At 42.1% G+C, this 144,179-nt stretch overlaps 2 protein-coding genes across 4 annotated transcripts; both read right to left on the bottom strand.

The window, feature by feature from the left end:
- Positions 1 to 58,425: 58,425 nt before the first annotated feature.
- ADRA2A (adrenoceptor alpha 2A) lies at positions 58,426 to 61,739 on the bottom strand. The gene has a single exon (XM_021526026.3). The coding sequence runs from the start codon at positions 61,706 to 61,708 to the stop codon at positions 60,374 to 60,376; it is 1,335 nt and encodes a 444-aa protein (XP_021381701.1). The 5' UTR covers positions 61,709 to 61,739; the 3' UTR covers positions 58,426 to 60,373.
- An 11,196-nt stretch (positions 61,740 to 72,935) lies between these two features.
- Positions 72,936 to 139,859, bottom strand: SHOC2 (SHOC2 leucine rich repeat scaffold protein). Of its 3 annotated transcripts, XM_021526004.3 has the most exons (10): positions 139,734 to 139,859; positions 138,907 to 139,057; positions 114,914 to 115,848; positions 101,166 to 101,303; positions 88,991 to 89,121; positions 86,125 to 86,313; positions 84,702 to 84,824; positions 82,490 to 82,627; positions 81,885 to 82,002; positions 72,936 to 80,678 (listed from the first exon to the last, which is right to left on the bottom strand). In XM_021526004.3, the coding sequence occupies exons 3-10, from the start codon at positions 115,614 to 115,616 to the stop codon at positions 80,470 to 80,472; spliced, it is 1,749 nt and encodes a 582-aa protein (XP_021381679.1). In that variant the 5' UTR covers positions 115,617 to 115,848; positions 138,907 to 139,057; positions 139,734 to 139,859; the 3' UTR covers positions 72,936 to 80,469. The 3 variants fall into 3 exon arrangements, with proteins under 3 accessions (XP_021381679.1, XP_021381680.1, XP_021381681.1); XM_021526005.3 differs by lacking the exon at positions 138,907 to 139,057; XM_021526006.3 differs by lacking the exons at positions 138,907 to 139,057; positions 139,734 to 139,859 and adding an exon at positions 137,698 to 137,797.
- Positions 139,860 to 144,179: the final 4,320 nt, after the last annotated feature.

Genomic DNA, 144,179 nt, shown 5'->3' with positions numbered 1-144,179 from the left:
GAGACAGCCTAGTATTTCCAGCACAACTGTTAGACCAGCTCACTGCTAATTACTTGTCTGAAGAAAGATCCCACAACTACCAGGGTATTTTGCAGTGCATTAAATTCATTCAGTGTAGGGCTGGGGCAAAGGGAGAAAGGATGCTCGGGCTGTTATATGCCAAGCTCTGACTATTTCAGCAAATGAGGATCTTTCTTGCCAGAGGCCAGTAATTTGAAGATGCCCTGAAAAGGCTTGTTTTAAAATTCACTGAAGCTACAGGACTTCAAGTCAACTAGTCAAAGAGCCAGGTGCTCCTGAATAGCTGTTCATTGTTTGCAGTACATATGCAGAGAATGAGAATTTGCAATTTCTTATTCTCAGCACCTGAAATTTTTGCTATCAGTATTTGGGACATGGAACCTTAAAAGCATCAAAAACAACCACGTTTCTGCTTAGGCTTCTGAGGTTCCACAAGGCAGGGAGACAGGACCCAAAGCTGTGCATCCCAAAATCTACCACTCTGCCATATCAATCAGCTGTGTGACATTCAGTGGCTGTTCCCAGCATGGGCTTTGGCCACAGAGCAGTGAACATGGTGATAGCTCCAGGTGAGACTAAGCTCCATCCCTTCCTGTGGGCAGACCACTTGAATGGCAAAAAATAGGCTGTATGTGATGGCTTAGGGTATAAGAGTGACAAAGAGGTTTCACATTTGCACTGGAAGACTTTCAGAACTGAGCTATGAAAGGAATTTCAACACATCAGCAGGAGCTTAAAGAAAAAGATCAGCCCAATGCTGGCTTTCCTAGCTTGGCTGCAGAGTATTTTTCAAAGTCCAACACTTTCAAATTATTCCTGCAGGCCCACATGTACCCTCCATCAAGGCAAAGCTGGTCCCCTCTATTGCTTCATTCACAGAGTAGTTCAGAGTCTTGTTACTCCCTGTGCAGACACTGGTTCCCATTCCTCCCCCTTGTTCTGTGCTGGAGATGCTCCTCACAGACTATCCAGCATATACATCCAGCAGCAGGCTTTGGCTTGGCTTGTACAGCACCAGCCCAGCCTGAGGGACAGTGGCTGGGTTTAGAGCAGCTCCTGTCTTCTTTCTTTAGATGGTTTTCAGAAGGACAGGAGCCGAGCTTACCTAGAAGAGCAATCAGAGGCTAACATAAAATTACACTGTATTACCTCAGTCAGATAAATCACTTTTGGGAGAAGAGGTTCATAACAATTCCAGACATGCCTAATAGTTCTACTACGAGTCTCTGGATAAAGCCAGGGACTGGAAACAAAATGAAATCATTACATGAAATTATTTGTACTACTGTAATGTTTGAGAGCCACAGCTAAAATGAGACCTTTCTTTAGCAGGTACTGTGCAGAGCCAGACAGAGGCAGTTTCTGCCTGAATTATTTTGCCAACTCAACACAAAGGAGAAATGCAGGGGTACACTTGTTCCCTCTCTTTCCACAGGCATAAGCACAGAGCCTCCTCTGGTCTGGGGTCAGCCAAGGCTGGTGTGGATGACAGCTGGGAGCAGAGGTTTTGCAACACCACATAACCCAGGTAGCCTTATTTTTATTGTTGTTGTTATTAAATACATTATCAGAGCCTCCTCAAGCAGTGCTAACCAAGATGATTTCCTCAAGCTACGCTCCAAGAGGCATATTACACCCCCCACCAAACTTACTGAATTAAGTGAAGTGTGTGTATTATCTTTGCTTATGGCTTTCAAGGCTCATGAATGCTACTGTAATTGTTTCATAACACAGATCAATAAGGAAAGCCCAAATATGCCCTGTCTGCCTCAGGGCAAAGGCATTAAGAGTAGCTGGGTAACAGCTTTTTCGAGATCCTTCTGCCCACCAAACAAAGGGAACTCACTGTAAACTCTCACTTCTCAGGAAAATATCTTATTTGCAAGTCAGTCTAAGAATTTTTCCTTAAACAGATGATGGCAAGAACTTTCATTTGGAATTAAGGGATCAAGTTAATTGGCTAGGGTTGTCTTAAGAAGTCCTAAATCTTCAAGCATTTTAAATTAATCCACATTTTAAAGGGTCTCCCTTCACACCATATCTGTGCTGTCAAGTTTCACGTGTCACTTGGATGCAAACAGAGATCTGCTAGATATTCCAGAAAGATCACACAGGTAAAGTTTGTGTTCACTTGAGCACAACAGGAAGCACAAAAAATACCAAAGGACAATAAAGTAAATGAAAAAAAACCTCATTTCTTGCTATCTTGAAGAAATTTTTGACTGTGTTTTCCATTTGCACCAAGAGGAAATATGCCTTGCTATTTATGCAGCAAGTTAACATATTTCTGAAGACATAAATAAAAATAACAAGGTGAAACACTGAGGAGTTTATTAGCTTAGTTATTAAGAGCTCTTTACACTTAACAACCCAAAGCATACACAGAGCAATTTGCAATCAACACTTTTTAAACTCTAAATAATCCATTCCTTAAGCAAGCTTTCCTGCTTCCTTGAAAACATCTTTCATGTCTTCAAACTTTCAAAGAGGAAAGCCAAATTCATTAAAGCAACTTCTTAGTTATGCTTTCCTCTATCCCCCCTTATTCCATCATATCTCCTGTTCTCAAGTGAGCTAATTAATTTGTAATTGGAGCTGCAGAGCCTCCTGCCAGGGCAGGACTCAGCCCAGCAAGAACATCTCTCGTGGATGGGATCCAGCCAGATAATGGACCAGAGGGATGTGACAACTGGCAGAGCTGATGGCCTGTGACATTTAGTCCCTTTTCCTGGTTACACCTTCTCCTCTAATCAGAGATCCCTCCAGATTCCTCCTTCCACTGCCATCTCCTCTCCCATCCAGACCTCATAACCCCACCGCTCTGTTCCTCCCTCACACACTAACTCCCATCTTCTCCCATCTCCTCCAGCTCTTCCAATCCCTGCAGTACCCAAATGCCTCCTCTCCCTTCACTGGACAGTTTTTTCTTTCATCCTCCTTCTCTTTTTCTCACTTTTCCCTATTGTTTTTTTCTCTTTTCAACACAATCTACTTCGGAAAAAATACTTCTGCTACTAAATAGAATTTGCGAGATGTGCTGTGCTTATTCAAGCCTTGCTCACAATACCCAGGTTAGCTTAATATATTCTCTTAATTATCTTGCTGGCTGGCTGCAATACATCATCTTAAACAAAGCTAGCAATATGTAGTGCACTTAAAGATAGCTCTTGGAGTGTAAATGATCCTACAGGTTCTTGCAATGATCATGCAAGTGAGACACCTTCTGGCAAGGGTAACATGAAACAGACACAGACAGTTTGCAAATAAAATCCTTTTTTTGTAAGTAATTCATGCAAATATACCAAATACCAAGAGATGAGTGGGAATAGAGAAGCAAAATTCATGTTTCAGATATAAATCTTGAAATTCTAGCCTTTTTACAGACTTTCTTAGAACTGAGAATCACAGCACTTCCACTTCTTTCCCTGACTGTTTAAATGCCATTTATCTCTTCCTCTGGACTGGAAGCCTTTAGTGATCATCTCGTAGCAGTTCCTTAAATTTTCCTCAAATTCAAAAGAAGAATATAACTTTCTGCAACACCCACCTGGTAGCTTTCAGGAGAGCTACAACACCACGTGGCACAACAAGATGCTCTGTAACCCCTCCTCCAGGCTTTGTGTTCACTTGCTCTTTGTGTTGTTACCATTAATCTGAAATAAATATTGTTAAGCAAAGAGCATATGGTGAATCTGAGAAGCTAATATAGGCAGTCAATTCAATTAGAGTTGATAGGAGAAGAGGTAACTTTGCAAGAAGACAATAAGAAAAGGAACCAGTTAACAAATAAATAACTTTCTTTATCATTGGCCAGGCCAATGATCCCACTAGAAAAAAACATTACTAAAGCTATAGCAAAGAACACTCTGGGCAGGATCTCATTTGCCTTGACACGACACCAAAAAGTCATGCTGTAATACTCAGCTCTTTTGATTGTTTTTCAAATTTGTATACTTCTCAGTCTTGTTTGAACACATTTTTCAGAAGACAGGAAAAAAGAGACCCAGGACCTTTGTTCTGAAATAATGCAGTATTTTCCAAATCTGTAATGAGTAAAAATGTTTTCATAAACTAACTAAATTAAACTTTGAAGGGAATATCTTAAAAAAAAAAAAAAAAATCCAAGCATTTTGGTAAGGTGATATTGCAACAGCTGAGGTGAAAATTAATGTAAACTAATCAATGTAAACTAAAGGGAGCACTACAACAGATCCTCATTCTTATATTTCTGTTGCCAACACTGAATTCAAATAGGATCAATTCTGGCATCAAAATAAAGAAAATTAACTTTTTATCCAAAAATTGATCCTAGGCAGCCAAAATTCAGGCTACATTATTGAAACAGAAGCTGACACATACAGAGCCTTATCATTGGGATAATTTTATTTAATGTGACAGCATCTTGAATTATTGGATAAATTATTTCAGTAGATAAGAAATTCCAAAACACACATCAGCTTCCTGAACCCTCACCACCTGTTTCTAACAGGTGAACATTTTAGACATATACAAGAAAAGTCTATTCCACTGATTGTAAATAAGAAAATGTTGGGGTGATTGAAAACCAGACCTCCCTTTCACTGTATTTGGCTGATTGAGTCAAAAAGTCTTTCTTTGTATTATTAAGGGTTTGGAGACCATTGGATCTGAGTGCAGGAAATCATTTCCTCCCTGTTCAGATTCATTGTAGTTTAGTGCCAACAGAGGGAAGGACAAATTTGCGTTTTTCTGCAGCATGGTAAAATGTTCTCACAATCCCTTTCTACCCCTTTTTTTCCCTCCCACAGTTATTTTAAAGTATTCTTAACGTTGATGACACCTTTTTTCCTTGCTGGTGGTGCCTGCTAGTTTAATTAATTTCTAGTTAATAGAAGACATTACAAAAAACTATCAGTGAGCAAATTAAAATGATCTAATAGTCCTTTCTGGCTTTCTACTTTCTGCAACCATTAGAGAGGCAAGCATACCTGAGCCAGGAAGGGAAAAGATCCTGTAATGTTTAATCTGCTTGTGATTTCTGGGAACCTGTCCAATGATGCATGACTGCCAGGGGAAGACTTTATTGTCTGGGGACTCCGCTGGAGCAGGGCTTCCCGGTACCTCATTAGCCTCCACTGCAAAGTCCTTGTGCCTGGGGTGGCTTCCCTTAAAGAGAGACAGCAGCGAAGGGAGGTGGCTCCAAAGAAAGGCTGCCTGAACTTCAAGCCTTCTGAGATTTGACAGTTCAGCTAAAGGGTGCATTTTAGGCTTTGCTTTAAAGAAAAACAAATCTATTTTCCACATTTAAAAAATGAACAGCTTTTTTTTATTTGGTTTATTTTGGGGGTTTTGTTTGTTAGAAAGACAATTTTACAGATGAAACAATAAGTTCTTGCAGCTTGTGTTTTTGCAAGAAGCTATAATATTGTCTGAAAAATCAATCAATTAATAATGATTAGCACATGGGAACAGCTCTAGAGTAAATTTTTCCTCCTGGCTTATGGTTCTTTAGAAGTTGTACAGAATATATCTCCTCCACCTCCCAACGAGGGATCATTTCACTCCTCCCATCCTTGCCTTCTAGAAACACCCACGAGCTGAAAACTTCTAAAGAGGGGAAAATAAACCTGAGACACCCATTTTTTTACCTTGCTGGCTCCGGCGAAAGGAGCGGGCTGCTCTTGCGGCTGCTCTGCAGCGCAGCAGGCGACACCAGAGGGCTCTGTGGCTGCGCTCAGCGCCGGCCTGCATCTCCTGCCCCTGCCCCTGCTCCTGCTCCTGCCCCTGCCCCTGCTCCTGCCCCTGCCCCTGCTCCTGCTCTTGCTCCTGCCCCTGCCCCTGCCCCTGCCCCTGCCCCTGCTCCTGCTCTTGCTCCTGCTCCTGCTCCTGCCCCTGCTCCTGCCCCTGCTCCTGCTCCTGCCCCTGCTCCTGCTCCTGCCCCTGCTCCTGCCCCTGCTCCTGCCCCTGCTCCTGCTCCTGCCCCGCTCCTTCCCCTGCTCCTGCCCCTGCTCCTGCTCCTGCCCCGCTCCTGCCCCTGCTCCTGCTCCTGCTCCTGCTCCTGCTCCTGCTCCTGCTCCTGCCCCTGCTCCTGCTCCTGCCCCTGCTCCTGCTCCTGCCCCTGCCCCTGCCCCTGCTCCTGCTCCTGCCCCTGCCCCTGCCCCTGCTCCTGCTCCTGCCCCTGCTCCTGCCCCTGCTCCTGCTCCTGCTCCTGCTCCTGCCCCTGCCCCTGCTCCTGCTCCTGCCCCTGCTCCTGCCGGCTGCTCCTGCCCCTGCCCCTGCTCCTGCCCCTGCTCCTGCCGGCTGCTCCTGCCCCTGCCGGCTGCCCTGCCACGGGCCAGGCTGAGCAGGGACCTCCCTTCTCCTGCCCGCGGCCGCCCCAGCCCCGGCCTGCGGCAGCCGCGGCTCTGCCCAGCCCGGCTCTGAGGGGAGCCGGCAGCGCTGCCCCGGGAGGCCGTGGGCGAGGCGGACAGCCCCTGCTGGAGGCGCCTCTTCCTTCTATAGTAGCTCAGAGCAAGCAAAGCGCTTGGTCTCATTCCAGCTCTTTCTCTTGTGAGATCATTAAAGCTCCTGCTGCAGGCAGAGCTGCCCACGGGGATGGTGCCTGCAGTGCGTGACCAGAGTTGCTCCCCCTTGGGCTTGCTACCTGTTCCCACCTCATGCCATCTCCAGCCTGGGCTCCCGCCTGCACCTGCACTCACCACTTGTGCTGCAGGAGCCACAGGCTGAGCTGTGAGTTGGTTTTTCATTTCGCCATTTTGCCACCACAGCCCAACTAGTTTTTCTCAGGAGAGCTTTCTGGAAAATTTCCCTGCTTATCTCAAAAATCTGTGGGATTTGTTACAGTGAGAAAAATCTCCCCTTTCACTGACAAGCTCTGACATTTGCTGAGGGAAATCCCCAGGAACGCCAGGTAGCTGCTGGCCCCATCAGACCTGTGGCATAGATGGGTTCCTCCCTGTTCCTTCAAAAATGCCTCAGGCAGCTGCAAATGCCCTCAGAAAATTCCCCTGGACCACAGAGCCCATGGCTCTTGCCTTGCGAACTGCCCTTGCTTTTTCCAACCATCAGAAGTCATAGATGGCATTTTTTCCAAATTCTCTCCTTTACTCTTTTGAAACTGACAGCAAAGAAAATCTCAACCTATTGATGGGAAAAAAAAAAAAAAAGCTAAATCAGGTAGAAAACAAAAGTCCATGATCTCTTCAGAGTGCGGAGAGTGCTATTACAGTAACTTTCAGTTTATTAAACATCCCTGGGCTACCCCATGTCAAAGAAAGACAGGATAACTGGAGCACATGGATCAGCACCTCAGTTCAGACCATGCAGATGCATCCATACATGCAGGCAAGAGCAGCAGGAGCCTGCACTGAGGAGTTTTACAGCATTAACCAGCATTTGTTTGAAGGATGGCCAGCCTATAACTACATCATGCAGGGCACTGGCCCTTACCCAGGGCTCCTCTGGGTGTGTAGCTGTCAAAACTCCATCTCCATCTGCTCTCACTTGCACAACATGCCCAAAGAAAGACATAAACACTTCTGTAACAGGTTCTCCAAGAACAACAACAAAACATTTAATTTTCACCCTCCTCCCCTGGACAAAGGGCAGTACAGCCCACAGTCAGTCTCCAGCTAGGTGTTTGTAGCACTGCATGGCAGTGTCAAGGGAGGGCAGGGTATTAGGGCTGGACTGAGCCCTGCCTGCCCACCATCCTCTCTCACACATGAAGAAGCCTTTTTCCTCATCTGCTTCAATGAACACACTTGAATCTCTTCACTGCAGGTTTCACAAGAGGATCCCTCAAGCCTGCTGCACTGCAAGGAGTTGTGCATCATCTTCCCAACCCATAACATCCAGTAACTGGGTACTGCAGGTCCCAAAGAGTGGGGAAAGCAGGGTGACAGCAGAGATGGCACAGCTGGAGGAGGACAGGTCTGCCCTGCCTGCAGACACACATTCCCTGTCAGCCAAGTCCCCAGGTGGCAGATCAGAGGAGCCAGCTGCTCTGGTGGAAATGAACCTCTTTTCTCCCTCTCACACACAAATACAAGCCACAGGTGAAAGAACTCATGCTGGAAGATGCCTTTTATGAGGAGCATTTTAACACAGATGACTTAGAGAGCAAGTGGAAACTGAGGCTTAGGCTGAGATCCTAGATAAGGAAGGCAAGGAGAAGCAGGTCATTTCTAGATATAGATATTAATGCCCAATGGTGAGAAAAATATTGAGGCCAGCTTAGAGCTCTCAGGAGCAGAGGCAGTATTGAAAGATTTACTCTCACGGCTTGAAAGCCTGCTGTGGAAAGCACAAGGAGGGACATGGGACTGCAATGGAACACAGGGAAAGACAAGGAGGGAGAGAGGGGTCCCTGTGGTGAATCTGCCACCAAAAATCCATTTTTCCTCTGCCCAAGCTCCAGCCTTCCCAAGACCCTCACAAATATTTCTAAATTACAGAAGTACAAATAATATTCTTAAACCTGATGGAAAGAGCCTGTGGAGGGGTGGATATTTGTTCAAAGCCAGAGAGGTAAAGTAAGAGGAGGTAAAAAGTAAAAATCTTCATGGAACAAGTCACTGCTCTGCCTGTGAGCTACTCAGTGCCCAGTCCCTGCCACCCCCAGACCCAGCAGGGCCCCTTCCAGGAAAAAGCCTGATTCAAGCTACTTTTCCTTGAACATGCTTGGAGAAGTACAATTCCAGAGTGACAGGAAATGGAATATTCTAGCTCAGAGCCCCCCCAACCTGGCCTCCACAGTGGCACAGCGTCCTCCTCTCCTTCTCCTCTCATTCATGCTACTGTGTCCGTGACTGAGCTCTGCCTGCAAGAGACAATTCCATTTCAGTGCAACAGATTCAAACTCTAATTGAGTTTTCCCATTTAAATCCAGGCAGGAACAGCTCTGCCAGCCTGCAATCATGAGAGCTATTTTTGAAGAGAATTTTCAAACTAGCCAGGAAGTCAAATATAACATTTTTAAAACATTTTTAAGTGGGTGTGTGCACACATATGAGTGCATTTCCTTCTGCAAGCAAAGGAACAATTGCTCCCTGTGCATGAGAGGAGCCAGGTTGCTTTAATTGTGTGGGTGCTGATATGACTTTGTGGCAGTTGAAAACAACAAAAAAATCTTCAAGTTATGTGTGTATTCCCGCTTTTAGTGACTGACTGTAATGGAAAAAACATAATGCTGCTTCTCTTCTTTTAGCCCTGTCTCATCCCAGACACCATCTATCTTTATACCACCCTATCGCTGCTTGCACAAAGGGGTCCCCTCCTTTATGCTGCTTAATTCAAGTGCACAGTCTGGGGATTATTTGAAATATCTTGTCTCCATCTCTGTACAGCACAAGGAGGGATTGTTTTATGGTGAATTTATCAGATTAGGACTCACACCCAGATTTTGCATTCCATACTGATTCAAACTTCTCATAGAACTCAGTTTTTCATCTTCTACTATGTAACAGTGAAAAATACTTTGTCTTTCATGTTATTTTCTTTCAAGGCAAAGTCTAAGCTACTTTCTCTTTGGCAAGATTTAGCACAATGAACACCTATTAAGCTCGCATCACTAATTACATTGTAAACCTGTATTTTCTATCACTTTCCTTGTATTACTTTCTAAATACTGTATGGTTGTTTGGTTTGTTTGTTTGTTTGTTTTTTTAAGAGCTAAGTGAACTCTTTGATAGATACTTTGATCTCCAGTTTTATAGGCCTTTACAGTTTAAACCAGTGTTTGGAATAAAAGTCAATACTTGCATACTGAGATAGTTTCAATTTCATTGATCCTTTAATAAGGACAGGAGTGCTTTGCAGGGTTCACCGTCTTACAGCTAAATTGACTGGAATGTTTTGAAGGTTCAAATACTTTAACAAAAATGTTCTTCCCAGGATAAAAATGTTTGCAGAAAAGCATACATTTTGCTGTAGAATAATTAACAATTAAATGATGATGAGCCCATCATCACTTTGTGCTATAAACACAAACTCTCAGCTACAGTGAAGCCTTGCTCTGAATTTCTCTCTAAGCAGAGCCAGTTTCAATCCACGTCATTTCCATTTATCGTTTCCCTACTTCATCAGCTTGTTTCTGAGGACCTAATGAAAACCAGTGTTGAAAGTCACTCCCTAAAATTAAGATAACCAACAGCCACCTCTCTCCTCTCATCCACTAAGCCATTCACCTCACTGGACAGGTTATCATCATCATCCCTCTGTGCAGTGAGGAAGAATGTCTGAACACCAAGATCATGGCATGGACATGCCAGTTTTATTTTCCCACTGCTTGCAATTGTTTATTCCTGGAATGAGTTGATTCTGTCATAAAGAAGGCAGAAATGATTTCTTCATTTCTGTTTTACATTAGTAGACCTTGTTTAATCTCAATCTTAGATATTTAAATGCATTGCAGTATTCTGGGCTTAAAATTGTGCTCTGACCTTTAGAAAAGGATCCTGAGGCTAAAATATCAGTTGTGCCATTCCAAGGACAGCTCATTTCCCCATACAGAGCTTTTTGTGTTGCTAACAAGGAGCCTGGTTTTTGTGTTGTTCTTCAGGAAAACAGGAGCTCATCCTTGGCATCATCTCTCCTGAAGTAACTGAGAAGTGAAATTTGCCCATGTTTTATGACAAATGCAGTTGAAAGCTTAGTTGAAAATTGGATTTTCTCTAGAATAGAAAGCAAGGAGGACAAACATCAATGGAAATATTCTTTTTGGCATCCCTGTGCCTTGGAGCAGCTCTCTGAAGATGGATTTTCCAGGGAAGAGAAACTGTGATGAACTAGACCCTGAAATTACTTCCATAGTCTAACATCTTAAATATTGTAAAATATTAAAGAGGAAGACTCTCCCTGCCACCATTAGTCCTTCAAAGCCTGCAGAGATGTGAAGGAGCAGACAACAGATATTACCAACACAGACATATTTGGAGATCAGGAAATAAAATAGGTGAATCTATCAGGAAATAATATAGGTGTCTGGATGTGGCCAGCACTGCTCAGGGCTCAGACATACCTGATGTGTCACTTGAGCTGCAGTAAAACTCCCCACTCCCCTTTGTGTGTGGCACACACAAGTACCACGTTTGCTGACATCCTGGGGAGGGCCCAGCTGGAGGAGATCATGCTGGGGCTGGAGCACAGGCTGTATGATGCAAGCAGGAAAGCACAGGGGATGCTCAGTCTGCCAGGGAGAAGCCTCAGGAGGATCTTGTTTCTGTCTTCTACTGCCTGAAAGACGCTTATAAAAAATGAGCCAGGCACATCTTGAAGAATCACAAGGACAGGATGAGGGAAAAGACCACAAGGACACAATGAAATTAATCTTCTCTTTGGATGGCAATAACCCCTGAAACACAGGGCCAGTGAGTTTGTGGACTCTCCATGCCCAGCCCAAAGCCCTGAACAACCTGGCCTGCCTTTGGACTTGTCCTTGTTTTGGGATGGAAATTTGGCTGGATAACCTCCAGAGGTCTGTTCCAGCCCAAACCACTCCTTGAGCCAGTGAATAACAGGGGATTTAATGTAACTTTATTATCTCAGCTTAAGACGTGGTATCCAAACACTTACTGAGATTTAGAGATGCACAAGAACAGTGGGAGTCCTGTCTACATCAGAAAAGATACTGAAAACTTTAGTTATTTTTTTCTCAACAGGCAATTCAGAGCTGTTACTAATATACCTAAATATTGAGATTATATAAACATTTCAAATAAGCAAAAAATTTCAAAATTATATGTCTACTCTTCACTTAGTTTCTCTGATAGCAAAGCTGTTCTTCCTAAATATGCAAGAATTTCTTCACAGAAGCATAATCTAGATACACTAGTATATGTTTCTCTTGGGAGACATTTTTTTCAGATATTCATTATGGACATAATTTGAGAGGAAAAGCTTGGTTTTTGTCAGCAGTCTGTGGTATCACATGAAGCATCAAATTTTAGGAAAGCGTTCAGATAACTGAACATGAAATTTATATATATGTATGTATATACATATATTTATTTATACATATATACACACATATATTTATACATACATATATGTGTATATATATATATAAAATGGGATATTTCAAATATATCTGGTTTTAAAGTCTGTGTTGGATACAGACCACTCTTCCTTTGCATTTGCTGCTGCTTTCTCAATAATTTATCTGTAATTAATTATTGAGATACGATTTTTTAAGAATATAAGTAAAATCTTTCCAGCACAAAATACAGACTCATGAATTCAGCATTGAACTGCTCAAGCAAAGACAGAGTAGAAAGGCAGAAGAATTGTTATTAGCATACAAATAGATAAGATAATGGAAAAGGGGATATACCGCTCAGGAAGCAGTTTTACAAATGTTATTTTTCAAGTGTTCTACAGGATGGAAGTCCCCATTTAATAACAGCATTTTAAAATTGTCATTAAAGCCTTAATCCTTTAATGTGGCACATGTGGGTGGCTGCTGTCCAGATGCCAAGTGAGGCTGGGGAGGAGGTAAGCTTCATGAGAAGGGGTTCTTCAGACACGCATCACATTGTCCTGCAGACTTACAGATCCTCCCTGCATCATCCCCCAGAGACCTCTGAGAAGATTTTCTGCAAAGTGCAACAATAGAAATGAAAAAAAGAAAGAATGGGGAAAAAACATATGAGGTGCATTCCTTTCAGCAACAAACTCAGATTTCTAAGGTTTCTCTATCACTCATTAGCAAAGGTACAGTCACAGGTCCCCAAGAAATCAACAATGATTTTTAATATTAATGTACATTGATACTAATACATATTTAAAGAATTTACCTCCCCTTAGCTGAACCACAGAAACTGAAAGCTACAGGGCTTCCAGCAACCTGCAATGCATTATAAAATGGATTATCTTAAACAATCTTTTCTGGAAATAGTTGGCACAAAGGTATGCAGAAAATTGCATCTTCTCACCTAAGAGATGATTATTTCATTGCTTGCAACAATCTGACCATAATTTTAAGGAATTCTTTGTGGACCTCAAAAGGAACCTTGCATTGCACTATTACGCCAAGGCAGTGGATAAAATCTGAACAAGAAAAAACCTCATTGAAATACTCTTTAAAAAAATAGCTGCATATTTCACCTAACATCCTGTATCGTTGGCCCAGTTTAATCACTGTGGCCACTATCTGAGTCTCAGGAAACTGTTTAGATATCTGTGGGTGAATGTCACATTGGCAAGCACATAGAAGAGCTAATCACTTTGCAGGATATTAGGCTATTTTTGTCTCCACATACAAGCCACTGAAGCCACTGCAATGGAGCTCAGCAAGAAGTGTTTCAGGCACAGAATGGTTAAATTATAGCTGCAGCTCTCAATGCTATGTAAAAAAGTATAAAAGGATACCTCAAGGACCTAAGCTCTTTATAATCTTTGAAGCAGCAAATCTCTGACAATACTTCATAAAGTACTGGAAGATAAACAGCTGCATCAGTACATATTATTATCAGTTAAATTATCAGATTCCAGCTGGCACAAAAGTCAAGTCAAGCAAATAATTAAAACTTCCAAGAGGAGCTATGTGCCTATGGAGTTCATCCTGAAAGTCACTGGAGTGATTCACTGACAGAAGTCCTGATGCCTAAATATCTAAAAGAAGATATTTGTAACTAGGGTATTCATTGCTCAGATATTGGTCAGAAGATTAAAAGAAAATTGTGACTAACAGAAAGTTCAGCAAAGTAAATATCACATGTCACTGACCTGGATATTTGCAGCTGCTCTATATATTTATCTAGTGAGTGAAGCACAGAATTCCTCAGGACTCCTTGATCCAACCTCTAATGCTGATATTAACATATTTGTTAAAATTACCCAGGCACTGTAACCTAGACATTTGAGTACCAGCAGTTAAAATAACTGGTGCTATTTTATATGCCAAAGCTGCTTTCCAGTTGGTGTCAATATAAGAAATTAAACTTAGTGTAAATAGACCAAATTGCCTGAAAAGTTACAGAAAAGGCAGCTGGGAAGCTGCTGAGAATCTGAGAGTGCAGAAGTTATTCTTTGTTGCTGGATGATATGGCAGCATTCAAAGGAATCTCCCTTTGAGATAGAACATTGTCAGTCCTGTTCCAATTCCCATCTTTTTGTTGAAATATTTCTTGAGTTTGAATTGTCTCCCAAATATGGGGGGGGGGGGGGGGCAGGGGGGGGAATGAGGAGAATCTGAAAATTGGGGATTTTAATCTTCTGTGATCTCTCTGTTGTCACTGGAGAGACATCCTTAGTACTTCTCCCCATGGCAACCTGGAGGTAAACTGGCAACACAGTACTGAAATAATCCCTTTCCCACAAATTTTCACCTACATCCAAGATGACAGGGACCATGTAGTGGACAGATTTGGAGGCTGTAATAAATGAGGTCCCCAGGTGCAGAGCCCTGATGGCCCATAAAACAGCAATTCAAAAAGATGTCCACCAAAACCATCCAAAACTTGTGCTGATAGGAATTACATGGGAGAAAGTGAGAAGGAAAGCAGAAGAAAAAAGAAAGGGGAGAAAAAGCCAAAACAAAAGGAATAGTGAAAGAGGAGCTCAAGAGAAGAATATCTGAGTCACTCTTTTATTAAAACTTTCTGTACAGTTCAAAAACCCTGCTGCATTTTATCTGTGAGCCTGAAAAGATGAAAGGAACGGGGAGCAGAAAGCTGTAACTTTCATGTTTACACACAAATGCTTAGAAGGAACCTATCTTTGCCTTACAACCTCATTCAGTACTTGGAAGTGCAAACAGAAATTAAGCAAAGGCTTTGAAGTCTTCAGCTATGCAGAAGTCCTGGCAGAACAAGGAGTTCTGAGCTGAGGCAGAAAGGTGCCTGCAGTGTTGGAGGAACAGGAGTGCAAGGAGGCAGAGACAGAAGATATGTCTTTTAATCCTCTGAGTTTTGCTTGTGCCAAGAGTCTCATTGAATCCATAGGGGGACTTTGTCTTGGAATACCAGGAAAGTTGCTGGCCTGGCTTGTCAGCATTGTCCAAAGCCTCTCTGTCAGCCAGCTCTGTCTGCCTCCCTTGGTGAGCACACCCTTGTCAGGGCTGGAAGGCTGGGAGTGAATGCAGCAGGAAGGGAGACATCAAGCAGAAGAGGTTCTGCTCATATCCCCAGTGCTGCTGTGCACAGGAGGAAATGCTCCTGCTACCAAAACACCTGAACTGCCAGTGAAGGTACCAGATTCATCCATATCATCAGCTGAGAAATCCTCCAGAGCCACAGGGCACCAAAAGTACCCCAAGAGAGTCCTCCAAGCAAAAAAAGCTAAAAAAACATGGTGTTCAATGCACTCTGTCCAGGCTAGACTGTCTTCCCTCTGACTATATTGTTCTGCCTTTGTCTGGATGGCTCTACCCTGCAGATACACTCCAGCACTGCTCTGGTCTTGCTCCATCCAGACTTTACCCAGAAAGGTCTACAGAGCTTTCAGTGATTGTTAGCACAGCTAGGGAATTAGAGAGAGGAGTAATAACCAACATCAGCAGGGGTGTGCCATAAGTATTCAAGTTGGTAGAGAACACTGAAGAGAAAGTCAAATTACTTTAGTGCTGCTGTGCACACAAGAACCAAAATTCTACATCCCATACTAAAAGAGAAGCTAAAGGAAAACCCTGCAGAAATTAAGTTCTACTTGTTCTTGGAGCCTGAGGACTCCTTCTTTTGTGTGTAAAGGGAACTTTGGCAGCACAGGGTACATCCTAGAGGCCTCCAAGTCTCTAAAGCCCACTGCCCCTACTTCTTTACTCCCATAAATTCCTCTTAAGAATTAATGAACTTTATTATTTAAAAAAAAATCTGCTTAATGAGTCTTGCCATGTATGGCCAAGAAGAAAAATCAAATGTTTAGTGTCTGAACACAAGGCTGAATGACAGCATGGTAAGTGATGAATACCTGTTGCTCTCTATTTATTTGCTTTAGAACAGTAACAGTGTCACCATTTCCAGCCAGCAGTTATCCCTTCTAGGTCAGCACTGAAGGTTCTTTTTCTTAGTGGAATCAAACAGTTCAGGGCTTTTCCCGTCAAGTTTACAGAATATCTCTGAAAATGCAAATCATCAAATTTCCATTGATCATCCAGATGTTGCTGTTAAAATACATGATCATATATACATATATGAATGCTTATCTCTACATAAATAAATATAAATGTGCATATATATGCTCTATTCATACAAGTTTTAAAAGCATATAAATATGCCTATGTGTCCTTGAATATACACATGCAATGAAAGAAAACAGATCTGCTGTTGGAGATATTGAAAAGTCATCTGGACATCATCCTGTGCAACTGGTTCTAAGTGGACCTGCTTGAGAAGGGGGATGGATAAGAAGATCTTGGGAGGTCTCCTCCCATTCCAGACATTCTGTGGTCCTTCAATTCTATTTTTCTACTCAAAAACAATTATTCAAGATGGCTGTCTTCTAATTGCATCCTGCTGTGGAGCATATGAACAATTTAGCAGCATGTTTATCCAGTTCCTAAGATCCCAGAACTTTTCTCTATATTTTTTTGTTTTTCCTCTTGGGACCTGCTGTGAAAAGTTTATTGTTTTACTGTTAGCAGTTCAATTTGCTCCAGGCTGGAACACTGAGCCCAGTGACAAAAGTTAAATATCCCTACATTCAACAACTTCATGAAAGATTTTAATCTCTAAAGTAAAATGCTTCTAACTGCTTTGCCCAGAAGGACAAATTCTGCAAATATAAATTTTACAAATAAGTTTTTCTTCCACTCAGTGGTGAGCTTTTCTCCCTTACAGCTGTCTCTAAGTTAAAATTAGATGGAAGAGAAAACTTTTCCAAGCTTGTCATGAAAAACGTTATATCCCAAATTACGGAGAAATATTAATGAGTGTACTAATGGATAGAATTAGGAGCTTTAATGACTTACATTCAGCTGCCCGGAGCCTTACAATCTATGAAGGACTGAAGCAAAGCTCCCAGAGGGTCTCATGATGTGCTGGTTCTCAAATCAATCCTTGGATCACTTTCCTGGGAGTGCTTACAGACTTAGTAGTTTCAGGCACCAATTCAAGAAAATTGTCTTATTCACTATCTGACATTGCAGATACTTCAGAGTTTTCAGCACCTGGCAACTAAAACAGGGAAAGTTCCTGATTTCTGACAATTTTACAATGTGCTTAAACACATGCATATATTTTAAATCCTTGGATTAAGCCATGTTCCTAACAGCTTTCCATTGTTTGACCATTTTTGGGACTGGGTTACACAGTTCTAAATCTGGTGTATTATGCCTCATAACCAAGTGAATTCCAGATTCTTGCTGTTCCAGCTAGGAATAGATTTTTAGGTTGATCTGGGAGCTTTATTGCACAAACTCTATTTTGTGTTTATTTGAAGATAATTTCAGTTTTAGTTGCTTTATAGGCCTCAAATAAGATAAATAGTTGTAATTATTTACCATTGACTTTTTTCTTAATTCTATTGCCCTCTTGCAGTAAATGCATTTTGCTTAACCACAATAAAGCCCCAGGGACTCTGCTACAAGATCTCTGAAACCTCCAGCAAAGAGGAATGGCCCATCTTCTTTACATTGAGAGCAGGGTCCAGCATTAAATTAGAGAAGAAATAGTAACACTTTGAATTTTTAGAAGATTTTCATGTTTCATCTTAGCCATTTGAAACTCCATTGTTCTCTGCCACAACAAAAAAATATCTTGAGTTCCTACAAAAGCAGAAGCCTGAGAGAATATTTAAAGGGGAAAAAACAGGTAGTCCAAGTTGTGGTTTAGCAGTGAGTGTCAAGAAAGAAATCACAGAGCTGAGAGGAAAGCGAGGTAATCTTTCTGTGGTTGAAAGGATAAGTCTGGCGCCGATTGCCAGAGAATAGCACAATCAATGGCACCACCAGCCTATGGAAATGGAGAAATAATGCTACATAGTGATAAAAGACTGGCTGGATTTGCTGCTTGTGGTTTTGTTATACTGAGGAACATAAGAAATGCCTTGATATTTTCAGCACTTCAGAGTGAAGTCCAGATTGTGGCAGACAACAACTGAGCTAATTATGAGGAAGGTGTAGGGGAAAACAAAAAAGAAAGGCTCCTCCCAGCATGTCACAGCTTTTCTCACTCAGGAGTTCTTGTGACATGAAGAAGATGGAAGTAGCAAATTTTTCTCCCTCAAGTCTGGTCCCTTTGTGTCCCTTGTACAGCTTGAGTTGGCGGTCCTGTTAGAGGGCTATGTTACCCCTCAGTCACACTCCACAGCTTTGCTAAAGCTCTTTCTGCAGCAAAACAAAGACATAATTCACTATGGGAAGCTGCCAACATGCAGCCATTACTGCAGGTTTGCTTTCTGATTCCTGAAGACCAGAGTTTCACAGCCTCTAGGAGGGTCAGCAGAAAGCTCAGCCCCAACATTTCCTCTATTCCTACTCCATATCTATAGAGATACCAGATCAATTCCCTGCAGCTTCACTCCATGGCTCCTCTGAAATCCACCCATGCTGGAGAAGGTGGTCTCAGATGAGTTTTCAGTCAGCAGCTCAAATCTCTGTGTCTTTCTCCATGCCTTGAGGTATCTGCTGCTGTATACCAACAAAGAACCAAGTCTGAAGGCTTGTACTGAGGTGAAGATCTCTCTGACTACTCTCTCTTGCCCAAGATAAGGAATTTAATATTTTTATTTTCTTCCCAGAGGCAGTAGATGAGGGAACAGTGACATGTAAAATGAAAACAAAAATACAGAGGGATGTATCACCTACATGAGGTGGAATCTGCTTGGGTTTTTTCAGATGTTCACATTGCAGACTGGTGGGATCAACAACCACTGAGCTCCGACATGAACAGTCTATGCAAATAATGCACAAAGGCTGGAGGTGCTCACTGACCAACACATCTCCCTGACTGCTATTTAAGGATTGAATATATGGCTGACCCTGGTTAGGCTATGCTGCATTTCATTCCAGTGTTGTGTGGTGGGGCTTGCTCTATCTTTACTCAGCTCCTGATGTCACAGAGATGTCTCTGGTGGAGACCACACTTCCCCTTTGCTTCATTTCTGTGGCATTTTATGAGGCAGAATGTAGGCAAGGTAGAAAAGCTGTGATTCAAATCATCTCACAAGTAACACTGCTCTGCCACTGAGGTGACTTTGGCCCATACCAAAGAGCTAACACAGCTCTACACCTCCAGAATATCAGCTTAAAAGTGAGTCCTTGGGCTCCATTTCTTTTGAAACTATCCTGCTAGAGATGTACAACCAAGGAATAAATACAATTTCTCAGAGTGCTTAGTTTTTACTTTGGCAAAATCTGTAGATGCTGTGTTCCAAAAACCTCCGGGGAATTGAATTATCCCAAGTCCTACTGTGCTGTGCCCCTACATCAAAATTAACTGAAATTGGCTAATATACTCAGAAGTATAAGACATAAATACAAACACACAGAGAATAAAACTGTACAAACTACACTGAACCAAGCAGCTGTTGTCCTTCTGGGGTTCCTTTTAGTGACTAAGATTGTCATCTTCAACAGTCAATTAAAAATGCCAGGGAAGTCTCTTCTAGAGAATCAGCATCTCCCTCTGTGCTCCCTGAGTGGTGCTCAGTGCTTGCCACAACCACCCCATCTGTGAAACATCCTGACATTTATGTGAGAAATGGGTAAGTAGGTCCTTTGGATCAAGACACAATACAGGATGAATGTGTTTAATCCAGTTCTTAATGCTGTTATTATTAGAGTCTATTTGCACAATTCAACTTCATCTCTCTCAATCCTTGCCAAAGTGTCACCTTCCACTGAAAGACCCCTGTATTATCCCTGCAGGAGCCACCAGGCACCATAAAGTATGATATCAAGAGGATAAAAAGAACTCTCATAAAAAAGAAATAACCTTTTGAAAATTTCTGGTAAGGCCAAAAACTATCTGGGGGCTGTGAATTCACACTGAAAAAACCTCTGCCAATAACTCTCAGTTCCACCTATCCCAGGCAGACAGTCTTTTCCCATGGATTTTCCCACTTCTGGTAACCATCTGGATACGATAAAATATAATTACCAGCATTATAAATATCAGCATTAGTTCAGATGACACCATAGTCTTTTAGTTCTTTTAAGAACTGAGCAATCTAAACTTGTCTCGTATTTATCCAATGACTTGAATTTCACCATGGAACTAGAAAACAATTTGAGTTTAGTGTTTGATATCTCTTCAGTTGCCAAAAAGAAGGCTAGACAAAGAAAACACAATTTCATAAAGCAAAACTTCCCAGTTTCCATGTCCAATAAACAATTTTTCATAGAAGCTAATGGAAAAAACTTGTTTGCTCTTCCATAACTGCACAGACTTGACTTAGATTACCATAAAGCCTGAACTGTAGAGGAAACTGAACTTCTGGCAAGGTAATCCAGATTTTAGACCAAATAACAAGTACCTGGAGGTACTCTTTGGACACCACTTAAACACTGTTGTCAGTCTTCATGAACTGAAGGATAAAAGGTGCTAAGTTGTCTTCTAACAGTTCTGAAAACTGGGGGAAATGTGGGAGTTTAAATGACAGATGCTTTTGGTTACAAATACATCATCATTATTCATTTCATCAGCTGCAGGAAAAATTAAAAATTCCATAGGAACCCAACAGAGATGATAGTTTAATGATCTAGTAGGATGTGTATTACAAGACACTGAAAACACAAGGATTGTTTAAACATGGAATGATGAATATGACCTTATCTTACTCACAAAGAGTCAGAACAGCTGCATCCTGATGCCAAATCTAAATAAAGGCAAGATGTACTGTGAATAATCTAGATTTGCTTCTTTAATCATCAGTAGAAAGTAAAACACAGCAGAGACATCTCAGTTTCCCACCTCTCCTGTATCAATACATAAATATAAAAGAGCACAACCCACATGTGCTTAAACAGAGACTCAAAAATATTTGAACATCAGGGAAGCTTAAGAGATGTCCTAGAGATTCTCTCAGGGAAAGACAACTTCAGAGCACATTTATGCTAAATTGCACAAAATATCCAGCTTTATAGCTTCATTCAAAGCCTTTTCATCCACAGGAGGGTGTAACTTGTGAGGGAGATCCATAGATTTCAGAAGCACTATGATTTCCAAGTGATATCTCAATGCCTATTCTTCAGTATATCCAGTACTCTAACTGAGAAACACTTTATTATTATTATTTTTTTAAGGAAAGACTATAGTTTTGGAAGTAGAAGAGTGACAGTACGATCGCCATGATTGGACAGTTCTTCTACACAAAGAAATATGTGTTGACTCTAGAGAGTTCTTTATGAAAGAATGAACTGAAATGCAGGAAGGCCAGTGAGTGCAAAATAAACTTCATAGCATTTTAAATATCATAAAGGCAGAAAAAATATGACCCTTTTTAGGAAGGAAGAAAGCAAGAGGTAACTTAGATGAATCTGAACATTCTAAGAAATCCTAAGGTGAGAAGAAGGAAAAAAAAAAATCAGAGATTTCTTCAAGGACTATGCTCAGGTATTAAGGAACAAATAATTCTGAAGGGGTGGGGAGGGGGGGGTCTAATGTCCAGACACCAGCTCAGTAGGGCTTTGAGAGAGCTCTGAACAAGACAAGAGATACAATAATTGTCATTTGAGAGACAATTCTCTAAAAAAGCCTTGAAGAGAAGAGATATTGACAGGAGATACAGACAGAAATCCTGCCATCAGCAATCACTCCAAAGCAGGGATATTTCCTCATCAAAATATTCAGAATAGTGCCATAAGCTATGTAAGGGAACAGTCTGACAGGCAGCACAGAGCCAAGATTAATGATGAGTCTCTAACCATCTAATTGCAGCTGAATATCTGAGTGCAGCAAATCACACCAAATATAGTGAATATAATCAAATGCACTTCCCGTGCAGGGAAAATATCTCTCTGGTGTTCCTGTACATGCCTGGTTCCCAGATGAATCAATCAAATTCCTGTTTCAAGCTTTTAAGACCCAGTCAGAAATGCTGTCTGTGTGAGGGCAGTTATTCACAGGAGAGCAAAGCCCATTTTCCTGGGGTTGGTGGGCTCCTGCTGACCCATGGCTGCAGTGTCATGCAGGATCAGAAGCCCCAGTGTGGCTTTTTTCAGTGTAAGATCTGTTCTGTTTTCTCCAGCAATCTGATCACCACCATGAATTGCCCTCTCCCTCTGTGCCACAAAACACAAGATATGCTCCTGGAAATTACCCACAAATAACCTGGAAATAACTTTATAAATGCTGCCCTTTATTTGGGAGGAGTGGGTGGCAGCACTGATCTCGTTCTGGGGAGAGACAAAGATCTCACATGCTGACTGCTGATCCATACACACTGCAGCAAATTAAACTTGACATGCACTCCTATATATCCAGCCTGGGATCCAGAGCTCTTCAGGATATAATATAAAATAAATAATATAATATATAAACCTGAATATCTGGTAGCTTCCGTGGAGAAGGAGGATGGGATGAGACAGGACCTCTGCTGCCATCTTCTCCCAAAAAAAGGAAAGAAACTTTCCTATTGCACAATTAAAAGAGTATCAGAAGGGTTACAGGGATCTTTATCTCCAGGGTAGCCAACTGCCAAGAAACCATCATTTTATTGCCACAGTTTGCAACACAGTGGTGAATGCTAAATGATGCCTGTTCACATTCAGGTGCCAAGTGAGTGCTTTAGGTATATACCTGTCCTTTTCTAGGGAGCTAAGAAAAATAGATGTATTGGCAGTTACTTCTTTTTGTGCAAATATTCTCATTTGTATTTCCCTGACATTCAAAGCATTTTAGAGCCATTCAGTGGTTAGATTTATCCTAGAGATATTCTGTCTACACTGGGTACACTCCTAAGGTGCTTCAACATTGTCTTGAGCTCAGATCTTCAACAAAACTCACCATACCCTTCATGATCAAGGGAAAATTATATTCAGTTCTTAATGCACAGCTAAGGAGACTGTTGGCAATAATCTTTGCTTTGACCCATGTGCAGCTCCATGGTAGCTCTAATTTCTGAAGAACCATAGTCCCTCTCTTACACAAAGCAAGAAATATTGAATTATTATTAGTTCCTCCTTAATTCCCATTTGTCAATGTTATAGACCACCCTCAGAAAAATTATTGCAAGACAAATATACACAGATGCAGTGATTTTATTTGCTACTGCACTATTTTATGAGTGTGTACTGCAGAGCCTAACTTCAAGGCAAGAAGATTTATGATGTAATTACTTTAGTATATTGTTGTACAATTTGCAACTAATGGAAAAGAAATTTACTGGCTACACTTCAGCTGTCAGAAAGTCTGTCTGCAGAATAAGAGTGGAGAGAATATGTGCTTCTCCAGTGAGTGGAAATGTTATATGACAGGCATCACTTAACCTGATCCAACATTTTAAACCTGATCAGCTACCCATATCACAATAAGTAAATTTTCCTGCAAAGAAAATTAATTATTCTTCATAAGGAAACAGAAGCATGTGATATCAAGAAGCAAATAAAAAACTGCACAGCACACCTACTCCCAGGAGAATCAAGCCCAGTCAATCAACTTTCTAGCCAAGTGTAAAAATTAAGAATTCCGTGTCCTTTTTTAATTGCTTTAATTGGTAGTGTTTCCCAGTGGACTTTCATGTTTCACTTAGCCTATTTTCCCCCAGTTTGAAAAAAATGCATCTGATTAATAATCATGTAATTGGATTTCTAGTTCAATGTTTAATGTCTAACATCCTGTAATTAGGAAGAGCAAAAGCAGAGACTTGTCTTCACTTTTGACATAAGATCTTTTTGATAGAGAAGAAAATCATTCATATCAAATGTTTTGCAACTTACATTTCTCAGCAGCTTGCCAAATCTGTTCAACTGAGATGCCTGCTAGTAAACATTTAAACATCTCTTTCATTAGAAACGCAGAAATTGGAGGCATGAAATTGAATGGAGGAGAATGGAAGAGTTCAGATGCAGTTTTTACTGGCCCTATTACTCAACTTAATTTAGAAGGAACCCAAACTCAAGTCCCTTGGAAATAAAATCAAAGTTTCCTGTTGCAGCAGAGATGAAAAAGCTGATGCAATCTGATGGGTATCTAGGCCTAAAGTGAATTTATATCAAATTCTGCTGAAGTGATTTATATCAAATTCTGTTAAAGTGATTTATATCAAATTCTGCTAAAGTGAATTTATATCAAATAGCAGTGAATGTGAAGGTTTTTGTTTGATATTTATATTTGGGACAGTTACATGCTCTCTGAAGTAGAGAGGCAGCTGTGGCTCTCTGTTCCTTTCCCCATTTTCTACCCTTTGCTCACTACAACTACCATTGTTTGGAGAATTCTGATTAATAATTCTGGACTCCTGTTATAGAGATAGTAATATAACATGTCTGCATCATAAAACTTCCCCTTACACAATTAGAATAACAACTATTAAAAAAAATACACATTAAAATACAGAAATAGCTTTGCTCTGTATCGAAAATGCAATGAAACCAAGGAAAACCTGATATGAAAATAAATCAGGCTGCCATCCAGGATCATGCATAGTGGGCAGGTCTTCATATCCTCAACTCCAGCCTTTTTCATGGCAAATTCATTGTAATTATGAGGGTATTAAACAAAGCTTGAAATAAGGCAGGTTATGAAGCCTCATAACCATGTCCATATTAGAAGGAAACCATGCCAAAGTTTCCAGATCCAAATACTTTTAAAAAGCCTTTCAAGGCCCTTTAAACAGTGAGCTATCATCTTACCACAAGTTCAGCTAGTGGAAGCTGAAAACACCGAGGTGCTGCCATATTTTGAACCCAAGTGTAATGAAGATGATCTGCTCCTTGATAAAGTCCTCACCCTACACATCAGTTTTCAGTTAGCACTCTTCAAAAGGCAGTGAAGTGTTAACTTGACTTCTTATTTCCCAGTTCTTCACTGTCCAAGTTTGTGATGTCTTCCCACATATGAACTATCCAACAGCAGTCCTGTGACCGTGCCCTGAGCTGATGGACACACCTACACAGAAATACAGGCACTCCAAAAAGACTCATTGAGGAATTCAGCCAAGAATTCATAGGTGAAATAAATTAATACCTGGTAATAACCATAACAATAAAAATTATAATAATAACAATTTTTTTTTTTGTCTCTGGGCACATATTCTGTATTCCCTTAGAACATCCTGAAGGCACATTTAATTGAGATACACAGAGGTGACTGTACTTCTCCAACTTCTTTCCTCTTCCCAGTGTGATTTCAATTTCAAGGCATATTTCTGGAGCAGGATTATAGCTCATATAGAAAAAATCAGGGCAGTACAAAGGCAACTTACCCTGCAGTATGAGACGTGGATATTTAAGCATTGTTTAGTGTGCACCGCACATTGCAGGCACAGGGCAGCCTGTGACCTGAGACAGTCCAAAGCCCAAAGGACAGACTGTTTTCTCATGCTTGGTGCTTTTCCTCTGCTCCTCTGGGACTCCAGGGTGCCCAGAACATTGGCCTCCAAGGTCACATCTGCCAGTGTATCCCTCTCATCACTACTGTAACACAAACCAAAATAAGTAATTGATGCTCTTCTTTGACTGGTTCTTCCTTTTGCATAAAAAAACAATGATATTGATGTCTCTTCCAGAATAATGAAAAAACTCTCACTCAAATGTTTATGGAAAAAAAAAAGGAAATATTTTTATAGGAAAATGGAAGATATTCTGTAGAAAAGAAACTCTCATTATGTAAGTAAAAGGCAACCAAGAATTACAGGACCCTAGCAGAAATGGCCTGAAACAGAAAAGCCAAATAATTCTTAGCAATAATGGTCTTAACAATGGCTTAGGGAAAAGAATTTATGAACCAATTATAAGTCTCCATAGCTCTATAAACCTGAGATGAGCATTGACTAACATATCAAATTCCTGGTAGAGATTGGATTGTTAATGTGGACACCAAGATAGGGCCACACCATTCAGCACCCAGGCTGTGAGACTATTGTGTGCTGCTTTCCCCTGAGTTAGCTTCCACCTGTGTGCTTGGCTGGGTTTGGGAGAGGAACTGTTCCTTTTTCATGCTCCACTGAGCTGGAGACAAAGAAATTACAAATGAAGTTAGACTCTCCCAAAGGGTTACATTTTTAAAAACTGCAGATTGGCTGTGAGGCAGCTTTTTGTATGTGCAGCCTTCTCTGCTTCCTATGAATTGAAATATGGCTTTTAAAATAATGTGAGTTTGGGGGTGAGTAGATCTAATAATTTTGCCCTGATGAAATTATTTACATGACATTAGTCCATTCCTGAGCATTATACTAACTAACAAGCAGTGTGCAAAAATAGGGAATATCTATGTATGACATATTGACCTGAATGCCAAATACCTGAGATTTCTACATTAACAAGCTGATAGGTACTATTACAGCAATTATGTCAAATAAACCAAAGCTGACTTTGAAGGTCTGCCTACAAAAATGAGAGCCAAGAACATAATCATTGATGAGTCTGCAGCTGTGCTGAAGCTTATTCTGTATTAAACACCTCATATACTTTTTATTTTGGTATGGCTTGTAGGATATCTCCAAGACCAAAAAGTTCTGTTTCTCCCATGACTCAGACCACTCTGGCTGGTAGAAATGGGAAGGCAAGAGAGGGGGTAACTCTGTCCTTGGCTGTGGTCTTCATGCTGATGTAGCTTCCGAGCCAGACCTCAGGGGTACACCTTGATGTCTCCCCATTTGCCCACACATATAATTTAAAAGTTTTCACATCTACAAAGTGAAGAGGCCCACAAAAACTCTTCATATATGCTGCCTCCTGGATGAACCTGGGCTGTAAGACTCAGTTGGGGCATTTTCTGTCTCAGGAGAGCAAACAGCTGCCCTGACTTCTTATCACAAGGAGCCTGCCTGGGGAGCCAGTGCAGCCCTTGTACAAACTCCATGAGACTAACCCTGGGGAGATGAAGAGTTAATAAATCTCCAGAGCAGAATGGCTCTTTAATGCAGCTGTACCCACCAGATAATACTGTGCTCCAGGAGGAGCAGCTTTTTTCTGCCCCATATCTGATCCAAGCTGACTTACCAGAATTGGTCTGACTCACACTGCTCTCCTGCAGGAGCAAGGGATGAAGACAAAGCTTCCCTCAGAAGTGTGTTGGTGGGATTGGAGCCATTTCAAAGAAATTGGGCTGCCACAGACTGGCCATGTACTTTACCATCCTACATGCAGTTGATTTTCATTTCCCATAAATTATTCAATCCAGTAATCCCAGAGCAGCATACAGACTCTCTCCATGAAATTCAGGTTGTCCATTAGATTACTGTAGCTTTACAAACAAAATCTGTCAACTAAAAGTTATCACTTTAATCCCTTTCTTATTATTATTTTGCTTTCCAGATTGCAATACTGAAGGCTATGCTGTTGTCTTTCTGTTTTATCTGTCCAGAGTGAGTCTGAAGTTAGCAAATGTGATGCCCATTTACAAGAAGGGTTGGAAAAAGAATTCAGGGAACTACAGACCTGCCAGTCTGACCTCAGTCCAGGGAAGGCAATGGAACATATTATCTTGTCTATTTAGACTGGATATTCAGAAAACTTCTTCACCAAAGTGTTGTCAGGCATTAGAACAGGCTGCCCAAGGAAGTGGTGGAATCATCATCCCTGGAGATGATGCCTTTAGTTTTAGTTATTACATTTTTCAGATTCTGTACTGTTTTAGTGTGTAGTTCTGAGCTTCATATAAAGTGTTTGTAAGCTCTCTTCACAGTGTAGGTAGACAAAACAATTCCTTTTCCAGCTGGGACCAAGGATAACCTTGATACAAATTTCAGTCCCAAGAGCATAAACAACAGTGAATTGAGGAGAGAAAAAACAAGGAGAATGGGACTTCATAACCTAAGCTATAACTGGGCATTTAACTGCAATATGCAAATGGACCAAAACTTATAAAAGCGAGAGACTCTGGGACCGATCATGCATTTTGACCCTTTATTCTTTAACTCTGTCTGACCTCTGTTCTAGGTCAGCCTTCTCATGGCATCAGAAGTATTTACATGTAGATGTGGCACTTAAGGACGTGTTTTAGTCCTTTCCTTCTGTATACCAGGCTCTAGATTCACTTTGTGCTCTTCTGCTGTTGTCCAAGTGACACGAAGGCTACCTTGTTTTCTACATTAGCTGTACCCAGGAGAATCTGATACACAGAAATGTAATTTAAATTCAGGCAAGAGGAATTCTTAACTGATATTAATCCCTCCTCTTTTGTATGTACATTGCTTCAATTGCAAGTCTGGTCATTGCACAGTGTTACCAGGATCCCTGCAGATTTTCTTTACACACTTAATTGACAGAGACCAGATTGTAACAGAAGAAACAGCAGTATGCCATTTGTCACTCCACTAAGGACTTTGGGAAAGTAACAGATGTGAACTATATTCCCCAATATTTCAGCAAGACTGCACAATCTGTAACTTCCTGCTCTGTTTCCAACTCACTCCCTCTCATAAATCTATCAACATCCACAAGGAGCTTTGTGATACTTTATATAATAGGGGATACCATACAAAGGGCTCAGTTGCATGTAGCTAGTTTATATTTCCAATTATTTTTCTTTTTTTGTTGTTGTTTTTTTTTTTTTTTTAACACTGGCCTTCCCTTCCTTTTTACCACTGCTAAAATTGGTCAATATTAACACCACCGATGGTCAATGATCTGAATTGGTAATCTCATTCACATACACACAACATCCTCAAATCATTCGAGTCCCTCAAAACCCAAGCAGAAATTACATTTCCTAATGGCATGAAGTCTATGATTTGTTTCTGACAAGGTAAAAAATGCCCAGCTGTTGCACATCACTTCTCCCCACATCTCACCAAACCACTCCTTCACATAGCTTGAGAAATCTGTCCAGGTCAAAAGTAACATAAATATGGAAGAGAAGCATTAAATTGATTTTCCGTGACAATTTAGGTGAAGGTCTGCTGTGGTATGTTTGCAGGGCACATTGTGTAGCAGAGCCATGACCTATTTTAATACCAGATATATTGTGATCAAAAAGACAGGTAGCAAGATACAAATTGTTTCTTGGATTCCTTAAGTTTTCCAGTCGATAACTTAATACTACAGGAAACCCCTTTTCCTTCTGTTGGTTCTGTTGGCAAATGGCATGATACAAATTCACAAGAAAATAGGAAAGAGAATTTGCCCAATGCCTCTTTGCTCCAATCTTGTTCAGATGCTATGGTTCTCTCTGATTTCTTCTTTACCTTCATATAATACATCCCAACTGATATTAAATTGCAGCTTCTTCAAGACAAAAAGCAAAACCTGTGGCTTTATTTCTGTACTAGCTACTTAGTATACTGCTTTCCTATTCAAGACAGCTCCAAGGAAAGATCCTCCTTCACCTTGCCCTGCCATTAGTCCTCAATCAAAGCCCTGTCTGCATTGAGTGACCAGCACTGAATGCCTCAGAAAAGGTTACAAAACTTCCATAACTGGGTAATAATTCACCTTAGGGAAGTTTGTTCCTAGTGACAGGATGCTAGTGGGCAGCTTAAGCACTCATACACAGAGCTAATGGAATTAGAGGCTATATGCATTATTTGGGAGGCAGGAGGCAATACAGTGAAGGAGGAAACAATGAGATGATTGAAAAGGATTTTGGACCACAGACACATTTTCTTGTTTTTAAGCATTCTGTTCCTTATAATAATTCATGCCAGGGTGATCAGAGTCCTCAGAATTTTTGTAGCCAGAGAAGAGTTGTAATATGTACAATCCGAGCACCACAGACCAAGGACATAATTTAGGTACTTATGTCCCCACAACAGGTCTTGTTTTCCCCTTCCTGAAGCTGCATATGCTGCCATCACGTGAGCTGACAGCCAAACTGGTTTGGAGAAATAGTCCATCTAACACAATAAGCTGCCACCAGCAGCCTTGAATTTCCCCAGCACACCTTCACAGCCTCTGGTAGTTTTGTCCTGAATGCACATACACTTCCAGACCAAACACCTTACAGCAACGAGTCCAACAGCAAAACTCCCCTGTGCTTCAGGTGATAATAGGCAACTAGGCTAAGGCTTTCAAGGGAAATTTGAAAGGCTCAAATTACACACAAACAATAAAATGAGTAATACGCACTTACACCTCTTAATAGGACTGCCAGTGGCCAATTTGTTGCACTTTAGACCTGATGTTTCACAGGCAGTTGAATAAAAGTGTACTTCCCTGGAGTGTAATAACAGCAAAAGAAGACTGGCCAGGGATGAATCCTTTTCACCTGAGTCACTCAGTAACATGCAACTACTCTGGAAACATAACAGTAGATGTTGCTTCATCAGTTCCTTCCAAGCTTATCTGCTGCAGAAAAGGTTAAGAATATTTACCATGTGTTGCCTTTCATGATATGTTTATTTTATTAGTGCATGTCCTTGAACTAACGCTGCATTTCATGTACCTGCCAGATAAGTGACTGAAGGGACTCAGCTTCTGGGACTGAGATCTCAGGGTGGGGAGGACGGGAGGGAGATGGGTGCATTTCAGCACAGATAAGGAGTTCCAATTCTCATGCTCAGGCAAATGGCAGGGACAGAAGTGTCTCACCTTGTAAAGGACAGATTTGCAAATATTTTACTCTTCAAAACTGATCTTGGAGTACCAGAAATCAGGTCCCATTTCAAAATCCCCCTGTTTTTCCCCTAATAATGCTGCCATCTACTTTAGCCTGTAAAGTTGTCTCTCTTAGATGAGGTATTTTGGGATAAAAAGAAATCCTGAGCAATCTCCCAAAAGCTTATCCATAGCCTAAGACAGACTGTTGGGTAAACCTGAGGAATTCCTTTCTGTGAACTGTCACTGATGGTATTAATCCCAGGCTGGTGGATCAGCCGTGATGGCTGAACTGTGCCATGGTCACTTCCCAGTGTAGACTGGTTTGCAGTCTGCACACACCACCTTGCATGGATTCATTGCTTCCAGAGGAACCTTGGACTGAGCTGGGCTCAGGCATGTGCCTAGCCAAGCTTAGAGACAAAAACTACTCTAGCACAGTGAAGGCTTAATGAAGTTCTCAGCTGCCAAGTTGAAGACTTAAAAAAGAGAATCAGAGACATTGAAAATAATGTACTTGGCACTGACCTCTGTGTCCTGTGGTCCCACTTTGACCCCCAAGGCACTGCTGCAAAAGGAACTCAGTATCCTCCACCAGCTGATGGGTCTTCAGGTTCAATCTGGCAGGCAAGGACCAGGTGGGTCCAGCCCCACACCAAGGGGCTCCCTGCAAGTCAGCTTTGTCCTCTTGCTGAAGACAGACTGCTTCTCTTTCACTCTTGACTTCTGCACCTTTCTTCCCTCAGGAATGCAGCTTCAGCAGCCCCAAACAGCAATGATCACTGCAGCTCCTCCAGTATTTTTTTCCCTTTTTTGTGTGTGTGTTGTATATGGAAGCATAGCAAGGGAAACCTTCTCCTCACAGGTGTCTCTTATCTCAAATTGCTGCTTTTTTCCAGAACTAGCAAATGCCTTTTAAGTAGCAGGGTTTTTTTTCAGATATATATTTTAGAGGCCACTACAACACTTTCTGGTTTTAAATTTCCTTTGCACATGCCCAGAGTCAACCACCAGACTGATTTTCTCCTTCCTATCCCTCCAGTTGCCCACAGCTACTGGCCTCACACAGATTCACCCCACTTTACTCTGAGGGCTTAGTTTCACAACTCTCCAGAAAAAATTAAAACAGAGATTGAACAGATCAGCTGGGAATTTCAGGACTTCTGGTTTTGCAGCAATTCACTTCTGTTAGAAGGTGGAGACAGAGACCACTAGTTCATCTCCTGTCCATCACTAAATGTCTCAATAGGAAAACAACGTTCCCTAAGAAGTGCTATGGAATCTATGGAATGTGTTCTCAGCTCATCTGAATGCAGATGCTGAGGTTTGATGCTTATTATAAACTGAGCACAGTTAGCACACAGGCATCAGGTCTGTGATCCTGCAGCATCAACAACCCCACAGCTTCTCTCTGGTGTTCCTCTCTTTTTTTTTTCTTCTGCCCCCACATCATTTTCTTTTCCTTACACTTTCTCAAGCCTTAAAAGTTCTCCTGCCTTTAGTATTTCTGTCTGTTTTGGTTTTCTTTACCAGGGATTTGCCCTCCTTCTCTCAGTTCTCTTGGTGACTCTCCATTATCCTTGTGTGAACCAAAAAATTCCTGATGGCTGCATTTCCCATCTTGTGCTTTGCCATCGTTGTCATTTTGTTGGTGTGCACGGACAGCGTGAGGAGGCCAGGCAGGCTGTGACACGGCTGGAATCCCACAAGAACTGCAGGTGGAGCCAAACACTCCATCCATCCTTGGAGCAGCCCAGCTCGGTGACAACGACCAAGCTCGGAGCCCGGAGCTCCGTGCCTTGACACGCACATTCACCACCAGATTTGCTGGGGCTGTTGCTCTGTGCTGTCTTTTTACTTTTATAGCAGGCAGCTGTGCTCCATGAAGAGGCTGGGCAGGATTTAATCAATAAATGTTAGAAAACTGACCATTTTCCCCTTCCTCGCTCTCCAGGCTCTCAGCACAGCTTTCCTCCTACATGCACACGGGCTGGTTTTCAGTCTCTCTCCTGCCCTAAGACCTGCACCAGCTGGTGCTGTTGCTGTGACAGAGTCAGATGCTCCCCCACATTGACCAGAAATTATAACTGACAATGATCCTGGACAAGAAAGACACATTGGTGATATATATTGATGATTCTGAATAAGGATAAGTACTGAATCCTACAAACTCCATCCATAATCCATTACCTCCGAAGCATCTCTCTCTCTATGACTCAGCATCTGGTAGTTAGCTGAATCCAAACTTTTATATTATTGAATTAAAGCCATCTTCAGAATGATTTCTTCATGTTCCTAGAACTGTACAAAACCACAGGAGCAGTCAAGTAAAATATGCAATAATTCATAGTTATCAGAGCAACAAGGCAAAATATGTGATTCCTCCTTTTTTTTTTTAATTAAGAAAATTATTAATATAGCATCAGATGTTTGGAAAGAACTCCATCTTATGATTCGTTAATCAGAACAATATACTCTAGACTACAGAAAGAGAGAACTCTCAGGGCTGAAAGGCTCTGCCAGTTACTTCCTACAAGAAGATGTTAAGATTCCATATGCATTTGTTAGCCTGAAATTTGATGCTGCTTATCCATAAGCATTTCCAACCTGAAAGCACTTAAACATATGGTTAATTTTAGCAAGTAAGGAGTGACAAAAAATTCAACTGAGCGCTTATGACCTGGAACACAAACTAGATGAGTTGCTGAAAACTCTCAGAATAATATAGTGGCCAACACATCTCAGAGATTCAGTTGGGAAGTTTTATATAGATTAGGGTTTTTTCTCATCCTCTAATATTACACTAATATTTCGTCTTTAGCATATGCATGTGACATCCCCAAGCACTACAGTGTCTCTCTTGAGGAATGGCTGCATTTCATCTGTCTCTGCAAAGCTTATCAATTTTGGTGTTACTCTGGGGCTAATGGTAATGCTGTTCCATACTGGTGTGATCTTGTAAATAATCCATTATAAATTATTCTTTGTCTGCATACAGGTGAGCAAATGTCTCACACCTTGCAGATGTTAGCTGAGGTGAAAAATCACCAGCTGGCTGCTGGTTTTAGCAGAACAATCAGCACAAAGTACCAAAAGGTGGCTATGTCTCCACCCTACCGTGTGGCATGATCAGCTCGAGGCTGATGCATTTTTTAGGTATGTCCTTTGTTTAGCAAAATGAGACAGCTGAGGACAGGATGTAGTCCTAGAGGCACGATGAGCAGATCATGTCTATTTTGTTCATCCATTTTTCCAGCTTCTGAGAGATCCACTGGAACACAGTATCACCAGAAAGATACGTGTTTTATAAATAAGCAATGACAGGCAGAAAGCAATTGAATTAGATCCCCAAAGCTTTACTAAGACAGATGACCCTTGAAAGCACAGCTAGGATATTAAACATAGAGAAAGTATAATTCTTAATTTCTAGGCATCTGTGAGAATAATTACCATTCTTTTGGGAGCATTGTAGTGACTGTAGCTGGTAGATGTCTAAATGAGACAATATTTCCTTTTGATATTGCATCATTAAGATAACTGATTCCTATACCAAGACAAATGTTTCATATAACTCTTTCATCCCTTTTCTTAATGTGTGCAATTGTGAAAGAGGAGCACAGTGGGGATTTAGTAGCTGTATCTCTTTATGAGTCTGAACTGTGACATGGAAGACTTGGTGAGTTTATTGATTTTAATTTCTTATATTTGGGATTTATTGTCTCAGCTTTTACTTAACAGTTGAGAATACTCACAATGTTGATATGGAAAGCTGGCTACCCAAGGGCAAATTTCAGATCCTCATTTCTCCACCTGTGTACTTATTTTTCTGCTCCTGGATGGATACCAGCTGCCAGGCTTTGATCAAGAGTGGCTGACAGGTACACTCTGTGAGAGAGCATTCCTCTCTCTCAGCCTCCATAACCAGAGCTGAGAGGAGCGAGGGACCTTAAGTGAATTTCCATGAGTATCAGAGGGAAAGATCAAACATTCCCTTTGAAGATACTTTGTTATTGAAATCTAGATTATGACCTCAGATTTGGCTTGAAAACCCTTGACTACAAGGCACACAGTACTTCTAGAGGGTAAAAGGGTCTGAAAGGCAGGGGTTGATAACTGTAGGTGCCAAAATATTTATTTTTCCCATAAAGACAGCCAGAATGGTCCTGGAAGCAAAGGCAGAGAAAACCTGCTGAGAAATCCCCTTTCCAGATTATGTAAGAACAACCATCCTGCTTTGCAGTAGTGAGGAAAAGTTTAGAGTTTTGGTTTAAATCAGACTCAGCAATTCGATGGCCATTTCAGTGCAGGAAGGAGTGTTGAATTAGGTTGACTTCCTTAGTGGACCATTTAAAGACCAAGGTAATAAGGAGCTTTATGACTGAGAAATCATGTGACAACATAGGAAAAGGAAAGAGATATGAAACAATAGATGGAGCATGTCTGTCATCATCAGAAAAGGTGTTTCTTCCTGTGGATCACTAAACTTTGGTCCCAGAAGGAGCAATGCTTATCAGTGATTTGTTGTTTCCCTTGCTCACTTAACTGTTCTTTTAGCTGTGGCACCATTTTTATCTTTTTCAAGTTCCTTGATATCTATGAGGAAAGTATTTGTGCCCTATCATGTCTCTGCATTCCAGCACTCAGAGCCATAGCCTGGATGTTCCTTCAACCTTAGGTATTGCTGCCAGAGACAATTAATGGCCATAGGTTGCCTGGGATAATGAACTCTAATGACTTCTCACTTCAGACCATCTTGGTTCAGTAACACAGGGATTGATTCAAGATTTTCTTTAAAAGGTATTTTACTGACATGATTCCTCAGCTTCTTTGGTCACTCCACCCTCCCTTCCTTTCCCTTCTCTCTGCCAGTACTGCCAATCCTGGCAGACCATTACTGCCTCCTCCATCTTCTATTTTGGGATGAGATCACCACCAACCAGCCACAGGGCAGGGCTCTGCCCAAAGCCTTTTCCAGTTCTCCCACGTGCAAAGAGCCAGCACACATTCATGCCCATTATGGTGCTACAGTGGACTCATTCATGGACTCACTTCTTCCTGCTGTGAGATTGCCTTGTCCCAGTGCTGTTTTCCTTGGCACAATCCATGAGACGAGGAGGAATTTTTACGTCGAAGTTGCTCCATCTCTGGGAAATATTTCCCCGTGCACACATCCTAGCAAGAGATCTACTGCATCCGTAATTGCACCCAGCACTTGGAATGTGGTGACGTCTCCACATTTCCTGACCAAACATAGTCTTTGCCCTTGCCCAAGGGTGGAATGGGCTCTACCAGCATTACCCTGTGGTCCTTTATCTCCTGCTTTCGTCATGCTCATTTTTATGTCCTTGGAGGAAAGTTGTGTTTTCTGCTGCTACAATGCCCTGCTGCCTGGCAAAGGAAATCTGCTGCATTTGTGGTATATCTGCTCTTCTCCTTTCAGCTTTTTAGGCAACAGCAAGTCAGTGATCTTTGTGGTTCTCTCCCTCTCAATGCTTCTGGTCTCATGAAAGACTTCTAAAATTCATGAATGCTCATTGCAAGCTGACCCATAAGAGGCTCAGTGCTCCAGCTTTCCTTTCTTCCAGGACAATTTAAATAAAGATAAGCTGCTGTTTTATCTGATGTGAGGATAGTGCACAGGGGTGCAGTTCTACCACACAGTACTCAAGCCTGGATGCCACACCAGCTGAGACCAGTGTCACAGTAAGTCTATTGTCAGAGGTGCCAGAATGCACTCTTTGTACAGTAGCTCCAGATTTATCCTGGTATTAGCAAGTCCTGAAAACAACCACAGCAGGTTTCAATCAACCAAAGCACAAACAGTTCTCACCAAAGGTGGGAGGGGAAATGATAAGGGTGACTTCATCCCTTCATGTTTAATGCAGACTATGACAGATGGAGGAACCATGGAGCATACTAATAAATGGGATAGGAAGGAGAGCCTCCAGGGTGGGAACACCTGACTGCTGAGTTATCCTTCATCCCAGCTACCTCTTGGGTGTTTGAACAGGAGTTACTTCATCTGCAGTCACAAGCAGACACCGTTCCTCCCACAAACTGGTTGTGCAGTGACTCCTGTCCAGCTCAGTGCTTCTCACACACGGCGCCTTCCCTTGTGTAAAACTACTTCAGGTGTCCCCACACTTAAAAGTGAGATTCCTATTACCAGCATCAGACTGGAACATGTTCACTGCCAATGGCTCTCTTACACTTCCATGCTCACAGCAACCCTGATTAACACAGGTGCAAACTGTCCTTTTAGCACTGCGAGTAGTAAAATCAGAATTAAGAAACGAGAGCTTTCACAATTTTTTCCCTACTCCACAAATAAAATCTATGGCTATAAAATATGAATACATCTATAGAGGATGTTTGGTAAAATATTAATAAATCTATGGAATTATGGATTTATTTATTTTTTTTGTTTCTTCTGGAAAGTATACCTCAGCTTCAATTTTGGATGAACATATTCATTGCACCTACCAGATTAAGATTTGTCTCTGTTGATCTTCTAAAGGGGTAAATGAGCCCTTTAGCAGCCCCATGGCAGCCTGGCTAAACTGCTAATTGTGCTAAATTAATTATGGTTAGTTTGATAAATCTCCCCTACATTGTGCAATATAGATATAACTCAAGACAATGGAGCAGCAGTACCCTTTGATAACTGCACTTGAATCAGATTGTAGGTGAGTTCATGAGCTGCAGTACAGGAGAAGCTGTTTGCTCCAGGCATCTCTGCAGAGAGATGGAGGTTGAATGAGAATAGAGGCAAATCATTCTGAAGGAGCTTTTAGAGGGGCTTCAGACAGAAGGAAGAAAAAGATTTGGTAGAAGAGCAGATGTATAGGTGAGGGCTGAAAAAAGAAAAAGCAACCACTGTCAGGAACATTTCTGCAGCCCAGCAGTCAGCTCTAACCCCAATCTCTTTTTCCATGCTCTCAGGACACTCCTAAAAAAGCAGCAGGAGCTGTGCACAGACAGAGATGGTTCCTTGCCTGGTCCTGCTTGAGCACACCACGGCCTGATCCCTGCACAGGGACTAAGCCCTGCAACAAGGCTGGGGCAGCCCAGAGGTTGGACAGAGGAAATGTCCTACAGGGAAGGCTTTTCCCTGCATCACTAGATCAGACCAGCACTCATGCAGGAGGCATAATTAAAACACAGTGCATTGACAGATAGCTGCTTAATGAAAAAATTAACGAACCAGCTCTGGAAGATACAAATCTAAGGAAAAACAAACAACACACTGGTGCCCAGTCTGACAGGCTATCACAAAAAACTGTTTTCATTATTTAAACACTGTTTTGTCCTTTCTAACACTTACTGTGATGTGCATTTTTTCAATTTTTCATGCAGTCTACACCCTTGAAGCCCTGCTCCATGTGGCTCTGGGGAGAAAATGTTCAGTCCAGGCTCTACCTGCAGTGACAAAAAATGTATTTCCAGGCAGAGGTGGGCAAAAGGCACACGTTCCACTTTTCAGCTTACTTACCTACATCAAAAGAAAATCTAAAAGAGAATGATGTGGGAGATGAGAATTAGCACCATCTCACTGGGGAAGGAAATTTCTAGCTGGCCTATGCAAAAAAAGCCAGGAGTAACTTCAGTTCATTAACTCAGTATAAACCATCTACCTCTTTTCTGTTGTACTATTTTTTTCTGCCAGATTAGTGAGCTGAATCAGCATAGAGAGGGTCCTACAGGTGCTAGGGCTTGGATAAATGGCAGGATCTTAAATGTTGGACTGGAAGCTTAGTGAGCAGTAGGCATTAAGGAGATCTTACCCTGTCTGGGGGTACTGTTAGTCTGTAAAATTGGTGAGACAGGGATTGCACTTCAGCACTTCTGTGCACTTTTTGATCTGTACTTACATCTGTGGGAGACAGAATTTATAATACAACCAGAATAAAGTACAAGCTGTGATGAACACACACCACCACCTCTACACAGGAGTATAATATAATCTCTACAATATACTTGGTAGATGGATGTAAAAAGTGGTGGTCAAGTTTATATACAGGAGCTGCTGTTCCTGCAGGATCAGTGACACTTGTGAATTGTGCATAGATCCTCCCAGAAGTAGGTTTAACATCTGATGGGTTGGCTCCAGTTGAAGTACAAGCCATTTTCTGCTCCTTTGGTTGTGGCCAAGTGGACTGGACAGAGATCTCCTCCAGCCTTCACAGAGGACACCTGGCCTCCCTGGACCATCTTAGCAGGACTGTGCTAATCCTGACCTCCTGCCTGCCAAGGGGAATGGCAGAATCCCCTGCAAACACCCTCTCCTACTTACTGTACCTATTGTCAGTGGCAGAGAAGTGTCTCAAAGGTGCACAAACAGAACAGGCTTTCAGGTTTCTCCAACACCAGTTTAACACTCTCACACTGCCCTCCAGACTGGCCTGGGGTAGGGGCCACAGCCACACATCCACTTGCAGCATGAAAGCAAACAGTCTCCTTGGTGCCACTCAGCCCAGGAATGAGTCACAGCCATGGCCATGGCTTTCCCCTGTTTCAGAGAGTCCCAGCATACACATTTGTCACTTGCTGACCATACACTCGGAAATTCTATTTTTTTCTGTTTTTTTTTCTTTTTTCTTTTTTTTTTTTTTCCAGATAGTGAAGCTTATGGTGTAAGCTTCACTATATGGTGTATAGCTTATTAGCTAACATCTTCCTGGTGCTGTGGGAATTACTATATCCAATGCTTTTAGAGCAGGTATTTGTACTGCTTTTACCTGCCACTCTCCATATCGATCAATTGCTGCTTTCAGGAATTTATTTCTACCATATTACAAAGATCACCTTACTTCAAATCCACTCTGTCTCCTGGTTACGTGTTAGCAGGAGAAGTATGGCTTGTGTTGCATTTTCTTAGACTATTATTCTGTATTAAAAGAAGATTAATTATAATGACTTCGCTTAAAATGTCATGGTGCAGTGAGACGATTTTCAGTTCCCCTAATTTAAGGTACTTAAGGCTACTCCTCCTGTTATGTCCTGTGTTTGCATTATGTATATTTTTTTCTTCAGTAATTTTTCCTTCTGGTGAAGTCTGCTGAGTAACAGCCCTGGAGCCTGCAGGCTCACATCTGCAAGCAGCTCTCCCTCGCCAGTACTCTGAGTGTCCCCTGGGAAGGGTGACTGCCAAAGGAGCAGCCTCGAGGAGGAAAACTTTCCCCAGGACCATCCCCCACCCCTGCCAGGCTTGGGCAGAGACACATGGGCAACTCAGTATAGGGAGAGAAATTTAAAATGAACCCTCTGCCAGGTAAAACATTACAAACAACAAATAATAAACAGTCTGCTCTCAAATATAAGAGAGTGAAGAATGCTTGTTTATAATCTCGTCTGGTACAGAAACAATATAATATATAGTGTTATACTGCATGATATATAGGATGTTTCAATGGGGTTTCAGTGTCTGTAAACAAAACTTCAAAAGAACAACTGTTTTCCAGCACTTATTATGAGGTACATTCTTCCCTTACAAGGTCCCTACACCTAAATTCCAAATACTGGATCAAAAAGTGTGGTGACCTTAATTCAAACCTTCCACTTCTCAATGCATTCTCACACTGAAATTTGAAAGCTTCTGCTCATCGTTTTTTTACAAAATAATAAAAATTTGAAAGTCACCTAAACACAGTCATTATTGCTTGGCTGTTTGCTGTTTTAGAAAGAAATCTGGTCAGAAGGGAACACTTGAGCATTGCAGTCACACTAACAGGAGATATTTGTCCATGGTGAAGACCTCCCTAAAGACAGCAGCAATACATCATAGGTAAATTTAATCTATTGCATCACTAATTTGACACTCCCAGCAGCCTGCAGAGAGTTCCCAGGGACTTGGCACTGACCCAACTCATCTCCTGCCTTATCCATGGTAGCATGCCAATCAAAGATGAAGTGGGAAGGAAAACTTTGGAAAATGCCACCACATAAATGGAAAACAATGGAAAGTTCCTAGTTTCGGTTAATTTCAGAAATTGTCCAAGAATCTAGCATCAGCAAGCTTTCAACTTGATGATGAAGTGAAAAAACAAAGTAAAATGAAAAAAAAATTCTTAGCTGATGGGAAGATTATCTATTTATATATATATATATATATATATATATATATATATATATATATATATATAAATTCATGGAGATATAGTAAGTTACTGCCAATAAAGTGAGTGCTGTTAACTGCAGAGTATCCAGGATGTGTTATTTGTTTATATTAATGAAGAAAAAAAAATCCAGCAAATTGGGAGCATGGTGCAGAGAGAAACTTCCTGGGTCATAAAGTCCAGACTATGAGTATCCCAGGCACCACATAATTGGTTCCTTTTCATCTTAGTTATCTCTGGTCTCCTAGATTGATGCAGAGAGAATCTAAAACAGGAGATATTAGCAATCAGAAGGTAAAAAAATGACTGTATCATAAGCAAAGCCACACCAGCACTGAGAGCAGCCACAAACATAACAATATGTAAGGCTCAGACAGGTAAGGCAAAGACTAAAGTGAATGAAAAGTTTGATTGATTTTTGAAGAAATGTGCTGTGGTCTCAACACAGCTGTAGCACAGCAGTGGCAGAAGGGCTTCTGGGCAGGGCACCGAAGGAGGGACCAGGGATGGGGGCTGTTTGGTGCCTCACTCCCTTTGTGCTCTGGGGCTTCTTCCACTCCTACCTGATGGTGTGTGGACACTCTCCACTCATAGAGTTTCAGCCCATGGTGATGAAATGCTCAGCTTAATATAACCAGAGGTTGACAGGGATGGGAGCACAGCTGTATTCTGCAGGGATAAACCACAACAAAAGATGTGATTCACTGCTTTTACCAAGTGGTTCACCATCACTGTAGCAGGCATCAGAGTCCATCCTCTCTTCCCTGTCCTGCACTAAGCTGCAGGGTTGTGTTTCCATTCAGTCTTCTTGCCTCCATCATCTTTAATCACCTCTAATTCACCTCTGTGGAAACTGAGATTTGGGAACTCAGTTCTCCTTGGGTAGAATGCAAATCAAAGTCTTTCTCTTTTGGCAAATGAAAGCCTCATGTCTTTTAGAAGAAGGGAAGGACAGGGGAAAGCAATAGCAAACTGCATGAGGCAGAGGGAATTGATTGCAACCAGCCAAATGTAATTGCATTGTGGAGGACATTTAATATTTCAACTTGTTCTTTGCTGTATCAGGAGAGCAAAGAATATCAACATATGAGGAGAGGCTGCAATGTCTCTTGATTTGAACTGTAAATGCCCACAAGCAAAACCATGAGGCACTCTCAGATAATCTGAAGTGCTGTTGACTGAATGTATGTGGCCCAGACTGCAGGGAGAGCCAGAAAGCCACTGGACCTGCTTGGAGACAGCACTGGCCCAAAACCATCATGGCAGGCCCCCAGCACAGCAGGTATTTAATCCAATTCCAGTAACTAATTTCTCTCTGTCTCCTTCACTCCTGCGTAGGTATAAACACACTGGCAAAGGGCTCTCAAACCTTTGCAAGGAGGAAAGATCTTTGCATCCTACAGTCTTAAATGGCCCTACCCTCAAAGCCAGACCTTATAACTCTGACTGGACCAACTTTTCTGTAGCACTTTGGCCACCTACCACAAAAATGTTGCTCCCTGAGGTGGATCAGAGCTGGCTCAAGCTAGAGTTTACATCGCAGAGGGAATAATTGCCCCAAGAGCTCCATATGCTCATCCTTTCTGGCAGCCTAAAGCTGCCAAACACCTCTCTGTTTGCCTTGATCACTTCCACGCTCACTCAGCCAACTGCAATCCAGCTGCACATATTAATTATTGAAAAAGAGGGGGAGATTTACTCATTTTTCCAGATGATTAATCAGCTAGTCAGGCATAACACCACCCATGCTATTGTAATTGCAGTCAAATAATAATGTTATATATACTGCAATCATAGCCATCATCAAACACCGGAGGAGCCTGGTAATATAAGCAATGTCATCTGTTCACAGTCTCTACAACCTGAAATTATCTAGAATCTGGGACAAATTCTTAAAGATAGATCATGAGATCAAGGTCTTGGTACAGAAGAAGACTGGAAACCAACCTGTGATGGAAGCCAAAACAAGAGAGGGTTTTTGCACAGATTTGGGGACAAGGATGCAAATCCCTTCCAGGTTTGATCTTCCTGACTCGGTGGTACACATGTGCAGACAGGAACTGGTCAAGAGGTCAGTGCACTACAAAATGCTGTTGCAAGCACTGCCCCACTCCCTGCTGCTGGGACATGTTCCCCCAGCCCTGAGCATGCTGCTCATCCCAGGGTGTGAGGGTGGAAGCCACCCCTCACCACCTAATGGAGAAGAGACAGGCAGGGCCAAGCTCAAAAGCATTCCATGCATCCCAAACCTTCTCTCAAGAGTGACCACCATAAAGGTGATCTGGAGAGAGAAGACAGATATCTTGGGTGATTACTCCCTTAAAATAAACCACAGTCTTCCTTTTGTTATCCACTCTGGTCTTGAAGCAACTAATGAATAGCTAAGACAGGGAATTTGTTTAACAGGATTTACCAGCTTTGAATCCTTATTTATAGCTCTTCCTGGCTGGCTGAGTAAGTACCCCAGCCATTAGGATACCTTCTCACTAATTCTCCATGCACAGTTGGTCATCTCATCTCACTGACCTTGTCACTGAACTAACTGCAGTGAGTCTCTGCTAAATTTCTGTTCACTCATTCTCTTCATTCAGATCTCAAACCAAAACCATAAAGATATGAATGTTTAGACCCCAGTCCTATTGCTCAGCAGCCACAATGTGCATTTTTTTTCTGCAGTCTCCATTTCACACAGGATCAATACCTCCTCCAACTTTCTAAACTAGCAAACTTCTGAGAAGGGATCCTAGTCTGGGATCCTGAAACTGGGCTGCAGCAAGGAGCAGTTTTCACTGCTCATATATTCATATGAGTATCCAAAGTATGTATTTACATGGGAATGCAGGTGAGGGTGCCCACAGTCCAGCTCTTGCATAAACACAGTGACCAAGAGTGCAGTCCCCAAAGCCACACACAAACGCATGGTAGGCAAGGTCACTGCCTACCCAACTGTCTCAACCCATCTCAGATTCCAAAGCCACTTTAAAACACCTCGTGCACTTACACAAGTGTTTTGAACTCATCATAAGTTTGGACCAAGCACCTGACTTCTGTCTCACACTCAAAATAGGCGCAACAAAGAATATTTGGCTGTCAGCCTTGTAGCACTGTATCTTGCATCTTAGCACTGAAATGAAAAGACTTGATGATGTAGCCAGAGCCTAGAAGAAAGAATATAATGAAGAAGCAGCATGAGAACTTACAGTCATCACAGCAGGTGTAAAAAAGTGTCTTCTGGGTTGTTACTTTTTTTTTTCCAGTGCATATTTTGTCCAAGGCTGGTGGTATTCACTTGTTGAGCAGCTTTTTGGTGGTCTGCGGGAAGCTGATCGGTCTTCTCAGTGGGGCAGTTTTAGTTGGGAACAGATAATTCAAGACAAAGGCTCTCAGGCTGTTGTCTGGCTTACAAGCACTGGCTGAGCCTGCTCAGGGCCTGCCTTCCAGTGGAACTGACACAGGGATCTTTTCTCGGCTAAGTAATGAGCTGTATTGATTTTCCTCAAAAAGAAAATTGGACTTTTACAAACAACACAACAAGCTGCTTGAGTCAGGATGTTCCTGAAGGGATCTTGTGACCACCACAGGCTCTTGTGCTTATCATGAAAGAGAGAGAAAAAAAAAAAAAAAAACTCAGTGGGTTTGCTCTGCAAGGGCGGGTTACACAGTCAAAAGCAAATCTCCTTCTTAATACCTTGGACAAGTACCAGACTAACATACCCTGCAGAGGCACTTAGTGTCATTTATTCATTGGAAAAGCATCTGCATGAACAACTTTGTGCTTGTTCTTGTGAGTCAATGCCCAAAGACAGCACCAGAAGACCACATCTCTCTCCAACTTTTTCCCAGTCTCATGGAAATCAACCCTCAGCAGCAAGGAGCACTGGGCCACTCCATTTAGGCCACCTGGTAGATCACTGCTGTTCATCTGGGCAAAATAACTGCAAGAGTTGAGCCCCTGGCAACATCTGTCTGCTCTTCCCTGACCTGTTGAGCATTTTGGACCTTCTGAGGAAGCCTCATCACACAGCAGAATACAGGGGATTGTCATCTTCATTTACACCAGACTATTCAAGTCTGGCCAGCATAGGTTTAGTTCTTACCTCCTAAAGCTTGAAATTACTAGCTATAATCTCCATTCCAATCTCCAGACCTACAGCATGTTCCTGAAGCTGATCTGCAAGGAGAAGGACATTCAGCCAACCTCTAAACAGCCAGTGGAATACGACTCCTGCCCCAGTACCACTCCAAAGGTTCTGGTGGCCTGGTACAGAGCACAGAGCTGCACACCCAGGACCTGGCTGTGTGCACCAGCTCACTCAGGCTCACCTGGACACCTCTGTCCCCTCACTCTGCTCCCCACTTGCCAGAAAATCCATATCTCTTGCAGAGGGTGCCACTCTCTGTGCACCCTTCCACCCAAGCCTGGGCACCCTGACATGCAGGGATGCAAAGGCAAATCTTCTTCCTCTGCTAAAAGGGATCATTGCAGAGCATGTGAAGGAATAAATCTAACCAAGATGTGACAAGCTGCTCTAATGAGGCCAGGCTGCCCTCAGGAACCAAACCCCAGCAGGGTTTGCACTGTGCCCCAGCCCTTTGGGGCTGCCACATCCTCACACCAACACCAGTGCCACCTCCAGTCCCCAGCTACGTGCTTGCAGCCCCCAGGAGGCACCCCCAGCACCAAGGCAGGCTGGAAGGCAGGGGGGCATTCCCTGGATGTCCAATCCCAAGGCTTTGCCATGCAGGGCAGCCTCAGGCATCCACTGCTTCCAATGGCCCCAGAAGGCAGCAAGACACCCACGCAAAGCTGGAGGCAGCTCCAGCCTTGCTCTCATCTGTGATGAGGCAACACCCAAGAGTCTGACTGCTAAATGCCATGGCATCCAATTGTTCTGTGCAGTTTGACTCAGAGATCACATGAGTCCTAGCTCTGTCTGAAATTATATGTCTTTGGACTCTGAAATTAAGTACTTATGGGCAATAATCCCTCTGAACAGGCATGGACACTATAGAAACCTACAGAGAAAAAAAAAAAAAAGAAACGTCATCAAAGTTTGCAAAATTAGAAAAATCAATAGCAGTAAGCTCAGCAGGGAAAAGAAGTGTTAATTTTGCATTGGTAAATGGGAATTACAAGAAAATAGAAAATACATAAAGTGTAAATTCAAAGTCTTAAAAACACAATTAAAAGAAGTAGCTGACACACTTACCTGGGCCATAAAGGAATGCAATTAAAACCACAAAATAGGCTTTTCTAATATTTTCCATATTAGTAATTTTTGTGTATTATTTAGTGCATTATATAATCTGGAGAAATATTAAGATCTCTCCAGTAAACCAATACTTTATTATTTCATTTTAACACATGAGAGGAAGAAAGTTTTACAAGTCCTCTGGCTCATAAAACAGGATATTTTCCTCCCTAATGGGATAAATAGAGATCACAGCAGCAAGCAAACTAGAAGTAGCCATAGCTGACTTAACTTGAAACACAAGAGCTCCAGTGATGAGAGTAAAAATGAGCACCACATTGTAAAGATGTGCTCAGGCCCCAGCTGTCTGCCTGACCCAGCTCCTGCATGGTGCATTACCCCCAGGAACCAGGACAAATTTGTTGTACCCAGCCCCACTGGCAGCATGTTGAAAGGAGGAGTGGAAAGTCTGAGGTGATCAACAGCTCAGAGCAAGGCATAATAATCCCATTTTCTAAAGATTCCCCATTTACAGTCCCTCTTCCCTTTAATATAGACTGTGTTGTTTTAATGATGAATGAGCTTCTTTTGACCTGGTTTTGGGAGGTCTCCAAAGCTCAGATTAGCAATGCCTTTTGCAGAGAAAAAAAAAAAAAAAAAAAGACAAAAAAGGGAAAAACAGTGATAAATTTTGCTTCCTGTCTTAATATGAGATGTTGATGTCACCTAACCAGATTCACATGACACCTGCCCTCCTTCCTAAAAATATATTAAAAGCAGCAAAATATCTCCTCTCCCCTTGTTATCATCCCTTCATTATTTCTGCAGAATTAGGCTGAATGCACTGATTATTTTCCATGTGCATTAATCATGGCTAAATCATGGTAGAGAAGAAAAATGTACAGCCTGCTGTTCCTTCTCAGCATCCTCCTCTCACCCTGCTCTCAGAACAGTCTCAGCCTGGAGGGCATCCTGCCAGTGTGATTAACAGTGTGAAGTGGGGAAGGGAAAGAGCTGGGAAGATTAAGGGAAAGGACCTTTCCTTAAAACTTAGACATGTCTTTGGCTTATGAGAGAAGCAAACCCTTGAGAGCATCATGTACCTGCACCCAAAAGCTTCCTCAGCCCATGAAATCCAGACATGATGGACTGCTGTCATCTTCTACAGTCTCCTTCCAGCCCCACTCCAAGCTCACATATCCTAAATTAGACTCAGGAGAAATGCCTACCAAGCTTTTCTCTTTTTCTGTTGTGGTTGTGCTTATTAAAATATTCAGTAAAAATTTAATAAATTATGAAGAGCTGTGAATGGTCAGCCTATTGCAGTAGAATTGGATAGAGCCCACCAGGACTAAAGGTAGAAGGAAATCATCTTATTCCCTCCTTGACCGGATTTCTCTCCCAGTGTTGGAGCTCTAGAGTAAGCATTTTCCCAGAGCTAGCCAGGAGGTTCCCTTCACCATGGACCAAGAGAAAGTGAGTGCTCAGGGTGACTCAGTTTGCCTTAATGCAGACATTTAAACAGGCTGAATCTCTTAAGCCCTGGACTGGCTGGTCACTGAGCTAGGGAATTCCTAGACTACCTTTTGGCAAGCATTGGAAGACATGCACGTTCACCTGCTTGGGCTGGGTTCTGGAGTCAGTGAAACTGCAAATATCTAATTAGAGCTGTGAATGTCACATTTCAAGCTTGATTTGGCTACCACCTCTCCCTGAAAGGAGGCAGCTTGTGCTACCAAGCAGGGACAGAAGCACAAGCTCTGATCCTCAGCCTGTAAACTCCTCCAAAGAAGATCCCTGCTGCTGGCTCTCCTCCACGGCAGCTGCTGCTGTGTCAGAAGAATGGGTCCTGCCAGAAAGATTTTTCCATTTTGCTTTTCTTTTGCCAAAATCCTTGAGGGCATTGTCACTTAAAAAAAAAAAAATTGCATCCAAAAGAAAGCAGATCTGAAGTGGAAATGACCTGGCAGAAGGAAAAGATGACAAGTCTAGGAAGTGAGCAGTTAGTGCTGGGCTTTTTCCAGAGGCACTGCGGTCATGCCGCACATTAATAAGTTGTGACAGGCATAAAAATGGGCAAACATCTGCCTACAAAGCCAGCTGCTTCATCCATAGATACAGTCATTGAGAAGCTTGGGAGAAGGTTTAGTCCCTGTCCTTGCAGAGTAAGGCTAGAGGGTGGGGACCCAGAATAGGGGAAAACCAGAGTTCAATTATAAAGCCTTCCAAGACTGATGGTGCAGCTGGGGATGGAGAAACACACTCAAGTTTCATGTACCATGGCAAAAGGATTAGGGTGCGTGTCAGAGCACTAAGGGCACAGTGCCTGAGTTTTTCCCAGGCAAGTGCAAAAGTCTCCCCTCCTGCAGTGTCTCAGAGAGAAAAAAGCAGGGCCTTGCAGAAGGGTTTTTACTGCAGGATGTTCTTCTTCCTCTGGCCTGGAAATCCAAATCCTCTAAGTCTTTGCACATGAGATTCACGTTCTATATTACAGATGTTTCATGCTTATAGCATAATGTTTTGGGCTGCATCCAAAACATACTGAAAATTTTGCACTGTGAGGTGGATCAGATAACAGAAGGCATGGAACATGGCCTGAAATTTCAGATTTATAATGGTTTTGTTCTCTGGGAACAGAGACACATGCAGTAATCTGCTGTGACAGCAGGTGGCTTGAGGAATATTTACTGAAAGATGGATTTTCCTCTCCATCATGCCCAGAGCAATGCAGTCAGGCAAAACAAAGTGATCACAAAAACTACACATAGTGATGGAATCAAAACATGTCACAAGAAAAACACTTGGTGTTGTTTTGGTTTTAAGGGGGGCATCCCTGTTGGGTACCAAAAAGCTCCCGACACTGCCATCAGTCATTCAGTTTCAAAACAGCTCAAAGAAATATTGCAGCTTTGTCCCCATGATAGTTCAGGCACAGTTTGGCTGAAGTAACCCCTCTCTTTAGCAGTGAGGACTTGAAGCACCCAGCTTGCAGGACATAGGATGTTCCAGCTCGCAGGGTCTATTTAAGTCCCATGAAGGTTAGTGTGGTTTTGGGCAAATCATCTCGGAGATAATGCTACCAAGCAAGGGCAAAGATGGAGCTCCAAGCTTGCAAGGTGGAGAGCTTGCTCACTACTCCCAGCCCAAGGGACTTGGTATATACAACTGTCTGGGCCTCCCTGTGCCACCTGACAGCTCCCTTGGCCTTGGGCAGCATGCCAAGGATTTGTCTAACAAAGGCGAGAACAGCTGAGGCCACTACAAACCCCCTGGGCAAGGACAGCTGACACCTACAGACCTTCTCCATTAGATCACCTATTGCTGACTCCTGGTGTGATCTTGGCCTCTCAGTCCCATCATGACATCATCTACAGGCAGAGGCAGATGAATTAAACCCCTTTAAGGAGTTCCAAGAGAAAATTTTCCCTCCAGAGACATACTCTGATTCATACTTAGGAAAGGTCCAGTGCTACCCACTACAAATGTACCACAGGCTGGTGGTCTCAGTGCCTCATCACTGTGTTCTTCACAGACACTGGTCATAAACAGGCAAGCCTTTCCCCAGCATACACTGCAAAGGGCAGGTGAAGCCACCAATGCACTCTGTAGGGTGCATGTCCCCGTACCCCTGCCTGAGGTGGAGTGCTCTGATCAGTACATTTCAAATAAAACACACTCACATTCATCAGCTCCAAAGGAAGAAGAAACTTCTTGCAAGCTTTTCACAGAAGGGCCAGAGGACAGCTGGATCACTGCTGGGAAAGGGCAAAGCTGGAGCAGAGCTTAATATTAGACTAGTGAGAAGTCTATGAAAACACTCCAAAACTGCTTGTATGCTGTCAGAGTTAGTACTGAAGGGTACCCTGAAGGTTTTCAATCGCTTGCAAGGCTTTGGCACCAGCATCAATGTTTGCAACCTGAATTCACTTTGAACACGGCGTTCTCGGCTGTTGGCGGATGAAAAAATCTGCTCGAGACGCTGAGGCAGACGTGCAAAAAGAAGAGAATCCTACCTTGCTGCTTCTACAAGATTCTCAGAAACAGTGCACCAGAGAGGCAAGGACAGCCAAAAAGGACCTGAAATAGTTGAACAGAAAGAAAACTCTGATGTGGCTTCTCTTGCAAGGGCCATTCCTTCTTCTACCCCATCCTTTGATACTGCTCCTGCTTCTGCTTAGAAAATTAAAACTACCAGAATTAACAGTGGGTCACTCCTTTTCTTATGTGAATGCCACTGCTGATGGGAAAGCATGGCCACCCACATGCCATTCTCCTGATCTTCTGAAACTCTCCCATACTCTCAGAAATCTTCCCAGAGCCATGACTGAAGATGGCTGCTGACACAGCAAAGTGTGAACCTGAGATTCAGCAGCCTGTGGGCAAATGTTGCTCGTTCACATCCACGTTCCCTTCCAAAGCTGTGCTTTGGATTCCACAGTCTGGTTTCTGCCATGTCTCTGAGAGCCTGCAAGCACATCCCTGCCTCCAATGAGAGGTCTCCATCTCTCCTCCTCTGAAATGACAGGCTGCATTCGACTGTTCAGAATCACATTTGGTTCTCATTTTCAAACAGACATCCAAGATATTATTTTTAGAAGAAGCTATACTGGTATTTGCAAAAAATAGCCTTCTTTGCTTTTATCCCAAATGGGGTCTTTTCCAAGTTTCTTTTCCTACTTTAGTCATATCTCTAAAGCTGTTTGCATTAAACAATCCTATTCCAGAAGCACATTAATCAGACTCTCTTTGGGCTCCTATTGCATGTGCCTTTCTCTGTGTCACAAGGCAAAAATAGAATCAGCTATCACCTAATTCTCTTCCCCAGCAGAGGAAGCCCCAGTTTGAGGGCCATACATGAGTGATAGCAGGTCCATTCAGCATTGGCCTGGTGCCACTGACACCCATGCATCGAGAGGGCAGCCTCCCAAGACCTGTGCCCAAGCGTGGGGAGTTGGCCCTCACCAGACCCTTGCAGCTAACAGTGCAGATCCAGAACCTGGTGCAATTTACCAAAAGGAGAGGAGAGCTGCCAGCAAGGGCTGGCTTTTCCAGGTGCTGACTTGCCTGCCTGGCTGTGGTCCTGTGGGGGCCCTCAGAAATCTGCTCTGGAAATGGTTTTCTCTGCTTGGCTATGTTTACAGCTCTGAGAAAACCTGGCCAGATAAGTGAAAACACATCCCTGATGGGTATTGGGGGTTGTGTTGCCTGCTGGCAATGAAACTCAAGGCAATTCAGCAGAGATAAGCCATAAAAACAAAGACAGGTTTGTTTGGGGTTTCTTCAGCAGATTCCTAGAAAAAGACCTGGACTTAATGAGGTATTGCTGCAGCATCCAGAGGCAAGGCGAGCATGGAGTGCTGGTGTCTGCAGAGTGCCAGTCAGCCTGCAGCCACAGGAGTAGGAGGGCAGAGTAAGGCTGGAAGTCCCACACTCTGGCTCCTTCCCCAGGAGTCTGCAGGTGCCCCTCAGGTGATGCTGTGAGCATTGGGGATGCACGTACCTCAAGCAAGGACCATCATCATGGGCCTCTGTGACCTTGGAATCCAAGCTCCCTTGCCCACCACCAGCAAATTGTAGAGCTGCCTTTCCCAGATATCAGGGACAGCATGGACTCACACACCTACCCAGACCAGGGGTGTTCTTTCCTGGCAGGAAAGCAAAAGGAACCCTAAAGACACCAAAGGACACAGAGAACAATTGCCACCACACCAAACACAAATCTGCCATCCCCGACCAGTCTCTGAAAACCACTGTGAGATTTTAGTAATGGGGTGGGCAAACATGCCCACACGGCATGAGACCCCCTCCCAGAGGTCCTCCCTTACCTCCTGCCAAAAAGCTGGCCAGGCACTGCTTCACACCAAGCTGAATGAGATCAGCTTTCTGGTCCTGTTAAGCTTCTTCCGCTGGTCCATGCTGAATTATTTAAGACCATATTTTATTAATCCACCACAGCTTTTTCCACTCAACCTCTAGCAAGTCACTTAACCACTCTGAATGGGTTGCACTGGCTTCATCCTCTTGCAGTGATGCTGGCAGAGGTGAGAGAGACAAGCCATTACTCTGCTACTGCTTCTGAAATATTCCAGTAGACCAAAGTGGTCTGTTGGACAACAAGAGCACTGGATTTACCCTCACTCTAGATCTAGAGGTTCTAAACACACAAGTCCTTTTGTGTGGGTTATGACAATACTTTTGTTTAGAAAACTCCTGCTAGGATAGTGTACATACTTTTAAAACAAGCTCAGTGTAGCCAAAACCAAGCAAATTCTGGCTACAATACTGCCAGTGCCAGCACAGGGGCCAAACACCAGTCCTAGAAATTGGGCACTGAAGGAAATGTGTCCCCAGCCCCTGCCCTCCCCGTGTCCATCCTCACCTGAGCCCTGCATGCAATGACAGGCAGGCAGGGACTGTAGCTCCAAGCCATCATTGGCTGGACCAAACCAAGGGTCATTTTTTCAGTCTCCACTCACTGGCAGTGGATTCTGACAGCATTTACCACCAAGGCCAAGCAGCTGATTTCTGACTTGGGGACAGTGGTCCCACTCCTGCTCTGGTGGGGGATACACAGCCATCATTGGCTGGACCAAACCAAGGGTCATTTTTTCAGTCTCCACTCACTGGCAGTGGATTCTGACAGCATTTACCACCAAGGCCAAGCAGCTGATTTCTGACTTGGGGACAGTGGTCCCACTCCTGCTCTGGTGGGGGATACACAGCACCAGCCTGCACAACTGGTGAGGAATTATCTGCCCTCCTTCAGGCAAGATGCCATTTTTCCACATTTTCCTCTTCAGGAACGTAATTAATCTGTATGAAACAACCCTGTTTTCTTCTCAGTTTGTGTTCACTGCCCTGATAAATGAGAAGCACAGGAGAAAACCCTTCCCCCTGAGGCCTCTTTCCCCGCTGAAGATGAATGTGGCAGGAGAATGGGGTGACAGCCTGCACTGAAGTGGTACCTAAGTCCCAGAAGGTCGTGGCTCAATAATCCCAGAGGAGACCACGTTCCCACGTGGGCTGCCAAAGACAAGGATCCAAGAGAAATTTAATTCATATCAACAGATGATACTCCCATGTAACTCTGATCTTTGAACACACTCTGACATTCACAAGATGTTCTAGCTTTACTGCCCACATAAACATCCACTGGGGCTGCTATCTGGGGGGAAGAGGGAGCTAAATATTTAATTTCAGTCTATTTCATCAAATATTTAATCTATTTAATATTAATTAAATCTTGGTCTGAATAAACAACAGCTAAAAATTCACCTCTTCCTCCAAACATCTGATAACTTGAAGATGTCAGTCCATGCAATCCCAAGTGAGATGTCAATTAATTAGAGGGGAGGGTCCTATCTTTATGTTCTCAGTTGCTGGAATTGCTGTAGTGGATTGTTTTCCTCCCACAGCATTTCAGGCTGAATCCTTTTGCAGATGGGTGTACAGCAGTATCATCTGGGTTACACCAACCACTTCCACACCCAGCTTCACCATGTCTCATTTTCCATGGCCTCTATTTGTACATCCCCAAGTGTGTGCCCTCATCCTATCCCCAGTCACTCCTACATCCTCAGCAGTGGGAATCCATGAAGCTAAGATGATGAAAACAGCTATTTGACTTAGGGCAAACAAAACCCAGGTCCCCCACGGGTGGATGTCACTCCTTTGTGACACCACATTGTTTCCTAGTCCTTGACCACCCTCCTGACACAGTTGCACGTGCAATGGGCAATGTTTAACACACGTTTAATTGCACATGCAATATGAAATGGTTACACCGCAGTGGCATTCAAATCTCTCACATCACCCAGCAGCAGGGTCAGGAACAGGCATTTCTGGGAACAGTGAGCAACAGCTACAATAGGAGCAGATAATTTCCAAAGCAAATGTTTAAGCCAATTAACACTGGGCTTTAAAGGCAGTTGCCACCATTGCATCTGTTGCTACAATCATCTTATTTTACTACAGAAAACCCTGTTTGGAGCAAATCCCATCCATACCAGTCACAGCAGCCAGAGCACATTCTCTAATTAGTCCCCACAGAGCCAACAGTGATGAAAGATTGCCCTGCATCCAGCACTGCTTACCTTGCTCTCCTCAGTGCGTGCCCAACTCAGCAGAGCAGCATTTAGCTTTTCTTTTCCTCCCTGCTGCACTGTTTAAAAGCCATCTCACCCAAAGACTGACTGGTGTTGATGAAAGCAACTATACTGCTTCTCAGAATGTATCGGATGTATCTTCATTACCCTGAGACAGCAACACCAAAGGCCCTAGATGGTAAATCTTCCAAAGTAAGCAAGTCAGGTGATTTCATTTGAACTGGACATTTTAACTCTCCTATCCCCACTAGATTTTGAGGCTGGTTTAAAGCCACAGGATATTTGTTTTAAAATAATAAATTCAGGATTACTTTTAACTTAACATCTCTGAAGTATAAATATTTGGGTTGTGCTTAGGTTACACGTCAAACCCATAATCAAGAGTAAAACAGGGCGACTGCGTTCCCTTTTCATGGTGGCCACGTGGTTGACTGGGGTCATGCCACTTCTCTGTGTTTTGGGTACTCCCTGGGGAAAAGAAGAGCTCAGTGCTGAATTTGGTGTCCCCTGTGGAAGTGTGCCCTGTCTCGGTAATAGCACAGCAGAGACAACAAGCATGGAGAGCTGTTTGTGCCAAGGAAAGGTTGCCTAAATTAAAAACAGGACCTTCATTCTGGCAAGCCCTGCTCAAGGAGCCATTTCAGCCCAAGTATCTGCATCGTGGAACCAAGAACAAGCTCAGCCTTACACAGAGAGGGCTTATCACTAGATTATCCAGGAACTGTGGCTGCAGGAATAAGCTGGAAAAAGGGGGAGCTCCAGCAGGGTATAAATCAGCATCCCAGTAGCCAAGCTCCCAGGTCTGCCACACTCAGGGTCCAACCCTGCATGGTTTGGTCTGCAAGAGGAGCAGTTTGTCCAAATTCTTCTAGTGCCAAAAGTTATCCTGGTAGCAAAAGACCAGAATTCATCTTTTCACTTCTCAAAAAAGTTCAGTCAGTTCAGAAAAGAAGTGTGGGTGCAGAGTCCTAAATATTTATATATTTATTTCATTTTTTACAGGGAATCTTTCAGTAACACCTTAAGGTATCAAACTTAAGATGAATACTTTGCAGCAATGCCACATGCACAGATGAAGAAAAGGCGGCCTCCACCAGAAATTATTTTATCAGAGATGTCCAGCAACAAGAAGCTTGTCTTTTTCTTTTTTTCTGTGGAGAGCAATTGAAAAACAAGAAAAAAAGGCCATAAAGTCATGGTCCAACAAAACAACTGTTTCAAACAGCAACAGAGCAATCTATTGCTCCATGCAGCAGCTGACTTAAAGCAAATGTTTCTCATGTCTGGGAGTGAACCCTGCAGCAGGTCACAGAGCTCTGGAGGACCTCAAGGCTGCTCCTGCAAATGCAATATCCTGGGCTGTGCCCAAACCAATTTGGGCCAAAGGCTGCAGGCGCTGCACGCAGGAAAGCAGGGACACTCAGGTCAGCTCGTCTCACCTCCTGGTAAAACCCATTCCCTCCATCACTCACCCAGAGCCAGCTGCTGGCTTTTGACTCAAACACGCCTTTGAAAGCCCTCCAGACCCGCTGCAGAGCATTGCCAACAGGAAACACGTGTCAGTGGAATTTCTCCACTAGTGCAAAAGGCACTGCTGGCCCCAGGAAATCCCAGAGCACCCAATGACCCCCAGGCCTCCTGGGAAGGGCCTTGCTCTTCACTATTCCCTAAAATCTGCTACAGGCCACTCTCAGAGCCACAGAAGCAAAGCAGTACCTGAGATCCAAGCCAGCACGGATGCTTTCTCTGAACTCGGCCAACATGGAATCGACGATCACACTAACAGACTGAACTAGAGCTTAAGCAGTTTTAAACTAGTTTAAGCCAACAAGTTTATACCTTTGTTGATGATACCTCAAGTGAGGGTGTTGTCTTCCTGCTCCCTTTTATAGTCTATCCTCATGCCTCTCTATTGGATTTGGGTGTTGAGACCCACCTCATGCCCCCATACTCCTGGATGTGAGATGATGACCTCAAAATTTGTGGTCCTTGTTGGAAAATGAGTTCTCCTAGGGGACAGCTTAAATGGCCAAGGTGCCCCAAGATGGAAAAATGCTGAATGACCAGCTCAAACATCAGTATCTCCATTCAACACCTCTTAACAACCCCTGCTCCACAACAGCAGGCCTCCTCCTCTGCTTGCATGACACCTCCCTCCTGGGACTAGCCATGGTCTGACACAAAAAAGGCACAGATTCCTGTGTCCTCCACAGCCCTGTTCACCATCCCCTCTGCTCAGCCTTGAGGATATTTGGGTTGTGCTGTAGCCTCCCTGCACTGTGCATTCCTGCACTGTGAGCCCCAGATGGAATTTCACCTGGACTTCCAAGGGCTCAGACTACAACACTTTCTGTTCCCAGAGATGTTGGGATTTGGTCCTGAGCATTTGTGAGCCGAGTGACTGCCAGTGGCTACTGCAAGGGTTGGGCTGATGAAAATTCTGTTCTCTCTTCACTCCATTTCTACACCTTAAGGACAGAAATCACAGCTACTACAAACATTTCACAAGTCACAGAGATGCTCCTATAAACCACCTGCAAAGAGCAGTTCACACCAGAGATGATGAGAGCTGCAAGTGGAGCTGTCTGCCAGGGCACTGGCTATAATAATGGAGCAATCTCAACAGACTTTGAACTTTTCCAAAGAACAGGGAATATTAAGAAATAAGACAAAGAGCTTCAAATGGTGAAAGCTTCACAGGCAGCATGGCCACCACCCAACCCAGAGGGAACCTTCCCCTGAGCATGAGGATGCAGGGTGGGACTGGGGGTACTTAGAGCACAGGAAGGCTGATGGACACTGCCTGAAATCTGCCAAGGCTCCTCTGGGTGTGGGAAACTCATTTTGTGTGAGCAGAGTGATTTAGGCCAAGTCCCTCCCTCACTGGAAAGAGGCTCCTCTCTGTGACCAGCTCCTTGGCCCCCTGAGAACGTGGACCAAAACCCCATGGGAACAAATGAAGGGCTCAGGGACAAGCCCTGGGCAGGCAGCCACAGGTCTCTGCAAGAGCAGCCCTGCTGCTCATGCAGCTCTCCCCAGAAGCATTTCAGGACATTTGCTCCTCCAGACCAACTCACCTGAGCTCCTCCTGCACATGCCTTGTCTGGCACCTTTATGTCCTCCTCAGGGGTCCCCATACAAGGGGTGGTGTGCAGGGTGACCCCACAGAGGAAAGTGGTGGAGAAACATCTCCCAGGGCACAGCTGGCAGTGGTGTGTCTGCCTGGTGTTTGCTGTGCCAGCCTGGCTGGCTCCCACCCAGCTGGGGAGACAGGTTCCCCCTCCTCCCCTCACACCATTAACCTTTCAGCCCCAAAATAAAAGGTTATAAAAAACAATCAAAGTACATTACATCCCTTAATGCGTCATTTGCAAGGGAATGACCTGGAAGCAATGATGGGGAGGGAGTCAGGAGGGGGAAGGGGAAGAACCTCAGTCTCCCAGCCCCAAACCCTGCAAAATACTCTACTGTCCACAACAGAGATTTGGCAGCAAGGACAACTGACAGCCAGAGGGGTGGAGCAAGTGCAATCAATGGCTCTGGATCACTTCATGTCCCAGGAACTGACCCAGAGTCTCCCACAGGATCTACTTTGTAAAACCCTCCAAAGCCATCAGGGTCAGCCCAGACCAGAGTGGAAGCAGGACACTCTACCCAAACCAAGTTCCCCTGACCTGCAAAGGCCACCATGGGGTGACCCAGATGTTCATCCCTGGGTCACCATCAGGTGCCCTACACCCCGCAGTGATGCTGCCTGCACACCCTGGCCCCCTGCCACTGTGCCAAGCACCTCCAGCTGCACCCCTGGGGCACTGGCAGAGTGGAGCCACTGGACCAGCAGCTCCCACACGGAGCTCTGGTCATTTATTTTCTCACCAGGAGAAGTTCCATATTCGGTGGGAGAACGTTCCCCCATCACCTCCCTCAGGGAGGGTCTTGGCAGCACTGGTGAAAGGGCAAGCAAGCCCTACCTCCTGGGGGCTGGAAGTGGACACTCGGGTGGACACTCCTGCGTTTATCACAGAATGTTGCCTTCCAGCCTAATTGTTTCTAATCCCATTTGCAAACTCATTATTACAAACCCTCACAATAGCTGCAGATGCCATGGCAGGCAGGCTGCACTCCCAGGGTGCCACTCACACCCTCAAACCCTACGCTCTTTTCTTGAACAAACACATGAATGCCCTTCCTGTGGCACAGAGAGGGGGGTGGAAATACCCAAGAAATATCAAGGACTCATTTGTTATTATGCCACTGCATCATGAACAGAGCCATTGTTCCTACCTGGGCTGACAATCCCTTTCAGACAACACGAGTGCTTTTCCCAGTGTGTTCTTCAAAAAATGGCAAAACCAAAGGTACCGGCAGATCGCTGAATGGTTCAGAAAATGAAATACAACAAAATAAAACAGCTAACGTTATTCAGAGGATTTTCACACTTGATCTGTAAACGCTTTTTTATTTAATAAAAATAATCATCCATTATAGCAATTTCTGCTTGTGGTTTGGTTTTGTTTTTGTTTTGTTTTGTTTTTTTACATTAAAGCACAGTTTATTTGCTTTCCTCACCTCTTGAGGATTCAGTTCTGAAAATGCAAGTGAATGTAAACACTGCTCTCCAAGTCCCAAGATGCATCCAGGGACACTTGGAGTTAATTAGAAAGTCAAAAGAGAGCAAAATCAACAAAACACTTCCCAAAAGTAAAAACTTATTTTTGAAGTCTCTTTCTATGTACCATACAACTCCAGAAAAGGCAAATTCATTTATACATTCAACGTATACAAACTTTGCTTTCTCCAAACCATTTCTGTGTCCTGTCAGCATTTGATAAAGCTGTTTTCCTAGCATTAAAAAACTTATTTATTGTGTTAAATCAAAAGTTTTTCCTATAAATGTTCTCCAGAAATTTTTTCATGGCACAAGGATGTTAGATTTGTTCTGTCCATTTTTGTTTTTGGATTTTATTTTTTTAGCACAAAGAGCTGAAAGCCATTTCAGGAAAGAGTGTAAAAGCAGTATTAACTCTCTCTCCTGTTCCAATCTCACAATATTTACACTTGGATTAAAAAAAAAAAAAAGCTTAATTACACTATAAAACAATGGAGAAACTGGAAGTTAAGTTTCTCATTTCAGAGTTTTGCCTTGTATAAGACTGAAAGAGGGATGCTTCCCTATTTCCTAGGAAAGATGAGACTGGCAAGTTAAAAACTGAACTCTTTCTTAATTGAGAAAGATGAATGGCCACTGTGCACAAACCCCTTCATCTCTGCAGGAAATCCTGCAGGAGTTAAACCATCACAAATCAGCACAGATGAGAGAACATGGTAGGCAGAGCCCTGCTGTTTGCTTTGAAACGTGACTATTTACAGTTGAGGTGGAGGAAGCAAGTGAGCATCGAACACATTTCAGTGCTGCAGAGCGGTATAAAATCAAACGAGATTAACTCGTGGGGAGCTTGGCAGGGTCCCAAGGCTCACGTTGCAAGGGAGACAGTCTCTGTTGCCTGGGACATCCCTGCCTGCACAGCAAAGCCATCGCTCTGTCGGGCTCTGCTCTCACAGTAACGAGATGGCAGTTGCCATCTCAGCTGTGTTGTGTCACAGGCAACACAGAAATTAAACAGAAACAGGTATGACATTAAAAGAATAGCAACAAAAATAGCCAGTCTGGTGAGGTCTGGGATCCTAAGCTTTAAAGCCAAAAAAAAAAAAAAAAAAAAAAAAAAAAAAAAAAAAAAGAGACAGGAATTTGGGAATTTTGGTAATATTATCAAACTGTCAGGTAGGGGATGGCTCTAGTTGCTCAGTGGTTTTGCAGGGGGTAGGAAAAGAAAGACCTTTAAAGTACCAAAGATAATTATAGCATTCACAGTTTCAAAGCTGCTTGCCTTACAAAAATTAAGACATTCAAATTCAAGAATACAATACTGTATTTTACAAGAGGGTCAAAATTCATTACATATACAACGGGGGTGGGGGCGGGGTGGGGGGGGGGAAGTCACAACAAAATAAAAAAGCCAACACCTCTGGTGGGCATACTCCCTCTTTGTTGTTCGTCTCGCAGAGCTGCATGATGTTTGCCTTTAAAGAGTCAAACTGAGCAGTCATGAGAATATCCACTGAGGGATTCTGGCAAAAGAAAAAAAAAAAAGAACTAACAAAATAAACCAAGCAAGTCAAAGGCCATCCTCCCCTGGCAAGCTGAATGCCACGGCTCGGACCTCCACTTGCCTGCTGCTCCTCACTGTTCCCACAGGCTCATCTCAGGTTTTAAAGGCTTCCTGCTCATGAGCTGAAGGAAACCATCCCACGCAAGCACAGCCCAAGAGAGACGTACTTCACACTCCTACAAAGTCTTGGTTAGTCCTGCCAGTACCAAAGGGTCCTTCAAACATTCCTTTTCCTCTCTATCCTGCAGAGGATCCTTTTGAAAGCCCGTCTGAAGTCATGGTTGAAAATGGTATAGATGACGGGGTTCAGGGAGCTATTGCAGTAACCAAACCAGAAGAAGAACTTGAAGAGGGTGTCAGGCACGGAGCAGCTCTCGCAGACGGCCATCAGCGTGTAGGTGAAGAAGAAGGGGAACCAGCAGATGACAAAGACCCCGATCACCACTGCAAGCACAAAGGTGAAACGCTTCTCCCGGTTCTGCCTGCCTCTCCAGCGGGACCCTTTGGTGTTCCTCTCCTCCTCTGTCTTCCTGGGCAAACTGTCCCCGGGCTTAATTTGGCTCAGCTTAGTCTTGGTCTTTCCTCTCGATGGCCTCTCTGACTTCTTGCACTGGTTGTTCTCCTGGTGCTCAGAGGAAGAGGTCTCCTCCATGTCTATGCCATTGACCTCTCCCTCTTGCCCACCACTGCCTCCTGCTGCCTTCTCCCCGTTGAGCTGCGCTGTGGCTGGCAGGTCCTCCTTGTCAGTCAAGCCATTCTGCTTCTTCTCGGGGCGCTCTGCCCGCTTGTTCGGCGGGACCCTGGTTCTCCTCTTGGCTATCTGGTAGATGCGCATGTAGACCAGGATCATGATGAGGCAGGGGGCAAAGAAGGAGCCGATGCTAGAAGAGATGATGTACCACTTCTCATCGTTGATCTTGCACCCTGCCACCCCCTGGTCAGCCTGCTGCCCGCTCTTCTTCTCGATGGAGATGAGTGGTGGGAAGGAGATGACAGCCGAGATGACCCAGACGATGAAGATGATGCATTTGATGCGTCGCGGGGTACGCTTGAGGTTGTACTCGATGGCTTGCGTAATGGACCAGTACCGGTCCAGGCTGATGGCACAGAGGTGCACAATGGAGGAGGTGCAGAACAGCACATCCAAGGCCAGGTAGATCTCACACCAGACTTTACCGAAGTACCAGTACCCCATCACCTCATTTGCCAGCGAGAAGGGGATGACCAGCGTGGCCACCAGGATGTCAGCTGAGGCTAAGGAGACCAGGAAGAGGTTCTGGGGGGCTTTGAGCGCCCGGCTGGTGAAGACAGCGATGATGACCAGGACGTTGCCAAAGACGGTGAACAGCATGAGCAAGCTGGCCAGGCTGATGAGAGTGATGGTGGTGTGCAGAGGGTACGGCGTGCCCCAGCCCGGGCCGGCCCCGCTGTCGTTGAAGGTCCCATTAGCGCCGGGAGGGGGGTAGCCCTCCTCCTCCTCCAGCTGCCGCTGGTACTCCATGGAGGAGAAGAAGTGGCCCCTCTCCGTGAACGGGCGCTCCAGGTTAAACATCAACCCCGGCTGAGCGGACACCCCCGCCCTTCGCCCCGGCTCCACCCGCGCCGCGCCCGGCTCCGAGCGCGGCTCGCCCGCGTCCTACTGCGCCTCCGGCCGGGGCAGAGCGGCGCGCCGGGGGCCGGGGGGCTGCGGGCGGGCACGGCGCATCCTGAGCGCTGCCGCGGGACCCCCGAGCGCGCCGGGACGGGCGGAGCGGGGCCGAGGCTGGAGCTGCAGCCGGCCGCGGCTGCTCTGCCTCGCTCGCCGCCGAGCAGCTTTATAGCCCCGGATCGGGCCGGGGCTGCCGCGTCAGCCCCACGTGGGGAGCTGCCCCCGGTGCGCGCACACGCACACACAGACACAGACAGAGACACACATGGACGGGCAGACACACACGGACACGCAGCCCGACTCGCACACCGCGCACCCTGCACCCACACCGACACTCGCGTCCTCCGCACACGCCCCTCGCTCAGCTCCCACGCCCGCTCCGCGCACACACCGCACCCGCTCGCACTGCCTGTATTTGCACACCCGCTCGCTCCCCGCCACTTCCGCGCACACATCCGCACCCACTGTCACGCTGTCCCCATCCCAGGGTCTCGCCCAGCCCGGCTCTCCGCTCCGCCCGGAGAGAGGAGCGGCCCCGCGGAGCGAGCCCCACTGTCTCCGGGGATGGGCGTGCGAGGGGCGGCTGGAGGCGATAACCGTGCGGCCGCTGCGGAGGCTCCGCGGGCCGCAGGGAGTGAAAGCTGCCGCACAGTTCCGCCTGTGCGCCGGGGAACGGACGGGCTGCGCTCCGGCTGCCGGGTGTGCGGCCGTGCGTGCTGGGAGCCCCGAGGGCAGCGCCTTCCCCACGCCCACGCGTGTCAGCCCGGGAGGGCTGGGCTGCCGGCCCCGAGGGCGAGGGAGCCCGCGGGATGGAGGAGACCGCGGGACGGAGGGAGCCCGCGGGATGCGTACCCCGAGGGATGAAGGGAGCCCGCGGGATGGGGGAGCCCGCGGGATGCGGGACGGGATGGGGGAGCCCGCGGGATGGAGGGAGCCCGCGGGATGCGGGAGCCCGCGGGATGGAGGGAGCCCGCGGGATGCGGGACGGGATGCGGGAGCCCGCGGGATGCGGGAGCCCACGGGATGCGGGAGCCCGCGGGATGCGGGGCGGGATGCGGGACGGGATGCGGGAGCCCGCGGGATGCGGGAGCCCACGGGATGCGGGAGCCCGCGGGATGCGGGACGGGATGCGGGAGCCCGCGGGATGCGGGAGCCCGCGGGATGCGGGACGGGATGCGGGAGCCCGCGGGATGCCGGGCGGGATGCGGGAGCCCGCGCACGGCGGCCCCGGCGGCGGCCCGGGCAGCGCGGGGGGGCAGTGGCACCTGGCGGCCGCGGCGCCTCACTGCACCCGCCGCGCCGAGCGGCGGCCCCGGTGCGGCGGCCCCGACGGCCGAGGGGCGGACGGGGCGGCGGGGCAGCCCCGCACTGCCGCACCGACCCCAGCCCGGCTCAGCCCCGCCGCACGGGCACCCACGGCGGCCCCACGCCACAGCACAGGCTCAGCACACTCGCTCCTGGCAGTCCCGCAGGGGCAGCTGCCTTGCAGGGTGCCCCACACCTGGGAAACCTCCCCAGGCGCTCCCCGACAGCACCGGGGCTGGCATCACCTCCGTGGCTGCAGCAGCAGTGTAGAAGCTCTGTAATAGCAAAGGAACAATAGTGACACTCCGGGAATCCCACCCAGCCCTGATGCTGCCAGCTCAGCACGTACAGATCACTCACCTGCAAAGCACGTGGCCTCCAGCCCCCATCCCTCACTCGCAGCCTCTTTCCTCTCGGTTTCAGATGGTTCTAGCGATGCTCACTTGATGCTCCAGATTCAGGCTGCTCTCAATCGCCGTGCTGAATGCTCGAGCCAATGAACCGATTTCCTCTGCAAGAGGAAAGCCTTCAGGGAGGAAGGCCTGTCATCTTTGTCCCTGTGCCACACACCGTGTTATAAGCCAGGCCCAGGAGCAGTGACGCCCAAGAGAGGGAACAGGAATGGGAGAGACAGCGTCTGGGAGCCAGAGAGCACAGCCTCTGGGACTGGCACAGGGCTGAGTGAGGGGAAAGGGGGAATCCCTTTGCCTGAGCAAGTGAGTGCAGGGCCCACTGCACTGGTGTGTCTAAGAAAAGGGCAAAATTCAGAGAATAACTCAAAACCTGTAAATTGAACCCCAGATGACTGGCATTCTCACAGAAAATATCTGTCTGAGAGTAAAGGTGACATACAAACACAGATTTCACTGCAAGGATGAGAGGACTAAATCACCTAAGTCTATGGCAAGGCCAGGTGAGAGGTCAAGGATATGCTGGACTTTGCAAACATCCCCTTCCTGTAGGGGACTGCTGTGTTTTGTAGATGCCTTGCTCTGCCTGGCAGAGGGTCTTCCTCAGATAAGGAGTCTTCAACACTCTTGGCAGAAGCCTCCTTGGTCACTGCTTGGGTGGAAGGACCCAGACAGGGAAGGATGAGGCTGCGCCCAGCCCGCGTGATTGACCCCTTCTGTGGTCAATTTGATCCATTCCAACAGTTCACCTTCACTAAGGCCACCAGGGACTGTCTGAGATGCTTTGCTCAGGCCTGGGATGGTGCCTTTCTGGAAACACTCTGCCTTCCCCCCATGCTCTCTGCATTCCCCAGCACAGACAGACTGCCAATTTAAATTACAAAGCATGACCAGCTGCCTTGATTTTCCATCTCTTTTTGTAGCTAGACGCCCTCAGTCTGCCTGAAGCTAAACACAGCCAACAATGTTGCTCCTGATCCACTACATGGCAAAAGCAGCTTTGATCAGTTCAGTTTGCTGGGACAAAGAGCTCAAGGGGAACATGAGGCCAAAGGCCTGAAGAAAAGGGTTTGTCCCAGAAACACCACTAGAAAGAGAGCTCTCTGCAAGTGGGGAACAGCTGGGATGACATTGTGTTCATCTCAGAGAGGGAGAAAACCTGCCTCATCAAAGGCACTTTCCTCTCATTGCCACCATTGTTGTGCGTGTGACATCTCTGTGATTTTATTGACACCAGAAGTGCTCAGCACTGTCTGCAAAGTGACTCAGTAATGCTCTCTCCCTTTGATTTTCTCTGCAGGTTACCTCATGGCTCTGCCCAAGTGTTGAGATGAAGGCTGGTCAGAAATTGCAAGAGCTGGCAAGTAGCCTGAAGATCTCACATGACAACCCATGGCACACCCTGTCCTACAGGACAGCTGTCTTTACAAGTCTATACCACGCTTAATGATAATTCGTAATATTCATAAAGCCTTAACTCCCAGAGTCCTGGGATTAGGCAAGAAACTTGAATTTTTAGCCTCTGGAACGCTGTAGAGAAAAGTTCCACAGGGACAAAGAACAGCAGGCAAAGAACATTTTTATATCAATTCCCTGACGTTTGCATCCAGACGCTCAATTTTTGCATGCGTGCTGCTGACAGCGTTAATATGAGTAATAAGACTCTGCAGATCAAATTCAGTCGACAAGTGCCTGACAAGACAGCCCAGAAAACAGCCTGTTCTCTGCAGCATCCCACACTGAAGACCTGCAGGAGCCTGCCCTTTCCCCAGAAAGCAGCCTGGTCTCTCAGCAGAGCCCTACAAGGAATCAGGCTCGCCAGACAAGGGGGGATGGCCTGGGTGCACACTAATGAGTGAGGCTGAAGGCTGTCAAGCCTCCTGTGATGGCTCCCCTCCAGCAGCTGCCATCCCGGGAGGGCAGCAGTGCCCTTTGCAAGGCACGGCGGCCAAGTTCGCATTCAGCACGCGTGCCTCGAGCGCGGCCCCGCAAACAAACTGACCTTTCCAGCTGTTTCAGGTCATTAATTAGGCATGCTGCCTCCATGTTTATACATCTCCTCCACTCCTCGACTCCAGCATCGCTTCCAGCATCGTCTCCATTGCAGGGAACCAGGACCACCCTCCCCTGTTGCCTCTTGGGGAGAAGGAGCTGAGAAATGTTCATGTGGTCCGGGAGTTGCTCACAGCACAAAGCAAACCACATATGGAGAGAGAATCTCTGGGAAGGATCGCTATGGTAATAAGGCTGTAAAATGTGTGTTTTGAGCAAGCAGCCCCAGGAATTGTTTATTTCCAGAAGAGCAGTGAGATTCTGGCAGGGGAAAATTTTAAAAAGACCGGTGAAGGACCAAGGCTTGCTTTTTGGACAGTCTGTTTCAGGCCTAAGAAACTGGACAAACCTAAAGCTATGTCAAGGTATGGCAGCACAGATTCCTGGGGGGACCACATGAAAGGGACAACCATTGGAACAAGGTACAGAAATTATTGCTCAGCAGAAGCTTTCAAGAGCAACTTGACACAAGCATAAAAGAGGAAAGCCTTGTAGCTGTGGGTGCTGCGCACCTGGAGGTAAACAGCAGTCACAGTTTGCTTTGCATGAGCTCTGCAATTTGCATTGATCTCAATATTTGCATATCCATGGCAGGAAGCCCTTGTTGTAGCTGTGTATTTTGATCATGCTGCTGGGCTTATCTGACTATATCAAAGCAGGGTGTCTTTCAGGAGGATTTACCTTACTAACCGTTCAGTTACCTTTGGGAGCAAGGCACTGAAATCCCATGGCTCGTCACCCCCTCTGGACTAATGACTGAGTAGGCCCTTCACAGCAGCTTCAATTTGGTCAGTTTTCCTGCACGTCTAGGAAAAGCCAGCAGAGATGCAGCTAAGTCACACCAAAATATTGTTTTCCCTTTTACTGTGTTAACTCCAGGAGGAGAAACAGCATAGAAGCTATCAGGGAAGAGGCACAGACATTCCACAGGCAAATTTGGCTTTACAATGTTCCACTGCAAAGTAACACAGCAAGCACACCTTCCATTTCCAGGCAGATGTCTCAAATGTTGTGATTCCTATTTTCCTTCTATTTCTAAATTAAATTCAAAAAGTGTCTAGTGTAGCCACCCCTCCAGCTGCTTTGAGACCCCAGGCACATTTCTTCCTACACACATTCAGACCCACAGCCTTTCCATTCCTGCACGTGAGAGTTTGGGGTTTGCTCTTTTCACAGATCTCACAGCAATAGCTTACGAAGAGCCAGGCATGTTTTTCAACAGAGTCTTTCTGAACTTGGCTGCTGGATGTACTTTTCCAAATTATTTGAATAAATCAGTAGGAAATGGATAGCTGCAGCAGTGGTCTGTGCTAGCACCTAATCCCCTTGTGAGCAAAGGTGCTGCCATGGTATCAGATGTTCAGAGGGGAAGGAAAGGAGACACACTGAATATTACCTACAGTGGCAATTCTTCACTCCCCCCATCTGCAGACAGCTGGCTCAAAACAGCACAAGATGGATGCTGTGTGACCACCTGCTCCTCAGGTGGTTTTTTTGCAAGCAACTTGAAATCTCTGCTTGCCTTTCCTCTGCTGTTTGGGTTGCCTGCCCTGTTCAGCAAGATTTTAACTACCAAATTTGATTGCACAGCCCTAAACCAACAGCCAAGAGAAACATTTCCATGCTACAGATTATAGCGTGGCAGTCAGGGGCGAGGCTGACATGGGGATTGTGCTCGTGCAAGCCTCAGGTTTATTTGTTCAGTATTTTCCCTCTTGCTTCTTCCTGGTGTCACAGTGTCCTGGAACATAAAAGGCTCATTTCAGCACTGCAGGAGGAGCACTGCACAAGAAACCTCCCTGGCTGTCTGCATGTTTCTGGCTTGTGTCCCTCAGGCACTTCAATGCCTATGGGAGAAGGGAGAGTGAAATGTGCATTTTCTCTCTGCAGTACCCACAAATGCACACACACGTACCTCTGTGCCAAGCATAAGGTGAGTGAGTTTTTATGAAGTGTTGTTTTCTTTATTCAGTTCTCTGTTTGGGACTTCTTCCTCGCTGCATCCTGCTACATGGCCAGAACTAAACACCAGGGGGCCATCCCTCAGTGCTGGGGAGCAGCTCCATTCCCCTCACCAGGCTTCCCAGCGTGCCAGCTCACAAGGTAGAGCCCACTGAAATTAGCCAAGAACTGTGGAAAGATAGTAAAAAATAAACCAAACTGTCTATGGACCATTCCTAATATACTACAGGGATCTTCCATACTGCTCACTGTCAGGGGACTGAGTCATTGCCTCTCATAAAACCCTGTACCAGACTACAGTGGGCTTTCCATACCTAATGACCACATAGACAAAACACAGCCAAAACCTTCCATCCCTGGCCAGACCTAGGGTAGGTGGTACTCCCCAGCATCTGGCTCCACTCCTGCCTGGAGGCTGCCCACAAACAGCCTTGGTCCTATGGGTATTCCCTGATCTGCTCCCATGCAAATACTCCTCTCAGCAGCAATGCCCAGCAAGGAATAACCAAGCCAGAAGCATTGCCACACTCCTGGAACCAGGGCAAGCAGGTCAGTGTCCCAGCCAGTCACAAAGGGAATGCCTCTCCAAGCCTGCACTGCAACAGCTCACCCCAAGAGGTGGTAGATGCCCCATTCCTAAAAGTGCTCATGGTCAGGTTGGTTGGGGAACTGAGCAACCAGATCTAGTTGAAGATGTCCCTGCTCATGGCAGGGGAGTTGGATTGGATTAGATGATTTTTACAATGCCTTCCAACCCAGACCATTCTATGATTCTGTGAAAAGCAGGTCATCCTGGGCATGCAGAGTGGCACCCAAGCCAGTATTCAGAGAGAAGAAAGGTTGGGCACTTTATAACCTTCCCTAAATTAAAGCAATAAAGTTTCTGCAGCTCAACAAGCTCCCCTTCATGAGCAGAGTCAGCCTGTGCTTAAGACAAAATTGAGACCACATCCCTTTAAAGTATTTAATTTCCCAGCTGGGAGATGCTGGCATTCAATTACTCATCTGAGGAGTAACTCATCCCTTCAAGTTCCACTCCCCAGTGCCCAAATGTGTGCACCTGCCCTTTCTCTCCCCGTTCTCCATGATCTACTTTGCTATCTCTGGGGCAGGGGCTGCCGTCACCAGCATTCCTTCAATCCCTCTTGCAAAGGCCCCGGGTGAGCTGTAACTCCCTGGTCCATCACCCATCCCCAGACTCCTCCAGCACAGCCAGAGCAAAGCTTCCAGTGAAGCAAACAGCTCTGAAAAGAGTTGGCCCATCAGAGAGCAGCCATGCAGGGACCCAAGGTGTGGGTCTCACAGCGGGTTCAGGTCCTCGTGGGAAAGGGGAAGCAGATCATACACCCTCTTCAAAAATGGACCAAAGTAAATTGCTACAGCAGGAGACAGCTTTCTGTACATCGCTGCATCAGGCAGGTTTGCAGCTGTGTCTAACACAGCTTGCCATGGCTACATCAATGCAGAGTGGCAGCACTGGAGTTAAAAAGATCAAAGAGTCAGGGTGGCAGCAGCAGTTCTTGAAGGCTGGGCCGTATAAAATGTCCAGGGAATAATTGCCTGAAATTGCCAGGTTCCCAGAAAGCAGAGCACGTCAGCCTGGTGTCACAGGGAGCGAGGCCGCCGGGGAACACAGCGAGACTTCTGTGTTTTCCCTCATTCCTTACCTCACCATCTAGTGGCAAAAGCAAACACCACTGAGGAGCCATCCAGGAGCTGCAGCAGTTCTGGAGGGAGACTGTGCTTTGCACCAGCTCCTCCCGCTTCGATCAGCTGGGGACACAGAGGAGGACACAGGCAGCACCCAGAGCCCTGCCATGCCCCAGTCCTAAATCACAGCCCTGTACAAACACTGCTCTGCACAGGCTGACTCCCCTCCCAGACGGATCACTGCCCACCCTGTGCCGCTGTGTCCCCGCTGTCCCCATGCTGGCTGCAGCCCACAGGCTCCTATAATTTCTCCCCAGGGCAGCAGTTCTTCCACCCCGTCTCCTGCCCCAGCCCCTCCTCAGAAGAGCCCCAGCTCCCAAGGGACAGTAAGCATAGAAAGCAGGGCAAACCCAGGTCTCCTGGCAATAAAACCCAGCACAGGCTGAGCCAAGCCCCCACAAAAAGATGTCGCGGTGAGCAGAGCCTTTCCAAGTTGGGGCTTTTCCTTCACCACCTCAGCTGAGTTGTTAACCAGGGGTACAGGGAATAGAGGAAAACAGGTGGAAAGAGACACGTACCTCCAAGGAAGAACCTTCACTGTGGACTCAGCTGGATGTTACAAGTACCTGGTGTGCTGGGGAGAGCTTGCCTTCATCAGCTTTCCAGAGCTGCTTTCTCCCTGTGCTGTCCCTTTGCCACCAGGCCATGCCAAAGGGCCAGGCCTCCTTTCCACATCCTGGCCACAATCCACCCACTTGGGCATGGCAGGAACGCTTGCACACCTGATCTGCTCCATGAGAGGGAAGGAGAGGGCACCTGCCTGCAGGGAGACTACCCAGAATGGGGAGGTCACAGTGGGTTCAGCCCCCAGAGCAGGGCCAAGTGCTGCCCCACATTTGAACTCCAGCTGGTCCATGGTCCCACACCTCCCTGGCCTGATGATAGCCAGGCGAGCCAAAACTGGAGCGAAACAATCTTCATCTGGTGGGCAGAGGATGAAGGGTTCTTTTCTCCAGGGACAGTTTCCATCCTCACAGTGGTTTGCAGATTCTGCATCCATCATCATTACAGCACTCATTCCCACACTGCCTACAAGACAATTACCCCATGCAGATTGTACAGGGATATTGCAGATTGCAAGGCACAGTCACAGGAATATTGCATAGGCATATTACTGATAGCAAGGTACAACTTGTTTTTTCCCTGAGAGGCTGAAATTAAGTTTAAATACCAGCTTTTGATGTATTTGCTTATGCAGCACTGTCAGTTGCTTTTCAGCAATACAAACTGGCTCTCTCCCCAGGAAACATTTATCCTATCTGGGAATCAAGGCTGGTAATGTGTAATGAGGACAACGCACTTAGAGAAGAAAGGCTGAGTGAAGCACTGTATCTCCACTTGCACTTTTTCAACTCAGATTTTCCTTTTCTCTGGAAGCATCCTAGGTACCAAGGGAAATTCCTGCCATACAAAATTCAAGAGCAAAATAATCCATGTCATTCCCTGAAGTGTAGCAGAAAACCAAACACATGTCAGTAAGTTTTAATCTCTGCTGCTGCAAACTTTTTTTTTCCTTGAGAAGTCATTTTCAACCCTGAACAGTACAGTGGCAGATTCTTCTGCCAAAACTTTGTCTTTGCACTCTGAGGGAAGGGAAAAGGAGCAATCTCTGCTACTTCATGTATATTCTGCTGTTCAGCTTATCAGAGCCAGTGAAACATGAAGGCAGGAGGAGCGAGAGGGCAAAGCAATCCATGAGAAACACTGGAACTCCCCAGACAGCGAGCACTGAACCCACCCTGAACTCCTTTCCACTTGTTGAGGCCAAGCCATTTGCTGGGCAGCAACCACAAAGTGGAAATTGCCATAGAGCATGCAAGTACTTCCAGAGGCATAGTACCAGTGTCCTCAGACACACACAGGAAAAAAGCACAACTGAAATCTCAGCACCCCTTCATTCTAGCTAGGCTAAAACTATTCCCCAAATCTTCAGAAAAGCAGCTCACTGCTAATGCAACTGGCTTTAATTGACAGCACCTCAAAACCATTTTGTTGAGGAGCCCTTCTGATTCACCCCAGTCACCAGGCTCACATCCTTCCTAGGAGGGTTCCCTGTGTCCCTAAGCACTGAGACACCTTGACAGGCCAGCAAAGTCCTCTGGAGCTGAAGTCACTGATGATCACCACTGATTCCTCACTACAATCCAATTTCAGTTTTCCTTAAGCAGAGCAAAAGAAAAATAGTAAAAAGCAATTGTGGCAACTTTAACAAGTATCTTTTTTAAATGTGTATTTTTTAACGTTTCTGGGGAATTACATGTCTGTATGAAATGAGAATGTCATTTTATTATTAATACTTCACTAACAATTTAACTGTGGAAGCATGTGGGTTTTTCTAAAGCAGAAGTGATGAATATTATTAAGCATTACACATATTTCAGAACTCTTCATTGGACTGTTAAGCATTTTGTGTCACTTCAAAAATTAAACCACCCATCCTCATTCCTAAATGGTTTGGAAGACAGATTGGCCACAGAATTGCTATTTAATCAAAATTCATTCCTTTCTGAATCTTGACATGTACCCCAAGCCAAATCTTTTATCTGGTAAGTACTCAGACATCAATCCCCTTACAGGGACTCTGAGACACAATGGAAAAACCTGGCTGTGTCCAAGGAGCCAACAGAGAAGCTGTACAGCAATGCACAGCTGTGTCGTGTGCAGCTGCTCCATCTTTTTTATTTTCCTCTCCCAGCCATCTGTTCCCAAATCCTGTTTTTCTCTTGGTGCTTCCATTCTGCAATAGAACTGGAGAAAAGGGGCTCATAACCAATACAAAGCAAGTTCAGAAAAACTGGCTACACCAACAGGTACATGGGGCAGAAGTCACTGGTCCTAAATCATCTTTTTGCTCTCCCTGCCTTTCTCCACTTACTTCAGCACAGTGTGGAAGGCATGGGGGTGGGATACCTGGCTACTGGCCAAAGAGTGAAATACAAAGGAAGAGAGTTGGCAGGTAAGAGCTCAAGTGGAGAGGCTGAGATCACAGCTGATAGGAGTTGAAGAGCTTATAGGGGAAAAAGAAGCAATGCTAAAGAAACCCCTCCTTCTCATGGGGGATTCTACTACTTCAAGATACAGTTCTGTTTTAAAGCGATATCAACCCTCCCCAGCTTTCAAAAGCTTCTTCTTCAAAAGATGCTTTTTTTTTTCTTTCAAAAGAAAAAGCAGTGGCCTGGCCTCAGGACCATCCATCTGGTGAAGCCACAGACCCAAGAATCTTGGCTGTGCTCTCCTGCCTGCCTGGCTGTGCCTGGAGCTGCAGCCTGGGCTACCAATAGCATCAATCAGGAGAGGCTGGCAGGGCACCACCCACTCTCAACTTGGGTCTGTTTGTTTTTAGGGAATTGCCTCCAGAGCTTTGCAGCCTTTCCAGGCAAACCTCTGACTCCCCGGTGTTGCTGGGACTCTCTCCTGGTCCCCCACATCAGAACCGCATGGCACTGTCTGATGCGGATTTTTGGGAGGCTGGAAATGCCTGGCAGGCCTAAAAAGAAGTGTTTGGCTTGGAGATTATTAAAAAGCCTGAAATCAGAGCTGCCTCGCTGACCAGAAGCTCCATACCTAGTTAAATTTCTTGCCCACTGCTGCTCTGGCAAGGATAGATAATTCTAAGTTAGTTAAAACTTCCCACTCAGTTAACATTACTTAGCAAGGACCAAGAGAGATTAAAGGCTTCCAAAAACCTTGGGTCATGCAGAGAGAAGAGTTTTACTGCACTGTCTTTACCATGGCTGTTTTCAAACATCTTAAGATTTTCAACAAGAAAATGTATTTCCATTAAAACTGACCACATGAAGTTTGGAAATCACTTCAGGCAGTACAGCTGTAATCATGCAGGACAAAATGCAAAGCAGCTACTACTAGGCCAAGCAAAGCCAAGCACCAAACTACAGCAAATTAAGGATTTATTACAAGTCTTAACAAAAAATACTAATACTAATAGAAAGGAAAAAAGAGGGTGCTGTGGAAAGAGCTTTTAAAAGTGAACATTTGTCTGCAATTTCACAGATAGCATCTTACTTGGAGGCAGTGGGGTAGATTGATCTCTAAAGACTCTTAAAAGGTTTTGTAGCAGAAAAAAATAGTTGCAAGGCACATAGATCATTAACTGTGCAGCCCAGGCTGCCAGCTGCTCACTCAGAAACTCCAGATGGCTCCTCCTCTAAAACATCATCATTTGATCTTGGTAATCAAGTTATCTCCCACTCTTACAATGTGAAGTGAGGCAAGGGTTGAACGAAGAGATGATGTATTTTATTTGACTGAGATGGATTGTGAAAACAAAACAAATTTGCTTTCAAGGCACTCAGCCTGTTCTAGTTGTATCAAAGCTAACCATCTCCAGCCCTCTAATGCCTTTTTCTACCCTGGCCATCACCAAGAGTTCACAGCACCAGCTATGCTCTACAGAGCTGCCCAGTGTTCAGATTTTACACAGTATTTGTACACTATACAACATACAGTGAATGTCTAAAATGCTCAACTCCCACCACGGGAGAGCAGGACCTGTCACTGGAGAGCAGTGCTGGAACACTGGGTATCCTGAAGCATTTGGTTTGGATTAATGACACAGACATGTCATCAGTTTGTCTCACCAGAGACACACAAGACACCATCTGCATATTGCTGAGGCCTTTTGTACAGCCTTAAGGACACGGGGTGGCAAAAACAAGACACATTCTTCACTTTTCACTCAATTAGAGCCAAATAGCCTGGTTCTTGAGGCCAGGCTCACCTAGGGGTGCTCACTTCAACCATCTGAACAAAAAGCAGTCACCAGAACCAGAAAGTTCCACTCAGTCCAGGTGGCTGCCAAGCTCTGGCTGACAACAATTGTTGGCAGGATGCTCCCTGTCATGGAAGGGTCAGGGAAGATTCCTTTTCTTCTCTCTATGTGAATTTCTTCTGTAGCTTTCTACAAAGACTTCAAGTAAGAAAATAAAACCCAACCAGTGCAGTCTCAAATTTATCTTTCAAAAAAAAAAAGTAATACCAGAAATTTCCCAGTATTTTCAGAAAATGTTGGGCTTTAACAGTTTAAAAAGATCAGCTGAAATATTCAAAAGTCACATCTTCCAAAACAATGAACTCTTACTAGCATGGAGAGAGTATTTTAAATCCTGGCATTATTTAAATCAGCACACCATGAAAAAATTCGTATTAATTCTGATTTTTACACCTAGTTGCAAGAGATGATGGAAGACAGTTATAGCTAATCAGAGGAAACAATTAATTACAGCAGAAGGTGGCCTGCATCTGAAGTATAAATCCCAATCGGATCCTTGCCTAGTAGGATTATTATCACCAGAGCTTAGTACTATATCAGCCACTCAACTTTAATTTTCATAACAGAACTGTACTTTTATTTCACAAAGGAGAAGTACACAAAGAACAAAAGAGGTTGCTAAAGGCCACGAACTAGGAAAAAGACTCAGAGCTGGGACTAGAAAACCACTGAGAAAGGCAGCAGCAATTATCAGAGAATAGAAGAGATTTAGTTTGAAAAGAAGCTAAAAAACTTCAACTCCATGACTTGGAGAAAAAGTGCTGCCACTTATGAAAATAAACTGTCTTGGTTTGTCTTTGGTAACCTAAGACATAAACCCAAAGCCTTCAAGAGTGGTAAAAACCAGATGAACAGGAAAAAAAACCCTGTTCATAAATTTCCAGATCTACAAGACCTAGGAGTTACCAAATGAAATAAGGTGGTGTGTTCGAAACAAACAAAACGAAGTACTTTTTCACCCTGTACATAATTATATTATAGAATTATTAGAGACAGGATGTTGCAGAGGCCAGAAATACACAGAGATGTAACATTAAAAAAAAAAAAAAAAAAAGAAAATAAAAAGGAAAAAGAGTTTCTTCAGTGAATTTGCTTCATCTATCAAGGCTACTAAATGCAGTGATGCAGATGCTGTTTCCTTTCTGCAAGCCCTTCAACCAGTGGTTGGTGAGGTCAGGATCAGTACAGCAGAGGAGCTGCACACCCTGCTCTGCACAGCCCTGTCAGACAGGGGGATGGCAGGTGGTCCAGCATCATAGCACAGGGCTGCCACGCTGGTGAGGAGACTGGTTAACTTACAGTTGGTTACAGAAACTGACTTACCTCAAAGACCAAAATTTAGGAATTTTGATCAGACCCTCTACTGATTTTAATCAGCAGGGACCTGATGAAATGACAGAAGCATTCATTACTGCAATAGTGACTGCTGCACACTATAAGAACTGGTTCCAGCCTTTTAAAGCAAGCAGCTACAGTCCTCGTCCTCTTTCCTCATGTCCAAACTCCTGAGGGCTTTCTATTCTGACTTCCAAAGACACTGGCTTTTTGTCTGTTTGTTTGTAGGGCATGATGTAAGCATATCTTTCTTGAAGTAGTCTGTGCAATGAGCTTGACAGAGCTGGAAGATAACAGTTTAATCAGTGCCATGGCAGCTTGGCAATACTGTCTTCTATTAAACCTGAAGATTAAATGCCAGTGTCTTTTAGGCATCACAATTCTATAACTACTTTAATTTTGTTGCTGCTGAAATGCATTTTGCAGTAAAACCCAAGATTTATTTTCCCCATCACAGAGAAAGCTGTAGGATTTTTTTACTATTAAAACATAATAAAATGAATATAACATTTTTTACCAATATTCGCTGTACAGAAGGACTCCAGTCTTCTAAAGAAGACTGACTAAAGAAGTTACTATCATCCAACTTTTGAAGTTTCCTGTAATTGCTCTACATGAAAATCTGTATTTTGAGATCTTCTGAAGACTGCTAAGTATAAAATGAGAACACAGTTCTTAATAATTTGAGGTGCTGCAAAAGTAGACTTACATCCAGGTTAATGTCAGACTCTAAATACTAGAAAACTTTGAAAAGACCCAGTGGCAGCTTATTAACAAATATACTATTTATAATGAATGCATTGATACAGAATGACTCTTATAAAAAAGCAAGGCAATCTTTTATATAGACATAACAACATTACAATAATTCAGATTAAAAGACATTTTTGTAGACTGTTTACACTCTCACTTAGCTTTTAACCACAAAATTAGTGTGGCCTGATATTTTTCCACAGCAAAGGTCCTGTGCAGTCCTGGTTAAGATCTAAATAAGAATAATAATAAACATATTTTTTTAAGTATTTGCTAATGTGAAAACAAACCCATTCGTAGATCCTATCATTTGTTTGTAATCGTCCTTACTGTGCCTTGAAGTTTGTGTTGTGCAAATTACCACCAACTGCACATTTCTAATTAGAAGATGTTTTGGCATTTCTTTTGATACAGCTGAGGTCTGACACTGGCAGGAAAATTCTTCGTTGCATCCAGATATGAAAAGTCTCCTGATATGGATTTATGCTGATTTAGAAGTTTAATTTATTTTTGGGTTTAAAAAAAAAAGGGGGGAGAGAAAAAAAAACTCTCAAAGCTTTCTAATTGTTAAATAAAAGAGATTTTTCAATCTCCAAGGATTGAAGATGACACGTGAATTCCAGGTGACACAATGGGTTTAAGCACTAACCAGAGAGACAATCCAAGTACCAACTGTCTAAATCATGAGCAAACACAACCTTCAAGATGTCTAAATATGCATGTTCCTAAAAATACTAAATCAAAGAGAGGCACTGAAATGAATATTCTACAATCCAAACGTTTCTAAAAAGGGTGCATGAAGGTCAAAACGAAAAGTCCCAATTATATAACTCTGTGACCCAGCTTAACAAGCAGCATTTCCACTGCACTTATAGCAGACAATTTTGGTAACAAATTTGAATATGGGACAGTGAGAGATACAACTTTTAAAACCTTATGCTAAAAAACTTCTGCAAAGAATTATCAAATTCTTATTTAGCAAATTAAAATGCAATATGCAATGAACATGAGTCACAACAGCAACTGTTCCTTCTTTTCGTGGTTTAGCAAATCTCTGATGTGCTTTATACCTTTCCAGACTTCCATAATACACATAGTCTATAATAATTTAGCTTGTTAAATCAAGGCATGATTCAAGATAGTGTCTATGGGGCATAAGTATATATGCACACAGGCACAGACACATATAAAATTGATATTTTGGCTATGGAAAAGTAATCAAGGTCATGATTTTCCCTCAAAGTAAAAACTGCCATATTTTTCAATTTAATTTTTTGTTCTAAATTTTCCTCTGCATAGCAAAGAGAATAAACATTTAATACAAGTATCTGGGAATTACTTGTTTCTCACTCTTATTTTCAAAAATGCTGTAACTAATTTATTTCTCCACACTGTCTATGCTTTCATACATGTATAGATACACAAATACATTTTTGTATTTATGTATACATACAGTTGTCAGAATGAAGTTCTTTCCATTCATACTTTAACTGATATGGACATATAAAATTCTTAAACATGTGTAAGCCAGTATGTTTGTTCAACTGAATGTCACCAGGCAATAAAACCACCTAGAAAATACACCAGTTAACAATGCAGCATCCTGGGAAATGCAAAAGTCTGTTATTTCAGGAGGTATGACTATTTTGAATTATCAAAATGGCTGGATTTATATGGATCTATGTATAGATCTCGATATAAATCCATGTGTTGTACTTAAATGGATTTATATGCATGTATTTTCAATCTGTGCCAGATATTTAAAGCTTTAAACTTTTCAGATTCTTCTGACTTGATTTCTCCTGCACAAGAACTTCTCTCACACTGCCCTTATTCAAATCTCCCTTGAGACACTGAAAAAATAAGCATTCACCTCAAAGTGTATAAAATTAAACTCCTAAAACAGGGCTTAGGATTATCTGGCATTGCAACAACCATACTAGCACAAAGATAGTTAAAAAAAATATCCTGTTTTTAATATAGCAATGAATTAAAACATAGCTTTATTTATTCCTATACTGAAAAGAATAGCTTGTTTTTAAGTGAGTGTAACGAGCACTGTTTTGGTAGCCAACTTCTCCACAGGAATTTATGTGAGAGGGTCAGCTCCAATCATACAGTCATTAACCATGTACCTTAACAAGGTGAATAATCAACATATTTACAAACTAAACAAATTCAATCCCTTGGACTCTTATAAAAACGGGATTGAGGAGCAGATGGGGAATGAGACCAAGACGTTTGGAAACACAAGGGGTCGCCACTTTTGCTTTAAGGAACCATATTAATCAAACCAGTTTCCCCCCTAGTGACCTGGGGGCACAAACACAGACTTTGCAGTATATTCAGAACTTCAATTACAATCTTGATACTACGCATTTCAGCATCTTCATATTTTAACACCTTAGTGCTAAGAAAGATTAACTCAGGCAGAACTGTAAGCAACTAGCCTTTTATAAACTAAAGTCTAAACTACAGTAGATGTAAAAAAAAAAAAAAAAAGGGAAGGGGAGCAAAAGACAGAGTGTGTGAGAAAGAACAGAACATTACTTAGTAAAATCCAGTGACATCTACAATAGTTTTACAGCATGTTTAAGCCCTCTAAGGTTTTATATCTCCACCTGCCTTCCATTTAAAACTTTCTCCTTGTTAATGAAAAGACATAGAACAAAATAAAATGCAAGTAGATTAAGGAAATATGTCTAAATAAGCACGCTTGAAAGCCAGAAATAATATTCCCAAACTTCTGCACGTGAAACAGATTTCCCATGGCATCCATTGATTTGATTCTGTGCAAAAGTACAGCCCTGTAAGTCACACTACCCCAGCAACAATTCCAGTGAGTATAAACAGAACAGTTCTTGGGCAACCATGGAACGTGACTGCCTCGATTTCTTACCCTCCTGAAAAAGGACAATTGGCCCTGCAAGTGTAGCAATAGTGTAAATCTCTCTGAAGCATCTTCTGCCTTCTGAACAGCCAAGAAATTCATTATAAAACTGAATGTCCACTACTTACAGTGTTTCTCTTGAGCTACCAACATCTCTGCACAAATGAAAAAGGTGCCTCTTTTTTAACAGATTGGTTTAATACTGAAACAGATAGGATGAAGTTAAAAAAGAATAATCAAGATACTGAACTGAATATTTTGAAGCAAGTGCCCCAGCTGTGGGGAAAAGTGCATTTAGTTCAGCAGCAAAACAGCACAGTGTGAAGATATTGTGCTTGGACACAGAAGTTCCATAATGGAAGGAGGTACAAGGCAAGTCAAGATATAAAACCATAGTACATTGTTAACCAACCTTAAAACTTACATATATTGCAGTGTTTAAAAGTAAGACACATTCATTTTATTGTACAAGGTCTATAAGGAATCCTTAAAATTGCCTGTTGTAGTTTATGACTCGACATTGTAATAAAAATGTACATATATATTATTTCCTTGTCACTTAACTGTACTGTTAGACCTCATGGACTTGTTACTTCACACAATGAAAACCGCTCTTCACTGAGGATACTCCACATTTTTACCAATCTGAAAAGGTTTACTTGTGCTAGAAAAGACCAACTGCAAAAGGCTCAGTTCAGATATGTTATGCCTGCAACTGATAACTCAGGGAAGCAAGACTTAAAGGAATTCAAGCTTTTTTTTTTTTCTTTTCTTTTTGTTTTGACTGCATCCTTTTCACCTGCCAGTTGTTCTGATGAGTATGTTTTTAGTATACAAACTGGTTGATAAAAATTCATCAGCAGAGGCATATAAACTCTAGATATGATTGATTAAAACAGAGCAAATCAGAATAAAACAAAAATCCAGTGATTTACTCTGACTGTAAACAATATAAAAACACCATTTGCTTCAAATCTCAAAATAAGTTAAAAGAAAATACCAACCTCAGGGGACATGACCCTTTCAGGTTTTGACACAAAAAAAAAAAAAAAGGCGGGAGTGGGGGAGGAAAACAGGAAAGTTCATTATATAAAGATTATACATTTCTCTTAACTGAAAATAAATCTAAGCAAAACTGGTTTTGTCCCTTAAAGTCATTGGCAATTGTTTTAAATGAACTGGCATTTTCAGATTATTCAGACAGCTTCCATCAAGTTCAGCAAAGAAAACTTAGACAAGCATTTTTACAGAATTTAAAAAAAAATCTAAATGGCTATGATTCCTCTATTAGCAGAAACACATAATGCAGTCTTAGATTTGCCTTTTTATATTATTTATATATTTATATATATATAATATAATATAAACCACATATATTATATTATATATACATATACAGACAATTACAACATTAATGCAGTTTGTATTTTGTACAGTGTATTGGACAAGTCAATGAGCATCAGACCATGGCACGATATGGTCCCTGCATTTTTAGGAACTGAATGATGAAGGAGGGTCCTCCTGCAACAATCTGAGGTGGAAGGTGGCTGAGCGGGCAGTTCTCAATACTCATTATTGACAGTTTGCTGCAAAGAGCCAGCTCAAAGGGAAGGCTGTGCAGATTGGGGTTGTCATTCAAATACAGTTCTTCCAGATTCTCCAGTGTACCTGGTTAAAATCAAATAGTAAGTATTAGTAGTATCTTTTTGATTCATGCAGTTTATAGCTTTTAGACAGAGGCTCTGAGTCCACTCTTTCCTATACAGAACCTTCAGTCAGTGAGACTCCTGTTCTCAAGCACGGCAAGTTCTGTTCTCCAGTACCCAAGCAAGAACCAATTTGCTTTAATTTCCTTGTAAAAATATCCATTGGGGCATCTCCTTTAGATAATAAATGAACTGCAAATATAGAGAATAAGAGAACTGAAAGGGAATTCACCATAGCCATTCACAAGCTATGCAAGTGCAGGCAACATGGAACAGCTATCTAGTCAAAAGGACGTAGGAAATAATTATACCATACAGGATCTATTCCCTCTTCAAAAATATCTATGTCATTCCTTTTATGTAATTAGAAGCCATATATTAAAGACCTGAAGCCATAATTATCATATGTCACAGTAAAAAAGCAGAAGAGTGTGACTTCTCTGCACAGGAAGATTAACTTATGAATTTATTAAGTGGAACTAACAAGTGTTAAATATTTTTCCTGAATTAAAATTTTACAGTTTGCCTCTACTACACATACTGCAATACAGGTTAACCAGAAGCTGGAAAACAGAGTAATTTCTTCTTAAGACTTCCATTCCTCCTTTCAAAAACATAGAAGTCCTCTCCCAAACATTCCCCTTTTTCCAATCTTATTTCCTATAACCTCAGAGATTATTTATTCTTTCACAAGAGAAAGCAGTAGGCAGGACTCTTGGCATAGTAAATGAACAATAAGGAGAAGCTATAGAAAAAAACAATTGACAGCATGATACATTAAACAGTTACACCTGACAAAAAGTAACTATTCTCTCATCTGTGAAGACAACCAGCTTTAATAACCAAACTGTACTCCTACAATGGTATTTAAAATGTTTTTACTGATTTTAATTACAGAGTTTGTTTCCACAGCATCCAAACTCTCTCCACTAGCTTATAAATTACAAAACTCTGAGTTTAGATTATTTCAGGTTTTTCTCACATTGAGGCACATGTAAGATGAGCAGCTGTAATGGCTCCTCACCAAAGATCATACGAGAGACAAACCATGCCTTCTTCATCTGCACATCACTCTTATTGCTGTTCCTATGGTACATACTTCACATCAGGCTGTACATATATCAGATACTGATCAGATACTTCATCAAACCGGACAACAGGATCTTACCAATTTCCTCAGGAAGGTGTGTGAGAAGGTTCTCTCCGAGCCCAAGGTGCGTCAGATTGGTAAGGTGACCGATTCCTCTTGGAAGGGTGGTCAGCTGATTGTTAGTCAGAACCAATTTCTAAGGGGAAAACATGTTTTTACAAATTAGATTAATTATTTTTGCTTGGAATGACAGCAAGTAACAAGATATGTGGCTGACAAATGAATGGGTTCTACTCTCCTGAATTTGAATGAGAAAAATTTCAACTGTTCATCAACATTTCAAATCTCTATCAAGCATCACTGAATGTAAAAATAGAAAGGTGCCTAATAAAACACATGCCTAAACATAGAAGATTTCAAGAGCATGACTGGAATAATTCCTGGGGTGGTATCATGCTCATGGCACAACAGTTAAAACCCTCAAAAATTTTTGTTCAGTATTAACTAATAAAGCTGGGGAACACTTAATGGGGACTAATTGTGGGCAAAGTTGCACAAGACTTTAAACTTTTGTTTCTATGTCCAGTCTCAAATAGTTTCCACTCATCCAAAAAGCTGCAATTAAATCAGCATGGTGTAAATAAAGGACATAAGATGCTTATCTTGACCAATTATTATTTCACCTGCAGATCCTTGAGGTAAGCTATTTCATTTGGCAAGGATTCCAGTTTGTTTTCCTCTAGATCTAACTCTCGGAGTTTCCGTAGATTTCCAATTCCATGGGGAAGTTTCTTTAGGAGATTGTTTGACAAGATAAGAACCTCAAAAAAGAAACAACAACCAAGCACAGAATTTCAGCAACATAATCAGTAAGTAACAGATTTACAGATTAAGATACCTTTTTCTTTATATTTTCAAATAATGAAGCCCAATATTAGCCTACATTTACATTGAGGAAGTAGATGAAAATTAAAAAAAAAAAAAAAAACAAGTCAGTGATGAAACAATTTTTTCAAGTCTTTAATGATACAAATACATATATTTAGGATATACTTCTTTCAAGTATTACTATATGTAATAATAAATGCAAAGCAAAAACAATAGAAACCTTACTTCTTCAAATTACCAAAGAAAAACAGTTTCTTTCTGAATTTGCCTATCATTTTGTTATGCTTCCTTACAGCCATCTCATAATCATGTTTTACATTATTTGCTGTGCTTGCCAAGTCCTCCTTTAAAAGCTTAGTACTTCCTCTTCTCCCTATATCCCTTTGGTTAGGAGCAGCAGCAAATAAACACACAGATGGGAGCACCTAAGCAGAGCACTGGCTTTCCAAAACGGGCTGCCATCACACACCCACGCCTACTATAGTGCTGTCCTCTTGTTTTTCTCCTCCTTTCTGAGTTCAATTATAAATACTCCAGGTTCAAGAAGTGTATCCTTACTTGCAGTCAGTTAAAAGAGTTATTCATTATTTCACAGGCAAGTTAACAGGGGTTACACTTATACACCATTTTTCCCCTCCAGAGAAACTCTGCAGTTCTACAAAGTAATCAAGCCTCATAACAGCACCATGAGTAGTCAAGTATTTAATTACTGATTAAACAATGTTATTATCTAATTCTTTAAGAAGGCACATTGAAACATGAGGATGTGAAAGAACAGTCAGCATGGACCCTCCTGTCAGCCACACACAACCAGCCAAGGCTGCAAGTGCCTGTCTTCTACCAATAATCCCAATTTCACTGGCTTCATGTAATGTGAAAACACCACAGGCAGGAACAAAACAAAGGCATGGTGAGAATCAAAGTGAAAATCAAAGTGAAAAAAAGCCAATGCCTGAGGATTAGCACAAGCAGCATTTCAGTGACCATCCTTTATGCACTACACGCACAAAGCAGTGAGAACAGTAATATTTTAATCGCGTATCAAGAAACAAAGGCAGGAACAGACAATATTACCTGCGTGAAATGCAGCTGACTTAGCACTGCTGTGGGAACCTTCACTTTTGTGTAAACACCGCCCAAACAGCCCTTTGTATTTGATTTTTTAATTACAGAGAAACACAGTGGTAACAGGTCAGCAAACCAAGCAGCTCTCCAGCTTCAGCAGCTGACAGACCACCAGCAAACCCAGCTGTTAGAGGTTACTAATTTCCCAATCACATCAACCACAGCCTTAACTTAAAAGGGAACTGGGCTATTAAGTAACTATTACTCTGTCATAATTTTAGCCCCACACTACAGGAATAATTAAATAGTCACAGAAGAAGTCACATTAGAAATTTGCAATTTTTGTTATAGCTCTTTAACAGATTTTTCCCAGCAACTTACAGAGCCTAAGTCCCCTCAACTGCCCAAACAAGTACTTCTGTCTTTCTGTCCCTCCAAGGCAATAATTTGTCTCTGCTGATGGTACTCTGAGAAACAGGATGAGGGGACAGAGCAGGTTTAGTTCAAGCTTTTAACCTATGAGTTCTTCATCCTCAAAGGCTGAGAACTCCCACCTGGCTGCCTGACACTCAAGCCTCTCCTGGCTGTCAAACATTTCATTATGTTTTTCTGATCCATGCTGCTTCCATGCTGGTCTCCAGGAATTGAACCAAGTTTAGCAACACTGCATTTACAACACTGATTCCTGTTGAGAAAAAATTTTCTTCTACCTGGCTAAAAATATAGCTGTACCATAGTGGTTTGTGCACAGTCATCCAGAGTCTAAAGAACATTCAAAAGCCATTGACAGTGGCCACAAACAGATGTAACAGGGGATTAAACAGCACAGATATACATATTTATTTAGCTTTATTTGACTCCAAAGTAATATTACTTAAACCCGAAGCAGAGAATCCCTATATTGCAAGTATTCATTTAGCTGTTAGCTTATACTCTTCTCACCTCAAGAGAAACAAGCCCAGATACATCCTCAGGGATTTTTGTGAGCTGGTTAGTTGCTAAATTCAGTTCTACCATACTTGTCCATGTCCCGAAATCCAAGGGGAGAGATGTCAGCTGATTGTCCTGTGATTTAACATATCAAACATTTAGGGTCTACCCTTGCCAGAAGTTGGAAAGGCATCTGACAGATACACGAACTGCTAAATAGAAATACTTCATAACAACATAGTTGATAGTGAAATCAGAAGACTAAAATGTTGGTAATTGGCCAATTTTTTTTTTTTTTTTTTCAAACTCCACCAAATATTAGTGGTACCAATCTAGAGTTACAGAATTGACTCTCTGTTACTAATATGAACTGAAGTGGAAAAATTAGAAGCACTTAATTATCAAGCTCTCACACAGTGGTTAAAACATTTTTTGTCCTCTTTCTGCTGAATACAATGAATGGTGGGTCCAAAAAAAGAACAGAAAGTTCACCATAACTTACAAAGATGCTATCAGCAAATGTTTGAATCCTAAAAATATATGGAGTTTTAAAAAAATCCAAACACACCAATCAAGAGAATAAACACCACCATGTAAAAAACCCACCAGAACCCATACACCAAAACCTGCTGAGGGGAAAAAACCCAGCAAACCCACAACCAAAAAAAAAGAGAACCAAAAAAACCCCATGTACTTTAATGGCTCAGAGTAAAAGCATCTGAAATTACTCTGAACATGTTACTGCTCAAAATATTTTTTAAGTATTTGATTTAGACCAGTCACCAAAAGATCTTTTAAGAATGGTCACACAAAGTTGTGGCAAACAGGCAAATTTACAAATGGGTATGTGAAAAAATCTGACAATGCAAACTGAGGATTCATTTGTGTCAAACGATTCTAAAGCAGTAGCTGAGCTTAGCTACTGCTCAAGGATTTCTTTAAATAAATCTATTCATATAAAAAATCATATTTTTTCCCTACTTTAACTGTATTAGCACACTTAAAACCTCTTTTGTTGTGCTCTTCAACTATTGGCAAAAGTCTCTAGACTTAGGTTTTGAAAGACCATATTAAAAAAAATTATTTTACACACTTCTGTTTATAATGTAAACTGTAAGTGTCTGAAGGAGAAATAAGCTAATCTACATGCTTGTGTCCCATGTGAATATTAAAGAACTTTGCAGCCAGCTTTCTTATTTTCATTGTTCAAACTCAAGCAAATGTGACAAAATCTTAACTAACAAACATAAAGACCATTTAGTAACTTCTTGATAGCACAATCTTAGACTAATACAGAATTATTTATGTATCTAGCAGCAGCATCCACTTCAGCAAGATAAATTCATTCCTTACATTATTAAGCCTGCCAGAATTCATGGAGCTGCAAACAGTGCTCCTCATTGATTTTACACAGTAGCATGTTTCTGTGCCTCACCTTCATGTTCAGCTTACTTAATACTTTAGCTCTAGAGAAAATTCCAAAGGGGATTTTATTGATGCGGTTGTGCTCCATATTGAGAGAGTAGATTGTGGAGAACTGGGACGGGCCACCCACAGGATAGGACTGGAAGCAGTTCCTGGCCAATGTTAAACTAGTCAGTTTGACAAGGCTGGATAAAAGACCCTGTAGAAAGAAGAAAACCACCCAAGAACTTAGGACAGATTTATTTGAATGCGTCTCTTTTCCCTTATGGGTCTAATTAGAAATGCTTTTTCCCCCTTAAGTCCATCCCCTGAAGAAGTGTTGCAATACACAAACCAGTGTTAAATTTGATAAAACTTCCACCAGCAACAACCTCTGCTCACAGTCAGCCCCCTTCCTCCCTGCATGCTGACAGATATAAAAAAGCATACATAGCATTTAAAAGCACAGGTTTGGGAGGTTTGGTAACTCTTTACTACTCTGAAAGCAATTTTTCTAATGACACGTTGCTCCAGGAGCACAGAGGTAGCATGTCCATCCCATCTCCAGCAGCTATTTTGGCTCCAGCAGCTCACCCACATCAAAATGGAGACCAAAGAAATATCAACCCCACACAATGGCTCCCAGAAGAGGCATTTGATAATTCCAGTACAAATCGTTGGTAACATCATAAAAATCCATACTGCGATCACAACTTGTCAGTGTCTTGTAATTATACCATAATAGTTTCAGATAATCAGGCAGAGAAAAAGAAGAGGATGGGTTGGAAAATTCCATTGTTTTTTCCTTTTTCTAAAATATTCCTAAGTAGTTACTGCTCTATTATTTTTCCCCTTAAAAAATAAAAAGCAAGAATCCTGTAAGTAAACTGCCTAGCAAGGGCTGCCCATTGAATCCAGAGTTTCATTTCTTTTGACAATCTAATTAGATTCCAAAATCCCGGCAGCCCATATCTCAGTTCATCTGTTAGTTGTGTGCCAAGCACGTTGCTGGAACTGTGGAGATGGATAATGAGATCTAAATTACTGCTGAAGTGTCACCTTTGCTTATTACTACACCAACTTGAATCCAGCCCTATTTGCTTAAGTATTACAGAAATTGAAGATTCATGCATGACATTACATACCATAAATAATGCAACATCTGCAATCAGGAATGAGCAGTAACAAGATAATGATTCCAACCATATTCCTAATGTCAGTATTTCTGGATTGCAATTTGAGCTCCATATTCACTGTGAATGCTTTAAGAACATGGCTTTGCTGTTTCACCAGGAAAGCTTTGGCAACTTTTATAAATAGTTATTAACATTATTGTAAATAAAATAAGATCTAATAGGGACTTACCTACATGCCTTGGCTAAAACTTTAGACATTGGGGGCATCTAGTAAATATCAGTGAAGCATTTTCCCCACTACAGATAAAATAATGGATCTTCAAATCAGTATTAATCTAACTTAATCATTAATTAGTATAATCTTTGGTTAGGAAATATTGTTTCTACCTATTCTTTAATTAACAGATATTAGTCCTAGGGTTAGGCAGTCCCTGAGCTCCAACACACTTTATTGTTCAGATGGATTTTGGCATTTCAAAAAGCTGGTTTTGAAGGCTGCTTGTATACCAAAAAAATACATAAAATATGTTAGCTAATTCACTCTAATAGCCCAGAGTAATTAAATGCACTTGAAGGGAAGCAAGAGAGCTTTGGCAGTACAAAGAGAGCAATGCTCTTACATCTATGAGACCTGTGGCAGTGCTGCCTTCTTCCAGACCATCCTTTTAAGATAAAATATTTATTAGGCATTGTGTCAGCAGCTTCAGCTATGTTTTGAAACTCAGAAATTTCTTCTTCAAATACAGTTCTTTGTCTTATAGCGCAAAATGTTTTATTTTAAACAGATTACAGTATAAACTATACATTTCTGCAAACTTAAGTGTTAGCATATTGTGGGCAAATGTACCTGAAGAAGGCAGCACAGTTACTAAGAGGTTTGTATTATGACTGAACGTGTTTTAAAGCAAGTAATCATCCTTCACATTAGCTTTTTGTAATTACACTGTAGTTGCTTTTGTAACATGTCTGGGTGGGGTGGACTATCTTAGCTCTCATCCCAAAAGCAGCTTGGTGGCTTTCACTCTAGCATTTTCTTAAATTATAGTCTTGCCCAAACATTTATTAAATTCTCTGTTTCAGTCTATCATTGCTGAGCTCAGAAATTTATCTGAGGAAAATTAGTTACTTACTGCCCTTTGTTATTGCAAATACTTTGCCTAATTCCAAATGCTTTTTTTTCCCCTTGTATTTATTTCTTACAGACATATTTAGATAACCTTTAACCTCATTTTATACTAGTAATTTAGACGACTTGGGGTCATAGGGATGACCATCATTAAAACAGAAGAGACTATAAAACTTTATGTTGTGTCATGAAGTCTTCATCTTAAAAGGATCTAAAGAAATTGAATAAATATCCAAAATAAGAAGCAATCACATCAGATTTTTTTCTGTCATCTGAACAATTACTTCCAGGAAGTAATGCTTCATGAAGCAGAAACACTGAGAAACACTTATATGGCTTGAAGGGTGGGAATCTGAACTCATTATTTAAGTTTTTCTAAAGACACAGCACAGCAAATACAACCACATGTGCTGCTCCCAGTTTTGACTCAAGTTGTATGACATTAGTCTTTCTACACTAAATATACCTAGTATTTATATAATTGACATAATTCACTTTACTTTTAGGTTAAAACAAAGGGTATTCCTCAGAGTTAAGATGCAAGATGAAATAATTTCCCTTGTTCCAGTCCCTTTTCAAAACATCAATGCTCTCCAGCAGCATCCCCTCCCCAGTCCACTCCCTCTATTCCTCACCTCTGGTAAAGTAGAAATGTTGTTGTTCTCCAAGTTCAGCTCATCAAGTTCACTGCATTTTGCTAAAGACTTGGGAATTGCTGACAGCCTATTGTACCTCAGGCCAAGACGACTTAGACTGGACAGATTTCCTAGGGGTAGAAAACAGGTGTTAATATGCTGTGAGAATCACACAAACACAGAACAAGGTGTGACTCCTGATTCTTCTATTGTCTTTCACATTACACTTCAAAATTTCAAATGGTGAAATGGAGCTATCATCCCAAAACAGGAGACAGATTTACAATGCTGAAGTCAACCATGCAGAAGTAGATTGTGCGTATTAAATATTATTCTGAAGTTCTGTATAATATGATATGCAAGCAAGGCTTATGTCCTATTGTAAAAGTCCTTCTATCCTGATCTTTCTATCAACAAAACATACTATCATTTTTCCAGATGTTCCCAAAATGACTTTTTAAAATTACAGGCAGTATCATTCAATGCCATGAATCATATTACCAGAACTTGGGCATGCCTCATACAACTCGGGTGCTGGAAAAACAATTTCCTCTGCAAGGAAAAAAAATCCCCACAGCTTTGCCATCTTCCAACAGCAAGAAAACCTTTAATATGTGATAGGAAAAACCCCAGAATTTCCAACATTTAGAGTGATACTGAAGGAAAAGTCTGGATGAAGTCTACAAAAATCTGGACAGTAATGCATGTAAAAATACTTCTGAATACTGCTAGGCTGATGGTCCCAGTTGATGTCTTTCTGTCAGGGAATAAAAATATCGAGGAACTTGCAGCTTGAAAAGCTGAAGCTAAAAGCTTCAACCTTTTCCATCTAACAAGTACTAAAGACCAAAACCAACTGCTCAAGGATGTTGTTGAACTATAGTGTGCTGGGGCATTTAGCCTCTCCTGCAGGTAGCAAGGCCTTGAACTTCACTGAAAAGCCAACTGCCAAATTGTACACAGAAACTTGACCTCTGGCTCATCCCTGCAGTCAGAAAAGGTATCTGTGCAGGTCTGGGCTTCACACCAGGGGAGCTTGTGAACATTCACACAATCAGTTCCTTGCAAAACATTTGCTGGTTTACACTCACTTTTACAGCCACACACGGCACAACACCTTTGTTCTGAAAATTGAAGTACCAGCCTGACACATTAGAAAGGAAACAATGCATTTAACAACCAGAAGTAATTTTAAAAGATGAAGAGGTCTTAATATGTACAGCCTAAATGCTCATTAAGTGAAGGCTGTTTTAGTGTCTATGCATGTGCACTTACACAAAGGCTACTGCAGCACAGCAAAGGAAGAAGCAAATTGTAGAGTATGTCCGTTAGACAGAGAAAAACTTTCAACAAAGCAAGAGGCAAAATATCTCTTTCCTGAACCTGGTCAAAATAAATATCCCAACATCACCAAATAGTTGGGAATGTAGATAATAAAAATTTGAAACTAGAAAGAATGCTGTATGATTTCACTGTAGTTTCTAAAACAGAGAAGTTGCAGAAGGACTGATAGTAAAACAAAAAAAAGCACCAAAAAAGAGCAGAAAACAAAAAACATTAGTTCCCCATAAAACTGCAACTGAAAAAAATCCAAAACCCATAAACCCCTTAATATACAACAAAAATAATCTACATCTTACAAATCAAGAAAAAAAAAAGGATGAGTTTTCGGTGCATATCTGGTAATTATCTGACAAGCTTGGCAACAAATTTTACTTAGTACCATCAACAGCTAAACAAAAGTCACAACAGGTAGCTACACATCATTGCTTAACTTGTCATATTTTCAATTGGGATTTTGAGTTCTATTTTTTAAAGCACTGGATTCTAAGCTAGTATAAAATTTTTATAGAAGCAGCAAAGAAAGTGTTCACTTAATCAGAAAAAGGCATTTAAAATCCAAGGCTATCAATATTGCACTCCAGTGCACAAATCTTCATCTTTTCCTGTTAAATCCTGCAATGCATATTCACACTAAAGAGAATAATTAAGACCTGTTCTGATCCTGCAGTCCACTAGTACAAAGGCACAGATTTGTACATAACTTAGCCATTTCATACTGTATTTGTGAGATCAGGCATTGCTGGCTGAAAAAAAAACTGGCCTCGCTTCACACAAAAAACATTCTATTGCAAGGCTCCAAGATCATTAGAATTTGCCATCCTAGGGATGAACAAAGCACACTCTGACTGTATTTCTCTGAATTGTTATTTAATGTTTTACTAAAGAATGAACAACAAACTTTACACAAAATAAGATATAAACCTACTATTCTTTTCACTACCTAAAACATGCACTAGATGCTGATCAGGATTTTCAGGCAAACAGGGGAGTAGACAGCATGATGCCAACTGTTGCTTAGCAATACAACATTGCTGTGCCAGTTCCAGATTGCGAGCACAGGCTGTATGTATATGGCTCTCTTCCTACCAACAATGTGGCATTTCAGAAAAATGAAACAAGGCAGACACTAGAGAGAGTCAAAATGTACCATAAAGAAGAGAATGACACACGTTGGCGATCCTCATGACATTATCATGAAGAGAAAGGAGGCATAAATAGCAGCTCTCATTAATTTCTCCTTATCATAAGTAGCATTTCTTAATAGAACTTTATCACTGTTTCTTTACTAGTTATCTTTCTTCTCCATGGGAAAGGCATAACAGAAGACACATCCTCTGTGTACCACATTCCTTATGATTGTGTTACACACCACGGCACAATTATTCCTGAGGACAAAACCAATATTTCAGCTGCAGCTGCATCAGTAGCACCTCTCCCACTGCTCTTAGAAGGATTGTCCTGGGCCCAGCTAATGCAGACAACATGAGCCACCTTCTCATTTCAAGCCAGAATTTATTTACAGCCCCTCAGTCTTCAGTCAATAAGGCTCAGCTATCATTTCATCATTGTGAATGCATCGGCAGTGTGAAACCCTTATCATCTTTTATCTTCACATGCTGGACAAGCCACATCCTAGACACACCTTCACAAAATAGGATACAGCTCTTCCCTCTGCCCAGTGTGTCTAAGTTAACTTTTCTTTTTAACAGGAATGCACCATGCACCAGTACAATGTTAACATTTGCCTCCATGGTCCAGGGGCCAGTTGGCTAACATGAAAACTAAGTGACGAACTGTTTTAGCACAGAAACTGTTGCAAGATGCTTAAGACCACACCTGGTGCACCGAACCATCAAATGATCCCACTTACAGCTCCCTGAGCTCAGGATTACCTAGCAGATAGCCATATTTGGAGTTGCTTTACAGTGCTTGCACTCATCTCCATCATTTCCAGCTCAGCTACTGCTTTCCGAGATGGAACAGCACGAGGTATCTGCTGATGGGTTCTCAGGTAAGCCTAAGGAATAAGGCAAGGAAGGCAACAACTGATCATGATCAGCTCAGTCAGACTGTCACCAGAACCATGTGCAGTTGTACTTTCGTCACTGAAGCTGCACCTCAGCAGCTGCTCTGAACCAGCCCCTCGCAGGTAATGACTCAGAAAACACTGCACTAGATGTTCATGTACGTGACCGTTTGGTAACCACAAGTGAAAAGCAAATACCAGCAGTAAAAGCAGCAAGCAAAACGCCTTCCAACTTGTTTTCTTAGAGAGTCTGTTATGCAAACCCTTGTAAACTCAACTGCCTTATTTACTGGTACTTCTAAAACAAGATTGCAAAGCCTGACTAAGCCCTAAACTCACACCAGGCCTAAGCAAGTCACTGAAAAGTCACTTGCTTTAGTTCAACTTTTGTCAGAAACAGCTACTCTTGCAATTCAGGTTTCACAGATGCCTTGTCTCAGGACCATTTTCTCACCAGCGCAGTATTAACACCCATGAGCAGATGCCAGCTCTCATGGTAGAAGCAACCTAAGCAAAGAATTCATAATCCCTTCACTGGAGTGACTTTATGTCTCTCAGGATTAGCTGCTTCATTTACACAGAAGTGAATTTAAAATCCTTGGAAGCATGCAAATCCAGAAATATTAAACTGATACAATAAAAGGGATGTGAAATAGATGGTTTAAATTATTTTTTTATTAAGGGTACTTCAAAAATATTAATCAAAGGAAAAACAGGTGTTTGTCAATCCCCTCCCACCCCACCCCCCCCCAAAAAAAAAAAAAAAAGAGAGAGACAGGAAATAAAGCAGGAAACTATAATACCAAAACAATATTTTTTTAGAAAGACCACCTGAAGTGGTCTCTACATCTCTTTTTTAAGTATTTCAAAATCAGGAGAAAAAAGAACTGCTAAGCTGAATATAAAGAAATACAAATTCCTAATTCAAAGTCCTACTAGCACTTTTTAAACAGAGTGATAAATGCTCTCTTCTTCTGAAATTTACCACACCTCTTCCTTTCACTCCCTTAGTTAAAATAATCCTTCTAATTCCCTCTCCTTAGATGAAAGGTCATTATTAATGTGAAACTTAGTTCATTAAGCTAATTTGCTATCAGGATCAGTTGCTTTTTTTTAAATAAACCAAAAGCACCAGATCAATTTAAAAATCTGTTCACTAGATAAAACTACAGATAAAGTTAAAAACACAAACTGGACTTATAAGAGCTGTGCACATCAAAACCCCATAAGATCATTATCAACAATATATGTGAACTTCAGCACACAATAGAAAATCGCAGGAACCTGCTACAAACAACATGGCACTATTAAGTATTTCAGATGGCATAACTTGTATAAATATTCTTAGCTTTTGATTTGACTCAACTTGGCACACAGTGAGCAGTCACCTACTAAAGAACATGTTTTACGTGGCCACATGTTACTTCATAGAGTGCCATGTGCTTAATTCACTGAGAGATATTCTCCTAGCAAAGAAAAATTGCTGGTTTGCATACAAAAGATACCAGGTATCATTTTTAACTAACTGAAAGCAAGAAGTACAGCTAAAATTAATAATACTTTTTTTAAAAAATTAAATTTGATGTCACTTTAAAAAAAATACATGAATTAAATTTAATATATCACATTATATTAATCTTGCAGAGAGAATAACAAAGATGACAATACAAAATAAATTTCAAATTGTATGGGAGATAGCAAACATGCTAGAGATGGGCAGTTGTGGACAGAGATTAAAGACTGCATTCCAATATTTCAGCAGTGGCTCCTGGTCTAAAATAGCCCTGAGTCAGAAGATGCCTGTACCACACTTTGTACTTACTATATACTAGTTTTCCAGATGTCAGCCAAACTCTGTGACAACTTTTTAACTGTATAACAGATTTTTAGGTGAAAGGAGCTGTTGGTGTATTTAATCTAATCTCTTATCAGAAAGCAAACCAGTTCCCCTGATAGCTGTAGAGTAAAATTAAAGACTTCAGATAAAGTGTTTAACCTTCAGTTGCACTCCACAAGCAGAGAGCAACAGCACAAAATGACTGGTCCAACAAGACACCCCAAAAGAGATCTCAGTGATCTTGCTGCAGAACAAAATCCCACAGCCATTATTCATCTGGTCAGGGGGCACCTTCTTCCTAAATCAAAGCTTGTAGGTTTGTACAAATTTAAACTTGTGTCACTGACCACCATCTGAGAGACAGCAAATCTCCACAGTCCCTACATCCCTCATGTTTAATATACTCTGGCTAAAGGCTGATGCCCTAGAAAAATTGGTAATGAGGACAGAAAAGTGATGGGGGTGGGAGGGCAACCACTCTTAGAACCGCAGGAAAGAAGGGAATCCCTCCTGATCATTGCTACCAACTATCAAAGCCAAAGCATGAAATGTAATTATTCTGTTCCAAATACAAAAGTGTAGTTAATTACAATACGAAGTTAACTTTATTTTACTGGTTTAACAGTAAAGTGACTTCTAGTGTACTTTAATTTTTCTTTTCAGCCTCCAATACCTCTGGATATATCAGGAAGGCCAGTGTAGGAGGCAAAATCAAATTCACAAATTACCAAAGTCAGCAGGGTCCATCATTTTTTGCCCTGCTCAAACCAAAGCACATTATCCTCTTAATGCAAATTCTAGGAGTTCTGATGAAGATGTTATCTGTTAGAAAGCTATTTAATATGAATTTAAAATTAGCCTCTATGACCCCTATGAGTTTAAATGCCATCTGAAGAGAGCAAAGAACTCTTTCTACTTTCAGTCTACGAGTATCATCCAAAGACAGGTTTTTCCTCATGATATCAATATTAAAACACTAAATTGTGACCACAAGCAGTCAGTTATTTCCCAATTCTCATGCCAGAATGTAACATTACTGACTGTGTGAAAGATGCACACAAGATACTCGCAAAAACCTGAGCAACAAAGGCTCAGGTACCCAATACTCACCATACACAACACCTGCATAAGGCTAGAGAGCACAAACTCTTAGTGACATGTTTCTGAAACTGTCTAGATGAAAATTCAACTTAAAACTCATTTATTATGTGTTCATCAAAATGCAAGTAACTCACAAACCCACTTGTCTCAATTCTGATGTGTTCCTTTGAATCACTCTTCCCTTGTGCCTGCTTCTTACATAAAGAAAATAAGATTATAGGCTTTTTCTTTCTGCAGTACACTAATCATTCTGAAAATGCTGAGCTGCAGTTATAATACATCCGTACACATTGGTCTCTGCATCTAATTACTCTGTAAAGGTACATGCATTCACTAAAATAAACTGCCCCCACTCTAGTCTTAGGATGAATATCCAACCAATATACAAAATAAAAATATTTTCATAAATACACTGAATCAATAAACTTAGAATTAATTAGCCACTAGAAGCTATCCTAACCTTTAATGAAAGCAATACATATGTATTTAGCAATATTGGGTTTGCATTGGAAATGTATTCATTAAAATATGAAATGGAAATTATAATTAGCTGAAAATTATACAAAAATACAAAACACTTCACATTGCAACAGAGACAAAAACAACAGCTGGACCTTATTTTAAGCTATCAATGAAAGCATTGCATTTTACTCAGTTCACACTGTATATAGTAAGACAAAGCAACTAAAATTTATTTAATTTAATTTTTTATTGGTAGTCTTTTTTTTTCTTTTCAAATTTCTATTTAAGGCCTTTCTGGGAAAGTAAAGATATATATTAATGTAAATCATATTGTATGAACAGTTTATACTTAATTGGCAATGAGATAAAAACATTAACCTTTCCTAAGTGAAAAATGTTTTTAATTTTTTAAGTCTGCCCTACTACATAAAGCTAACATATAAAATGTACAACCCATGTATATATCTTTACAATTTTAGCTAATTAAGTAATGCAAGAATTATTTTATGGAGACCAGGGCTCTACTTTGTATCTTCCCTCCAGCTGAATGCTGTCCAACAGCAGATACCGTGAGAAGAATGTAAAGAAAGGGAAAAGGACACCCTGAAACTTCCTGAAGAGTGAGGGAAGATTCAACAGTGACTTCCCAAATGCAGATGCAACTGCAATGATTTTTTTCTGCATAACTGCCACATCACACCGTGAGCTTTCAGCATCTGCATCAGCCTGTGCAAACACTGAGAGCCAAATGTCCCCTGCCCAAAACATGCACTACTGTCTGATCTCCACTAGTGTGACACAACAGCTCACATGCCTGCCCTTCTGAACGTGGAGGACAAAATAAGCAAGTCACTTCCCATTTACCCCCCACCTGACATTTTCCAGCCAATTTCATTACTTTACATTTACTAAATCTAGAATTAAAGGCAACAAGAACCAGAAGTTTTCCTTTATGAGACCACCATGAGAGCTAGTAATATAAAAATGAGCATATGAGAGTGGGAGCCACTACTTCCAACCAGATAAAGAAAAGGCTGGACTTACTGCAATTGCCCAATACTAGCAGAATCCAATTTTAAAAGTTTAATTAACAGCATAGTCCAAGAACAAAACCTTAGACAAAGCACCAAATGTTGATCAGCTGTCCCAGAGTGAGCCTATGGAAAGAGGCTTGATGCCACAAAACAGAATGCTCACTAACCAAAGCACGAGGCAGTAGCTTAAATGTTGAGCATATGACTATTGCTGTGAAAGCTGGAGCAGAAGCCTCTACACTTTGCTCCATCAGAACAGTGAGTAATTAACCACATCAAACCCATCGGTCACATCTGAATGTTGCCCCTGATCACTGAGGGAGCTGCGGGTGCTCAGATGTTTCAGAACAAGACTCCTGCTTTTGCTAAACCTGCCAAATTTAAAATACCATTTTAAAGTAGTTTCACATTTCTTCATAAATATCTTTACTTCTAGGGACTTAAAGCTCTCAACCACAATTTTGCATAACCTGAGCTGTACCAATTCCATACGTCTGGTTCTGGTCAGCGCTTCATGTTTTATCAGCTGTAGGTTTAAAGAGCACAGCAGTGCTCTCAGAGGTACATTAGGGTTAAACAGGTTAGAAGTGTGGTTTGAAGCACAATTTCAAACAGCAAAACCAACCAATAAGTACTATTTCGTTTCATGAAAGCTGTGATTTTAGCTTCTGAGCTACAGTGCCACAGAGAAGGGCAGGAGGGTAGTGCAGAGCTGTAAATGAATTTCCCATTTTCCTAACCATCTCTTAGGAACAGTGCTATGTCAGACACTGGAAAGTGTGTCCATTGACAGAATTTTTTGTGCTTTTAAAGTATAATTTTGGAACATTTACAACTGACTATTCTTTTTCTTATTAAAATTTCTGTTGCCTTAGATGCCTGTGAATATGGCACACTTGACTATGATCAAATTGCACACGTAAGCACACAAAACTAGAAAATTACAAAGCAGATGAAGAATCTGGTATTATTAAAAGCTGTAGCTCTTTTGTTTCTGTTATATTTCTTTCTCAAATCAGTTTTTCTATGCTTTTACATATGAAATTGTGAACAGATTTGTACAGAACACTAAAATTAAAAGTTCAAAGAGGGAATACTCACTATGTGGTATTTGCAGGACAAAATTATCTAAGCTATCTTGTAATCCTAAGAAACAATTTACTCCACCCAAAATTTGTTTCCAGTCTCAAAAGTTCAATTCATAATTTTAATATAAATGGTATGTTGTTGACCTTCTTCTATATAACTTTTGGATACATTAGCATGCCAGCTAAGTATACAGAGATAAGGCACTGTGTAAATAAAAGTAGCTAACAATTCCACCACCCTCCAAAAGAAAAAAAAAAAAACAAAACCAAAAAAACACCACAACATGGGGGGGAGGGTGAGGGGAGGGTGTAATCTGCAATGAAAACACTAAACAGCTACGATCCCACTATGATTTTGATTCTCGGCTCAAGACTCTCAAAATGTGCTAAGCCCTTCCACAAAGCTCATTTTTCTTACAGGAAATGATCTAATATAAAAAGTACTTTACAATTTTCAATCAACAGAAATACAGATATGAATGTATTAAGCCAATATCTATAAAGCAAGGCATTAGGTCACTTCCTGACAACTAATATCTTAAATCGACATTTGTTACTGCACAAAAGCATGCTTCTACAGCATTAGTTGAGAGAAGAACATGGTATATTTACAGAGTGGGTATATTGGCTCTGCAACCTCTGTAATCACTGCTGATGCATAATCCCTTCCCTGCCACTCCCCTGCATGTCACCCTCACGTCCCTTTCTCACAGCTCCAGCACATTTCAGTGCAAACAAGCTGTTTTTTAAGTTAGGCAGACTCTGAAATCTTTCTGTGGTAAAACCAAAACTTGTTTAGATAGTCCAGCAGCTACTTTAAGAGGGTTTTTTGATGGAGGGGAAGGAAAAGGGTCCTTTCTGAGGGGAGGGAGAAATAGAAAGCAAAGGGAGCTGCTTGTTTTTCAAAGCAGCATGACAAAAACATCCTTCTCAAGAAAACCTGAGGCCTCAATCAAAAAGGGTGTCAGTGGGGGAGGAGGGGACAGACCTGGTAGTAATGGAAAGCCTGGCCCACAACAGGAGGCTCATGGGCTCACAGAACATCCAATTCTTACAACGAGCAAATGTGCTTGGTCTGTAACCCACAGTTTGAACTGAGAACCATTAACAGCACTGATACAGCGAGCATCCTGACACCTGGAAATGCTACAAGAAAAGGCAAGAAAAGTCGTGGCAAACAGCAGGCAGAGACAGAAACTGCCCTGAGAGCTGGAGAGGCCCAAGGGCCACCCCGGCCGCCCGTGCGCCATTGACTCGCCGGGTTTTTCTCAGCACTCAAAGTTTCTCGCTGAACAATCCCAGCCACAAAGCAAGCTGTAATCTAAAAATCATGCCACAACTTGCTTTCATATGTTGAACCAAAACTGCGATGACTAAGAAATAAAGCCAATGTTGCTGAACTGGCTTACAGTACCTTTTCTGCAACATGCATAAATGTAGGCTGATCATTATCATTTAAGATGGAACCTAAAGCTTTCCTTTCACTATTAAATTCTGTTTGCAAACCCCAGGAGGCAAAAACATGGATTTCTGATTTTTAAGTTCTTATTTAAATACCTTTTTTCTTTAACTTACTGTTGACAAGAGAGATTTTCCAGTGGAGCAAAACTGAACTAGAGTAAGGTTAACAAAACGACGGCTCACTCCTGTCTCCTACCATTATTCAGCTATCTTTTGTGGTTTCTTGAGCTCTAAAACATTGATATTCAGCTCAGATAAGCATGTAAAGAGACAGCTACCAACACTTAAAAGCAAGTAACTTCTAACCATTGTACAGACAATGCAAGGGAAAAACTAAACAAAGAAAACAGAAATCCAGTCCAACCAGGTATGAACCTGACTCAAAAGAAACCACCTAAGCTTACAAAAACTTTCTGAAGAAATAGGTGAGTCCAAACTATCTTGACTGCAGAGTAAGCAATTTCCTATCTATCACAAGACTTAACTGCCTAATAACTTTGTGCCTCTCCTACTCAGAGACTTTTCCCTGTAAGTACAGTCTTGCAGCATATTACAAGTGAGATTTTTCTGGTCCTTTGAGAAGTTCAGTGACTACCAGGTACTAAGCAACCTAGTAAATAATACTACTACTCTTCACGGGAATTAACAGCATTAATCTATAAGCCTTGAATATGGAAATCTCACGCTTATAGAATTTTTCCCATAATTAACAGTTTATCCTGGGAACTTGCTCCCTAAATGGGATACGTACACTACATGTAAGTGTTATGTAAAACAACATGCAGCAAGATTTACAAAATAGCAACACAAATAAAGGCTGTACTTATGAATGGTGTAAGTTAGATGCAAACTCCAGATGGAATGAGATCTCCAGAATTTAAAAATATCAATCCAGGAACGAAGTTTAGTTCCAGCGGAGACATCATCAGTGTAAACTCTGCTCAGGTCAAACTTTCTCAACCAAAAGTCACAGTAACTCCATCCTCAAAAGTTTACAGCTAGTAGAAAAGCTGGAGTGTCATTAAATGGTTCTTCACTTTACTATGAATTAAAGTACATTAATAAGTGCTCAACTCTGAATACCATTAAACTGATAATGTTCATTCTTCTGAAAATGTTCTGGTGACAGAACTTAAAATCAGGATGGCCTTGTTTTTAATCTTTTTAAATCAACATTTTTTTAAAACAGCAGCTATCTTTTTAAAACTGATTTGATGAGATATGAAAAGGCATATTTTATTGGTTTATCTCATATGAGATTCTGAAACCAACCAGGACTGTGTTTATCTTAGTCTATTATTCCCAATGTAAGTTGCAAACTCTGCATTCTATTGCATAAGAGCATGATGACCTTGTGGACTTGGGGGATTTTTTTAGATGTTCCACCAAACAACATAACATATACATAATTAATTTAAAACATTTATGATTTTAGTTCTATTTTTCTTTAGGCAAAGATTCAAGTTAAAATTATCTGCCAAAGTACTACACTTCAACTATAAGTGAGCCTTTCATTTCTTTATAGCCTCAGTTTTGTTACACAATGAACAAGCAGTAGACATTTGCTTATAACCACAGAACACCTTAAGATTCAGAAGTAATGGATTTTGATTTTTTTCACTGTAACTCTTATTCCTAAATTATTTAAGGTAAAATTTAAGATAACAAGCACACGTTGCTTTAAATCTCAAGTGTGAAGCTGTGTTGAGTTGAACACCAGTCATCTGATAGACACCAACAAGTACTCATTCCTAAATTTGTTCCCCTTAATGAGCATTTTGGAATAGTGATTTATTTTCTCTTCTCCAGCCTCTTCACATACCTATGGTTTCTGGCAGATCCAGGAGTTCATTGTGCTGCAAGTCAAGGTTGGTGATCTGCGTGCAGCTTCCAATCTCTTCTGGAAGATGTTCAAGCTGATTGTGCGCTACATCCAGCGTTATGAGGTTACACAACTCACCTAAAGCACACAAACCAAAACATAAAGGACTTTAATGTACAGCTCTCAACAATGACCTCCACACAGAGATTAATAGAATCAGATGGATTTGGGGATAAGCTGAAAAAAAGCTACTGCTACCATGAAGTTATACATACAAAATAAGGTATTACAGGATCATAATTTCATCAGTCAGATCTAAAGCCTGACCAACAATTTTGAAAAGCTCAAATACAGCTTTAATAGATTCTCCAAAGAAATGTTATTTATTGATTGATTTTATGCTGACAGTTCAAGCTGTGGAATACAAGTACAAAACTTGCATCATACACTTGTTTCAGGCTGACTAGAAGTCTAAAACATCATTAAGTAAATTAATTGTACTAGATTTTGAGAAATTAAGATCTGGTTTTATATCATTAATTATTTTCAGGCACAAAATCAACAATTAAGAGACAGAAAAATAATTTGGCTGACAACCTAGATAATCCAGAGTGCTGAATGCTATTTTTAAACATTTAAAACATCTGTGACAGTCATCACAAAATTGACAACTTATTATAAGTAAAGCGCATGCAAGCAGACCTACAGCAAATACAAGTTTGAAATAAAAGGCTTATCTGTTAAGCATTAAAAGAGTTTGGATTTACTTGGAGTTTAGAGCCACTTCACACAGAACTGTTTAATTTCTGACATTTATTAATTAATTTTAAAGCAAAGCTAGGCACAACTCTATGAACAGTAGTTTCACCTATTTTTATGTCAAACACACTGTGTTCTGAGCAAAAGATTGTTGAGTTTGCAAAAAAGAAAATACTGTGTGCAAAAATACAGGTATATGTACTCACAATTTTTGCATCTGATGGAGGTGAAATTAATGCATATTATTTGAACAGCTTCTACTCTCTCCAGTAAAGATGAGGTCACTGCATTTGTATATTAGAGCATGACTCAGTGAATAACAAATTTGGAAGAGTAGCAAATTCCTTTTGAGGAGCAAATGTCTATTTTTAAGCTTCAGCATTGTATCTCTGACACAAGGATTTTCTCACAGGCCCACAGGATTATCCTGGGCAAGTTCTGATGTGTAAAGTGTCTACTCATTAGGCCAGCGGATAATCAGAACTGGTCATTTCATAAATCATAAAATAATATTAATTCAGACTCTGTCTAGAGTTCAGGCATCATGTAGCCACAATACTCACTATGTATCACCAAACAGTTGTGAAAGGCCAAGAAAAAAGACAACCTCAAAGTTTCATTATTCTGTTTTTCTTAGACTGTTAACATATAACTAATACATTAACGCATCTTATTTCCCGCAATAATTAACCCAAAATGGGATGTTTTTCTAGAAACTAAGATGGAAATGTAAAGCTGGTGCTCAAGCAACTACTCCATCACTGTGTGTGTCCCCTCTCTTACATCAGCAATCGAATGCAACCAGGCAACCAGAAGCAACAGCTAAATGTGCTGTATCCAGCACTGCATAACCCACACATGTCAAAGCCATTACCAGGCAGAAGAAAGCAAATGTAAGAAATAATTAAGCAAGAGTTAATGGTCTGTGGCAATGGTAACTTTATTATTCATGGAAGAAGTGGGCAAAGTGTAGAATGAACAGAAGGAAGAATAGCTTGAGGAAGACTTAAAACATTCCTCCCTTTAAACAAACAAAAAAAGAGCCTCACAAAACTTTACTGAGGTAACTCAAGAACCTTCACACACTTTGGGGCAGTAGTTTTCACTTCATGATTGCTGTTTTCATTTGTTTTCTCTTCAGACCTTAACCAATTATGTCAAATTTGAAATATGGCATAAATTCCTTTTCATCGTGCTGTGTTCTCATTTACTTGACTCTTCCCACTCTACATCTGCTGAAGTTGAAGAAATACTTGGGGGTTTTGCAGCAACATGTGCTGCACTTCATTTTTGCACCTGCTGATATCTTTTACAACAGCAAGCTAAATGTTTGAAACAAACATCTTACTACCTAATCCTGAGGAGGAAAAATAATGGAAAGTAATGCCTATGTCTCTCTAGAAGACTAAGGGCAACCAAACACTTTAGTTTAATTTGGATAGCCATACTTAATATTGTCATATTAAAAATGCAGGCATTATTTTAAAAAAGCAACACTGGTAAGCACTTAATAAAAATACTGAATGTTAAAACAGATTGAGAACTGCCCAATAAATGTTAGACTTCAGAGTAGAAATCAAAAGTTAGTCCTATCATGAAGTATAGTGACTTAAGGAATAAGGAATTCAAGAGATATAGAAATATTCAGCTTTTAATTCAGAATTGCTCAGAAGGGAATCTTGTTCTTGGACACTTATAGTTTGACAGTATTTCATCAAAATGGGTTTATTGCCCACTCTAAGGATAGAAGGAGGGGGGAGATTAAATGCTGTTGGCACTGCAATTTTTTTCAAAACTTTAACTTGAATTATTGAGACACAACACAGAGCATGCAAGTCAACAAAAATCACTCAAGGTACATTTCTCCTGTTGTTCTCCATGATATATGGCAAAAAAAAATCTTACATCCAATATGCTTAACAAGGTGAAAAACATTTGAGTGATGTGATAGAGACTCAGATCACAGAAGTGAAGAACATGAACCCAGCCTATCAACTTAAACATTCCATTTGAGATAAAAATGAAAGAAAGTCTCAGAATCACTTCATAACCCTAACAATACACATATAAAGAGGTTAACTGAGAAACTCAGGATCAAGTCCAGCTCTTCAGTGAATGGCTCACAGGGAGACCAAACCCACATCCTTGGTGTCATGAGCACCATGCTCTAATCAATTGAGCTAAATGGTTTTTTATATCTTCACATGCAAAGGCATACAGAGATCTCTCAGCTGTGGCCTGAGAGCTAAAACACTAAAATACTGCAAGTGTGTATGAGACCTGAGAGAGTGTGTAAATGGAAAGGATCTTCAGAGCACTTCACAGACTGAGGGCTGTCACTGCAAGTGGGGTTTGAACACCTACTGTGAGGTAAAAGAGCAACCAGGGATGGTTAGAGTTGCTAGGGAATCTTTAGGGAATGGGAAAAGGAGGAACCAATGTAGCTTAGAAGGGCAATGTTGGAACCTGTGCTATTGATGATTCCGAGATTGTAGAAAGTCTCTGTCAGCCCCGCTGCCAAAGCAGAAGCCATAATTGGTCTGTGCTGGTTCCAAGGTTGTTTATTCTGTTTATCTCTAACATGTTCTGCTGCCCTGCCCAGCTCTGTCCTGCAGGGCAGCGTGTGGGGCTCTGCCCTCAGTGGGATGTTACAAACATTAAATACCAGAAACTCCCTGGGCTAGATTTACAATAACGTGCCAATATCTGTCACCTACGTTGAACAGTGTGTCCCCAGCCTGAACCAACAGAAAAATGCCAATACTACAGTGAAACATGGAGGGCATGAAGAAGGAGAAAAAGGACAAGACACACCCAATTTCCTCCATCTTGTGCCCTTTGGACCCCTTATCTAGATCCTAAAATTTTACTTTTGCACCCGTGCCATACTCAATTATTACTTATATCAAACACTCAGAGCTTGTAATTCATCCTGTAAGATTGAAAACTCTTTTCCATGGACAGAGATCAGAGACAGTGTCTCTGGGGGCTCTGTACAGAGGGGTTCCTAACCTCTGCCAGGGTCCCAGACCTTCCAGGGCAGCCAGAAGGATGCCCTGGACTCCCAGAGGGCAAGTGTAGGAAAACAGAGGAATAAGGAAATAAAAGGGTCCAGTCCCAATGCCAGTCAAGTCCTGTGGCACACCAGCACCACCTGCCCTGTCTTTTCTTTAAGCTCCATTTTGCTGGGCGAGGAGCTCCCTGTTCAGAGCCCAGCACCACTGAACACATCCCGCCGTGGGACGAGGATGGCTCTGGGCAGGGCGAGCAGCAGGGCAGCAGCCGCGCTCCGGGGGCGGCTCGGTGCCGTGAGCGGCCCCGCTGTGCCGGCGCTGCTCACAGCACAGCTCTGCCAGGAGCTCCAGCACGCAAACACACGGCACGAGCACCACACACACACACACAACGAGCTGCACACGCAAAGAGGCCAAACTGGAGCCATCCGCATCATGCTCTTCCCCGGAGCTGATGTTTCACCGAGTTAAAGTGTTCTTATTGTCTGAACAGTGGTAGTTGTAACTGAGGAATTGCTTCTCGAACAAAAGAAAAAAAATAAAGTAAAAAAAAGTTTCGCCAAGATTCAACTGAATCTGTCATTTTTGCTTTGCCAGGGTAGGAAGCATATGTCAAAATCAAAAAAAAAAAAAGCAAAAATCTTTTTCCTAAAGCAAAGATTTGTTCAGATACAAAAAGAAAAACGTCTAATGAATAAGAAGCTCATGATCCTATTCATAGTAAAAGAATTAACATTTGCAATTCTTTCGTGTACTACCTAAAATTTGCTGAAACATGATTTTATCTTGATTTAACAGAAATAAGTCAGCTAGAAATGTGCAGCATATCAAAATCAGCCTTAATCAGAAAGCAGTTTCCTGAAGAAAAACTCATTCCTTTTCATCATGTGGACAACTCCTGCATCACTTCACTGAAATACTGTTTAAACACCCAAAATCATTACAATAAGGCAATAGCTGCTTTCGGGAAATACTAACCACAGGTTAAATGAATTAACTTTTTTGCCACAAGTAATGTCCAAAACAGACAAGTTCTAAGCTCACAGTAGCGAATAAAGGATTCTCTATAGACTACTTGCAACTGCATTGAAGGGATAAGGACCCTCACAACAATTAAAAAATAAACTAGGACTTTTTTTTTTTTTTTTTACTATATTGCACAGTGATTGCAAAGAGGAAAAAAAGTAATTAAAGCTCAAAGTCTGCCCCAAGAAAGCAGACAGGAATTGCATGTACTAGCTGGCTTGACAATAAAAGATTTTAAAGTAGGAGCAATGCTCATGTGACAAACATAAAACATTTTCTCTATAAATAATCTTCACAAAACAGTCAGTTACAGCGTAGCATGCAGTTTTTTAAAATTCCTACTTTAAAGGCCCTAAAAAAAAAAAAAAATCACACAATTCAAATGCATTTTTCAGAGAAGACAGTTTGTGAAGACTCCAACCACCTTCCATTTAAAAAAGAACTTGTTAAAATACAGCTAAGTATTCACCTCAACAATCCTTAAAAAAAGCGCAGTGAGCAATCACCTCACTGTTGTTCTCATACACACAAAGAATAAATGCTGTTGTATGACAATGCTACATATACCTGCTTTAAGAAAACCAGGACAATGAAATGACTAATATTTTCAGCATAATGAGGCAGAATTATAGTCCCATTTAATGGCCAATTTTGAAAGCCTGTTATGACAAGAGGGCCAGGTTACATGTCCTGACTTACAAAACTCTGAAAAAAACTTTTTGGCCATATGAAACACAAAATACTCCTTCATCAAAAAACACCGAAGTACACACAAATTAACAGTTGGAGAGTGTAAATAGGTCAATAGCAAAGAGGCTTCAGTGTCTCCAATCACTAATTCAGTCAGCGGACACCACTCTTGGATGGGAAACACAATTTGTAATGTAGCCTGTTTTCCACTGGATTAATGACATGCCTGCCCATGCTTAAGCAGATTGAATATTATGAAATCCTTCACAACATGATAAATCCTAGGCCAGATGACACAACAAGAGGATCAAGACTCTTATGGAAAGTAGAAGGAAGAGGAGAATGCAAATATTAGTGGGACTTTAGACTGGTGTGTCAGAACATTGGTTGTAAGCTAATTTGTAAGTATTAATTATCCAAAATCAGCAATGCTGGGAACAAGTTACAAACAGTTCCCTCAGCTTTCATAGTTATTCATCTTTCACTTGGTTCTCTGCTGCCAAATTAAAAAATAAAAAGGAAAACATTTTCAGTGTATGAAAAGTCTTTGGGACAGGTTTCCTGATTTTAGAAAAAAATTGAAAACAATTTTAGAGTTTTGGAATCTTTTGCCTCTCTGTGAAATCCAAGTACATCACTTGTGACAGACAGCCTGAGCTCTTTGTTCTGCATTACAAACTGCCAAAAGAAGAGGTAAGCAGTCAGAGCTATTCTGAATTATTACTGCACAACTTTAACTTATACAGAAGAGTCACCAAGGAGAAGGAATACCATTTTAATGTGGTCATGAGTGACTTACTATCAAAGTTAAAATACTCATATAAGAAATAATTACAGTAATATTATTCTCAATATGCAGAATGCACACCAGAATCTAGTTGTGGGAACCACTCAAAACCACAGAACCTCAGCTGAAAAGACTCAAAATTTGCTCTAAAACAAGCTTCAACAAGACACAACAGCAAAGACTTATTGCTTATAACTGAAAGCAACAAATACAAATAAAATTCAAAACATGTTCAAACAAAATCCCAAACATGCAAAATGTAGAGAAAAGTCTTAGCAAGGGCTCAAAGTAGGATTTCAGGTGGACAGCAGAAACTCAATTTGAGTGCCAAGACAAAGTCTTGCACCTAGCAGGGAATAACCCTGTAAACAGGTACAACCTTGCACCAGGAGGTGAGAAACAGCTCTGCAGGGAAGGACCAGGGAGTCCTGGTGATGCTGAAACTGGGGTAACATCTGGACCCCATCCATTTTCAATGTGGAGCAAGCTCTCAAATAATAAAGGCTAACCACCTTCCAGGTGACATTAGCAAGGGCAGCCTGAGGGAAGTGACTTTTTCCCTCTGTTCAGTACTTATTAAAATATTCAAACAGTTAAAATAATTGCAGCATTGATTAAAAAAAATAAAAAATTAAAAACCCTGGATTCCTAACAAGCTGTCAGCATCTACTGGAATTACACTTGTGGCATCATCCCAGTAAGCTCTGCAAGCAGATCAAAAAGGCAGGACTACTTTATCACTATCCTAAAGCCAGTCTAAAGAAAATGTAATCAGGAGGAATTTGACTAGCTGACAAGACAAAACTGCATCCCCACAAGAGCTTTCACAAGAATCAGAACCCAGATACTAAAGCTGAAGCTGGTCAAAAGGAGTTCTACACTTTTCCTGCAGCTCAAGAAAACCACCAGAATTGGATCAAATAAGCAGTCATTATCTCTGACTTCTAGAGACCAACACACATGCATCAATGCCTATATTTATTCTGTTCCTGTCCACAACTTTGTGCTTTTATCACATTAAAATAAAAATATAGAAAAGTATTCTCAACCACTGTTTGCAGACATTACCACACCAATTAAGCCCAGAAACACAATTTTGTTTTTCCTTCAAACTGATAAAGTACAAGAAGGTGTTCTTAGATACAAATAATGTAAACAAATATTTCTCTATATTATCAGATCTGCTTAAAAAACAAAAAAAGAGGGGAAATGAAATTCAGAGCATCACTGAAAAGCCTTGCAACTAACAAGTCATTTAATAAGGAGGCACATTCAGCATGGAGTGAGTAGATTTGAACTAATGTGGCTGCACACATCTGGTCCACTGTCTATACTACTGAAAACAAAACCGGTGCAAGTGTTATGAAAAAGAGTTTCAAAGCAGTGAACAAACCACAAATTATCTAAATATTGGGTAGATGGGGGAAGAGAAGAGAAGAGAGTCTCAAAGACATTCCTAGTCTGGTGTAGGCAGATTCCCCGAATTACATTCTAAAAATATTTCCCTTGAGGAACAGCCCTGACCAGATTCTCCCCAGAAAAGGAGTTGCATTCACAGACAGAAAACACAATATTTGGAGTCTCAAGAAACTTGCAGAAACTATGTAAATGTAATTTCAAACACGTTGACAATATTATTTCTATTTGAGTTGTGCATGCTAACAAGACAAAAATATTCAAATCTGGTATAAGATTCAACCTTGTCTTTGCAAAGAAAATATTATCAACTTGATTTTGCAAAACTATTCCTTCAACACTACATGGAGGAATGCAATAAAACTCCAAATATAAGAAATGCAAAAGGCTTGCTTAAGTAACAGCCTGCAAACTGAAACATTTGCTTGGCCTCATCCCAAGACAATTCCTCTGGTTTCCATCCTTCTCATGCTGACTGCCTGACTCACCAAAGCATTCACATTCTTCCATTCTAATCTTCCACTTTTTGATCTCAGTGGAATGGACAATTTACCAGATAAAGAGATGAAGCTGGTGTCCACTTTGTGAACTCATCTCCACAATTATCCTTCCAGATTGTCTTTTGTGAAAGTTTTCACATAGAAACCTTTCTGTTAAGGTTTTATTTCATGGATGCCACCAGAGATTGAACAGCCAGGTGAACACGTAAGCTCTGCTGCCTTGCACTTGGTGTGCTTGTGTGTGTATGTATATATGGATATATATTTTCAACATCTGCGTAACAACATTCAAAGCAAACTTGCAGGCCTTACTAAAGAAAGGCATTTATAGGAGTTTAAAGGAAAAAAACAGCCAAGCCTTTGGAAGAAGAGTGTACTGAGAATTACTAAAGAAACAAGCTGCATCAAACTCAGGAAATCCCTGACACAAAAATAGCTGGATGTGGGCAAGGAGTCACGTTAAGCCTCATATATAAACTTATTCTGTTTCTATGCACGTTTGCTTAAGGCTAGAGTCAAAACCAGGGCAAGATGCACTCTGAAACAATTTATCGCCACTGTTAGGTAGGATGGAATTTGTAAGAAAGAATAACAGAGTAGCTTTGTCATCAAGAAACTCTCATCAATGGATTCTCACCACTATACATAAAAACATTGTTTCAATAAGGTGCAGCTGAGCTCACACTACCAAGATTCCAATAAGCTACACCAGGTTCTGCGGTACAAGATATGGAAAGTACCAGGAAAGGGACAAAAATATTCTGAAAATGTAATTTTCTGCATTTTCAACAGCTCTCTTCAGACAGCAATCCACCCTTCCTCAGAGCACCTGCAGTGCACTTGCCATGCTCATACACAAGAGCAATCCTATGGAGAGCTGCAGCCAGCCCCGCTGATCCCAGGGCTCCGTGCGGGCCGAGCGCCGTCCTGCTCTCCCTGCTCCAGTTGATGCTCTCCCTGCTCCAGCTCCTGCTCTCCCTGCTCCAGCTCCTGCTCTCCCTGCTCCAGCTCCTGCTCTCCCTGCTCCAGCTCCTGCTCTCCCTGCTCCAGCTCCTGCTCTCCCTGCTCCAGCTGATGCTCTCCCTGCTCCAGCTCCTGCTCTCCCTGCTCCAGCTCCTGCTCTCCCTGCTCCAGCTCCTGCTCTCCCTGCTCCAGTTCCAGGCTCTCCCTGCTCGTTGATGCTCTCCCTGCTCCAGCTCCTGCTCTCCCTGCTCCAGCTCCTGCTCTCCCTGCTCCAGCTCGTGCTCTCCCTGCTCCAGTTCCAGGCTGATCTGAAACTACACCCATTTCAACTACCTAAAGTAACAGACAACAAACGCAGCATCTGGGAAGCTGCCAGGAGGGGAGTGGATCCTGCCACTTTCAGTATCATGGACCTGTAATACATCAGCACATCCATTCCATGAAACCTCCCATTAATTCACCTGCAGAGCTTTTGACTAAACATGAAAAAAAAAAAAAAAAACAAACCAAAACAGAGTACTTAAGTACTTTTACAACTCATTCAAACAAATATGTTTATATTTGAAAACACAACAATGCACGCCAAGACCTCAGCTTACTACTCAGTCGACTGAAATAATTTCAAATTGCATTTAAAATGTAGTAGCAATATAGATGTTTCTAGAAAAGTATTTAGAGAAGTCTGATGAATACAAGCAGAAATTATTTAGTATGCATCTACCAATAATAAAGCAACTGGATGCCATGGAATGAGAGGTGCTTAATTCTGGGGGTGGGGGAAAAGATCAGAAGCACACACATCTGTTTGGTAACTATAGATAATAACACTTCCTCTTTCTCACTAAAATGCTTGTTTTAAATGCAAAGCAACTTTTCCTCAGGTGTAGTCACCTAATTAAAGTTTGTGTTGTTTAGCTACTAAAGACAGTTTAAAGTCAAACATAGAACCAAACTTTAGCTTATTTCGCAGCAGCTCAGAGCTGGCAGGTTCACCTCTTCCAGGTTTTCCTCAAAACAACAAACACCTTAAACAGGTCAGTTGTAAAGCAGTTTCCAGGACCACCTGAGAACAAATGTAGGCAACAGAGGGAAAGTGCTGCATTTAAGAACAATGGAACATCACTGGCACAAAAAATCAACTATTCAAAGACATGCTGCGTGTTGGAAGAAACATCTCAATTATCAGAGCACTTAAATATCCCACATTCAATTTATTTCAGTAAAAGTAGAAGGAAAATAAACTTTATTTAATAAGGCTGGAGAATAAAGATTCCTAGAAAAGCAATGGGATGATTGTTTATAGATCAAGTGACCCTTTATTTTAAAAGAATAAGGTCCAAAAGTTGGAAAGTGACTTATTCTTACACAAACCTGAAAATTTTTGTTTAGTAACAGTGAAAGTCATCACAAGTCCGTAGCACCAGGGTAAGACTTAATGCCATCCCTCTCTGAGGAAACAACAGCAACATTTTTCAAACTGAAATCTGGATCTTTAATTTTCTTTTTGTCCAGATCAACCTTTTTGTAGCATATCTACTTTCAAAAGACAAAGTAAAGAAAACCCAGGATTCTTTGCACAGTGTGCACCAGATCAGCAACACGAACACATTGTAGTTAACTGCTGCAAGACTCTTCCTCTTTGGACAAGTCAGCAGGTTGCATAAGCTTTGAATTTTTAAAAATATGAACAAGCACACTAGCATGCCATTGTGAGCCTTAGGCCTTAGAACAATGGGGCATTTTTTAAAAGAATTTGAAATGCTCCGCATGATATTGCTTTGTAAAAGATAATGGCTTCATTTTACTTTCCATTCTGCAGCAACAAAAATTTCTGTGTTATTTACAAGCTGATAATATGAGTGCTTGCTAGTTTACAATATTTAGATACCATATTATAAAACATACAAGGAATTAAAAGTATTGAGACTTAAAAGGGAAGGGTTTTTTTCAAGTGCATAAGTGAAATGTAGAGAAATAGTGTTTAAAGAAACAAATTCCATTGGAAAGTCAGAAATACAGTTCTCAGTAGTTTCAATTTTCAGCTGTTTTCAATTCAAGTATTTAATCGAAAAAAGTAACATGAAAGTAAGTGAGTAGAAATCAATTACAGAAGTTAAACTATCTTATCTGGTTTTACTCTGCTGAAAAAGATTTTCAAATGCTTGTACTATGTGTCTGGGCAGTTTAAATTATTTGTGTTACTTAAACATCAATTAATTTTGTTTTACACCTGATTCAATTTCAGGCAAACTAGTCTGAGAAATTTACTTTGAACAAGAAAGGATGCTTGAATTTGATTATTTCCCTTTTAAATTCTTCATAAGGGTGACAGCTGTCTTGCATTTGTACTTCTAAAAGGCCTTCCACAATGAGGTGCTGACCCATAAAAAGCCACATGAGCATTATCACAATTCAAATAAAGGCAGGACTAACTGCTGGATACAAAGACAGAAGTAAAGTAGTTAATGTTCTCAAGCTAGGGTTTTATAGAGAACTGAGAACACTGCCTGTACACATATCAAGACAATTAAAAAATACAGAAGAAAGAAACAAGTCACATGTTCATGACACAAGTACCTACTAATTTTCCCATAAAATAGTTACACATTATCTCTTTCAAGACTACTGTGAACAAACACATACAGACATTACATACTTCCAGTAAACCACATTCAAGAAACAAAAGAAACAGAGAGGTTTCAGCAGCAGCAATGTCTGCAGTATCAAATACACAAGAAGTTTCTGAACACCAAGCACTAGGATCCAACACCTCACAGAAGTTTTTTCTTCACAAACTACTAGTAACTACTAGTTAAATTTATGCAGCACTATCCCCAGCTGAACCTCAGAAGATGGCTCTTTGCTAGATTAACTAATAACTGAGCCACAAACAGAACCAGGTAAAATACTGACAATTGTATAACAGCTCAACCAGCTAAACTGGACACAATTTCTTCAATGAATGTAGAAACATGCAGTATGATGGGTTTTCTGTAAACATCAGCCCCATGGTTTCCACTACCATTTCTTGATCAGTAAAAAAATCCAACTAGGCTGTTGAACTTAAACTGAAATGTCAAAATAGTTGAAAATTTTAATTCCTTCCATCTCCCAAGGGAAATTCAAAGAGATGTTGAGATGCTTATGACAATTTAGAAAGCACATGGATCAGAAAACGTATCACCTCAACCCTCTCATTCCTGCCTAGCAAAAAGTGTTCCTGTGGCTCCAGCAGAATCCATCCTCAGCAGCTGCCACAGGGAGCCAAAGGCTCAGACCAACAGCTGGCATCACCACTGCATTTCTTCACTCCTGTTACCAGGGTCAAAGCTCGCTGTACTGGGCATTGCTGGTAACTGGATTAGCAGTTTCAGGCATGTCCAGAAGTTCCCACCATCAAGAACATGTTATCTTACACATTTTTCACATCAACATGCCAGATAAAGAGCAAACAGTGCTGACTTGAGAAAGATCTATCAGGTATACAAACAAGAACATTTCCCAAGCTTTGCAAAATAAGGGCCACTTCAGTAGCAGCACACTTACACACTGGCTTGGACAATAGGAAAGTCCCACAGCAGGTTTTGGAAATAGAGCATGGGAGTTATTACTCACAGTGTTACAACGGCTTTCACAAGGTTTTTTTTTCCACACTTGAAGAAAGTCAAAGCAGTTTCTTAATTGTGTGAAATTTATATTGCCCCACCCCCTAAAAGGGCTAAACTATACTTGCATTTTAAAAACTGGTGACCTATAGAAAAAAACTTACTGATTAACATAATCACACTTTTATAGGGCACACACATTGTTCAAACATTGCTTGAGAACAGTGTTATAAAGACATTTTCCATGAAGCAAGATATATTAGGAACAACACAGAAGTTCTGATATACAGCTAATCCAGCACATTTTATGTAATAAACTATTTAAAATAATAATTCACTTTCACACTAGTTCACCATCTTTTGAACTTTGGTAACAATGTTTGGAAAAACAAATGCTATTCATTCCAAATCATAAAAATCATCAGACATGTGTACATTTGGTCACTTCAGAGTCCATGTATTAATACATTCATGACTTATAAAAGGCAGACACTTGTACAAATCGTTAACCTAGATTATTAATTGTTACAGCACCCAACGGCTTGCTCATGGTAATAGCTATCTATTCTATCTTGTATTACTGTGGTCACACCCCTCTGTAACATGCCCATAATGTGTTTATAACTTGGAACAGCTCATAAATGATTTATAAAAAATCTTAAAATAAAAAATGCCCCTGTATCTCTTTTTTTTTTTAAACCATCTGGGCCCTCAAGACACAATATGTGAAAGTACAAAGCAAAGATGAAAACAATATACATCTGATTTTAAGATGACAGATGAAGAAAAAGGGCTTTTGTTGTTTAAAAATATGTATGTACAAGGTATTGACTATTCGCAAGCTAACAGTGGAACAGTATGATCAAGAGCATAATTTTATGTAGTTTTAAATAAAGTGCAGTTGGAAAAGTGGCAGTCTATGTATAATTAACTGAACTGCAGCGAACGCAAAAGCAGCATCACACTTTCAGTCAGTACAATCACTTACCAATTTCAGCAGGTAGTTGCTTGATTTTGTTCTCTCGTATGCTAAGCATGGTGAGTTTTGACAAGTTTTTGATATCCTTTTCCACAGTAGTTATACGATTAAAGCGTAGGTACAGAGTGGCGAGGGAGCTTAGCCTGTACACCACCGAGGGGATTTCTCGCAGTTTGTTGTGCCGCAGGTCAAGCATGCGCAGTTTCTTCAAGTTATCAAGAGAGTCAGGCAAACTGGTGAGTGAGTTTTCACTCAGAGCCAGTGTCACCAGGTTCACGAGACAGCCCACCTCTGCAGGCAGGCACTGCAGTTTGTTACTGTATAAATAAAGTTCTGTTAACTGTGTTAGCTCTTTGATAGCTGATGGAAGCAAGTGTATAGACCTCTTGGACAAGTCCAAGCGCATAGAATTCTCTTCCCGGCATTTATTTAGCTCTTTGATCACTTCAGCATTGCTGGATTTTTTGCGAGTACCTGTGGCAGGATTAGGTCTTTTTATTGTATTGTCCACTGAAAAAGCTACCCCAGGCTGCGTGCTACTGGAGTCCTTCTTTCCATCTTTGGCATCTTTCCCTTTGGTCTTAGGCTCCTTTTCTTTGCTCTCTTTCCCAAATCCTCCGGAGGCCTTTGCCTCCTTCTCCCTTTCTTTTGACGATTGGACTTTTGGATCCTTCTCTTTACAGTCCTTTTCTTTTCCTAGATTACTACTCATGGTGACTCAACGTCCAGCAAGCACCGCATGAAATCTGTTTCTGAAGTCCACAAGAACAATTCAATGCTGAGGCAAGAAGGATCCTTAAAACACACAAGTGTTGAACCCAGGGAGGAGCTTCAGAGGTGTGACACCCATTTGCTACATATTGGTTCTGAAGGCACTCTTTCCTAATCCTACTATCAGGAGATTCAGCTGTAGAGATCAGTTCAAATGCTCCGTATTAGTATTTCTGGAACATAGAGAAGAGAAGCCAAAGTTAGTGTCAATATAAAACTTCCAGTTAAATACTGAGTGTTTCTACATCAATTCTACCTGTCCTCACTAACTCAGGTTAATGATTTGACCTTCTGTTCAAATGTCAATGAAAAACCCAAGGCTAAACCAAAAATACTACACATATGACTCACAAGACTGTGGTACAAGATTTACTGTGGTACGAGAACTGTGCTAACTAGTATATGTGAGGGAAGAAAAATCACAATTCTTAAACATAATACTGCCTTCAGTACTACATTTGAGTCACCATTTTATGTCTTACCTAGCTCTTACAATAACCTCCTGGTCCTCAACATGAATATTCTCTCTTCCCTCAATGCCCAATCAGCCAATAAATATCTGCTATAATTTTAAGTGTCTACCTCTTCAAAGAAACCTGTACAGGCTTACTCTTTCAGAACAAAAGAATCTCAGTTCAATCTACAATCTACACTAAAATCTAATATGCTCAGTAACACAAACACTTTGCCTTGAGATCTCTCTTCTGACCAGCTCTGAACAGCGGGTCTCTGCTTTTCATGTGGAGCAGAACGTTCTCACCAGATTCATGTGCTTTGAAGAACCAAACACAAGGATTTTTAAAATACACCTATCAAAAAGCCAGCCCAAAGCCCAGAAGAGATAATATATTATGCTTCAAGAAAAGCAAAATTAGGAAGGAATTTCTCTTGGGAGTAGGACACAATATATCTTTACCATATCTTGAATTTTCCCCCTCAATGACCACTAAGTGAACAGATGTCTCAAATCCATAAAGACCCATTTACATTTTTACAAAATCATCATGTATCAGGGAAAATAGCCTTTCTTCATGTTTGAATTCAAACCACACAACATGCCCAAGAACTTAACGATTCTGAGTAATATGGAAAGGTTTTCAAATGAATCTTTGTGGAAGAAAAATAAACAATCAATGGCAACAATAATTTCATGTCTCCATATTAGTCCACCTTTTAGCTTTGATATGAAGTATCCACTGCTGAAGAAAGGTCCCTTGTTTGCCAGCCACTTTGTCTAAATAGTCATAAAACCTTCACAGGAACTGTGTCACTGTCCTGGTTTCCAACTTCTGCACAAGTTATAAAGCTTGTAATCAAAAACAATTTAATATTTTGCATACTTAAACCATCAGCAAGTACTATAAATACTAACACTTTTTAGCAAAGCCCATGTAACCATTTTTAACTATGGTCATGCTATGTATGATTACCTTCAAATACAAAAATGTACATGGAGAACACAAAGCTGTACATTTATATATATATATATATATAGATATATATAGATATATATAATCATTCCTTTTTTTTAAAGGTGAATTAAAGATGATTTAAAGATTTTTCAAAATCTATTTAAAGATGATCAGAAGGACAAGGCACTTTACCCTAGCTGTAATTCCCTTCCAGTCCTTCACCCTGATTCATTACTGCTGCAGCATCACCAAGTGTGCTACAGACCCTGTAATATCAAAAAAGAGAAGCCCTCCCCCCAAAAAGAAGCCCAAAACTGCCTGCAGTTCCTGTGTTCTGGACAACTCTGTTAAAATGGACCGTGGTTGAATGCTAGCAGCAGCAAGCAAAAACAGCTCTTAAATTGGAAATTTTCTGCACTGTTGAGTTTTCTAAAGCAGCACATGCCAGTTCTTTACTAGAAGTTCTTTACTGGTCCCGTCCTTAAAATTTCCACATGACTTTTACACCATCCATTAATTTGACCTCTCCCCAAGATTACTAACCTCACCAGATTATATTTAAAACTACTTCTCAGCAATGTATAATCTACACGCTTGTAAAATGCCAGTAATAGGACATGCAATGACTCCCAAAGCAAAAACACAGCTGACTAAAGGGTGGGAACCCCAAAGGCTTGACAAGGTTTTCATTATGAAACAGTAACACAAAGAATCCAGAACTAACACAGTTTCTGAATGCCCATAATACACAGAAAAGAGAGGTGTAGCAATGCCAGAACAGCTACTGCTCCTCATTGAGTCACTGAAGTGCAAAATACTCAAAGGGCTGCTGCTCTCTTGAGCTTTCAATTTAATCAAATTTAGCACCCACCAAGAGATTTGTTTCATTTCTTATGTGCACAGCAGCTGGAGGAGGTTTAGAAAGAGCCTCAAAAAGGAAAGACTGCTGGAGATTAGTGCTGCTGAAAGCAGCTCGGCAGTGCAAGTGCTCCAAATAATCTGGAAGCATTTCACTGTCTTGGTTAGCAATAATTTTAATTGTACCTAGAAAGAAATTAAATGTTCAACTTGACATAAGTTGCTCTACATGATCCCTACTGCAGATCACTCAAGCTGATGGGGTTACTCACATACATCAAGTCAAACATGTATGTAAAGTTTTGGTGGGCGTGCGTATAACATATACTGCAGAGGAAGTTAAATATGTTTCAAAAGGTTATGCATATTTTTCAAGCTCTTTCAGTTAAAGGACAAGAGTCACCATCAATTCTAAACCACAGTCAAACAAGCATTCATTGTATCTCAAAAGGAGAGCTTCTTTTAGAGATATTTTTAGCAAAAGGAAATTAAGTGAAATTAGCTAGTTCTGCCAACTACTTCCATTTTCCAATGCTGTTCAAACTGACTTCCTGTCAATATTAATTGACATAAAAACATTTAACCATTATGTCCTGGAGAACTTGGAAAATTTAATAAGACTCTTGCTTGGCACTCTATGTGAGGGGGAAAAAACTTCTAAAGAAGTTAAGGAAAATAATCTCTTCCCTGTTCCAAATATTACTTTTTAAAAGTAAAATATTTGTAAATAGCTATAAATAGCCAACTTCAGAGTTTTGATCCACTCCTCCTGATGTCTGGTGAACATAAACCAGATGTACTTCATTTTTTCTGTTATCTGTAATTGATGAAACTTCAGAAACAGAAGCAACTTCATCTTAAACTGTATCTCCTTCCTTACTGTCTGGAAAAGAAGAACACATTTTCCTTGTAAATTTTAATGATTTTTTTTTTTTAATATGTACAAGTAATTGAAAAGAGATTTCAGTTTTTTCTGAGCAATACAACCTAAAACATTTATGCAATAAATGCTTTATTAAAAGTGTGGTAGTGTAGGAACATTTTGCAGTTCTAGGAACAACATTACACTAATCACTGCAACTTGGCAATATAAATACCGATGTTTCCTGGTCACTATCTAACACAATATGAGGCTTGAGATAAAGGATTTCAGCCAACTGCTATTCAAGTAAGGCTGTAAATGCCTTAACTGTCTCCTACCCACTACTGCAAAGCAGGGGGACCCCCCAGAACAGGCTGTTCCCCACATGAATTACTCCCAGCAGTCCTTCACTTCCCAGAGGATGCATTCAAGTGTCTTGTGACTTGTAATTATATGAAAGTTTCCTGTGAGTTCACAGAGATGGCTTGAAGAAGAAATTGTTAAATAAAATAGTCTCCCACAGCTGAAACATTTCCCTCTCAAGTGACGAGGCTAACCAACAGCAGTTTTCTCTGCCAAAGGAAAATCATAGTGGCACGTCACAAATGGCACAAAATGGTCACTTTACAGCTCCACCTAAACCCTTCTGTGTTCCCCTTCTGTGTTTCAGTAGCCAAACCAGGCACTCCAAACCATAAACATTTCTGATATACCAAGCATGTAATATCCAAGGCATCATTTTCACTTAAGTGTAGCACATTACACTCAGTTGTAACATAATTTTACTTCTGTAATGTAGCAAGAGACATACAGGCCTGCATTTGAAAAGGAACTTTCTTACTACATATAGAACTTTTTATCACAATGATTTTTCTCTTCATTCTGTGTTTGTACTAAACTTAAACAACACTATGGCTAGGGCTTTTCAAGCTAAATAACAGCAGAGAATAATTCCAAACACAAAACAAGTTGAAGAAATAAGGAATCAGCTCATACTTAACACTCTGGACTAAGCAGACAATTATTGTACTACACAATAAACAAAATGTTCTGAGATAGCAATTCTGATCTAGGTATTTCTGATTAGTCAGTCCTAAGTGATTCTTAGCAACAAGGCAGAGTTCAAATGCTATCTGGTAAATGTAGCAACATCTCTTCACAAACAAACACACTAAAACAAAAATCTACCTTGTTAAAAGTATTTACCTTTTAATTAGAGAAGCATGGGATACATCAAAAGCATTTCATATTCCAGCACACCACAAAGATGAACACATCAATAAGCAATGGATGAAATTTAAAACTTAGCCCAAATGGCTACAATGAATTTCCATTTTCAATGCCACATATGCAAAAAGAAGAAAAAAAAAAAGAAAAAAAAAGCCAACCCAAAAAACCTCAACCGCCATAGTCACTACTTTCATTTAGAAACCCAAATAGCTTAAGCCAACGAGTCACTTGCAAACCAAGCACATTCTGTCCTACAATTTGCTAGCTTCAAATATCTGACCTACGGAGTTTTCATCTGCGTAAGTGCATTTCAGCTTCTGCCACTGCAGCCACCACGGACCAGCTGGGAGCAAACTGCTGAATCAGTCACCAGTGGTTGCACAGCTCCTCTAAACACAAAGCCTCACTCAGAGGGATGGAGACAGCAAGGGAGCAACCAGCCATCACTCCATCAGAGATCAAAAACCACCTCATCTATCTCAACAAAAGCAGTGCTCCTGAAATATGCCAGCTAGACAGCTTTTCTTCTTTGGGAAGAAACCTGTTATTCCAGAGTACAGGGTGCTCAATGCCAGCAGGGCAATACTGCCATGATGCCAGCTACCCTGGCTGGCTCGTTCTATAGAGAAGGCTGGCCATTAAATTAATCTCAGTCCTCTAAGTGGATGGCCAGCAGATGGTAGTTCACAGACTAACAATTCAGCCTGATTTCAACACCCCAGGACATGACACAGCTTTCACCCTAATCCCCTCTCACGCTGAGGGAGCGGCTTGCTCACTGCAGGCACAGCCTGAGCCTGTGGAGCTGGGTAAGGAGGAGGCCTGGGCTCTGACAGCCCTCCAAGCCCTTCAGAACATCTTCATCTGCCACAGGACTGCAGCCAAGAGCAGCCCGAGTGTTTGCTGCTTCCCCGGCTGCCAAAGAGCCGAGCATAACCCAGCCTCGCATTCCAGCAAAACCTGCGGGGCAAGGCAACGACTGAGCAAACCTCAGACCAAGGGGGCAACAACTGCATTTAGACCATCTCTAAGGGCTTCCTTACACCTCACTTGTGGTGTCTGAAATCTGCAATCACATCTGTAACTACTGACACCTAATTATTAAACCTATGTGCAGTTACACCTGGAGTAACTATAAATAAGCAAGTGAGTTTCTTAAGATTTCGAAGGTTGATCATTGCGTGCTTGCAGAACCAGGCAGATCTCCCAGGACACCCCATCCCAGCTTCTAACACAACCGTGCCCTTCCAGAGCAAATGGGCAGGCACATGGACATCACTGCTGGCTTTGAAGCTTTGGAATCCGTCTTTTCACTCACCAGTCACCAGTTTGCTGCTCTCTGGAAGTACTTCCCTGCACTAAGTGCCAGGTCACGTACCAAAGTCCAGAGCAGTGGGGACAAAAAGGCCCCATGATTGCAGACAGAAAGTCACCTACGCCTTAACTTCCTAGGAGGGAGAAAATCTTTTGTGCCCTGGCTTTGAACTCACCTAGCAAGTACAAAAATATACATACTGTGATTCATTCTGTGCGCTCCAACATTATTTTTATGAAGCACTCTCTCTTCTCCTTTGCAGGAACAAAAGCACACTAGTTTTTTGGCCAAGTTATACAATACTATTGCATGTTTTTGTAGAAATAGACTCCAAGAGCAAAGAATTCTGCTAACTCCATGGAGCAGCTTATTTTAATATGCAAAAAGGTACTTCTGCATGTGTGGCCCCCCCAGCATGTACCTTTTGAGCTGCATGTCTCTATTTCCATGGCAACTCACTGTATCAGCAGGCTGTGTAATCCTACATAATACAAGAAATTTGAAAATCCTAACTTTCTTGATGAAACAAATTTCCAGGACTTAATGCGGGATCTAATATCTCTTAAAAGGGTCATTCTAAATGGATATATGAGTCTAGGAAAACCCAGTTCTTATTTCTGTGACCATACAACAGATCTCTATCCACAGTGGCATACAATCTTCTGCAAGAGAAAGTGCTCCCAATCCACCCAATACCCTCCTTTGAATAAAGAGCACCCACTTGTAGCATAAACTTAATTTCCAATATAAAACAACCTTTCACTATTATCCCTACAGCACCCAGACACAACTATTCAGATCCTTCAGCAACTCCTATAAAAAAAGGAAGCAACCTGCCACACACTGTTTTGTTACCAATTTGACAGAAAATGGCACTGGTCCCACCAAAGGTGATGATACAAACTACAAACCAGCATCAAATATTTTTTATTCATTCATCATTTCCTCTGAGCAATAAAAACAACTTATCAAAACAAAACCTACTAAAAATGAGACTAAACATTAATTACAAGCAAGAGAGAAAGTAAACACACAAAGCAACAGCAGAGTAACATATTACCTACTAATCATCTATATTATCAACAAATTAAGTTATGTTGATCCTACAAAGACTGGGACAAAGCACACACAAAACCCCATCACAGCTAAACAAAAACAATTACTATCTAAGGTAGCATCCCACCCTAGCCCCAAACAGCAACACAGGATTATCTATCTACCAAAAATCTCGTTCATCATAGCAGTTCTCTGTTTAGTTATCTCTGAATTTGATGCAGTAAGCTTGCCCACCTTCTTAACATGGTTTTCTGTAATAATTATGACTAATTCACAAAGTTCAGTGCTGGATGATTATCAGTCCCTCAAATTTTCTGACCATAATTAGTGACTGTATGTCACTAGATCCTTTTGCAGAGGAACATTATGTTAAAAAAAAACTATTTAAAAAATAAGATGTGTTTTTAACACAATTTTGTACAGGAAAAGTAGTGACGACTCTTTACCTTCTATGTTCTAGCAGACAAAGCCACAATAACAACATTATCGCAGCTCAGCACTGAACAATATCTGGCTTCTCTTCAATTTTTTTGTTGCTTTGAGCTAAAATTATTTGCAGTTCTTGATCTTCAGTTAAGATGACAAAAGCCAGGACATATTTGTTTTATTGAACAGCTAGTTTAAATGTAACTAACGCATTGAAAAGAAAATCTGCAGTAACATTTACTTTTCAACTAACATTGTGAGTTTGGAAGATACAGAAGTGTCTGTCAAAGTCCAAAAAAAATACTTTACCCACAAGTTGCCAATAATACACCTCCTCACCTTTAAAATCATTAACATATTTTGGATCTGACCAGTTCTTAGAAAATAACTAGTTCCTTGAACAGATCAGCATTCTTTCCAGAGAAAAGATAACCACAATCAGTATCAAATTTGCTCAAATCTAAGTGTACGTTTCTACTTCATTACAACTAAATTAAATAAAATTTATTTTAAAACTGCAAAATTATCAGTTAGAGTTGTTTCTTTATGACAGTATATTTTCCCAAAACTGTCCATTATATATTTAAATATTACCAGAAACTAAAACAAATGTAAACTATTCTGAATGAAAAGTCAAAAAAATCTACACATCTTCCCCTATTACTGCTCAAGCAATGTTCTTTCCAGTGAGGCTTTTTTGTTTGATTTTTTAATCCAACTCTTTCAGATAAATGCATCTTACCTGGTGAAAGCAACTGATTCAGTCCAGGTGAATATATATATATATATATATATAACATGAGGACTAAGAAATTACTGTGTTTCAGCTAACTGATAAAATATTCTCATCTCTTCTCTCCATCATTTTGCCTAATGATGTGACCAACCACTTCTGCCATCCAAATACTCAGATGCAAAAACTAGAAACTGTCAAAGAGAAATGGTATTTTTCCTGTATTATGTGTGCCCACTCCAGCTGGTGTCTCATTTTTAACTGCTACATTTCTGAGGTTAATTGCATTCTGCCTACTCAGTTTCAACTGGCTTTTGCATTCCCTCCCTGTCCTCACCCTCATATGCTGCATTACTGCACATGGTTAAGCAGATTACCACATTCCAATGGATTCCATGATCCTGCACCACTGCTCAGCCACAGCTGGAGAAGCCAAAGCAACTCAGAAATACCTTGGGGAACTTCACAAATTAATGGCACCATGGAAATGCAGGCTCATTATACACCCTGAGGAGGTGATGAAGACCAAAATTATTCCCAAGCCTCTTTCAAAACTTTCAGCTGCTCTCCCCCATTGAGCATAACAGAATTAAACACAATGACATACAGCAGTGAAGTATTATTGAAACAAACAGATGCATTCCATGGGTGATTCAGGTGGCTCTGGACACAGCCAGGGCTCTGTGGCAAAGGCTTCTTCAAACACCTTGATCTGTAAAAGACTTCACTCCTTCAAGCTGACATTCAGCAGCATCTGCCTGCCAGCCCCCAGGGTTTTTTGGATTGTTTTGGGGTTGGAGAAAGGGGCCTTGAGGGAACTTAAGAATAGAGGGAACAGGTAAGATAATTTACTTGGTTGAGCTGTTTGCAAGACTAACAGCTGGTAAAAGAACATGGCTTTGTTCAAGTTGAAGGTACTCTGAACACCAATTCCGTATCTATGGCATTTTTAGTTTAGACTATGGTCTTCAAATCTATTATAATGTTTGTGCCACAGTGAATTTCACCACATACTCACTCCTGGCCACTCAAAAGCCTAATAAGAAAACTACAAGGAGTTCCTGTAGCAACAGAGCTCTGAGTATTTCATACAGCCCAAGCCTGCTTCACCTCCTCAACACCAACAGCTTCTGACACAAGGCATTCCCACAGAGCAAGTCAAACCCAGAGGGGCCAAACCTTTCAGCTTTCCTTTCAGCTGAGACTCCCTCCTACTGCCCTCCCTACCTTCCTCTGAGCCACAGCAGCCACACAGAAGAAAAAGCTCCTGCCTGGAGCACAGGCAAGATGAGAAACAGGCAGGAGCTGGAGCAAGAACAAGGACAGGAGGCTGGCAGGCACAGGTGATGGGCAAAAAGCAGCTGATAAGAAATTCTACATAAGAGAGTATCACAGACATAAAAATACAGAGAAAATAATCAGTCAACAGGCACCACTCCTGCTCCTACACACTGCATGGAGAAGGGGTCTTGGAGATGGCAAAAGCATGTAGTGATTGGAGAGGTATTAAACACTCTGACAAGTACAGTCACCTACAGCACTGGAAGCCATCTTATTCACATCTACCTAATTCTGATTGCTTTATATTGAAAACTTAATTTTCATAGCTTCTTAGGAGTATTTTTATTTAGCTTTTTACATCTTTTCTTCCCCACTCAACATTGAATGCATTAGCATTACAAAAAACCCCAATATGACAGCATTTGAATTTATTTCAAGTTCATCCACATTCCTACAGATTGCCAAGGTGATCCCAGAGATTTCTTTCCCAGGATAGCAGATAAAAGTGGAACAAACAAGGACAAAAAAGAAAGCTCTGTTCACCTTCCTGTGAAGAACCATGAAATGTCCAGACCTACCATGACCACTCTCCATCCTCACCCCCACTGTCACAGAGCCTGATGCACAAAACACCCTCAGCCCCAGCACTGAACGCTATTCTGCTCGTAACTTTGCGCCCAATTAAAAGATTATTTCACACATACTAACAATTCTGGAGAACACATGATAAATTGGGTCCTTTCACAGGAACAAGATGTTTTCCTTCAAAAGAAAAAAAAAGTAAGAAGAAAACCACTATGATCCCTTCCAAGCAGATTCTTCAAAATCTGTTCAGATGAGGCATCTTTTTCTTTTCTTAAAAAAAAAGTCTTCAATCACAATTTTCCTAGAAACAGTGAAAAACATGATTTCTGCTTGTCAAAAATCAGCCCAGTGATAGACTCTTAGCACACTTGAAAGGCTTGTGTATTGCAGAAGGAGAGAGTAGCAGCAGTGCTAACCTGGAAAAAATTTAGATGCAATCTGAATAAAGCAACATTGTATAAAAATATTGCAACAATACCTTTTACCGCACCACTTTCCAAAAAATTAAAAAGATAATTGAAATCTGAAAAAATTGATGAATAAGGAGGCTAGCTTAGAGCTACACTAAAGTTCACATCACTATCCTAAAAAATTAAAAACAAAATTGCCTATTTACACTGAGTGACATTTTTGCACCTTATTGGCCTTTCTTTCAGACAGAAAACAGATGTCATAAATGTCTAGATAATTGAGCAAGAAATTGTCTGTTTGTGAACATTTAAAATGCAACCTTTACAGCAGCTCAGGTACAAGTGTCTCACCAGGCCTGCTGGTCTCCAGATATTTGTGCCTTGCAGAATCTGTTCCCATTGAGTAAATGGACCAGAGGATTGCACTGAACTTTGCAAGCTGAGAGCAATCCTTTCCCTGCATTGGGATTGCCCACATCTGCTCCTCTCTGACCTGCACAGAGGTGAGGATGCTCTCAGCTCCTTGCAGAGTGACCCTGACCCAACCTCCAATTAACAGCTTAACAAAAGTGATGGAGCCTTAATTTTTGCACTAATGCACAGGGCAGGAGAGGGGTATTTCAACCATCTAAGTGATATGCACATGAGTTGCACAGGCTGAACCAACTCAAATTAAAAGACAGCGAGTCCTTTTCAAACCAAGTGTCATCTAAAAAGTATTAGACATATGCTCAGAGCACTCAGGAAAAATATACAGCCTCACAAATTGACTTGAAGGACTGAACAAATTTTAGTATGACAATATGCTCCAGAACAATATGTTCAAAATGAGGGTACTATCTATATACATGAACAGTATGAGAATATTCGGAAAATATCTGAGGACGTGAGAACAGAGCTCCTGAACGGAAAGAATAAGAAACTGAAACACTGTAGAAACATTGCACCTGAAACTCCAAAACCAAATAAATAAAAATCAGTTTAACAAAGAAGTTGATTAACTATTTTTAACTAATACTTGCTACCTGCTTGTTCCTTTCTCACTCAACTATTCTCAAAATAGTGAAGAAGAAAGAAAAAAATCACAGGAAAGACACTTCTAAGGAAAACATAAAGGATGAGAAAAAGAGATCAAACACCAGTACAGGTAAAAGAGAGATGAGAACCACCAGCATGCACCTGAAGTGAGACAGGAGTACTGGGAACAGGCTGCAAGGAACTCTGACAATGAACAGGAATAACCAAAGAGCAGTAGCAGACAGACAGGCAGGACATCAGAACTGCCCAAGCAGGATGTGTGGAGCAGGACCTGAATTGCTGCAATAGTGCCACCCTCCCTGCCAGGCACAACAGGCCAGAGCTACTCCTCCATCCCACCACAAGCCTTGCCCCATCCCTCCCTTTGCTGCAAGGCAAGAAACAGCCCAGTTACATGCAGTATTTTATTCCTATCTGGGGCTAAAAGATCAGCACGTGTCTGAGGAAACCTCCTCCCCACCAGCCCCCAACTCCTGTGATTCTTGGGCATAAGGCTGTGCAAACAGGGGCAGCTTCTCTCCCCCACAATTTCTCCATCCTCCTCTCCTTCTTATTCTCTGACAATAATTCTTCAAACAGGAGGTGGAGAATTTTCAATCTGAAGAGCTAAATATCAGTGTGTACTGCACACATTCCTACCAAACCAAAAGCTTCTGTAATTCTTACAGAGTAGCATAACTAGTCTGACAACTGTCAGTACTAGCTTAGTATTGAAGCACACTTAAATGCTATAAACATAAGATAACTTTAAAAAAAATAAATTTACACATGAAATCACTTTATATTAGATCACCATCCTATGGGAATCAAATTCAGACATGATCCAAAGAAGGAAATTTTCATTTTAAATTATTCTTGCTTTCTACGGCTAAATTTGATCCTGCTTGTGAGGACCACCAGTTGGAAATTGGACTGAAGAGAAAAGGTTTTAACCACAGTCTGTTTTTGACACACTGTATGCTGTCCTCTAACTCCTAAATTCCTCATGTCAGATCTGTGCAGATGATACTGTCTCACTGCTCATTTTTCTCACAACCAACTTTTAGCTTATTTTGCAGAGCAAATAACACTACCACTAAATCCAGACCAGATGATCTCTGCCAACACTCAGACTCATCACTGTGGGCTGCATTACAGCATGATCTTGCACAGGATCATCTTGTTCCTACTTCTAGCATTTATCAATAAATTATTCTTTTGATTCAGGAGCTCTTCATCCCTCTCCAGAAGAATGTGGTATCTTCAGTGGATGCATCTATGGGTCCACTTCTTCCCGTATTTATAAACACACCATAACTGTAGGAATCTGCTAGAAAATTGTCTATGCCCTTCATCCTTTAGCCATGCTACCATTATGTCTAGATGGGACTACAAAGTGCTATCTAAGAAAAAATTCAGTGTCAAAGTATTTATTGTCCAAACAGCCCTTCCACCTATCCTTTAGAAACAGGAAGCAAATCATTGCCCTGCAAGGCAGTTCTGGCCTGTGGACTGCTTCCAAGCCATGCTGCCCTGCATGCTCCAACATATTAGTCATGCCTGCATACACAATAAATGAAGTTGCTAATAGAGATACAAAAGGCTGAACGTTAAATAAAAAAGGGAGATAACACAACAAATCCAAATTAGGCTGAAAAAATACCATATGTTCCAGTTAAAATTTCTTCCTCATCTGTATTATCATCAGGAGTTCTCCATTTGTTATTTATTATTTCTGGATACTGTTTCAAATATTAGAAGGCTTGCATAAAAGCCACATTACTTAATTCAAGTACTACTAGTTGTCACTAGAAATACCAAAACAAAGTTGGGAGTGATCCACAAGTGACTTTGGTAAACTTGACAAAGTGCAAAGTGATTCTCCCCACTACCTTTGTATGTATGTATGTGTGTGTACACACACACACACATACATATATATATATATGTATATATAATTATAATGGCATAATAACAACTTCTGTCAGCATATCAGAGCACCTCATACTGAAAAGTGACCCTTAAGGCAAGTGACCCTTAAAGGCAAATGAAAAGCTTGACCTAAAAGAACCACTTCCTTGCCCAGACTAATTACTCTGCTCTGTGATCACCTGTTTAAGCTTTCATTTGTCATTGCTATTCAAACTGGGATATTTTATTTATATTTGGTTGCAAGCAATAGGCAGTGGTAAAAGCTGCACATTAATAATGATACTAATAATCAAAATCAAGCAGTAGCCTTGGATGAAAAGTGCCCATGATCACAGGAGGTCAGAAAAAGGGCCATGCAACCCAGCCTCCCACATCAGACTGACAGGAGAACTTACAAGGCTCACTAGCTGCTAATTAAGAGGTTTGCCAACAAGGAAAATGAGAATCCAAACGAATCCTAAATACTGTGATTCTGGACTAATCATCCCTGTAATGCATCAAAAACTTTATTTTAGAGTAGCTACCTGAAAAGTGGTCAAAAGCTGGTGAAAATATTATTTTCAGCATAATTAATTCTATTATGCTGTCATCAGGTTCTGCCCATTTACTTTTGGTAGCTGAAGAGCAGCACATTTGTAGTGGACGAATATATACACACATCTGAAATACTTCTGGAAGATCCATCAACGAAGAACCCCACCAAAGAAAACTTGTTAATTAGTTCCCAAGTTCCTAACCTCATTTAGTTATAAACCAGGCCATACAACACTGAATTTACATAAAAATTATAACTCAGATATATCCAGAGCTGTTACTGATCTCACTCTCCACTACTTGAGAAAGTTGCTTAGACAGGAAAGAAAACTTACTCTTGGAAGGGATTTAAGGAGCCTCAGCAGTAATTTTACACTCTGCACCTAGAAAACTTGAAATTCAGTCCACGAGCTTTTACAGCCACATACAACCCAAACAAAACTTTTTGCTCACATGACATACAAGTCACTTCTCCATCACTGGAAAAGTGCATGAGAAAGTTCAAATCATTATTCATTTCTATTCAGAAACAGCAATTTGAAAGCGACACTCACATATAAACTTTCTATGCTCTCTCCCCCTACTTTTATTAGAAAACTTTATACCTCTAGACTTGCAAACAGAGTAATTCAATGATGGAAGCATACCAGTGACTTGGAAAAAGTTCAGGCATGCACACATACCTGAAATTTGTGCATTAAGATGAATTGAGGCAGGATACCTCACATTACCTCAGGATAAAAGAATACAGATAAGCAGTAGCAGCGAGTAGCTTTCATGCTCTCTACACCTTTTGCCTTGCATTAACTTGTTCCTGTGTCACAAAATAAGACATTTACAACCAAGATTTAAAAAAACATTATTCTGGACCATTTCTTTTTGTCAAAAGTTATTTCAACTATTAATTATGTAGTTCAAAGATGAAGAGGGAGCAAAAATCATGTTGTAAAAGTACAAAGCAATGCAAAAATCAGTAGAAGCAGCTCTCAAGGATACTTTTAGAGTACCATCGTATACAACTGATCAGCTTGTATTAAATACTTCTGAAAGACAAACAGCAAGCTGGCCCAAAGAACCAACAGCATGCAGACTGGGAAAGTCTCCCTGCTAACATAAAGCAGGTTTAAGTGAAAAAACAAAACAAACCACTTTCAGCAGACACTGAAAGTCACAGGACTGAAAGCTGTGACAAACACAGATTTCTCATTCCAAGACTTTACAGGTTGAGAACAACACAAAGATTTGCCTACAGAGACTGAGGGTGTATGTCCATAGTTTATATGAACCATAAGCTTTGAAGTTGAAAGTACCTTTCTTTTAGTATTCTTAATACAGAGGATCATTAATAAGTAAGAGGTCACATACAGATTACAACCATTTCAGGATTCTTTCAGGCCACTTCTTGTTACCACGCTGTATGTTCCAGATGCAACACACTACTCTCTGTGCTCCCCCCAACCAACCAAGATCTCACTGCAGCCATGGTTTTATGCCCATTTGCTTTTCTCCACCTTCCACTTAGCTGGGAGGAGTGAGGAGTTTGGGGCTGGGATCCACCTCTGTTCCTCAGCCACGGTGAGCTTGGTGTCACCAAGTCATGTCCTAGGACTGGGCTCCAGCTCCCACTAGCTCACAGGAGGGAAAGCAGAGTTATCCCCACTGCCAATGCTGCTGATAAAAATCTCCCCTGTTAATTTGTGCCTTAATTTCTCCAATGCAAAAGGGATAGTGCGCATCACATATAAAAGCAAGAAAGTTTCTTCAAGACTATAAAGGTCTACAAGGTCTTTTTGATACTGCAACAGCAAATTCAGAAATAACGATGATTTTTCCAGGGTTTCTGAAGCAGAACACCTCACCAAAGGCAAATGCACATCTTGAGATGCGAGCAGCTGCTCCAGAAGAGAAAAACTAGTTCCTTGTTCTCCTCGCTCTCTCTTTTATTTTTACACAACCTGATTTTGAGAAAAACATTTGGGTTTTCGTTACCACAGGAGGGCAGGAGCATGTAACGCTCCTGTCGATTTCTTCTTAGAGACAGCAGAACAAACAGTGGGAGCTGGAATGCAGAAAGAGCCAAGTCAGAGACCCGGAGCGTGATGAAAATTCAGCCCTACCAGCGGAGTTAACTGCTTGCTAATGAAGGCGTATGCATCCCATCTGCTGACTACAGAAGAGCTGGAATGGTTTCAAAAACAGCCCAAGACAGACATACCATCAAATATGTGATGTGAACATTGTGATCCATACTCACAAGTTTACCCCACGGATTGCAGCAGGGCCAGGTACATTCCCAGACACACACGGGCACTGAGGTGACAGGATACGAACCTGTCCTTGTCACGCGTTAACTGTCACTGCCCGGTGAGAACAGGAATCCTTCCAGAGGAATCTGTTTATTCATTAATCCTGATTTCAGGAGAAAGTTCTGGCTTGCACCCAGCAGCTAATTGGTTCAATAAACAGCATCTCGGTTCAGAAGAAGAAAACATGACACTACAGTGAGAACATGTAACTAAAACCTCGATATCTGGGTATGACTTAGGGCTTCTCCAAAGAGCTGCACTACAAAGAGATAAGTTTTAAAAGACAAGACAGGATACAGCCTAAATGCAAGAAAAAACTACAAACATTTATCTGAACACTTCTTATAGGGAAAAGAGAAATTACTACTTGAAAAATGTCCCTAATGATGACCTAAAACATAGAAAATAGATTTATGGATGAAATCACAGAGAAGAAAAAATCCAACTTGTATTTAAATTCTGAATTACGACTCATTGGTATAGTATTTAAACTTTTGTTCCCTCCTACCTAGGCCTGCCACATACAATATGCTATAAAGAAAGCTGCCAAACAATTTTTTGACTATTCTAAAAAGTAAATATGCAGCCCACCGTGAAAAGCAAATATGATTACCTGAAATCAGTGATCATCTGCACACTCTCAGAGAGTTCAAAAGACCTGCACAGACTTAGCAAAACAAAATCTGCTGCACTAAAACAAGCTCACAGGGATTTTCATTTGTGCTATTTACTAATACGAATTTCTCTTTCCACGAAATCTAGCATTTTAAATTCGATAAAGCTCATGCCAGCATTATAAAATTCTCTTTAATAAGTAATATTTTTGATTTTGTAAGTACTGAACAATAGCCATCAGATTTGAAGAACTATTAGAAAAGTAATTGTCACAGACTTAACATATTAACAAAAACATTGGAGCTGAGGCTTCATTTAACCCATACATCCCTTCCATAAGAAATTTGTGCAAAACAGTCCAAATTATGCATATTATGCATTCTTGGCTTTAGACCCTTTGATTATACAGTCATTCCTGTACATGAACAATTTTTAAAAGTTATGTACTCCAAGTGCTACCTCAGAAGCAACAGCAAAATGAGTTTACACGGTAAATCCTTCATATTCTGCAATGATCAGCATTTTGCAGGACTACACAGATGAATTCTCTGTTAGCCCTTCACTTCCTTGTTTAGGAGGCCACTATATTGCACTATTTCTTTTTATAAAGATCTATTTTTGACTGCAGTGGACCTTGGTTTACATATTAAGGCTCCTGATGCCTCCAGGAGACATATAGTTTGCTAGTGAAGTCATTTTCTCTCTGCTACACACAGTGACTCCCTGTAACTACACACTTCTAAACAGGAGCTGCAGCAATCTGCAAAAGGCTCCTGCCTGTGCAGTTATCCCTTGGAGCTAAAAGAAATGCATAGTTCTGCTTTTCTGCAGCAGAGGAGGAAGAGGAATATAACTTGTTAGAGCACAAAAGGGGAATATAATTTGTTAGAGCACAAAATTTTAACACCACAATTTCAGGAACACAAGTTCTCATCTAATGATGAGAATAATGATTGCTCAAATATTTCTTTGCCTTGGACAGCTGCAGGTTGATTGGGGGGATGTTGAGTTGGGAGAGAAGCATTGAGAGAGATTACAAGGTGTTTGGTTTTTTTAATGAGGATGGAATGATGCTAGATTAGGTCTAATACAAACAAAAAAAGACTGAAGCTAAGAGTCCAAACCTTTCCATAGCACAATGGACTTTACTCAGCACCTGCAGTTGCACTGTACTCAGAGCTTTAGCTAATTATCTACAGATTTACTACAACCTTCACTACTGTGCAATATAAGCTTTAAGTTGTGACACAGTGAATAGCTATCTTTTGTTTAAAAAAAAAGAGAAATCTACACAACAGTTAAGAAATCGTAAAAAGGAGGTTTTTTTGTTTGGGTTTTTTTTTTTTTTTTGCTCTGAGCATTTTGACACAACATGAGTATTTCCTCCCAGGACAATTCTCAATAACCACGATTAATGCTGTGTATTACAAAACAGATTATAACTTTCAGCATCAAAAAAATATTTACAACAGTCAGGAATCTTATTATATAGGAGACTGGACAGTTCACGTGCTACAATTACACAGACTACCATTACCGGCAGTCACAGGACAGAAGCCTCACAACAAAGAGAAAGCAAAATCCCCTATTTGCCAAGATTTAAATGGCTGGGGCACAGGCAAGAGAAAGGAAAGGAAAAGAGAGAAATCTAACTCCCCACAATCATTGCTGCACCTCAGCTACAAACAAATATCGGGCCCTGGTTATTTTGGCTGCCAGTCAGGTATTTCCTCATAGAAGTAATAAATACACTTACTTTTCTTCCCAGTCAAGACAACATGCCAGACCAATGGATTGTTCTGACCATTCAAACTGTCATCTAACAACTCTTCAATTTCTGATTTAATACTAATTCCTATTGGGATGGAAACACCAAAAACACGGATCTAAATACAACAGCAAATCCTGAAGTGGTTTTGCCACATTTTTTTATGTACTAAACCAATGTTATCCGTAATATCTAATAGATAATTAAAACGTATATATATCTATACATGAAGTATAGACACACGACAGCTTAGTGTTCACAGGTATTGGGGTTTCAAGATTATTTTTATGCATACATACGTAATATTATTTAACCTTGCATTTTCATGTCCATCACTATAAATAATTATTCTGAACTTCTAATGGGCACAATTTTTTGACAGGATAAGTGTTAAAAGTACTGTACTATAGTAATACATATGTTGTTTTCAGCACTGTGCAGAGTACTTTATATGGAAGTGAATCATCCATCATCATACAGAAGTCTTAAGTAAATTTAGGATTCCTGCAATACTATCACTTACTGTTTCAGAAAACAGTTTCTGTAATTTTAATTCTTACAACAAGCTCATTCTGCATATCCTTAACCAGAATAAATCATACTGCTTTAATACGTGCAAACAAGTGGAAGAGTAACAAGCTACTAACATCAGGCACATTAAAAAATAAATTTAACATTTGATTTAAGCGTACCTTTCTTGCTGCAGTTTTCATTCACTAAATCACATAAGACAGAGTGAACCCTGGCATTAAAACTGATTAGCCAAAAAATAGAAATACTAGTTTCATGTGCTACCATTTCCAAAATCTGAAACAATGCATTAATAATAAATCTATAGCCACAAGAAAAGCTGGCATTCTCCGATGATATTAAAAAGTCTCTATGCATCTATTAATCACCAAGAGTCAAGTATGTGATACTAATCACTGTTCCATTCAACAACTACCTAAAGCAAACTTTTGACAGAAAGGTGATGGCAATCTGCCACCAGCTCCCAAAAAGAGTGTCTGCTTTCAGTCACATCCCTGTATCGACATTTCAATAAGTCAACAAATGTTTCAGCACCAAAACAACAGTGGCACAATGTTTCACATTCCTTATGTAGAAAAGATTACCACAGACCTCCATAGGATTTCTGGAATTAATGCAAAACAAAATCTCAAGCAAACGTGTTTTGCAACCCCAAATATAGTGAGTTTAGAAATAGTTGGTGAAAAACTGCTAAAGCTTGAAATTTTTTTGCCTCCAAGTGCATGTATCAACCTGTGGGCTGAAAGGAGTGGGAGACTAGAACATAGCTAAGTTAAAATTGCACCTCATCACAAACAAGCCTCATTATTTAATAAGGATGCACTTCAGAACCCCTCTCCAAATCAATACCAACCACGAACAAGATCTGTGCTACAGAAAGAACCTATTTTAAACCTAGCAGTCAAAGCAGTGAGTGAATTGAGATGTGCTGCAATATTTATGCAGCCATTATAATGCAAATGCGGGAAGGTATTAGAAAGGCTATTTGCATTGGTGCACAGCCCCTTCAGTCAGCGCACAATGCCGACAGAAAGAACAATTAGGATGCATGCATAACAAAAAGCCTCCGACCACAGGGTAGGCAGGTCCACTGAACCGGATACAACATCTACGGGATCAACGGGGCTCCATGGAAATGCTGCTTGCTGGATCGCACCGTGCCTCCTGTTCACATTTGGAATATGAAGCGTCCTTGGGCACAAAAGCACGCAGATGATTAGCACAGCAAAGGTGAGAGCAAGCTACAGCCAATTTAATGCGAGCACCAGCCTCGTGTCACACAAGACAGCAACTGGGCTGGAGCACAGCTCGGTCCCCAGGGCTGCTCCTCTCGGCAAAACCCCCCCACCACCAACACACAGCAGCAAACTTTCAACTTGGCTCAAAAATAATAAACAGAAAACGGGTACATACTTTCTTGTGGCAAAAAAAGCCAAAAATAATGCTCTCCGGCACTGGTTGAGACAGAAAGGGAGGCAGGAGTGCAAACCAGGATCTAATGAACATCCACTCTGAGAACAGACTACGCTTTTGTAGAGAAAGCAAAAAGCAAACTAATAGACTCAAGTATTTACCTTTTTTTTCCAACATGTACACCTTGATGGAAAGACAATACTAAAACAACCAAGTATACAGGCAAACCAGATTGTTTTTAAAAGTTCTTTGACCGTGCATCCTAGTATTTATCTACACCAATTCACAGCCTCTTAATATATCCTCAGTCAGCATGTCTGCAATTATATGATGGGCTCTGTTCTCTCATTTCTCTGGTAGAGCAATACAGATAAAGTACCTCTTAAACTGCGACAATCTTAAAACAGTCTAAAATCACCACATGGCACAAACTCACATTTTTTAAAGAAAGTGTAAACTGTCCATAATTTCTGTAAAAAAGACACATTACCTGGAGGTTAATGATATAAAAAAATCTTAGTAATTAAAATTCCATTTTCATCCAGAGACCTGCCTATACTGAAAATGCCTTTATTGAACCAAATTTGATGTTGGAGAATTCCCAGATTTATAATAGTATGTGATGCATATTTCGCAACAGAGTCAAGGCAAAGCAATGCAGCAAAAAACAAGTGAATTAAGGTCAATGGCTAATACAGCAAACATTACCTTGCTTATTATAACAACCTGTTACATTTTATCCCCGTCCATTTTGTAACACTGCAAGACCACTGTATCAAACAGACTACACTATGTCAGCCAGTACAATTTCCACGAAAACGAGAGTTCTTTTTATCTGTACCATCAGCTGTAACTGGCTTTTTAATCTTCACTACTGCATCCCCCCCAGCCCTCTCACATGCATACAAACCCACCAAAAAGCAAGAGGCAGAAATATCTCCTCTGAGATGCAGTTGCATGCAGTAAAAATAAATACAAGGTATTACGACAACAGAGCGAAAAGCAAGCCTCATTTCAATTAAAAGAGCATCCACTGAAAAACAAAATCAAAAGCAACGAGCCTCGAAGCGTTCTGGGTGGGAAATGCCACCGGCCACGCTGAACAGGAGGGCATGGCGGGCTGGACACGAGGACATGGCACCAGCTTTTCCTGCACCCAGGAACAGCAGAGATACCCCAAACCCAGGCGCTGGGGAGGGCAGGGGCAAGGTGGGCACCAGGGACAGCCTTCCCAGGGGCTGTGGTGGGACACGGGAAGGGACAACGCTGCCTTGTCGCAGCACAGAAGTTTTCATCTTTGCTCAGACACAAAGGAGAACCTTCTCCTAGAGAGAAGCCACCTCCTAGCACCCACCCAAATTCTCCACAGTGATATTTTGGAACCACTGAGGTTTCTTAAGGCAGTTTTATTTCCTTGATACCATACTAAACCTTCCCAAAACAGAGCTTTGTTATTTACTGTGCTTCCTCAGCCTTGTCAAGAAGGGCTCACAGAATGCGATCCTTCTTTCAGACATGCAGAAGATGCTTTGACAGCCCTGATTCAATTACCATGCATGAGCACCATGCCCACATGCAAGCGCCTACATCCACCTATTTCACGGCTGCTGGACACAGCTGCCGGCTTGCACGGTGACAAGCCAGGACTGCCACACACACCCCCAGCAGGAACATGCTTTTCTAGAAAGCCACAGCCAAGTCACAATCAATCCAAGGGTTTCCTAAAAGGCACACGCACAGCAGTGATCTTACGAGCAATTAATTTCTGCGCATAGGCTAACAGCGCAGGAAGACAGCTGGAGAAAATATTCCTCGTCTGAAGGAATCCCTTCAATCACACAAAATTCCTGGAGGAGAATACACCCGTCAGTGCGATTTAAGTGTCAACATAACAAAGGAACGCCCCTCCCAGCACCTCCTGCCTTACAGACATGCCACGCTGGAAAGGAAAAACTACAGTGGGAACAGCAGCTACTCACAACCAGAACTGTTCATGGACCCTCCCTTGCCATCACCACAAACAAAAAACGCTGAGGATTGTTTCTAGAAAGAGCAGATAGAGGGACGTGGAAGAAGACAGCATCCTCTTTGAGGATCCCTCAGTATTCCTCAAAGGAAGGCTGTAGACACAAGGAGAGCTTTGTCTGAAATCATCTTTGTGTATTATAAGGTTACATATGAAATTAGTTTTGCTTAATATACACGCTTTGCCTTTCGACATGTACAGAAATGCTGATGGCCAACAAATAGCCTAAAATTAAAGGAATACGGCTTCAAATTAGTAAAATTATTTCCCATTTTACTCATCCAGAGCAAAGAATAATTACACAGAAAACAAAACAGTGAAATCAAAAACATTCAAGGGGAATTAAGATAAGGGTGTTACTAAAATTAAAATGTATGCACAGTAGTGTAATAACAAATTCATAAGATACTGTAAATCTTTCTCAAAACCAGACTAGGTTTACATCAAGATCACCATACAACATATGCCTGCTGAAATATGCCTGTAAATAAGTGTGATTTAATTTGACCAGCACCTACTTTAAGCCCTTGATTTTATAAACAGAAGTATATTATAGTGACTAATGATTAAAAAAATAAAACAAACAACACAACAACACACAGTTTAGGAGGTAAAAAGAACAATATATAAAGTCAAAGATGCAAACAAGAAACAGTAGAAAATTAAGACACTGAAGGTAATCACCAAAACTATCTTAACTTCTATTCTGATAGTAAAAAAATCTCCAAGTACTGCAGCAATGACAATACACACAATTATAACTCTTGATCATTAATATTCTGCCTCAAAAGTCTGCACATGTGCAGAACTCTATGCTTCTACAGTTCCTTCTCAAAAACAGAGCTTAAAAATTACCACTATTATTTCAGCACTTCACAATTGTTTTCTCACACACTGCAACTTTTCATCCCACGTCCATACCTGCTCCTAAATAGGATGGACAAGTGAAGCAGCAACACAGTTTCACCAAACTTCAGCTCTGCTGAACTGCGGTGTAGCTCACGCCCAGTCGGAATTTTAGTCAAGGCGGCCGTTCACCTTACTAAGGTTACTACAGCTTTTGAAGCATTTCCTGGGGAAAGACACGAACAACTCGGTGAAGACGCCTTCTACGGCCACAAATATACGCGGGAAGCTGTCACACCGCTTTTCTCTGTCACACCTCTCTGCTTTAAATACCGGGAAAATCACCTGGCTAGACAGGAAGGCGACGACTTTTGAAACGAGGTCCTGTCTCTGCGGCTCCATCAGAGCTGCCACAATAAATACGTCGGGTGAAACAGGAAAAGAGCCTCACGCCTGTGAGGAGGGTGGGGGACCGCGCCGGCCCGGGCAGAGGCAGCGGTAATCATTACCCGCACGCCGGTAATCATTACCCGGAGCGCCGCCGCCACCACGCACAGCCCGCTCCAAGCGCTCCGTGCCAGCTCCCGGCACCGAGAGCTGCCGGGGAGGAGGTGAGCCTGCAAGACGGAGCTTCCTCCTTTCTTTTTGTTGTTATCGTTGTTGTTGTTGTGGCGGTCGCTGCCATCGCCGGGCAGCCCCTCGGCCGAGCCCCGCGGGGCCGATGGCCGCCCCCGGCCCGGCCCGGCTCGCCCCACCTGCGCCGGGCCCGCGGACCGGGCGGGGCAGCCCCGCCGGGGCGGGCACGGGCTCCCCGCCGGCCGCCCCCACCTGCGCCCCGGCCCTCCCCGCCTTTGTGCCCGCCGCCCGCTGTCAGCCGCCCCGGCCGAGCCCCCCGCCCGTACCGTGCGGCTCCGCCATCCTCCCGCGGCGCGCTCGGCACCGCTCCGCGCCCGGCCCTGCCCTGCCGGCCACCGTCTGTGCGCACCGAGCCGTCACGGGACCGCCCGCCCACGGCCCTCCCGCGGCGGCGGGGCGGGCCCGCCGAGCGCGGCCCCAGCGCTTCCAGGTCACGGCGGAAGCGCGCGTTGCCCGTGGCGACGGCGGGAGCGGGGCCGAGCGGGGCCGAGCCGGGCCGAGCCGGGCCGAGCGGGGCCGAGCCGGGCCGAGCGGGGCCGAGCCGGGCCGAGCCGGGCCGAGCGGGGCCGAGCCGGGCCGAGCGGGGCCGAGCCGGGCCGAGCGGGGCCGAGCCGGGCCGAGTGGGGCCAAGCGGGGCCGAGCCGGGCCGAGCCGGGCCGAGCGGGGCCGAGCCGGGCCGAGCGGGGCCGAGCCGGGCCGAGCCGGGCCGAGCCGGGCCGAGCGGGGCCGAGCCGGGCCGAGCGGGGCCGAGCCGGGCCGAGCGGGGCCGAGCCGGGCCGAGCCGGGCCGAGCCGGGCCGAGCGGGGCCGAGCGGGGCCGAGCCGGGCCGAGCCGGGCCGAGCGGGGCCGAGCCGGGCCGAGCGGGGCCGAGCGGGGCCGAGCGGGGCCGAGCCGGGCCGAGCCGGGCCGAGCGGGGCCGAGCCGGGCCGAGCCGGGCCGAGCGGGGCCGAGCCGGGCCGAGCCGGGCCGAGCGGGGCCGAGCCGGGCCGAGCCGGGCCGAGCGGGGCCGAGCCGGGCCGGCTCCCCGCGGGGCTCGGGCCGGGCTCCCCGCGCGGGCCCCTTGCCCACCGCGGCTCCCGTCTCGGCGGGTGGCCGCCCGGCCCCGCACACCCCGCTGGAAGCTGCGGCCGTGCCGGCGCTGCCGCGATGTCCCCGGCGCGGAGGGCAGCCGCAGCCCGGTCGGTGACCCAGTGCAGTCACTGAAGTGTTAGGGCACACAGAAATGTTTTCCTGCCGTTCCAGCCGGGCCCCGGAGCTCTGGTGCCGCGGGCTGGGGTGCCGCGGCTCCCCTCAGTGCTGGGCGCGCCGGCAAGCCGCCCTCAGCTGCTGGGACACCGCCAAAGGAATGGACACGGGCACCGCGGCATTCCCTGTCTCCTTTTTCGACTAAATCGGGACCATCCCCAGCTGGCAGCTGCTGTAACCTCGGACCAATGTGCCGACTCTCCTTCCTCTAGCAGACATCCCGGGCTAAGCCCAACCAAGCTGCCTTTGCAAGGGATACCAAAAGGTGACAACCACATCTCTGTGCGGACAAATACACTCCAGTGTGACACAGCACCTGCCATCAGTCGCCCTTTCATTTAGGATGGGCTTTAAAAGCAAGTTCTTTGACGACTTGTTGTAACAGATCTTTCAGTATTTTGCTGGGAAAGGTTTAGGCTTTTAATGCTAAGTTCTCAGGTGGTTGCAATCAGTTCCCCTTTCAAGCCTAGATGGATTCTGCACTGAGCATCCTAGATGAATGCTACTGAGATGCAGTAGCATCTCAACTTTATAATTCGAAAATACATTCAAATTAATCGGAGTCTACTAATTGATCTCAGTACTTGCTAGTCTGGACTGGTCCCACAGGCTCACATTCAGCAGTTACTTCAGCAGAATCAAAACCATGAGTAAATTTGGGAGACACATCAGATAGTCAGAGCTGAGTATCTGCTGTTTCCATCAGATTTTTTACAACTTTTGGCAATCATCTGGGCTGCTTTCAGTGAAACAAAGCTATTCACATTCAGTTTTCAAATACCAAAATTCTGCCTTTGTATAGGTCTTTGGCAAACCAGACAGTTCAATGTGGTTATGTGGGCTTTTACTGACAAACACTAGACAGCATTAAAAGCAGAATTGGATTTTTGGCATATTGGATCACAAGACAGAAACCAGTTGAAATTTCCTACAATTTCTTACAATGAGTGCATGTTTATTTGCTGTTATTAATCAATAAAACTTATTTGTGGACAGTACAGGATCCTCTACAAGACATGGAAATACACACTTTGCCTTGAGAGCTTGGAGTCTAAAAAAATTATTCTTGTGTGACTTAATTGAACACAGTCATTTGCATTAAAAGACTGTAGTGTTGTAGGGAGGATCTGAATGTTTGTCGTGTACCTTTACATTTTCAGGCCCTTTGTGTGCAAAGTGTCACTGCCCAGTGACACTGCCTTAGCATTGAAATACATGTACTTGCTATATCTACTCTGATTCTACTAGAGAGTCTACTTCTGTTTCCACTCGTTTTGCTTTAAAAAAATATTATTTGAAATCTAAAGAAATGTTACTTTATACTCAAAAGCCCTGATTTGTTCTGAAAAGCTGATATAAAGCAGAGCAGGACAATTGTCACAAGAGACAAATCAGCCAAGAAATTTACACTGCTATCTCCACCCTTCTGCTGCAAATCCTTAAATGTGTCATATGAGATTAGACTGATACTATGGGAATACTTGTGCCAACAATCAGAACTAACAGACATTTTTGCAAAGGCAGAATTCATGCATGAAAGATTTGTTTTTAATCTGCCCAAATGGAGTAGGTAATTTTATACCCTCCTACTGGATGCTGGAAAGCTCAGCTCCAACCTACTCCCAGTCTCCACCAGCAATGTTTGTCTCCAGATCTCATTGGCACAGACCTGTCCCCGAGCAGAGGGTGAATAGAAGAGTTCACAATCCTTACAACTATTAGTAAAGGGTCTCTCAGCATCAGGAGACTGTTGCCCCAGAAGCTCCACAGGACTGTACAAGGACCTTGAATTATTGCCATCTGCACTGAAACAAGCAGGAGGAGAAATATAATTAAAGAGCATTTCATAACCTGCATGGTTCTGAATTAAGGTTTCACTGGCAATTTTGTTTGGACATTGCCTAACTTTTAAATGCTTGGCTTTGCAACATTCATAATCTTCCTGTAACACCTGTAGCATTTCCTGGGCTGCTGAAAAGGAGAGTTGTTGGTGCAGGATCACACAGCATCACAGGACCTCCATGGGATATCAATTGTGTGTCCCCACCCTTGTGTGTCCAGCACAGACTTCTACCCCTTTTACTGAGAGAGAAACAGCAGCAGTGGCTGTTATCCTCCATCCAGACCAGCAGCAGAGGGGGATGAGTGTTGGAATTTGGATTATTCAGTGGATTCATAAGACCATTCCTAAGGCTATTTAGTATTTACACAGTTGTTTCAAGCATGTTTCTACAAAACAGTATGATTTATTAGGAGCTAGCTCTTACACAATGAACTAAAATAAAGCAATTAATTAGTTAAGCTTGCTTAAGCCAACCACAAGATCAATCTAGCAACTTCAGAATCATCTTTGACCGAATTCAGATACCTCTGATATATAGTCCCCCTTGCCTTTTTTTTTAATTTAGTGGCTGCCAGACTAATGAATTGACCCTTTCTCCCTCGGTCATGTGGCCTTTTCACTACCTCCTCCCAACTGTAAAATTTTTGTCATCCAGCTACCCAAAAGCCTGCTCTCCTCCCCCAGGCAGGCAGCTGCTGCTGCCTCGGCCAAGGACACTCAGCTCCAGTGGTTTCTGTGCTGCTGCTGGGCAGAGAGCACAAGAGGCAAATTCTTTGCTGGCCGCGCCACCATGAAGAGCGGCCTCGGGGAAGCTCTGTTCCGCTTCCAGCGCGGCAGGTCAGGATGTCCCAGCAGCAGAGCCCGCCGTGCCCCTTCCACCCACACAGCCCTGCCTGCCCCGTGGGGCTGCTTCCCACAGCTCTCCCCTGCTCCTCCATTCCCTCCCTGCTGCCTGCGCCCGACCTCCACTCCCAGACTTGGATCAGCTGTTCCTTCCCCAGACTGTCCCTCCTTTCTTGATCTCCAACGGGGCCTCCAACTTTGGTTCCCCATGCCAGGTCCTAGTCCAATCTCTTGTCTGGTTCTTCATGTCACTGATTTTCTACTCTCTTCCTTCTTCTTTCCTTGTACTGGAGCTCCATTGTGTCTTCTCTTTGCCAGTTCCTTGCCAACCAGTCTCAACATAAAACTCCAATTCCTAGTTGTTCTCTCTTTCTTTCTGTATCTCAGCCTCCCACTATCATGTCTCAAATCTCAAAATTTCACACTAGGTTTTACCTTCCTTTCATCTACACCTCAATTTATCTAGACCTTCCTGACACATCCTTTTCCTTTCCCTTGAATTGTCAATTTACCAGAAGTTTGGCTTCAGTCTCTTGGCCAAGGGTTGCAAGGAGTTTAGTTATTCTGGGGGATAGAAGCATGTTTTGAAGGCTGATGGCACAACACATCTTAATTTTGTGAGTACCATGCCCATAATAGAAATAGTGTATGCCTTTGTCTTTCTTTTCTGTCTTGCTCTTGAATGGCACCATGGCTCCACTGCCTTTATTATGAGTAGACAAAAACTGGGAAGGCTGGACCACTTGGTGGAAGGGGAGAGAGGAGGGCACAGAAACCAAGC

This window comes from Lonchura striata, chromosome 7 (assembly GCF_046129695.1).
Source record: "Lonchura striata isolate bLonStr1 chromosome 7, bLonStr1.mat, whole genome shotgun sequence".
In the NCBI taxonomy this organism is placed as follows: domain Eukaryota; kingdom Metazoa; phylum Chordata; class Aves; order Passeriformes; family Estrildidae; genus Lonchura; species Lonchura striata.
Note: the sequence above shows the minus strand (reverse complement) of the source record. Positions and strands in the feature narration are given on the sequence as shown.

What these genes read in the sequence shown, in the direction of transcription:
- ADRA2A (XM_021526026.3), bottom strand. Translation starts at nt 61,708, where the DNA reads ATGTTTAACCTGGAGCGCCCGTTCACGGAGAGGGGCCACTTCTTCTCC.
- SHOC2 (XM_021526004.3), bottom strand. Translation starts at nt 115,616, where the DNA reads ATGAGTAGTAATCTAGGAAAAGAAAAGGACTGTAAAGAGAAGGATCCA. An exon ending in CTGGGCTTGTTTCTCTTGAG is followed by an intron (nt 82,628 to 84,701) that starts GTGAGAAGAGTA and finishes TTCTTTTTTGAG; the next exon opens with GTTCTTATCTTGTCAAACAA. An exon ending in ACACCTTCCTGAGGAAATTG is followed by an intron (nt 80,679 to 81,884) that starts GTAAGATCCTGT and finishes GATTTTAACCAG; the next exon opens with GTACACTGGAGAATCTGGAA.